Raw genomic sequence first — 116,540 nt, 5'->3', positions numbered from 1 at the left:
AGCTATGAGGCACATGGAAATGTCAGCACAGCCCTGACCTACATTTCCGATTCTTGAAGAGGAACTCAAACTGTCCAATGTGAAATGACTCGTCTCATATCACTATTTGGGAAAACCCAGATAACTGAAAGTGAACTGCTTTGTCAGCACTTTCTTCCTCAGTTTCATTTAAAGTTATATGTCTTACCCAAGAATGAACACAGATGCTTTGTCAGAGTTTTTGACACCAAAATAGATTTAGTTTTAATTTGCAACTAATGCTTGTATTAATTTTGTCAATTTCTTCATATTGAAATTTTTTTCAGCTTTGTGTTATAAGAAAGAACATTATAAAATTGCATAGTCTTATGGTCTACCCAAGATTATTTAGTATATACATATTTTGTGACATGGTTACTATAGTCAGGTTAGTTAATGCATTCAAGCCTAATCTAGTTATCCATTGTTCTATTAGATTGTACAATGAAAACATTTAAAGAAATGTCAGGTATACAGCTCTGTGTTACCTAGTCACCATAATGTATATTATAGCCCCTGAATTTGTTTATCTTTTTAAAAAATTTTACTTCTTTTTATTATTAGCATTTTATGATACAGTTCCATAGGCCTTGGGATTTGCTTATCCACTCCCCAATTCATTCCCTCTCACTGAGTTCCCTATATCATTACCATAAAACAGTTCTTCATACGCAGTCATATGTCCGTCATTGCGGGCATGGACAATGGCAGAGTGCAACATCCTATTGTCAAGATACAGTAAACAGTTTCATTGGGAGTCCATCTTTAATCTGGAAGTAGAGATACATACTGCATTTTATCCTCACGTCTGGATATAATAGTCTCCATTACACAGTTACTATACATTCCTTTAAATGAAAAGCCACAAAAACAAAATCAACAACAGGAGGAAAAACAGAAACTTGCAATGCCATGAAGTTAAATAACATGCTATTAGATATCATAGTCTCATATGCACTTAATATACATCCCCTTAAATGAAAGCCACAAAACAGAATCAACAACAGGAAGAAAAAAAAAGAAAAAAAAAAACACCGTGAAGTTAAATAACATGCTACTGAATGACTAATGTGTCGCTGAAGAAATGTAAAATAAAATCAAGAACCTTCTTGAAGAAAATGATACTTCTGTATGATCTATGAGTCATTGAAGAATTTAATCAGAAGAAAGAGTTTTGAAGAGATGAAACTAACAAAAAAAATCAAAATTCATGAGACACAGTTTCCACTGATCTTTATTGGTGAAAAGCGTCTTCTGTAGGCAACAAATAGATGGGTTTTGCTTTTTATTATTATTATTATTATTATTTATTTTTAATTCATTAATTACATTATATTACATTACATAACTATGTATTATGTGACATAGTTTCATAGGTACTTGGGTTCTCCCCACCCCTCCCCAAACCCTCCCACCATGGTGGATTCCTCCACCTTGTTGCATAACCACAGCTCAAGTTCAGTTGAGATTCCCCCATTGCAAGCATATACCAAACATAGAGTCCAGCATCTTATTGTCCAGTCAAGTTCAATGGCTTCTTAGGTATACCCTTTCTGGTCTGAAGACAGAGCCAGCAGAGTATCATCCCAGTCAATTGAAAGCTCTAACATACCATCAGCAAAAATTTACATCATTATGAAATTAATTGTCATAGTAATGAGTAACCAATATGTTAAAAGTAAATGCGAGTTCCTAGCCACCTTCTGTGACCACCTCACTTACATTTCAATTTTAGTTTATACACAACATATAACATTCATAACATAACATGTTATACATAACATCATATCATCTTAAATTAAGGCAAACATGTGGTATTTAACCTTTTGGGATTGGCTCATTTCCCTTAGCATTATGGTTTCCAGTTTGGCCCATTTGGCCACAAAGAACTGCATTTTGTTTTTTTTAATAGCTGAGTAGTATTCCATGGAGTAGATGAACCATAGCTTTCTTATCCAATCCTCTGTTGATGGGCATTTTGGTTGCTTCCATGTTTTTGCAATTACTGATTGTGCTGCTATGAACATAGGTTTTGCTTTTAATACAGTCTACTACTGTATGGTGTTTGATGATTTTAAGTCATTTACGTTCAGGGTTAATATGAATAGGTGGTAATTTGGTCCTGTCATTTTAGCAATGGGTTGTTTATTGATTTAGTCTTCTGTTGCTACTTTACTGGGATGTTCTTCACATTTGCCTTTGGTTTTTGTGGGCACTATTCCTTTTCTCTGTCAAGAGAACATCTTTAAGTATTCTTGGTAGGGCAGGTTTGAATGAGGTATACTCTTTTAACTTTACTGTGAATGAATTTTATTTCATTTTCAAAGACAAAGGAAAGTTTTGCTGAGTATGTTTTCCTGGGCCGACAATTTTTTGCTTTTAGTATCTGAAATATGTCACTCCATTCTCTTCTTGCCTGGAAAGTCTCCTGTGAGAGGTCTCTTGTGAGTTTAATTGGCATTCCTTTATATGTCAAATGATTTTTTTCACATGTACATTTAAGAATCTTTTCCTTACATTCGACTGCCAAGAGCTTGATTCTCATGTGTTATGGTGAAGTTTGCTTTTGTTCAACCTTGTTGGTAGTTCTATGCCCCTCCTGGGTGTTGTTTCCCAATTCTATCTCTAGATTAGGGAAATTTCCCCTTATTATTTTATTAAATATATTTGTAAACCCAGTTTCTCTTCTACACCTTCTGAGACTCCCATAACTCTTATATTTGGCCTTTTAATAGTATCTTTCAATTCTTGAATACTCTTTTGGGCCTGATCCAGCTCTGCTTCCAGTTTTTTGTTTGTTTCCCCCTGGGGACAGGAAATATCTTCCAATCCTGAGATTCTTTCTTCTGCTTACTTCATTCTATTTTGGAGACTCTCCACTGTATTTTTAATTTGCTCTACTGTATTCTTCATTTCTGATATATCAGCTTTCATTTGATTCATTTCCAGTGTGACATATTCCTTAAATTCCTTGAATACCTGCTTTACATGCTTCTCATTGTTGATAAGAAGCTTTATACCAAATGTTTTGAATTCTGTGTCCCCCATTTTCTTGATGTATTCCTCAGTTAGCTCTGAGGTTGGCAAAGGCTTTTGCTCCTTTGTAGGGGAGTCTTCAGCAGTTTTCATTGTGCCTTTGCTCTTCTTTTGCTCTTGATCATTGTACTTCCAGTTATCAGGTTCTTCTCCTTGGGCAGGTTTCTAAGCTCTGTCACCCACAAGTCTACAGTTTGATTTTACTTATTGCAGTTGGTACACGGCTCTTTGCACTCACTTGTGCCATTCCTTCCAGGGAGGTCTAGGTCTGGGTTCTTATGTTAGATTTCCACCATGGTCTCTGTACCCTCATCTACTTGCTCACCAGTCTCCACCTCTTGTAATACCATGCTGAGGCTGCACTATTGTCTGTGCAACCTTTCTCTCACTTCTGGCTGGAGCAGGTCCCAGGATTAGGGAGACACCAGGTGTCTTATATAGCTAGGTTTTGGTGGTGCTGATCTTGCCAGAACCTGTTGGCTGTTAGGTTTGGGGGCCACACAGACCTATTTTGACCCATACAATGCTGTAATAAGTATTATTTTCCTGTGGTAGCAGTGCAATGCACTGAGTTCAGTGAGTTTATTCCCAGCTCAACAAATGTGTAGCTCACCATTGTCCCTGCAGTCTTAAAGCCTTTGCCACACCACCAAATATGGCATCTGATGTGGTACTAGAGTTCTTGATCTACTGGCCATCAGGTCTAAGTGCTACCCATATCTCTCTTGGGTAGAACCTGTAGCATGCCACATCCTTGTAGTTCAATGTGCCAGAAATGAGTTAACTCCCAGTTCAGTGCATGTGCAGTACTGTCCATAACCCTTGCCTCCTTAAACAAAATGGGCCCCATTCAGCTCTAGAGGTTGTACTGGGTTGTGAAATCCACCCTGTTCCCACACTGCCCATCTGGGACCTGCTGCTCTGTCTCTGCCCCTGGTCAAATCAAACAGACCAGTAAGATGGGCAATTTTTTGTTTGGGTTCACCTCCTGAGCTCTGGGTGAGCGCCCCTTTCCATCTTGTTGCTGGTGGAGTTCCAGCTGCTGCTGCTGTTCAGATCACCACATGCTGAATGCTGTTGGGGTATTAGTCACTGCAATACCACACTGTTTTGTCTGCTGCTTTTCTGTGTATGTCAGTCTCCAGGTGCCCCTCTGCTGTTGTTCTGTTTTCTCCTATATCCTGGAATGTGCTCTCTCTGCTTCACACTGGCTAATGTTTCTTTGTCCATTTAAATGTGCCTTTACCCTATCCCGCTATCTTGGTTCTCTGGAAAGTCAGATTTACAGAGAGAAGGAGCGACAGAAAGAGCTTCCATCCACTGGTTCACTCCCAAGTGGCCGCAATGACCAGAACTAAGCTGATTTGAAGCCAAGAGCCAGGAGCTTCTTCTGGTACAGGATCCCAAGGCTTTGTATCATCCAATACTGCTCTCCCTGGCCAAAAGCAGAGACCTTGCATGGAAGTGCAGCCACCCAGACACAAAGTGGTGCCCACATGTGATCCCCCTGTATCCAAGACGAGGATTTTAGCCATTAGGGTATTGCACTGGGCCCATAGTTAGGGAAATTTTAGTTCATTTTTTATTGAATACCTCTTTCAGCCCAGCTTCTTTTTCAAGCCTTCAGGGAGTCCTATGACCCATATATTTAACCATTTTATAGTGTAATTATTTCTTGGATGATTTTCTTAGCTTTACAATTCTTCTCCTAATTTTTGAATGTATAACTATTTTGGACATATCATCGTCCAGTTCTGAAATTCTTATTTCTGCCTTGCTTATTCTATTATTGAAAGTTTCCAATGTGTTTCTAAAATGCGTTAATGTGTTCCTCAATTTTAATAATTCAGCTTGATTTTACTTCAGTGTTACTGGGCTTTTTTGTGTTATGTAACCTTTAGACTCCTTAAAATCATGCATGTGCCACTCGTTATTTATATAAGTTTAATTAGAAATTTTATGAATTAGTTTCAGGTAATTCTGCCGTGTGTTGTTCCTTTATTTCCAGATCTGAGGTTGACTCCTGTTCCTTGGCCATGAGGGTGGTATCCCTGCCATTCAGGGTGCTCAGCTGCCTCTCTTGGCTTTTGGTCATTCCAAGTTGACTTGTCGGGTCTTCTGCTTTGATGGGTTTTGCCTTTGAGCAGTGCCGCTGCTTTATTTTTTTTAAAGGGAGTTCTTTGGTATTCTAGGGTTACTGTTTTTAACACCAGCCTGTTTTTTGTCTTCCTCTTCCCCTTTTTGTTGTAGACATTGTTAAAGTGCCTTGGTGCCCAGATGGGGAACCACAATCCTGAAGTCCAGTTTCAAATCCATACTCTTTCCCTGGCTTCTGCCCACTGTGCCTGTGCTGCTCCCAATGGATCTAGGTTGGGCCCATTTCTTCCCCTCCACCCCCATTTGCAGACTCTCCTATGTCTTTGTGCCCTGAGTCTGCACCCACCACTTTGGCTGAAGTCTGAAGATTATTTCTGCCTGAGTTTCTGCCTTGCCTTGGTTCCTGTTTCCTTGAGAGGCTGTTATAAACAGGCTGTTATGAAATATGCTTGTGGTAACTGCCTGCAACAAAGTTTCATGAGGGGTTGGTTTTCAGCTCCTTGCTGTGTTCCCTGGATTCATTTTCTCCCCAATGGTCTTTGTTTCCTGTCTGGGCATGTCTATGTTGGCTTGGCAGCACTCAGTAGCTCAGAAAGTCTCACTCAGGCTTTGCCTCTACTTGCTTAATTGGGGTCTGCGGTGTGCAGCAGTGGCATCTTGCCACACATTCAGTCCATTGGTTGATTTGGGACTTTGACTCTTTTCTGCATGATTTAAGCTGCTGCTTGTTTTGTTTCGCTTTTTTCTTTCTTTTTTCTTTCTTTCTTTTTCTTTCTTTCTTTCTTTCTTTTTCTTTCTTCCTTTCTTTCATTTCCTCCTTCAAAATGGCCCCCATCAGACCCTGACTGCCAACTCCCAGGGCTGGTCAAAGCAGCTGAATGTACGCTACACCCACAGGAATCTGACTGGTCAGTCTCCGCTTGTGTCCAAACACTGATTTTGCCAGTCCCACTGCCCACATATTTAGCAGCTTCTTGTAATACCTCTTTGCTCACCCAGTGGACTCTGGCTGCTTTCCTATTACAGCAGTCTGACTATGGCAGACATCTCTGAGCTCTTCCTGTGCTCCCCTGTGATCCTTCCTTCCACAGACCACCGGCAGCCTCTATTGACCTGTATGGTGGCTCCCAGCTGCCCTTCCTCTACTACAGATTCTGCTGCCTCACGCTAATCAGGATATCCTCTGTGCCCGGTTTCAGAAAAAAAAATTTTAACCAAGTTGTGAAACCAACCTGAGTTGGAAAGCAAGTATAAAGACGGAGCATTTTGTTGGTTAGTAGGGAAGAAAAGCCAGCTCTGGATTTAAGCACACCTACAAGGCTAGGTGATTGGAGTTGCCTCAGATCAGTGTTCGACTTACTGGAAGGATAAATACCTCCAAGAGGCCCCAAATCGGAGCTACTCTTTGTTCTGTGAGAAATACTTGATGTTTTACTTAGATATCCCCTAACACAAGTCCCTCTTTCAATTCTCAGCCATATTCACTAAAATTTCTTAGCTCTCCTTTCTAACAAACTGTGTTTTTTTTTCTTTTTTCTAAAATTGCCCTCTATTGTGCTTCTCTGCTTCAAACTTTGTTGCAAATAGAGCAAGTTCCTGGGATTCACCTCTGTTGTTTACACCAGGGATGCTGCATTTTTGCTTAGTGATGTTGACCTGCCCTTTTGGGAGATTTATCTTACATCAGGATCCAGATGCTCTAAGTGGTGGGCAGCAGATAATAAACAGAAGAGGGAATAAACTTCTGAATCCCTGAACAGAAATTTAATGACTGGGTGGAGAGAAGCAAAACCTACCATCCTTATATGAGAAAGTGTTACGACAGCTTCAGTGTTTTTAGGAGGCCTGTTTGACAGCTGGTAATCTGGTTAGAGAAGCGGACTAGGACACTAGCCCTCAATGGCAGGTTACGTGGCAAGTACACTATTCTTAGATCCCAGTGTTTCTTTGAAGTGATTGTAGTGGAGGAGAGAGTCTGAATACCAGAGGAATGTAGAGCTCACAAGTCATGCCTTAGCGGTACCACTAACTACGTAGGTCCCGTTAGGAAGACATGATCTAGAAGACTTAAAACTATGTGCCTCAAAGATCTAGTACCTTGGTGTGGAATAGGGAACCAGATATATGGAAAGGCAGAAAGAATGGTTGATGGGTGGTTGGATGAGGGGGGATGGTTTGAAGCAGAGAATATATAATCAGCTACCTAAAGAGATCAAAAGAAATTCCTCTACTATATGAGCATGCTCAGGAAAGATGTCCTCCACAAATTGCATGATTCTTGGTAAGCAGGATGCCATGGGGCACCCCATCCCTCTCTACACTTTAGTACAAAGCAGGTGCTTCAGTTAGAAGACTTACTGTACTAAAGCGGGTGAAGTGTGGCTGGATCTCTGCCTAAGACAAGAAACAAATTTCCCCTCTTTCTTTCACAGTGGACCAGCATGACAGAACCACCATTAGAAAGACAATTTTAAAAGCGAGGCAACATACTGTTCCTGCTAGGCGGGAGGTGAACTGAGTAGTGCTGGCCCATGGACCCACTGGTATGTGCGAAACCTGGCACCAGGAGGGGTTCTGCTGGAGGAACCTGAGCACTTCCTCTGACAGGACACAGTCCCTGCAGGTAAGCGCAAGAAGCATGGAATGAAACAGTCCAGAAGAGGTTATGGAAAGTTTCCCACTGGCATACATTTGGCATGGGTCAGGGGCAGACCAGGCTGAATCGGCTCACGTCATCCATCCACTGCAAAATCCGAACGCCGGAGCAGAGTGTGGGTCGAGCCAGGTTCAGTCGCAACAAAAGCAGTACACAACACGGAATGCCAAGGTAAGGTTGCCTGTGCCAGATGTGACCACAGCACCCAACCAGCACACGTCAGAACCAGGAAGGGAGGGGGAAGAGCCCGCAGGGGAATAAGGGGTGGTTCCCTTGCTGAACAGCTACTCCCAATGGAGCGTGAGCTGGGATGTGGACAGACCAGACTAGGCAGGGCTATAGCACCTGTGCGCCTCATGTGGACCAGATCAGGGAAGAGCCAGGCTGGGCGGATTATTCCTACTGGTGCAAACAAAATTAGAGTGGGTGAGAGTTGTTGGGGCTTACCCGCAGCAGAAGCTGGCACTGGGGGCTAATACTGTCAAGTCTAACCACAGAACCACCTGGAGAGTGCATAATCCGGGAGTGAGAGAGACCTGGGAGGGAAATAGTGGGCTCCTCCCTCTTGGGTTACCACTTCCACTGGAGGGCACAAAATAACTAGGACAGGGCCTGGGGTGGCTAGACAGAGAGGCACTCAACAACATCCGTGAGGGCTGGATAGTTGAGCTGGTTAGATGGAATTAAGCTTCAATACTCTTTGACATTTACGAGAGCCGAATGGGATAAGCGGCAGACTGTACTAGTCTGCTACACATACTGGCAAACCAGGGCAGGGGGCGGACCTGGTGGGGGTTATTGTGGGTCGCTCTGACTGGGATGCAGCTCCCACTGGTTTATGTGAGGGCTGAGTATGTGCTGGGCAGAACCAGGCTGGACTGCAACACCCATTGGCTCCAGTGGAAGTCAGGGCTGAAAACAGAACCAACCCATCTATTGCAACCACCAGCTGATCATGGTGATGGACTGTGCCGGGCCTTATACTTGCTAGTACATACAAGAATCTGGTCTGGGAACACCTCAGACAAAGTTTCTTTGGGGATCCTCCTCAATTGAGCTTCCGGACTCAGAACCCTAGCCAAGAAAAGACAGAAGATAGAACAGGCAAATCAACAACTTCAGCTATATGTTGGCAGCAAAATACTGGACAAATGGAGACTCTATGATGGACTATGCCAATCAGTGGATTCTTCAACAGCCTCATCGTGCCTGGAGTGGTGAGAGTGCAGCGATTCATAACTGGTGAACTATCAAAAACACCTGAGCAAGGATCTCAGAGCATGCCCCACATCCGGGACCTGGGGCGGGTGGGAGACTGGGTGGGGCTTCTCCCTCAATATCCCCCTTTACCTCAGATACATGAAGGAAACAATAGGGAAATAGTGGTCTTACCCACTTTCCCATAGCCCTTGTACCTTTTTACCCTAATTAACAATGTAAAGATTGCCAAAAATATAATAAAAAGAAAAGAGAGAGGCAACAATGTGAGCGGATCCTCACAAACAGATAAGAAAAGAAAAGGCCAAGGTACAGTGAGGCAACTCCCATTTCCTATGTACCAAAGGCTTCATCCCAGAGAAGTCCTTTCCTTTGTCCAAGACACTGTAGACTGTGTGCAACAGAAGCCAGGACTCATTTTGATATCTGATTGGATTTCCTGTCGTAAAGGCCTGGTAAAGAGATTACATGAAGGCCCGACTTGGAACTGTGATCATGTTAACAGTGTCTTAGGACTCTGAAATAGCAAAGAAGATTAAAGACCAAATATAAAAACCAATAAAGCGATCAAGGAAAGATAAAAAAAAAAACCAGCTAAGAGAGCAGAGAATATGCAGCAGTCTCAGGCTCACACTTTTGTAAGCGTCATCCTTGAGTGGAAACTCCTAGAGCGTTACTTTGCACTGAGTTGAGTCCACTGATGCAGGATTGATTTCTTGTCTATTTGACTCTGATATTTATGACTCTGAACTAGCTTTCATGGTACTGGCATCCTCGCTTTGGACTGTGTCTCCTGCTACTTGAATGGGTGTGTATAGCACTCCACCCTACCCACTATTTTTCACCAGTGTGTCTCAACTCACTGCCTAGGCTTCCCTACCTTTCAACACTCACAACTCTGAGTAATTTTAAAAAGTGCAACTTAAGTATAGTTGTTAATAAAATAATGAAAATGGTCTTTGCAGAAAAAATTCTTTAAACTTGCTATTCTAATTTATGGCCTTCAATTTACACATTTTAATTAGCTTGAAAATATTTCTCATCTTTCTTAAAAATGACAGATAAATGAAGTGTCACTTCATTGTATCAATTTTTTCAACCACTGAATTGACAATCCCATTATTCAGAAAGAGACTTTCAGATTCTTTGAAGATAAATGAAACTCTACTGTCTTTTGGACTCATCCAAAGGATGGTTCCTGCTCCACACAGCTGCCCTATTCATCTTAGTGGTTAGCACCTATGGTTCATTCAGCTGTGCTGGAGGGAAGGCTGTTATAGATTAAATCATCACCATTTCCTGTGAGGTGTACATTAAAGACCAACTTTTCTCATTGTCTACAAATTTCTTCAGTACTTGAAAATGATGAGAAGTGGAGGTGCACTCAAAACCTATTAGTAGAAAAGTCTAGCTCATAAATGGTAGGCATACTTTTTAGGAAGTTGGTTTGCAGATTCTCAACTTTAATACATCCCTTTCCTGAATTTGATTTCTCTGAGTTCATGGTAGTCATTCTCTCAACTCATAAAGAACAGCATCCCTGCATCCAAAATCCCAGTCTTGTGCACCACCCAGGAATAAGTCACTCCAGAGCATTAAACAAATGGGTAAATGGAAACATTGCTTTCAAGGGGACTTTCTTGGATAAATCATCAAAGCACTTTAATCCCATCTTACATATTTTTTTTAGAAAAGTGAAGTTACTAAAATACTTGTATTTCAGTTCACATTGGTTTACTATAAATTGTAGTTATTTCAGAGTTATAAATAGGATCAATTTTGAATAATCTGAACTTTGGACCTAGAAACAATATGTGAGGCTTTCCAAGTTGCTCACTGAAAGGTTCGTGCAGACTTGATTCTTGATTCTAACGAAACATGATGTCCTGCAAATGAAAGAAGAGGATGTCCTCAAACTCCATGCAGTAGCAACCCCCATAAATAGCATCAGCCTTGCCTTCCAAGTGGAACAAGATGTCCACAAAAGAAAGATTATGGCGCCTACATAACAAACTCAAAGAGGACCTTGGAGAACCTTCTACTGATGGTTTGTGCAATTGTTACCATTTAAAACCTTGCTGATGGCAATGTCATATCTTCCAGGAACACTGGCCAGAAGTCTGTGTTGAGGTTTGCAGCTCCATTAGAACTGCTTCTATTGCTGCTGGCTGCTTCATGCCTGGAACCATCACTAACTAGATCTAGGTAGCCTTCTGGGATCTTCATCTTCTGGCTGGTCACCAATCTCCCATGGAAGCATCTTATCTGAGACTGCCTACCATGGCCCTGTTGACTCTGCTGTGAAGACAGTATACCCCAGGTAACAAGGAAGATCACTTAATGGGTCTAATGTGATGGATGCTGGCTCCAGAAATTCTACACATATGTGGTGCCATCTCCCTTGAATTTCCACGGCTAGGTCGTCCTTGAACTCTTCTCAACAGAGGTCCTGAAGAGATGGGAAAAGAAGAGAAGGTTGGGTCTGGCACGATAGCCTAGTGGCTAAAGTCCTCACCTTGCACATGCTGGGACCCCGTATGGGGTGCCAGTTCTAATCCCAGCAGCCCTGCTTTCCATCCAGCTCCCTGCTTGTGGCCTCAGAAAGCAGTCGAGGATGGTCCTGTACCCACGGGGGAGACCTGAAAGAGACTCCTGGCTTAGAATTGGCTCAGTTCCTTCTGTTGCAACCTCTTGGGGAATGAATCAACAGATGGAAGATTTTCCTCTCTGTCTCTCCCCCTCTCTGTATATCTGACCTTGCATTAAAAATAAAATAAGCCTTTAAAAAAAACCCCACAAGAGCAGGTTGTTGAAAAAAGTCATGACCAAAGAGGAATTTCAAGGTGAATGGGCTGCCCTGGCTCCTGAGTTGATTACTATGCAGTCTAAAGCTGCAGCCTGGTCTGAAGACATGCAGATGCCCTCTGTGCCTACTGATAAATTCACTGCTGTGTACAAGAGCACCCAGCCTACCATGAAGGCTGGCTGCTGCTCCCACTTCTTGGGAACAACCACTGAGTGGTTAAGGTGCTCTTAGGTTACTTAAGGAAAATGGAAATGAGATAAGCAGAAATAAATGCTAGTATTCGTTTCCTTTTTTTTAAAAAAAAGTTTTATTTATTTATTTACTTATTTATTTATTATTGGAAAGGCAGATTTACAGAGAGAGAGAGAGAGAGAGGATGGAGGGAGAGAGATGGCTCTTCCATTGTCCGATTCATTTCCCAAATCATGCAACAGCTGAAGCAGAGCTAAGTCAGTCCAACCCAGGAACCTGGCGCTTCTCCTGGGTCTCCCATTCAGGCTCAGGGTCCCAAGGGTTTGGACCATCCTCTACTGTTTCCCCAGGCAATAAACATGGAGCTGGATGGAAGGTGGAACAGCTGGGGCACAAACTGACACGCATAGAAGATGCCAGTGCTTGCAGTTGGAGGATTAGCTAATTGAGCCATTATACTGGCCAAAACACTAGTTTCTTTAGAAGAAGAAGAAGAAGAAGAAGAAGAAGAAGAAGAAGAAGAAGAAGAAGAAGAAGAAGAAGAAGAAGAAGAAGAAGAAGAAGAAGAAGAAGAAAGCAATATTTCAAACTTATAAATTATTAATTACAAATTAGAATCTATTAACTTTTATCACTTTTCTTTACCCACTGGATAAAATTCAGGTGAAAAAATTTGCTTAATATTTTAGATGTTAACTTAAAGTGTGTAGGTTTCAAAACTCCCTTTAACTGTATTCAAGGAAAACATTTTAAATACCACAGCATTAGACGTCATTGTACAAGCCAAACTAAAAAGTGTGTATTAAAAACATACTTCAAAAATCCACAGTGAGGCTTTAAAATTAGAGAACAAATTCTATTTTTTTCTTCCCTTTGATTTTTTATAACTTTATTTTTTAGGATGATGTACATACATGATAATTAAAATATTTTAAAAATATAAAAAACTTTGAAGGACAAAAAAGCTTTTGATTGTCAAAAATATAATAAAAAATGGAAAAAGTTTTAAAAAGTAAAAAAAAAAAAGTTTTTTATTAGAGGCTCTCCCATTGTTCTGGAATTTCAGTTGGTTGAACAGAATCATGGCTAGATCTACTGATACGCACGTTTCATTTATGTAAACTCAATCATAATGGAGATAAAAAGCTTTTGTTCATTAAAACACTCTTCTTTCTGCCCCTTTCCCTTTAAAACAGACACTGAGCTTTCGAAGACTCAAACAGAAAACCTATGGTAGGTATTTAGTGCAGTTATTAGAATTCCCCCTTGAAACATCCACATCGCACACTGGGATTCCTGGATTCAAGTCCCAGCTTTGTTTCCATGCCAGTTTCCTGCTAGTGCTTACTTGGGGGGCAGCAGACTATGGCTCAATGCTTGGATCCTTCCCGTGCATGTGGGTGACTTGATTGAATTCTGGGTTGCTAGTGTCAGCACGTCCCTGCCCTGCCACTGTGGGTATTTGGGGAAGTGAACAGGTGGATGGATGATCTCTCTCTCTCTCTCTCTCTCTCTCTCTCTCTCTCTCTGTATATCTGTCTCTGTTTCTGTCAGTCTATCTCTCTGCCTTTAAAATAAATGAAAATAAATAAGCTGAAAGATTTTTCAAGATCGTATCATAAGTGTAATAATAGTGTTTTTTTAACATTGACTGATGCAAAATTTGCTTCAAATGACAGAAAATACTAGAAGAAGCAGTTTTCTCTATCTGCTCACTGCTACCAATTCTCAAGGAATAATTCTTAGGAAGTCTTTTATAATGTTAAAAAATATTTTTAGAGAATACCCAGTTAAAGGAAAACAGAACCCAGAATGATCCTGATGCACACCCACCCTCCTCTCTCTCTCTTTCTTTCTTTCTTTCTTTCTTTCTTTCTTTCTTTCTTTCTTTCTTTCTTTCTTTCTTTCTTTCTTTCTTTCTTTTTCTTTTCTTTCTCTCTTTTTTTTCTTACAAGCCCATCTGTTAATGTAGGCTTCTTGCAAGGGTAGTTTTAGACTGTTCAAATCACCATAAGATAGTTTAATTTGTGGGGCCATTCATGAACGCCTTTCTGCAGATTCGGTTTCTGCTAGGCAGAGTCAATGAGGGAGTCAAGGGCCTGCTGCACACGACATCAAATAGTTCCTGTCACCACATCTCAGTTCCTTGAAAGGCTGAGTAAAATCTGAGTGAGAATTTAGAGGGCTTCAGGAAATGTGATTGACAATTAGAAAAATCATCTGATTTTTTCTTCAATTTTTAAAACATTCTCAAGGTTTGTCTCTGCTCACTTTTGCTGGTATTGGAGGCTACACGTTCAGGACATGTTATTATTGCTCCATTATTTAGGAATTTTAAGCTTCTCTAAGTGACATTTCAGCTTGGTGGGGAGATAAACGCAGGAAAGTTGGAAAATTCAATATGTAAGCATACATGTATGCAAACAGCACCATCCAAGTGACATATGCTTAAAAGCAGTTATAGCAGGGGACTCAGCTGCCAGAGGCTCATATCTACTCTTGGCAGGCCTCAGCCCGCCCCCTCCGTGGGTCACATGACATGCGGATTACTATAGCTTTACACACACTAGCCTCAATCTAAAATGTCACACCCAGAAAATCAGTTTTATTTTTCCTAATGCATGTTAAAGCAATACATGATTATTAATGAGCATGTTGATTTATACATCATGTAAAATTAGCCATTTACCACCAGAATGACATACTAAAACTAATTATAGAATGTTACTATGTAAAAGATATCAGTAGCTGTGGAGAGATCTCAAGTAAATCTCAGCTGGAGGTGCGGGTGCTTGACTCTTTCCAGCTGCATGGTTGTAGCAGGGAGAACTTGGGCAGGGTGACCTGGGCACCAATAATGCTGGGCGAAGCCCTCAGGCTTCCTGGCAGGGTGCTCTGGGAACTCTGGGCTGTGAAGTTACAGGCAGTCTGTGGGATGGCACAGGTAGAGACAAGCAGGGACCTGGGGGTTCATGTCTGGGTGAAGAAAGATTTCTCTGGGACTTCCACGGACAAGGCCGCTTCATCTGAAGGGCTAGAACATGGAACCCACCAGTGAGTGTAAGAAAAGGGAATGTTTACTGTGAGGCTGGGTCGTGAAGTAGTTAAATAGATCAGTGAATCAGATCTGGGGCGAAGTATGTGGGCTCACCCATGTGGAACAGCAATCTCCACTAGCACGCACAAGATCTGTGGTTGAAAATAGTCCTGATTGAAGAGCTAAGGGTATGCCCTGGCTGGGTTGGAATTCCTACTGGTGAGCACAAGAGCCAGAATTGGGGCACTGTGCTGGGCTGGACATGGCTGCAATCTCCAATCTGGGGAGTGTCAAACTGGGCTAGACTCCAGCACCCACTGGTACTCATGAGGGTCAGGGTTGGTGTAGAACAGGCTGGGCTAGGTCTTGGCTCTCGCTGAACCATGTGAAAGCTGTGTCTGGGAATGGAACAGCTGTGGCTGGGATGCAACACCCAACAGTAAGAATTGGAAAGAGTATAGGCCAGGTGGGCAAGGACCCCATTCCTAGCAGGACAAGCCACACCTGGTCCATGTGTTTATACATATATATGGAAAAAGGAATGATAAAAAATTGAAGGAATTGTACATATATATGTTTTTAATACTTAAATGTACTTTAAATAAATTTTTCTTTAAAGATTTATTTATTTTTATTGGAAAGGTAAAGTTACAGAGAGAGGAAAATACAAAAAGATCTTCTATCCACTGGTTCACCCCCCCAAATGACTGCAAAGGCCAGAGCTGAGCTGATCTGAAGCCAGGAGCTTATTCCAGGTCTCTTACGTGGGTGCAGGGTCCCACCCTCATCAGCTTTCCCAGGTCACAGGAAAGGAGCTAGATGGGAAGTGGAGCAGCTGGGACACAAATCGGTGCCCATATGGGATCCTGGTAGTTGCAAGTAAGGACTATAGCCACTGAGCCATTGTTCTAGGCCCAGGGAAATATATTTTCAAAAAACTAGAGGATATCATGCTAAGTGAAATAATCCAATTACAAGAAGACAAAAACTAAGTAATTCCAAGGATGCAGGATATCTCAAAGTATCAAAGCAGTCTTTAGAAATAGAAAGTAGAACAGCGGTTACCAGAGATCAGGAGGAAGGAGAAAGCGAAGGGAACTCTTGAGTTGGCACGGTGTTTCAGTTTCACAGATGATAATTTCAAGAGACCATTGCACACCAATGAGCTGTTTTCTTGTGCTTAAAAATGGTTAAGATGGTGCATTGTATGTTACATGTGTTTTGTCACAACAACAAAAATCAAGAATTACAGTTGCAGCAAAGCTTTACAACAGCAACTGTAAAATGCCCCTAGGTGTCGCCCTCTGCTTCTTGACTTGGATTTTTTTCTCATTGTAAATCTGCTTCCCCCGTGGCTCCTTAACTACTACCAAGGTGAAAACTTCAGACTTTCTACAGCTCAAGAGTGCCTCATGTTCTTCTTCCAAGTTCAAAATGTTGGGAAGGCCTCGTTGGCCTCTAGAAAGCTGACGACAGGAGAAGATGCGATCGTATAAGGACTTTGTGAGTCCAAAGATTGTGGGGTTGGTAGTGGGGGGTGTGTCAGCTAGTTTTCACTGCTATGATGTTTTATAAGAAAGCACACCAAGCTAGAGATCACTGCTTGCACAGATCTGTTAGCTGAGATGTGTGCGTTCTACTGTGGCAACCACAGTGGCTGTACCCACCCAAAAGCCATACTCTTCCTGGGGTTAGTAAGACAACCTAAACTGAGGCTTAGAGCTGTCTTAACTATCCTGTTGGCCTGCAAGTCCTTGGCCAAAGTTGATCCATAAAAGAACACTGAATGAAGGGAATAGAAACATATTTAGGGCCCTACCTGTAGGCAATTGCCTAGGTTGCCTTGTACCTAGGCAAGGGTTACACTCTAGGAGAAAAGTAGTCAATAGCTTGTGGACATTCTGGGCCCGGTTAATGCCAAATTTGTTTGGATGAGACCAGCGTTCCAGCATAGTTTCCTATTCTATTTTATTATTATTATTATTTTAAAGATATGTGGAAAAGGCGAAGAACACCAGTGCAAGGAAAATTGAACCATAACCCAGGGCAGGTGAGGGTGAAAAGCTGAAGGTCTGCAGGAGAGCAACATCATTGGAAATGAAAACAAGCAGTAGAATGACCTTGTGCTCCATGTTACTGCTGCCCAACAGTTGATGGAGTCACATGAGAGATGGTTGAGCCATTCTAAAACCCAAGATTCCAAGGCAGGCTTCTGTGACACAAGAACCCCAACATTCCAGATGGCCTCATCTCTTCCCAACTGTAAGCATTGATAAGAGTGCTTCTGATGGGGCTGGGAGGGCTGGAAGGGCTAGAAGGAATTTGAATCAGAAAAAAAAATTGAGGAAGCTGAGTGTGGTAAGTTTGTGGTGATAAATACACTAACATGAGATGTTAATAGTAGAGGATGCTCGGTGGGGACTATAGCTTGTGACAAATGTATCATAGTGGCAAAAGATGTTATGTATAGTGGGAGCTGTGTGTGGGTATATGGGAACTCTGTACTGCTTCACAATTTTTGTATTATAAATTTAAAACTATTCTGAAACAAAATGGGTATTTGAAAAATAAAAGATATTTACTTGAAAGGCAGAGTCATGGTGTGGAGGGAGGGAGAGAGAAAGAGAGGAAGGGAGAGCGTATTGGGATCTTTCACTTGTTAGTGCACTCCTCAATGTTCCCAACTGTTGAGGTTGGACCAGTTCAAAGGCAAAAGTCCCTAACACTCCCAGATGGTGGCAGGGTCCAGGAGCTTCGACCATCTGTGCCTGCTTTCCCATGCTCATTAGCAGGGAGCTGGATTGGAAGCAGGATTCCTGGGACTCAATCCAGCCCACCAACATGAGATGCTGGTATCTCAGGAGGAGACTGAACCCACGGTGCCACAATGCTGACTCCCGGAAATAAAAGGGAAAGATGTTTTAGAAATACATGTATCTATTAAGCAAGTAAAATAATCTCTCCTACCTCTAGTTAACATATCAGTGAATTGGGGGGGAAATTGGTGTTTTTGAAGACCAAAAAGATTCATTTTTTTTGGTGAGACTCCAGTGTGGAGACATTATGCTTCATCTCATGACAATCTCCCTAAGGAGCTGTTGTCTATTCCAGAATATGTCTACCATCAGGCTCCTAAGGGCTGCGGGTTTTAGTGTGGTTCATGGGGCTCAGCAAAAGAATCTAATAGAAAATTCAGCAGTAAAGTTATGAACTCAGAGAAGGAAAAGAAGCCATAATCAAATGTACATAATCTAGCTAATTCCCGAAATAATATAGAAGATCCTGAATTGCTGAATACATTCTCATTGTTTCACAAGTTCCAAAGTGGGAAACTTCTGAAATATAATTGCAGAAATGTATTTTGAAGGAAGCAAGTAGGAAGTTAGACATATGGAGACCACTGATGATCATATGGCAGCAGGTATGGCAGGGGAAAAAAGCACATGCAAATGAAAGCAGTGAATTTTGCAGCGTTTATAATAGGAAAATTCCACTCATCTCTAACTGGCAAGTGCATCTTTACTGAAGACTAATTAATTTTATTTGCTAACATTTGCAAATCACTTACATGGGTGCAGTTAAAACTCAAAGCACCTCCATGAAGCAGGTACTTCTGCTTCCACTTTACAGGTGAACAACAGAGAAAGGTTAAGCAACTTGCACATAAGCACATGGCTGGTAGCTAAGGGACAAAGCTAGGGATTCAGATCCAGAGAGATGGACTCCACGGTTTTGCTGTTAAGCAATAAACTATTTTGCCTCTTGACCTAAAAGAATGTCAAAGTTCTGTACATACTGAATATAAACTAAAAACAAAAGCAGTACACAACACGGAATGCCAAGGTGAGGTTGCCTGTGCCAGATGCGACTACAGCACCCAACCAGCACACGTCAGAACCAGGAAGGGAGGGGGAAGAGCCCACAGGGGAATAAGGGGTGGTTCCCTTGCTAGACTGCTGCTCTCACTGGAGCGTGAGCTGGGATGGGGACAGACCAGACTAGGCAGGGCTACAACACCTGTGCGCCTCATGTGGACTAGATCAGGGAAGAGCCAGGCTGGGCTGATTATTCCTACTGGTGCAATCTACAATTATAGTGGGTGAGAGTTGTTGGGGCTTACCCGCAGCAGAAACTGGCAGAAGCTGGCACTGGGGGGGCTAATACTGTCAAGTTAAACCACAGAAACACCTGGAGAGTGCATAATCTGGAAGTGGGAGTGGCCTGGGAGGGAAATATTGGGCTTCTCCCTCTTGGGTTACTGCCCCCCACAGAAGCGCACGAAAACTAGGACAGGGGCTGGGGTGGCTTGAGAAACACCCAATAACATCCGTGAGGGCTGGATAGTTGAGCTGGTTAGATGGAACAAGGTTTTAATACCCATTGACATGTGTGAGAGCAGAAGGGGATATGGGACAGACTGGACTAGTCTGCTACACACTGGCAAACCAGGGCAGGGGGCGGACCTGGTGGGGGTTATTGTGGGTCGCTCTGACTGGGATGCAGCTCCCACTGGTTTATGTGAGGGCTGAGTATGTGCTGGGCAGAACCAGGCTGGACTGCAACACCCATTGGCTCCAGTGGAAGTCGGGGCTGAAAACAGAACCAACCCAGCAATTGCAACCACCAGCTGATTGGGGCAATGGACTGTGCCAGGACCTGTGCTTGCTAGTACATACAAGAATCTGGTCTGGAAACACCTCAGACAAAGTCTCTTTGGAGATCTCCCCAATCCAACTGCCAGACTCAGAACCCTAACCATGAAAAGACAGAGGACAGAACAGGTCAATCAACAACCTCAGCTCTATGTTGGCAGTGAAAACCTGGGCAAATGGACTATGTCAGTCAGTGGATTCTTCAATGACATCATCGTGCTTGGAGTGCCGAGATTGGCAGCAATTCAGAACTGTTGAACTATTAAAACCACTTGAGCAAGACCCTCGGAGCATGCCCCATCCGGGACTTGGGGCGGGTGGGAGACTGGGTGGGGCTTCTCCCTTTAAATCCCCTTTGACATCAGATATATTAAGGAAACAATACAGAGCTAATTGTCTTGCCCATCTTCCTGTAGTGCTTGATACTTTTTACCCTAATTATGTCAAGGTGGTAAAAACAAAAAACTAAAAAAAAAGAATAGAAACTAAAAGTAGCAGCCTTAGGGGCTGATGCCTTGACAAAGTAGGATAAGCCTCTGCCTATAGTGTCAGCATCCCATACATGAACCAGTTAATGTCCCGGCTGTTCTACTTCTGATCCAGCCTCTTCGTTATGCCCTGAGAAAGCAATAGAAGATGGAACAAATCCTTAGGCTCCTGTATGCATGCAGGAAATCTGGAAGAAGCTGGCTCCTGGTTCAGTTTGGAGCAATTTGGCCATCTTGGGTGTGAACCAGCAGATGGAAGATTTCTCTGTCTCTTGCTCTGTTACATAGCCTTTCAAATAAAATAAAGTCTTAAAAAACATTGAAACCAGTTTTTTAAAATAAAAGTACCAGCATAAATGTAGGTTAAAAATTCATAGCATTTACACTTGTCCATTTCCTTTGTGGCTGATAATTGACTAACTTATTCAAGTTGTTAGATATCAAAATTGCAAAAAAAGAATCAGACAATTATGCACAGTTTCTACCTCAAAGGAAAATATCATATGCAAAGGAAATAAGATATGAACACTAAATGTCTTAGTAGAATATGACAAGTGCTAGGATAATTTTCTATGTAACATTTTGTGTGAAAACAGATGATTGGCATGTAAATCATAGTATATCTTGCAAAGCTTCCTAGCAGAGGTGATGCTTGTATTGTATCTGGGATTACCAGAATTTGAGAATACCATGAATATAAAAATGACTTTACAGGCAGAGGGAATAGCAAAAGCGAAGCAAGAAATAAATACAATGCAAGTTGTTTATTATGACTGAGGTAGCAAGTGTGTGTGAGCAAATGACAGTAAGGTTAAGGATATAATTAGAGGCCAAACTATGAACCTATGTAGTGAGTAATGACTGAGGAAACTTGACATTTTTTCTAAAGGTGGTTGGAAGGAGTTGAAGCTTTAAGCAGGGAACCATGATATTTTATTTTTCTTTGAAAACAAAATTTGTTACACTCAGAGGCCCTTGGGAACTTGGGCACATTTAGAGAAGGTCTAGTCCAGGCAAAAGATTTTATTGTCAACTGGAGACTGCCCAGGCCCACTTCCACACAGAGGGTGACCACATGAGGGAAGCAGTCACTGGTGTATGCGCCACTGCCATTTCATACATTTTATATGTGGTAGATGGGGGTAACGGGGTAAGGTAGCAAGTGTCAGTGCCTGCCCCAGGCCACAAGGCAGTGGCTTCCCTCTGGCAAGTGTCAGCATCTGCACGCTGGGTGATCAATAAACTCTTCAACACAGAGTTGCTTCTGCTCTGCTTAGGCCAACATTCTAACAGAATTCAGACAGACGCAAGGAATAGATGGGACAAATGGAGGATAAAACGGGTTAAATGTATGAATAGGTGCTGAAACTATTGTAATCATCCAGGCAATCAAGTTATTGATCCTAAATTAAGGCAGTAGCCATGTGAACAAATCACAAAGGAGCTAGAAATATATTTCAGCTATAACACACACAAGCTCAAATGATCATGTATGATCATTTAGGTGAGAGAGGAAAAAAACTTGAGGACAGTGGTGAGCAAACTTTAATATCAGTGATAGGTTGCTAATCTTCACTTCCATAGTTTCTAAGAGGGCAACTGGGGATCTATGTTCCTTTGAAGTTTTCTAATTCCTTCTGCAGGTATAATGAAAATCAAGCATCACTGTGACTCCAAAGTGTATAGGCTAGAATCATAGAGATGTTAATACAATGATAAAAAGTAGTGGCTTTTGGTTGGGTGATAGAAAGGACGGGAAAACGTTGCTCTTAATCCTGCACTTTGGCTAGTACGTCAGAGATTTGTACTTATTAATAAATATAAACAAAAACTGACAGCCTAAATATAAGTTAAGAAGTCGTAGCATTTGTCCATTTACTGTGGTTAATGATTGATCGATTCTTGAAAATAATTGGTTGCTAACAGAGTGGGAGAAAATCTGTGCACACTGCACAACAGATAAGGAACTAACACTCAGGATTTACAGACAGCTTCAGAAGCTAAGCAACAGCAAAACAAATAGCTCTATTAAAAAATGGGCAAAGGAAAGGAACAGCCACTTTTCAAAGAATAAATTCAAATAGCTAACAGACATGAGAAAATGCCCACTGCTCAAACTCCCTAATTATTAGGGGAACGCAAATAAAAACCACATGGAGGTGTTCTACCTAATTCTAGTGAGAGTGGCTTCCATCCAGAAATCTACTAACGCTTGCTGGTGTGGCTGTGGGAAGAAAGGTGCTCTATCCCACTGTTGGTGGGAGTGTAGGCTAGTACAATCACTATGGAGGTCAGTATAGAGAGTGCTAAAATAATTGAAAATTCATCTGCCATATGACCCAGCTATCCCACCTTGGGATATATACCCAAAGAAAATGGAATCTGCATACAAGAAAGTGACCTGTAATCCCTTATTTATAACAACACAATCTACAATAATGAAGACTTGGAAACAAACCAGATGCTAATAAAATGAGGAATGGATAAAGAAATTGTAGTACAGTCTACTCCGTGGAATACTTGGCCATTAAAAAAAAAAAAAGAAACCATACCATGTGAAACAAAATGGTCCAAACCAGAAAGCATTATGCTCAGAAAAATAAGCCCATTCCAAAAGGACAAACATCATATGTTCTCTCTGATACAAGGCAACCTTCACGCAAAACACAAAATAAATAGATACATAGGTGAACATGTATATGCATATGTTCTCATAGATGAAATGTATACTGGAGATAAACATACCATGAAGTGTATGTATGATGCAGTAGGCATCTCTACTCCTGAATAAAAAGTGGACTCCCAAGTAAACTGTTAAATATACCTTGACAATGGCATACTAGATTTTCTACCTTTGTTTATACCTATAATGCCACAATGTTCTTAAGCAGCGGAATAATCAATCTGTAACTGCTACTAAAGGAATACACTACTGTAATAATGGGGGTGGGGAGAAGGTAATTGGAGAGGGAGAAAAGGAAGAAAAAGGGGAAATACTTATACCTAAAAAACTGTATCATGGGAAATAATAATAACTAGAAAATTTTTAAAAATAAAATAATTGGTTATTTGTTTTTTCTAGCTTAAACAATTTGTACTGTGCCAAAAATTTTCCAGAATTCCTATTGTAGTAGCATAAAAATAGCAATAATTTAAATCAAAAGAATAAGTTCCATATCACAGCTAATTGTGTGCGTATGGGATGTATGTGTGTGTAAATATATAGTGGTGTGTGTGTCTGTCATCTGTCATCTATCAATCATCTATCTAGCCAGCTAGCTACCTTCCCAACTTCCTACCTACCTAACTATGGCACGACACAGTGAATGTTAAAATACCTCAAGTGGTGTTGGAGATGGGAGAGCAGGTCTCTGAAAGGAAGAGGTGTAGGACAGCTTCACTCTAGAAATGCTTGCTCTGTTCCTTCCCCTGAGCAGGCAGGCAGCAATCCCAGCAGTCCCCTCTGTTCCTTATGTAATTGACATTTTCCCCAAATTGGGAAACCCACTCACCTTAACAGGTGTCGCCGCCCTGCAGCGACACTAAAATGACGAGGAATTTCAAGGGCCTGGAAAAAACAGGAACCGCCACCTCAGCTGGCACACACACACACGAACAAACACACACGAACAAACACACACACACGAACACACACGAACAAACACACACACACGAACAAACACACACACGAACAAACACACACACACGAACACACACGAACACACACACACACGAACAAACACACACACGAACAAACACACACACACGAACACACACACAAACGAACGAAAAGGGGAGGCAAGGGAAAGAGCCGAAGGAAAAGGAGAGGGTGAATCAAAAAGGCGAACAAAAAGCCACAGGCGAACAAAAGGGCTTGTTGCCGAAAGCGGGCTGCTTATATATAGTTCTCCACCAATCACTTCTCCCCGTGGGTCCACGGGGGCACGGGGCGCTATCTGATAGGCCAGCAATCGCAGCGGGGGAACGTTAGCCTATCCTTGTGACTTCCTGCCTGCCTACTGGTGGGACAAATCCCGCCTCCTAGCCCTCAGCCAGCCGCCATCTTGCGGCCCCTCACACGTGGGGTCGACCGCTTCCCAACAACAGGCTGAAGCTTCAAGGTATCTTCTTTCCTAACTCTTATTGAGGAATTGAAATCATTGTCTCTAACAAAAGAAATTTGATGAGAACTAAGGAGCTTTCTTCATCTTAAATTTATTATATTTAACTGAAACACAGAAGCTAATATTTCTCCCCTATTTCTTAGTTGTTTTTAGGGTATACAGAGGCCTGTTTCTTGGTTCTGAAAAGAAAACAAATGGTATCCAGATGTTGTTCCTCACTCTCCCAGGGTCCCGTCAGGCATCTAGAATCTGAGGCATTCATGCTGTCAGTCTTTTCACCTGGGGGGTTCCATTTCCAGGACAACCAAAAGTTATGTCATTGATAACAAGATGTGCTGTGTATGTTCATCCCCATTATCCAGGAATAATTCTGCATAGTTATAATTTAAGTATGTTCCCCTAAGGTTCATGCATTAGAAACTTGGTCCCAGTGTGGGAATGTGCAAGGTTGCTGGAATCTGAAGTGGGGCTTGGTGTAAAAGTGTATCATTGGGTTGCAGTGCCCTTGGAAGAAATTAAAGTAGGTCTTGCAGGAGTAAGTTATTTTGTGGCCTTCAACTCTCATACCTAAAATGAAAACAAGGCAAATAAGTTCCTCATGTCTAACATAGAGCTCCCCAAACCTAACATTCGTTACTTGACCTCAAAAGAGATTTTTCGGATTGATATTAAACAAGTAGAACACAAGATTAATTAGATATTAATTAACTGGAAAATAGTCATAGGATCCAATCAGCCTTCTGCATGATTAATTGCATGCTACCTGCTGTATTAACAGCCTTGGATCAATGACCAATCTATTTTGAATGCAATTAACTATATAAATGTGAAGTCTTTGCACATGTTTCTTTAGAATTATAACAAAGAGAAGAGATACAGATTAAGCCATATGTCCCCTACTTCAAGAATGAGTCACATCAAATTCTTAAAGGGTGATTTTTATTTTAAATTAAGCAATTCTTTTTTAATATAAATTTTATTGTTGATGATGTTTACACAGTTGATTAGAGTGGGAAAGGTCTAGCATTAGGGCAAAGTGGGTGAGACCATTGTTTCCAAAAAAATTTTTTTTCTTCTTTCTGTATCTGGGAGAAGGAAGTAGATGGGAGAGAGCCTCACACAGCCTCCAACCACCGCAGTACTCACCTGATGTCATCCCAGAGTCCCCGATATGGAGCATGCTCTGAGGGTTCTGCTCAAGTGGTTTTGATAGTTCTGATATGCTGTCAGTCTCGCTAATGGGAGGATAAGGAAATCTTTCCAAGGTCCATTGGCTAACATAGTCTACCTTAGAGTCTCCACTCGTTTAGATAATTGTAGTCAATGCTTGGCTGGAGTAGTTGACCAATTTGCTCTGCCCTCCTTCCTCTGCTATGGTACCAGATGTCCTCTTGTTACCTAGCTACCTGGCATTCCAATCCTATGACTTTCTATTGAAAAAATATTGATACATGCTCTGGTGCAGTAGTCTAGTGACTAACCTTGCAAGTGCTGGATCCCAAATGTCCTGGCTATCACATTTTCCATCCAGCTTCCTGCCTGTGGCCTGGGAAAGCAGTCAAGGATGGCCCAAAGCCTTGGGAATCTGTACTCTCATGGAAGACTTAGAAGAAGCTCCTGACTCCTGGCTTTGGATCAGCGCAGCTCTGGCCATTGCAACCACCTGGGGAGTGAACCAAAGGATGAAAGATCTTTTCTGTCTCTCCTTCTATCTATATATCTACCTTTCCAATAAAAATAAATAAATCTTTTTTAAAAGTTGACATAATTTACAATTCTATGATTATTCCAGAATGAACGCAACTGTATTATTTGGCCAAAATAGTGACATAAAGTTGAGTCTTATTTAACTTATGCCTAAATAATTCATATAAATTTGAATTGATCGGGAAATTTCTTCTTTTTTTTAAATTAGGAATTATTGATTGATGATGGCAGAAAAAGTCTTAGAGCAGCTAGATGTCCTGGATAAGCAAGAGAAGATACTCTTGGACCAAAGAGCAAAGGTTTGTAAAGCAAAAGTTTAACTTGGATTTAAACAATTACAAAGTTAACATTTCAAATAAGAATAATTTCACTTTTTAGTAATGATGCATAAATTTGAATATGTAAACTAATTTGCACTAATTATGTTAGTTGAAAGAGTAATGGAACTGGTGTGGTGCTGTAGCAGGCTAATCCTCCTCATTGTGGTGCTGGCATCCCATAAATGTGCGCTTTGTATTCCCGACAGCTCCACTTGGATCCAGCTATTTGCTTATGGCCTGCGAAAGCAGTAAAGGCTGGCCTACATCCTTGGGACCCTACACCTACATGAGAGACCCAGAAGAAGCTCCTGGCTCTTGGGTCAATTCAGCTGTGGCCAGTGTAGTCATTTGGGGCATGAACCAGCAGATGAAAGATCTATTTTTACCTCTTTCTCTGCAATTTTTCCTTTCAAATAAACAAAGTATTTATTAAAAACCTGGTAGAAATGAATCGAAGTTTTTTTTTTGATTTCATGATATGGTCTAAGTAATTTCAAAACAGGATACATTAAATTCAAGACAAAGTTTTAAGACTGTAGTTTCGTAAAATGAAATTTGGGACCTATTGAACAACTTAACCTTGGTTCTCTATACACTTTTAAAGAGGAAAAAAAGCAAATTTCTACTGGATCACTCTTTGGAAGACTTTTTATTTTTACACTATAAATTTTTTTTTTTTAGTGTTACTTTTATTGTAAAGTCAGATATATGTAGAGAAGGAGAGACAAAGAGGAAATTCTTCGGTATGATGATTCACTCCACAAGTGACCACCATGGCTGGAGCTGAGCCAATCCAAAGCCAGGAGCCTCTTCCAGGTCTCCCACACAGGTGCAGGGTCTCAAGACGTTGGGCAGTCCTCAACTGCTTTCCCAGGCCACAAGCAGGGAACTGGATGGGAAGTGGAGCTGTTGGGATTAGGACCAGCGCCCATATGGCATCCCAGTGTGTGCAAAGCGAGGACTTTAGCTGCAAGACTATTGCGTTAGGTCCTTTACACTATAAAATTAAAACATAGTTTTAGAAATAATTTCAGTAACACATAGAAATATATGAAGAACATCGTACATAAAGAAAAATTGTATTATAGGAAATTATTAATGTTTGCCTTTTTCCCTCTAACTCATTCTTCTGGGGCAGGCAAATTTTAACTGTTGGGGTTTATTTATTCACATCTTTCATTTTCTTACAAGAAACTGTACCTATATGCATATATACATGCATTTATCTTTACATCCAGTAATCAAAATGTAAATGCATACACACGGATGTGAACACAAATGGAAACAGATTATCTCTTTTTTTAACTAGGTGAGACAGTACACTTTTTTTTGCTAAAGGTAAACTATTGTAAATTTAAACTTTTTTTTTACAAATTGTAATTTATTGACAAAATACATAATTTTGATAATTTTGGACTTTCTGATTATAGCTCACAAGATGTTGTAAAAGTAGTGTAAGACATTCCAGCAGTTTGCCATCCATATAAGACCCTCACCATGCAACCTCTTTGTTTTTATGTACACCATATCCTCCCTCTCTGCCCACAGTACTCACTAGCTGGTTTTCTACCAGTATTATTTTGAGATTGTTATGAGAATGAGATCATTCACTGTAAAATTGAAGGGTTGGCTTTTTCACCATGGAAATGGGCCTTGAAGTCCATCATGGCTTTGCACCATATCAATAGCTCTATTATAAATGAGATATAAAGTTTATTGCTGAATAGCATCCTATGGATGTCCAGAGTTTCAATAACTCATTCACTGAAGGACATTTAGATTGTTTTGGGGATTTTGCTATTAACACTCATTTCTCTCTGCTGAATGCTCAGGAACGATTCCTAAGGCCATCTTAAATTCAACAAAATCAAAACCACAGGGTTTGGTTTCAGTTAGGGCAGACCCATTATGATTCCCCTGCTTAACCCTTAGCCCAGTCTACCTCTGGGAACTAAGCTAGCTGCTGAACTGTTTATCCCATTTGGTTCCCTCAATGCAGGATCCAGTCCTGATCTCTTTCTCTAATGCCTGGAGACAGTAATTTTCATATACTTTCTCCACTCCTGATTCTAACAGCAGGAGGTTAATTCTGCTAGCACTTACCCTTTCATTGCAGATTTTGCTTTCAAATGTTTTTTTCGTCTCTTTATTACTCTGCACTGTGCTAGGAGATATTTTTGGAGAAAAACCTTAAATCAATGCCTGAAACCAGACTTTAGCTCTTTCCTTTATCCTCTTTAGACCATCTGTATAAATATTTTCTCAATTCTATTTCTACCTCATACGAAATTTAGTGTGAGGTTCACCATATGTGTGCCTATAGGAAGAGGAGCAGGTTCTAGAGAGATGGCTGCCAGCATTCTAGTAGGCTCATCACCGGTTGTCTCTGTTGTCTCAGGTCTTTTCTTAAAATATGAGTTTTCAAAGTAGGAGATAGTAGTTTTTCCTCATAATAATAGAAGCAGCTTGTGAAGGAAGGAGGTTTCTATTGCATCACAGTTTTGGAAGTTCAGAGTCCAGGGTCAGGCTCATGTATATATAAAGCCTATCTATCATCCATCTATTTATTTATTAATTTTTGAAACCTCAGTGAAAGAGTTATGGTCCCATAACTCTTGCATTATGCATGCCTGTAAAACCAGAATCATTTGGATTCCAACAAGGTCTGCCACCTGTAAAAGTAACACCTGGACTGACTGAAATTATGGCTGCAATCCCAAAGCGCTTTGCCTGTTGAGTGCAGATAAATAAAACCTTGGGCAGTGCTGGGATTACTTGCTGCAAAGTGTAATGAAATTTCAGGAAGGAGTTCCACTTTCCCAGGCTTCTGGACTCATGATGTGAGCAAAACAACTCAAAAATTTCTGAAATATCCTTAGAAAACGTAATTCCTGTTGTTGCATCTATTAACCTTTGTTTTCCTTTTACTAGCACAATTTTTAAAAATATTTATTTGAAAGGCTATGTGTGTGAAAGAAAGGTGGGGGGAGATCTTGTACGGTTCACTCCCCAAATTACCTACACAGCCAGGGCTGTGATAGACTGAAGCCAAGATCCAGGAACCCCATCTGGATTTCCCAAATAGTTGGTAAGGACCAAGGTACTTGAACCCTCACCTGCTTCTTCCTAGGAACAGTACCAGGGAGTTGGATCAGAAACAGTATCTGGGACCAGAACCAGCACTCCAATGTGAAAAATCATGATCGCAAGTGGCAGGTTAACTGTTGTGCCACAAAGCCACCCCACCCCCACCTCCCACCACACAAGAAGTTTTTCTATCCTATTCTTTTATTCTACACTCAGATTTCTTGCTCCATTCCTGGCCAGCTTGGGACCTTTTCAGATCTTTCTGCTCTGATTTTTGTTGTTGCTCTTCTTGCTGCTGTGGTTATTTGGTTGTTTCCGATTCTCACTGTGAAATTAATGTAAAGTAGCCAATAATACCCATGCTCCTGCTTGCATGGTTCACTGTTCTGAAGTCTCCTTTGCCAAATGTCTTAGTCCAACATATCTAAATTCTGCTCTCCACAGTCTGAGACCAGGGACACAATACAGGCATGTTCTTTGCCACAGTGTAAACAGGGTGACCTTTAGTCCAATCCCCACAATGATCTTAATTTTTGTCTGAAACGTCATGATGTATGGCCTATAATAAATACATTCATAACAGCATTCTGTCCTAGCTGCTTAGCCAATCTGTACACTGTTCCAGTTCTTACTTAGTTTTCCTTTCTTCGGCACATTCACCAGAATCACCCATAATACTCTAATTGCAGCAGTCCAAGCTTTTCCTATTCTGACCTTTCAAAATTCCAGCATCTTCCAGTTAATAATTCCAAAGCTGCTTCCACATGCTTAGTTATCATTGTAGTAATGATTCATTCCTTGTTACCACTTTTCTGTATTGATCAGCTTTCTGTCACCATTCAAGATTCTGAATACAGGCTACTTACAATAGAAAGATTTATTCTGGCTCACAGTTTTGAAGTTCGAGTTTAGCCATCTGGAAAGGACAGTGGATATCAGTGGCACAGCCTGTGAGAAGGAAGGAAGGGTTCCATGGCAACTAGAAAGCATGGTTGGTCCCATCTTTGTTTTATAGATCCATGTTCTCTCAAGAACTGTCTTAGGAAACCCTCTCCCTTTAATAAGCCATGGCCCTCTCACGAGGCTCACCTCCTAAACCTTAGAGCAAATTTGGTTTTCACTTTCTTAGCACCAGAAACTTGTGACTTTGGTATTTCACCATGACTCCCACAGCCATATCATATGTAACTATAGCAAAGCCTTATTGTTATCTAATTAAGTGCCTCATTTGGTATATGAGAAAGAATGACTGGAGACATGGAGCAAAGGCATAAAAAATTTACTCCACAAATCTTCTAGGTTTTAATAACTAATTGCCACATAAAATTCTGATTGAGTTATACATGCATTCATCTGGGGGTAGTTTTTCTTGTATAAAAAGCCTTTACCCAATGTTAGTGGGCAGAGTTCAATTAAGTCTGCTCAGAGGTGCAGATATCTGAAACTTTCAGCCACGTGCTTGTGGCTGGGAGAACCCATGCTGGGCCAGGCTTCCTGCTGGGGATCCCAACTCCCTGTCCACTATAGCTAAGTGGTGGGTGAATCCTGGACTTGAGGGTGCCAGATTGACAATGGAGCCAGGTTTTGCCCACTGGTTGCCTGGTGGGTGGCAAACTCTGGGGTCTTAGGGGGTCTGGAATTACTGCCTAGGGACATTCATGCACAAGGCCATTGTACATGTAGATAAGGAATGAATCCTGAGGGACACTCAACAACAGGGCCACTGCACTTACAGGTATGAGAGGGGACTGAGACCTGGTGGTTTGGACAGGAGAGACTGGAAGACCTTTATGAGTCAGACTCATGTACCAGCCCATATGGGAATCCAGAATTGGGCTTGTTAACATGGAACATTGCTGACCACTACATAGCAGTCCACACAAAAGCTAGGGCTTAGGGCCTGACTAGCAGGACTAGATCCTAGTATCTGACTGAATGTCGAAACAGGGAATGGATCACATTAGGCAGGGCCATGACACTAACCAGTACGTGAGAGAACCAGGCCCAGGAATAGATTCTTTGGGGTATTTGTAGGCTAAACCCTGCGGAAATGCAAGTCCTGCTGGTTAGTTTAAGAGTTGTGGTGGTGATGGGCTGAGCTAGGGGTGACCATGGAACCTGCCATCATTCACTGGTGCAGGGACCGAGAATAGTCTGGGTAGATCCAGGCTGTGGCACATGCATGTGCATCCTAAAACAAGGTGTAGGGCAGGCCAGACCACAATATTCATCAGCTCATACAAGGCCAAGATGGAGGGGCAGGCTATGCTCAGCAATGGCCTAGCACCCGCTGGCATGCGTGAAGTCTGGGTCTGGGAGTGGGCTGAGTGAGTTAACTTGGGAAACTCTCAGAGTGGGTCATAGCTCTGGCTGGTGAACATGTGGTCCAGGCCTGGCAGTGAGGCAGGCTAAGTAAGGTATCTGCAACTGTTGGCTAATGTGTGGCTTGTTTTTGGCAGGGAGTGGATCAGGCAGGGCTGAGCAAACATTAGCTCACCAGCAAGGACAGAAACCAGACTGGAGCACAGGGCATGCTGGGCTAGGCTGTCACACCTACCAGTTTTCATGAGCCAGGGATCGGAGAAGGCTGAGCAAAGCCAGATTGCAGCACCTGCCAATGAGAGTTGGGACTGGGGACAGACCGGGTCGGGTCAGGTCAGGCTACAGCATCCAATGACAAAGACAAAGACAGGTGAGGAACTTTGCCAAGCTGGTCAGAGCAACCACTGGCATGCACAAGATCTATGGCTGGGAATAGGCCTAGCTGGGGAGCTAAAGGGATACCCTGGGTGGGTTGTGGGTTTCACTGGTGAGTGTGGAAGCCAGAGCTGGTGTTGCTCTCTAGTGTGGGCATGGCTGCAGTGCCCCTTGGCTGGGCACTAGGGTGTGCCAGACTGGGCTAGACTCCAGCACCCACTCATGCACATGAGAATGAGAGTAAGTGTAGGATGAGCTAGACTAGGTCTCTGCCCCTGTTGAGCCATGCATGATTTGTGTCTGGATGTGGACCAGGCTGGGTAGGACCAAGCCTATTTTTATCCAACAGTAAAAACCAGAATGGGTGAAGGCCAGCCAGGAAAGGCTACTGATCCTGCTAGGACAGGAAGTGGACTAAATAGGACTGGCCCATGAATCCACTGATGGGCGCGACATCTGGCAATGGGCAAAGTTCTGATAGAGCAGCTTGGGGAGCTCCTCTGTCAGGACACAGTCCCTGTAGGTAAGCACAAGAACCATGTTAGGGAGCATCCCGGACCAGGCCAGGGAACAGTACTCATCAACCCACATTTGGTGTAGGTTTGGGACGAACCAGGCTGCGCCAGTTTACATCACCCACTGGCGAATCTGAGCACCAGTTTTTATGGGGATCCCCCCAAGTGAATTGCTGGACTCAGAACCCCAACCATGGAGAAAATTGCAGGTTCCATAGTCTGACCATGGAGTTCATGTGTCAGAACTGGGCCTCCTCGGTGGCTCAGACAGAGCAGTGGACAGCATATCCAGGTACACATGGAGGATATGGCAGGCCATCGGAGCCTACAGAGGATACCTGGTACCACAACAGAGGATGGAGGACAGAACAAATTGATCAACTACCCCTGGCAAGTGTTGGCACTGACTATCTGGGCAAATGGAGACTCTAAGTTGGACTATGTCAATCAGTGGATTCTGGAGAAATCAGAGTGATTAGAGAGGCAGTCATTCAGAGCTGTTGAACTATCGAAATCTCTTGAGCAAGACCATCATAGCATGCCCCACATCGGCGACCCTGCTGTGGTGTAGATTTGCTGTCCTCCATCCCAGGGTGCAGAGGCATTTGGGAGGCTGGGTGTGGCTTCTCTCCTTCCCCTCAGATACAGGAAGGAAAAAGAGAGAATGCGGAAAAGGGGAAAAAAAAGCCTTTATTTTTTTTCTTTCTGTGACTTTGCTGCAGAAAAACCAGCTTCAGACTGAAGGAAGAAAAAAGGTTTTAGTTCTCCCCCTGACATTTGATTTTCGGATGGAATTTGAAGAGGCTCTTGCTACACCCACAGCTAAGCCACTGTCAAGGACTAGAAAAAAGAAGTCAAGCAACATCAAAAAAACAAAAATGTAGCTATCATGATTACTCCTAATTTTCAGCTTAAGGTTTTAAGGCATTATTTTATGTTTATCTTATATTATACAGCATATTATGAAGTAAGCTTTGTCATACGGTGTTATTTTTAATGGGTATGAGCTACAATATACTAAGTTACTGTTTCAAATATTCTTAGTTTATAAAATATTTATGATAAAATTTCATTAGTGCAGATGGTAATTGCAATTCTGAATTTTTAAAGAAAAGCTTTTCTTGAGTTCCATATATTGTTCTCAATAATTGCCAGGACTGTTTTTAAGTTTTCAGTAATGATTTTGAAGAAAAAGTCTGCCTAGAAAACTAAGCGAGGCAATTTGTCTGTGTCATTACAAGGACAGCTTGATCTTGTCAAATGTGATTGTTTCACATTGTGTTCATTGTAATGTCAGATACTTTTTCCAGGCATTAGAAATATAGAGGCAAGTTCAAGCACCAAGATTCAGAAACAACAGAACCTTAAAACTGGATGTTAGTGGTACATAGCTACTGTTCTTATTTCACTTATTCTATGTAGCACCCCAATATGCAAAGTGTATTTTGCAGATGAAAACTTCAAGTCCCATTGCCGTTAAGTGACTTGTTCAAGGTCACATAATCAAAAGTGACAGAGGCTGTAGTAAAATTCTAGAGGTCTTTGTCGCTACTTGGGTCAGCAGGCTGACTGTGTTTCTTATGCTTGTTGCCAACGAGTGTTTTGCAATTTGTGCTTACGTAAAGAACGTGTGGGGAAAAGAAGGCCAGGATGGATAAGAAGATTAACCTGAGAAGAGCTGAGATTCATTTAATTTTATTTTGTTTAAGTTATATGCATGGCTCATCAAAGTGGAGGTATCTGTAAGAATGTTGAGCAATTTGAAGCTGAAACAAAACATTATTTGGATAATTGTAGCTAATACTTGGTATTTTACTTGTAAGCATTCTGATTGTGGCAAAAAGTACCACTCATTCTTATTTTTATTATTTATGATTTCTGGGATACAGGAACACCTTTCCAAAGTGGAACCACAAATTAAGAGAAAGGAGTTTAATTCCAGCTCAAGTCAACATTAATGGCTTATAAAAGCTAGTTTTACCACAAATGTTTTCCATTAATGTGTTGTTTTGTTTTAATTACTTCAAAATCACTTACAGAAATCTCCATATTAAAATATAATCTTGATAATGCACAGAAAAATTACAGAAATGGAATTTGGTAATGTGAGGAAGGACAAAAGAAAATATATTTACACATACACATATGTATATGGTACTATGTACAATAAAAGGCCAGTGACCCATTAGATAAATTTAAAGGCAATACACAATGTTTAATGGCTGTGTTTTCTAGAACAATACTGTTGTCACTGCTTTCCTGAGAAGACCATTTCTTAAAGTTAATGAACAAATCACAGATTCGAATTAGTGACAGTAAAGCCCATCAGTAGCCGAGGAATGTTCTTTTGGAGTCAATGGAAGTCTGGCTGTCTGGAATATGCACAAATTCTACAAATAAAGCGATACATACTTCCAAGATGCAAAGGAGTTTGAATTTTATCAGTATCAGGGGAATAGAACCAGCAAAGCAAAAACAAACAAAACCAGAAAAAACTCAAGAATTTCTGTAAGAGTTAGGGTTTACCTTTGGCTAAAGGTAATAAAAATTGTTTAATGAAATCAATAATAAAAATTATCTGGCTTATTTAACATATTCTTTATAATTATTGTCTAGAAATTAGGACTATTGTTTTAAGATTTACTTGCTTAATGGAAAATTACAGGGGAGGGAGTCAGTAGAGAATGAGTAGAGTCAGAGAGAGAATAAGACAGAGAAAGAGTCCTCCATCTCCTGGCTCACTTCACAGATGGCCACAATGGGCAGGGCTCTGCCAAGCCCAAATCAGGAACCAGGAACTTTTTAAAAGTCTCCCACATGGGCGCAGGAGCCCAAGCATTTGGACTATCTTTTGCCGTTTTTCCCGGGCAGATTAGCAAGGAAATGGGTAGGAGGTGGAGCAACTGAGACTTGAATTAGTGCCTATATAGGATACCAGCATCTCAGGGAACAGTTTTACCCATTAAGCCACAGTACTAGCTCTGTGCTAACCATGTGCTAATCCCATGCTGTATTTGAAAAGGCCACAATAAGACACATAGTCTGTTTTAAATTACTGTTTAAATATCTGAGCATAGTAAGTATTGTTACTGTCTGATTTCCCCCGAGGGCCTGTTTTCATTATATTTTCCTGTAACTAATTGATTCATACTATTTTCCATGATATGATTTTGTAGGTGTAGTAATTGCCTCCCACCTCCCCTTCCTTCCTCCCCATTCTCCCTCATCAACTATTTTCCCCAATATTATGACAATAATGTAGTCCTTCAGCAACAGTCACAAGTCCAACTTAAATGGCAAAATTTAAGTGTATCATGGCATTGGAAGTACAGGAAATGGTTAAAAAAAAAAAGGTAGTATCATATTGTCAAGGTACATCTAATAGTTTCATAGGAGTCCTCCTTTTATTTAGGAGCAGAGATGTCCACTGCATCACAGCTACACTTCCTGCTATGCCAGTTTCCATTTACAGTTCAGCTATGAGAATGTTTGTGTATGTGTGTCCATCTGAGGATCTCTTTATTTTGTGTTTTGCATGAAGTTTGTCTTATATCACAGATAGCATATATTTTTCCTTTAGGGATTAGCTTATTTCACTGAGAATAATGGTCTCCAGTTGGGGCCCTTTTGCTGCACATGAAAGAATTTCATTTTTTTTTTAATGACTGAATAGTATTCCCTAGTGTAGATGTACCACAATTTCTTTATCCACTACAGACATCTGGGTTGTTTCCATGTCTTCACTGTTGAGGGTTGTGCTATTATAAATATAAGGTTGCAGATCACTTTTTCATATGCAGATTTCACTTCATTTGAATGTATTCCCAGAGTGGGATAGCTGGGTCATACAGTAGATCAATTTTCAATTGTCTTAACACTCTCCTTACTCACCTCCATAGACTGCACTAGCCTATACACTCACCGACAGTGAATTAGGATATTCATTCCCCCACATTCTTGCCAGTAGGTGTTGTTAGTAAAGTTCTGAAAGTAGGACAAACTCACTGGAGTTAGGTAGAACCCTTAATGTGGTTTTATTTGTATTTTCCTGATAGTGAGGGAACCTGAGCATTTTTTTCATATATGTATTAGCCACTTGAATTTGTTCTTTTAGAAAATGTCAGCTCATTTCCTTTGCACATTTTTTTAATTGTTTCATTTTATGACACAGTTTCATAGGCTCTGGGATTCCCCCAACCCCTCCCCAAGCCCTCCCCCCATATTGAATTTCTCCATCTTGTTAGAGTAGTACAATTCATAATCAGTCATGATTCCTTCATTGTGGGCATGGACCATGCAGAGAGTCCAGCATCATATTGTACAGATAAATTCAACAGTTTCATTGGGAGACCATCCTTGGTCTGAAAGCAGAATTGGCAAAATATCATCCCCTCCAATGAAAAACCACTGCACAACTTCAACAACAGGAAGAAACATGGAAATTTACAACATAATGAAGTTAATTGACATGGTATTGAGTGACCAATATGTTGGAAAATGCAAGTTCTTAACCACATCCTGTAACTACTTCATTGACATCTCAATTTTAGTTAATACACATCTGGCTGCGATTAACCTTAGAATGGTTATAGGGTACTATTCAGCTGTCTCGTGTTTTCATTTTTATATATATAACAGCTTTTAGTATTCAAGCGTGATTTTTACTCAACTTTGTGAATTTTAGGATAGTCCAAACAGGCTTATAACTCTAACAAGCCATATGTTACCAACTGAGGAGCAGAACAGTTTTAGGAGGGTTGTGCAGAGAAATCTTCAATACCTTAGTGCGAAGTAATTGATCTTTGTGTTCTACTTAGTAAGGTATATGGGAGTCCAAGCTGACTTTTTCCTGTCTGTTCTAAGCTTTTCTTATGGTCTCTGTCTGTCTATCTGATCTAATATTTTGGGGGAGCTCCAAAGCGACCCTGATGATCATTGCAAGAGAGGGTGGGGAGCCAAAGTTCGAATTAAGTAAGGACCAGAGAAAGCTCTTTTCGCAAGTCTCAAAGGAAGTTTATTGTTCTTCTGTTTCTGCGGACCACTCAGGGCTCCTGGCTGTTGTCCCAATGATATTGGATCCTGTGAGGAAGGATCTGGGCTTCTTCCATCCTGTGTGGAAGATCCAATAGGGAATAGTTGACCTCAGAGTTCTCGGCCTACAGGGCACTCTAATTCCCTGTTATCTCCTCGGCAGTTGGTATATAGTCCTTGGTGCCCATACTGATAGTCCTTGGTGAGGTACCAGGAATCTCAGAATTAGGATTCAAGCCTCCTCCTGTTGTTCTGTTCCACTCCGGGGTCCCCTCCTGCTCTGTGCGTCTGACCTTGTGTTAAGAGGCTGTCAGGATCGCTCTTGGATCCTGACATGTATGTCTTTACAGTTTTTGCTAATGTCTAATGCAGATTCGAGTCTGCTGTCTATAAGTTACCTGTTACTATCTTGACAAGTTATACTTAATATCTTCCTCACACCCACTAAGAAGGTAGAAGATTTCTCTGCTCTCCCGACCCATTGAAGAACAACATAGGGTATTAAAAGCATATCAGGCTTTTCAGTTCTTTGATGTAGATCATAAGCATTCTGTCTCTCATTGATTATTGGTTCATTGGTTACGTCACAATAGCTTATTGCGTGTGATACAGGTTGTTTGAGGGTGTAATAATATTACAATTTACAAGGACTATTTTTAGGATTGACATCATTTCATCTTAAATTAAAGCAAACATGTGGTATCTAACCTTTTGGGATTGGCTCATTTCCCTTAGCATAATGGTTTCCAATTGGACCCATTTGGCCACAAAGAAATGCATTTCTTTTTCTTTTTTTTTAATAGCTGAGTAGTATTCCATGGAGTAGATGAACCATAGCTTTCTTATCCAGTCTTCTGTTAATGGGTATTTAAGTTGCTTCCAAGTTTTTGCAATTATTGATTGTGCTGCTATGAAAATCTGCATACCATATGATCCAGCAATAGCACTTCTAGGAATATATCCAAAACACCTGTTATACAAGAAACCAACATGCACCCCTATGTTCATAGCAGCACATTTCTTAACAGGATTTTTTGCTTTGCTGTTGTTTATCTTCTGAAGCTCTTTGTAAATCCTGAATATTAGTCCTGAACCTGTTGTGTAGTGTGCATGCTACAGGGGAGTTGAAATCCAAAAGTCTAGTACTTATACAGAAACAGAGAAGATCAATGGATCAGAAAGGAAATACACACATGTATAGTGAACTAACCTTCAACAAGAGAACTGAAAATAATCCAGGGGACTAATTTGGCCTCTTTAACAAATACTGTTGAGATAATTGGCTATCAACCTATGGAAGTAAGAAGCAAGGCCCCACCATTCATTTCATACAAAATGAGCTCTAAATAGATCAAGGACATAAATCGGCACCCAGAAACCATCAAACCAATAGAAAAAAACATTGGAAGCACTTTACAAGATACAGGAATTGGTAAAAACGTTTTAGAAAAGTCACCAAAATCATAGGCAGAGTCAAAATAAATAGGATCTTCTAATCAAAATAAATTAGAACCTTCTGTAATAGCAAAGGAAATGATTTTCATGCTTTTAAAAGCATCTAGTCTTATCTCCTCATATGTCTGGTTATTTTTAAAATTAAGAACTGGGCAAAGTGATTATAAATGTATAAATATAATTTTAAATTCTATAGGTTCTCTTTCCAAGTTGTGCTGGCTTTGGCAAGTGGCTAGGCTAGGAACACTAGCATTTCTAAGTCAGATTAGTTAATGAAATACAAAACTTTTGTTCACCCCAACTTTTCAGTTATAAATGTGCAAAACTTTGGGACTCAATCTGCACCAAGGGATGATGTTATAGCATCCTTTCTCTGGTGGACCCTGAATTCCAGTTTTATTTTCACAGACTCGCATATTGAACAAAAGCCACCAGCAACTTGTAGGTCTCTGCTGCTAATTTTGAAATTAAAAGAAGCATATCCCCAAATACCAATCTTGATTCTCTCCAAATTTCCCTCTTTGCCCAACCCTTCACCCTTCAAGTCATTATTGTTTTGGGAACTCTCAAAGCTCTTCAAACAACAGTTTTTAATTCTTTTTTGTCCCCTTGGATTTTCTCAGTGCTGTTCTCAAGGGGATCAATTGGTCAAACCACCAGGTTATGTTTCCAGAAGTGCAGCCTAAATTGCTGTTTAATGTAATACCAGATTTCATTCAGACTTGAATAATTCTCATTCTGCAATGAATTACTTATTGCTTCTGGATTCTCATGAAATATGAATAAAACCATCTTTGCAGATATCTTCCATTTACAATAGCTCTAATATAAATACAAACTTTTATTGATCGATTTTATTCCATAATCTATTTCCTTTATTTTACAAGTATTTATTGAATTGCTGCTATACTCTGTGGACACTACAGCAATGGTGAACTGTACCTATGTAGTTAACATATATTAAGAGAGTCAGATAAGTAAACAGACAAACACCAGTTGCTGTAGAGAGATTTTTCTCATGTGGACCGGCAAAAGCTTGCTAGAGGAAGCAGCACCTGAGGTAAGAACAGGGAATTAATCAAGGAGAAACAAGACTTGAAAATGAAAGCGTTACAAGCAGAAAGGTCAAAGCAGCAAAACTGACAAAAGGAAGACAAAAGAAAGCATGAAATTCAGTGAAAAAAATCAAAGGTAGCTCAGTGTTGGCTGACTTATACACACGAAAGGGCAAAGACTGGCGAGTGACTGGGAAGAGATCAGACTAGAGGGGCAGGGAACAGTCAGATCACTGAAGATCTCAGCCAGTTGAAGAACTTTGGGTGTCTCCTGAGACAAGGGCGAGCTTCTGAGGATTGAAGTATGGCAGCGCATGGCAAGAACTGGACTTTAGAAATACAATCAAATAGCAAAGGAAATATGTATTTTAGAATTATGAGGACTCCTTAGAGAGCTGGACGCTTTGCTTGGGGTCATAGCAACTTCAGAATCTTCAGGGAAGCAACTGATCTTGCAGTGAGTTCTTCACAGACACACCAAAAAGACTGTTCAAATGACACAGCCGAAGACAGAATGCTTTCATCCTCATGTCAACGATGATGTTCTGGGTATTTGTGTAGATTCAGTTCTATCTTTTGACAGCAGTGTAAGATGATGTGTAGAAAAGATAATTAAATGCAAATAGGGAATCTGGTGATAGCCTATAGTGAATTAAACTGGCCAAATGCCATGTATGTTTAATTCCGTATGCATTATTAACTCTGTATGATGAAGAATATAAGGTTTACCAGTCAGTTGCCAGATTGTATCTTAGATTTGCTCCTGGCTATCTCTGTGGTGCTAAATAAGTTACATAATCTTTCTTGCACCTCAGTTTGCCCATCTTTGAAGTAGTTATTTCACAGGATTTTTGTGAGAAGTGAAAGAATTTATGAGCATGTGTGAAGAGTTTTAAATGCCTTGACATATAGTAGGCACTCAAAAGCATACAAAAGAGACTAACCAAATAAAGTTTTATTTTTGCATATAGAATCATACACACTAATAAATTTAAATAAAATAGGAATGAAATGAACTCAAGCCATGTTTTCAGAAAGTGAACAATTCTAAAATCTTAGGTAATAGGTGACATCATAGTTGAGTAGGGTGGGGTTAAGAAGGATGGAGATGGTAGACATTTGTATGAGCAGAAACAGATTCTGTGGTTTGCTATAATCTACAGGACTCAAGCTTCTCAAAGGCCCAATGAGGGTTCTGGGAAGTTAAAGGCCTTGTCTCTTCCTGCATTTTATAGATAAATCTTCCCTACTGGATTGAATACAACCTCTTCCTGAAACAGGAGGAGAACTCCCACTGACTCAGACCTAGAGAAATAGGAACTTATCAATAGTGGCTGTTTATTAAAAGTTATGTGAGAGCTTTAAGGGATATGCTTACTGTGAGGTGGGAAGCGCTTATGGATCAGCAGCTAAGACAATGGTTGAGATACCCATGACCTACCATGAAGTGTGTGGGTACAGCATGAAGCTCCAACTCCTGCCTCCAGCTACTGGCTAGTGTGCCAGAGCTTGGGGGAGGCAGCACAGACAGATTTAATGGGAAAAACAGAGGGAAATCATGGAATAATCATGGAAATAATAATCAAGCAGAAGGCAGATTTAAAACATTTCTGAATCAAAACTAAATAGGGAAGTCAAAAACAGAATTTAGGTAAAGACTGAATTGATGCTTTAAAAGATAAAATTGAGGCACAATCTTATAAAAATAGAAAAAAATAGAAATCATACTGAAAAGAGAGATGTGGTATAGTCTGAAGATACTCACTATGTAAATATATACTTGTTCATAAGTCAGAAAGGAGAGAGGCAGATGACTAGGAACTTATCAAAGAAACATTGGAAAAATTTAAAGGCAGAATTGAAAATTCAGATAAAAAGAATCACCAACTGCTTGACTTATGCCAAAATGCCTTCATTACAAAGGCAGAAAAATTATCTACATGACAAAGGAAGGAAAATAAGAGCAGTTTTATTTGTATGCTTTGCATTTTGAAGGCTAGAAAACAGTGAGCATTTTCTGCATTTGAACAGAATGCAATTTAGGAATCCCCCAATTGGATGAAACATCACGTAAATATGAGAATGAAGACAGCGATTTTTTCCTACAAATATGAAATACTTTACAAAGTATTACATCTATAGATGTAATGCTTCCTGAGAAAATTCCTTGAAGAAGTATCTTATCTAAACTGAAAGCAATGGTATTTAGCCACACACACACACACACACAGAATGAAAAAAAAATGAAATCTTATGTTCTGCAATAACATGGAAAGAATTGGAGGTTGTCAAGTAAAGTAAGTCAGAAACAGAGAAATACTGCAAATTCTTCTTTATAAATGGAAACTAAAAAACTCATTCTGAATATAGAATATAATTACTACAGGCTGGGAGATGCACAGAGTAATACAGTTACCATATCATATTTAGATACAATGATGAAGTTCCTATTGTTATGCAGCATACTTAGGTGTTTGTAATTCCTGCTTTATACTAAGGCACCAATCTTAAAGTAGCAAAGAGGGGCAAAAGTTAATTATCATGATTTTATCAGTACATAATGTATATACATATTGTTTATTAAAATTAATTTGATAAAAGAATTTTAATCAAATGGATGGGCATTTGCCTTAGCAGGTAGGACACTCGTATCCCAGGTAGGATGACTTTGGTTCAACCCCCAATGCTGACTATTAATTCTAGTTTTCTGCTAATGCTCTCTAAAAGGGCATGGTGGTGGGCTCAGGTAATTGTGTTCTTGCCGCTCATACATGAGACAGGATCGAGGTTAAGTTTCCTAGCCTCCATCTCCAGCCCAGCTTAGTCCAAGTTGCTGCAGACATTTGAGAAGGGAGCCAGTAGATGGGAGCTGTGTCTCTGTGACTCTCTCTCTGTATCTCTCTCCCTCTCATTCTCTCTTAACTTGAAAGGCAGAATTATAGAGAAAAGGAGAGACGGAGAGAGAGAGAGATCTTCCATCTGCTGATTCACTTCCCAAACAGCTACAAAGGCCAGAGGTGGGCCGTTCTGAAGCTGGAAGCCAGGACTGTCTTCCAAGTCCCACGTGGGTACAGGCCCAAGGACTTGAACCATCTTCTGCTGGTTTCCCAGACCTAAAGCAGGGAGCTGGGTCAGAAGAGCAGCTGTCAAGATATGAACCAGTGCCTATATGGGATGTGGAACATGGGGAGGCTTGGCCAACTATGCCAGGACACTGGTCAGGAATCTCTTAAGTAAGTAAGAATTTTTTAAATTAAATATTAGTAAAATTTAAATCCCAATAAGAACACAAAGGAGAATCTCTATAAATTAAAAAAAGTTAAAATAAAATGAGTATATTTTAAATTGTCATAATGGAAGTCCAGAATTTCATCTCAAAGTTGCCATCCTATAAAAACAAACAATTCTAAAAATTTACTAAAAAAGTAATCCACAAGCAATTTCTACCCAGGAAAGTACAGCTTTTAGAGCGACTTTTATGTCTACATGTAGCTACACAACTTTCACATCCATGAAAATGTACAGGATATTTTACCACACATACCAATGCCATTTTCATGGGCTGTCCTGATGATTTGCAGTAATTTCCTATCATTTCAGCCAGCAACTCAAGTTCAAGGCTCTTACTGATACTAACCCTTAATGCAGCTGACACAAGACGTAATTTCACAGGGATTTTTGTAACTGTATAAGAGCAAAGGAGAAAGAGGGAAAGAGAGAGAGAATGGAAGGGAGAAGGAAGGAAGGAAGGAAGGGAGGAAGGAAGAAAGGAAGGAAGGAAGGGAGGATGGGAGGGAGGGAGGGAAAGAAGAGAGGGAGGGAGGAAGAGAGGAAGGAAGGAGACGTGAGGAAAGGGAATGGACCTTTTCTCCTAATACAAGAGGCAGAAATCCAGTAAAAAAAAAAAATTGAACTTCTGTTAAGCATTACCCAACCAAACTAATAATGTCAGGTCTTATTCCTTATCTTCTATGAGAATCCAGTGCATGGAATACAGTTTTTTCTTATCCCTGCCATTCTTTTTTCCTAATTTCATCTTCCATGTTTCTTGCATTTCTGTGTTTCTGTGAACAGAGGCATTGCAAGATGGACTTTGTAAGGATGTTTGCACAGTGAGCAGCCCCAAAAGGCAGGAATATTTTCAGTCTCTGGACTAACAGCAACTGTGCATGCTGTACATTATAAAAGATTTGGGATTCCTAAACTCAGTAACATAGTATGTTACAACTGCCACCCGATTCTCTAGCTGTTACCCTGTGGAAGAGAGGTTGAGAGAACTAGTGCATAAAGTGATAAGCTGGTGATTCCTGGGTGAACCTCATGGCCCCTAGCCTATAAAGAATAGCTTATACAATGATCTTCAAAAATTCCTGGAAAACACAACTTTTGAAAATACTTTGAATGCATTTCAAAATGTTTTAGCATCTTAATGAACTCATACTAACTTGATAATAACATATCTAATCTGGCTTAAGACACTAAAGATGACAAAAAAGAATAAATCCATTGGGGAGATTCTATCAAGGTCTGATACACTTAAAGAACAGTGTCACAGTTATGGGAAAGCTTGAGCAGAAAAAAATGCTAAAAACCCTGATACTTTATAGGGACAACGTCCCAAAGAAATCAGCAGTTTAAAAATTGATAACTCACTTCAAAAGGGGATGAGATACAGCTTAAAATTAAGCCTTCAGCAGTTGACCATTCCTATCAAAATTCACCATGCTCATGCCATGATTGAAGAGGACTGACACTCAGCAACAGAAAAATATCCAGCCCTACAGACATCTCATTTGGTTAGACTTATGATTCTGACTGAAAGGTTAAAGTTGAACAGCTTCCTGTTCAATCTGTGTTCAGATTTTTGTACCTGCATCAGTTATAGAAAGTGGCAGTTTATAATGGAAGTTTTAAGCATGCAGAACCAAGATCCTGAAGATGTCTTTGCTACGGCGATACCACCCTGAACACGCCTGATCTCATCTGAAGATGTCTTTGAAGAAGTACAGTAGGAGTTGAAACAAGGCTTTACCTGTAAGAACCTGAAGACAAAAGAAAAGAAAAGCTATGGTTACCGAGAGGTGGAAGAATTTGAGTTAAAGCAAAAACAGACTCACCAAAAGCAGTCTTGGCAACAGTTAGATGTGATGCTCAAGACAGCTTGCTAACTGACTTCAGGATAGCCAGAGAATGAAAACACCTGCTTTCTGATAGTCTGAGAATCAGTCAAAGCTTTAGCAGGAAAACTTCTCCAGAAACCCTTTTCCACTACAATAAATCCCATCAGTTCCTCGTATCAAACAATGGCAATTTGGCAAGAGCTTTGATTGTAAATTAGACATTAGCTTTACAGTCTTTATTTGGTTCCTTGACTTTTTGTTTCTAATCTCAAAATGTCTTTAAAGAACAGCCATTTGTCTTCAGTTAGTAATGTGGAAAAGACTGCATTGACATGCTTGGATTTCCAGAATCCTTTGTTCTTTTCAGAAGGATTAAATGGGTTGGATCATAGTTATAGATGTATCTTGAACTTGATGGAAATTATGTTGAAAAATAAAATTTATGTCTTTTTTTCCACAAACCTTTTGAAGTCTCTTTGTATATTTTACATGGTTTGAAATGTGAGTGTAATGATGTTTCATCTCTTGGGAAAATGTGAGTGGAGAAAATAATCTTAGCTGCAAGAAAAAAATGGATCAATAACTGTAGAAAATTTTGAGAAAATAGTCAAAGACCTCTTTTACAAAAGCACCACTTTTAAGTTGTGTCAAGGGTGAGTTCCTTTAAAGTTTCAAAGAACTGTATGAACAGTTTCTGAAAATAGGCGAAGATAGAACAGTTCTCCGTTTTTTGTTGTAAACACAACTTTGATTCCTAAGTCTGACACAACATAAATCAAATACCGAGTGTTCGAATTCTAAAATACTGGTTTAACTCTTTCACTCTGTACAATTCAAGGACACGCAAACATAAAGCAATCACTTATTTCTCAAATTTCACTTTCCCTTATTGTTTATTTAAGAATGTGAAATGCGATATTTATTCATCATAATGGAGGATTTTCATTTCCCATATAAGCAAGTCTAGTGATACAGGAGAAGCTGAAATGGAAAGCGGGCAGGAAGAACAGTTTGAGTTTCCTGTCATTCCACGTGTGAGTGGGTGATAGCTCTGACTTTATTCTAGCACAACTCCTCCTCCTCTTTCCTCTTCTAATCTTCTTCCAAAGTGTAGGACAGTGGTTTGCTAAAGACAGCTTCTGCCAACTCATTGGTTAATTGTTGAATTCTCAACATTTTTGTGAGACGATTATTAAACAGTTACTATTAAATTTTGTAAGCTGAAATTTCAATGGCACACTAAAAAGAAACACACTATTTAAAAGTCATCACTTCCCCAAAATTGTCTACATTTAATTATGAGCTGATTTTCAAAGTGACTTGCAACTATTATATCCATATGGTGAAAGTGAAAAAATTCCACACTCACTGATGCCACATTTGTAGCTTAAAATTGACCATGCTAGTATTTACATGACAAAAGTTGCCAAACACCACAAATCAGAGTTGTAGATTTCCTAAAATTAAGAAAGTTGAAGAGGGGCCTGATGTCCTATTATGGTGGTCAAAATTGCTGCCTGCATCATACCACATATCATCCCATATGGATAACAATTTGTGTCCCGACTACTCCACTTCCGATCCAGTGCCCTGCTGATGATCTGGAAAAGGCAGCAGAGGATGGTCAAGTGCTTGGACCCTTGCCACCCACTTGAGAGACCTAGGTGAAGCTCAGTTCCTGGCTTAAGCCTGGCCCAGCCCTGATTGTTTCAGCCAACTGGGAAGTACACTAGATGAAAAACTCTGCTCTGTCTCTGATTCTCCCATGTAACTAAGACAGCAGCTGTCTGTCACCTGGGAAGAATGCCCCACCAACCACTATGTTTTGTTGTTGTATTTGTGTTGTTTAAGCCACCCATTAAAACAACCAGAGCTAAGTGATACAGGAGATAAAATGAATATTGAGTTAGTAATTAGGTTTTGGAAAAATTTCAGTCACCCTCCAGATTTCTGACACTTCCTATAAAAGTACAAATCCATTGATGGGGTTGTATCTTCATTATTTAATTTCTCACTAAAGACCCTGGCCTTAAATACCAAGTAACTGTGTGAATTTTGTAGCATGAATAGAAGCATTGAGGTCCTTATCCCCTCCTTTTCTCTCCAGAAACTCAAACATCTTTCTTATGGCAAACAGTGGGGTATAGTGTGCTCCACTAGCACCCTCATCCCACTGCCTCCAAGATCCTTTTCAGAGAGCTAGATGAAATAGAAAACCAGCAGATGTGTCATCTAATCAATGTGTAATTGCAAACTGAGGTGTCAGATGCTGCCTTTGGCTGATATGGGTCTTTTAAAGTTGATTTTGGTTATTTATTTCCTTTTTATTTCAGAGGCAGAGACAGAAACAGACAAAAGTAGAGTGAGAGAGTGTTTGGCCATGGGGATGGGGCAAAAGCAGTCCCCTGCAGTGTAGCAGCTGTGGGGGGGGGGGGTGCCCCAACCAGGCTGGACCCAATGCTGGGGACTCAGGCCAAAGTCACTGCCAACAGGCAGTGACTGAGTCCTAGGCTTTCTCCAGGCCCAAGAGATCTCTTCCCTCAGGGTAAGTACACCATGAGGGAAACTTGGGAACTGGATTATGGACCTGGCTCTGCCCTGTTGCTATCATCTTGCAGCAGGAAGAGTTTGAGCAGTGTTCAGCTGCGGGGTTGGGACAAAAGTAGCACCCTGCAGTGTGGCAGCTATTGGGGGTGCCCCAGCCAGGCCAACCCAATGCTGGGGACTCAGACCAAAGTCACTGCTGACAGGCAGTGACTGAGTCCTAGGCAATCTGCAGGCAGCACAGCAAGTGGTGCCAGGCTTTGCCTGCTGCCCGTCCAGTGGCGAACTCTGGGGTTTTTAGGATATGTAATTGCTGCATAGGAACATCCAAGGATAAGGCCAGTGTAAGTGTAGGTGAAGGATGAATTCTGGTTAATTCCCAGGAATGGGGTCACGGAACTTCTGGCAAGCATGGGGACTAAGGCCTGGTAGTTTGGAGGGAAGAGTCCATAAGCTCTATTTGGGCCAGACTGATTCACCAACCCAAATGAGAATCCCGAGATGGGCTGTTAGTTTAGAGCATCACTGACTGCCACACACCAGTCCACATGGAAGCTGTGGATGGGGGCCTGCCTGGCAGGGCTAGGTATCAATACCTGACTGAGTGGTGGAACAGTGGATAGGTCACACTTAGCAGGGTCAAGAGCACACAAGAGAACTAGATCTGAGGATAGATTCTGTGGGGGAAGTGTGGACCCAACCCTGTGGAAATACAAGTCCTGTTGGTTAGCTCGTGAACTGGGGTGATGATGGACTGAGCTAGGTGTGACCCTGGAACCTTCCATCACTACGGGTAAAGGAACTGACAATAGTCTGGGCAGGTCAAGGCAGCAGCACACCTGAAGGTGCATCCTAAAATAGGATGTGGGGTGGGCTGAGCTGCAACTGGAAGAGGGTGGACTGGGCAGGGGCGAGCAAATCTCAATTCACAAGAAAGAACAGAAGTCAGGATGGAGCACAGGTCATGCTGAACTAGGCTCTTACACTGACTGGTCTGCATGAGCCAGGGATACTAGGCCACAGCACTGAAGGCAAAGACTGAGACTGGTGAGGGGTTAAGCCAGCTGGCTCAGAGCAACCACTGGCATGCATGTAATCTTGGTCTGGGAATAGGCTTGGTTGGGGAGCTGTGAGTGTGCACCCTTGCTGGGTTGGGGTTCCCACAGGAGAGTATGGGGGGCCGGAGTGGGGTTGCATTCTGGTCTGAATATGGCTGCAATCTCCCTTGACACAAATGTGAACTGGGTCTGGGTACACCTAACCGGGCTGGTGCTCTGGAGAACCTGGGTAGATGTAGGATGAACTAGGCTAGGTCTCTGCCCCCTACTGAGCCATGTGTGAGCGGTGTCTTGGTATGGACGAGCCTTGGCTTGGCTGAAACATCAAGCAGTAAGAACTGGAGTGGATTGAAGACCAGCAAGGAGTACAGGCCCATGTATGCACAAGATCTGGCACAGGGAGAGGTTCCGATGGAGGAGCTTGGGAAACTCCTCTGTTGGGACACAGTCCCTGCAGGTGAGTGCAAGAACCACAGTAGGAACCAACCCAGACCAGGACAGAGAAAGATACCCACCGGCATGCATTTGGCATAGGTCGGGGGCAGACGAGGCTGAACCAGTTCACATCAACCGCTGGCAAATCCAAGCACCAGAATAGAGTGTGGATCAGGCCAGGTTCGGTCAAACCTGTGCACATTATGGAATGCCAAGGTGAGGTGAGCCGTACCAGATGTGGATGCAGCACCCAAACAGCACACATGAGAACCAGGGAGGGAGGGGGCAAAGCTGGCAGGAGGAATGTGGGCTCCCCTACTGGACAACCTCCCACTGGAGAGTGTGAGTTGGGATGAGGGCTGACCAGACCAGGCAGGGCTGCAACACTTGTAGGCCTCATGTGAGCTAGATCAGGGAAAAGCCAGGTTGGGCTGACTGTTCTGACTGGTGCAAGCAAAAATTCAAGTGGGTGAAGGTTTGTAAAGCTTTGCCACAGCATCAGCTGGCAGGGGCTGGCACTGGGGGCTAAATCTGTCAAATTAAACTCCAGAACTACCTGGAGAGTGCATAATCAGGGAGTGAGAGTGGCCTAGTAGGGAAATAGTGGGCACCTCCCTCTTGGGTTGCCACTCTCATGGGAGGGCACGAAAACCAGGATAGGGGCAGGAGTGGCTAGACAGAAAGGCACCTGCCAATATGTGTGTGAGCTAAATAGTAGGTTGTTTGGGTCAAACTAGGCTTCAATGCCCATTGACATGTATGAGAGCTAAATGGGATGTGGGACAGACTGAACACGCCTGCGGTACATAGTGACATGCATGGGAACTAGGGAAGGGAGCAGGCCTGTTGGGGGTTGTGGGGTGTCGCCTCAACTAGGCCACAGCTCCCACTAGTTTGAGTGAGGACCAAGTATGGAGTGGGCAGGATCAGGCTGCACTGCAACAACCATTGGTTTGCATGGAAGAAAAGGCTGGAAACAGAACTGACCCAGCAATTGCAACAACCAGCATGTACATAAGCTAATTGGGGTGACGGATGGTGCTGGACCCTGTACTGGCAAGCACACACAAGAATCAGGTCTGGGATCACCTCAGACTAAATTTCTTTGGAAATCCCTGCAAGTGAACTGCTGATCCCAGAACCCCAACCACGAAGAGACTATGTCAGCCAGTGGATTCTGAATAAATTTCACCGTGCTTGGAAAGGCGAGATTGGCAGCAATTCAGAACTGTTGAACTATGAAAACTGCTTGAGCAGGACCCTCAGAATATGCCCCATACTGGGGACCTGGAATGGGTGGGAGACTGGGTGGGGTTTCTTGCTTTGTTTCCCCTCCCCTCCCCCTCCCCGACACCAGATACAGCAGGAACAATGATGGTATTAGTGTGGAAACAATGGTCTTACCCACTTTCCTGTAGCCCTTGACCCTTTGTACCCTAATCAACTATGTAAGATTATAAAAAAAACAAAAAATAAATGAAATAAATAGAGTGAGAGCAAAAGAGAATTTTCCATCCACTGTTTCTTTTCCCTAAATGCCTGAACCATTTAGGGCTTCACCAGGCCAGGAACTCCATCTGAATCTTCCATATGGGTGTCATAATTTCAAATACTTCATTATCTTCCTTCCCAGGATATGCATCAGCAGGGAGCAGGATCAGAAGTGGAGAGAGGATGAGACTCAAGCCAGGAATTCTAATATGGGATATATAAGTCCCAACTGCTGTGCCAAATACCCACCCTAACAGTAGTCATTTTTATAAACAAGTCTTTGGAAATTCCTTCTTTAATTTTGTGAAGGAAACATCCCAGTCCCCATTCATATTGAAAAGAGAGAAAATAGCCACAGGTGACTCAATTAGATCAACGACTTCTAATACTGATATTTGAAGATATAAGAAAATGCTCAACCCCCAATACAAGTGGATCTTTGTGTAACATGGGAAATTGACTGTTCTTTTACTCATCTGTGAAGTAGAACATCACCACTTTTAACATATCAGGATAAATGGCATTTAACAGCTTATATTAACAAAATGGAAAAGCAAGTTATTATGGACCATTGGTTAAGCTGCAGCTTCGAATTCTCACATCCTTCTATGGTTATGCTCAGCATAGAGTTCCTTTTCTGCTTCTGATCTGGCTTCCTGCATGTGGGAGGCAAAAGATAACCCAAGTGTTGGAATTCCTGCTATTCACATCCTGAGATCCTGATGGAATTTCTGGTTCCTCACTTTTGCTTGACTTAGTTCCAGCTGTCTGAGGGCATTTGGGGTGTGAGCCAGCAAATGGATGATCTCTCTCTCCTCCCACCAATTCACACATACTCTACTTTTCAAACAAAATTGGATACCACCACCATGTCTCAATAGGCTAATCCTCTATCTGCAGGCATCAGTATCCCATATTCATGCCAGTGTGTGTCATGGGTGCTTTACTTCCAATCTAGCTTCCTGTTTCTGGCCTGGGAAAGCAGTAAAGAATGGCCCAAAGCCATGTGCCCCTGCATACAAGTGGGAGACCCAGATGAAGCTATTGGCTCCTGGATTTGGATCAACACAATTCTGGTCGTTGTGGCCATTTTGGGTAGTGAACCAGCAAATGGAACATCTTTCTCACTGTCACTCCTTTCTGTGAATCTGTCTTTCCAGTAAAAGTAAATAAATCTTTAAGAATTTTAAAAACAAATCTAAAAAATTAAAAATTAAATTTAAAAAATGATCACCATGAGAATCAATATGGCAGAACAGGCTAAGGACACGATTAAACAGACAGAGAAACATTAGCCAATGTTAAATAGAGAGGGCACATTGCAAGAAACAAGGGAGGACAGAACAACAGCAGAAGGATATCTGGAGATTGACAGACACAGAAAAGCAGCAGACACAATGGTGTGGTGTTGCAGGGACTGATACCCCAGAGCATTCAGCAAGCCATGAGCTAAACTCCATCAGCAGCCAGAACTCCGCTAGCAACAAGGTGGGAAGGGCCATTTACCAGGAGCTCTGGTGGTGAACCCAGACAAAAAATTGCCTGTCCTGCTGGTATGATTTGAACAGGAGCAGAGACAGTGCAGCAGATCCCAGATGGGCAGTGTGGGAACAAAGTGGATTTCACAGCCCAGTCTGCCCCCTAGAGCCAAATCAGGAGCCATTTTGTACAGTGTGGAAAAACTTTAAGTCTGCAGGGACAACAGTGAGCTGTGCATGCGCTGAGCTGGGAGTGAACTCACTAAGCTCCCAGTGCATTGCACTGCTACCACAGGAAAAATAATACAAATTTTGGCATCGTATAGGTCAAAATAGGTCTGTGTGGCCCCCAAACCTAAAAGCCAACAGGTTCTGGCAAGATCAGCACCACCAACAATCTAGATATATAAGACATCTGGTGTCTCCCTAATCCTGGGACCTGCTCCAACCGGAAGTGGAAAAAAGATTGTACAGACAATAGTGTAGCCTCAGTATGGTATTACAGGAGGTGGAGACTGGTGAGCCAGGAGCTGAGTCTACAGATATTATGCTGGAAATCTAACATAAGAACCCAGACCTGGAACTTGCTAGAGGGAATGGCACAAGTGAGTGCAAACAAAGAGCCGTGTACCAACTGCAATCAATAAAGTCGAACTGTAGACTTATGGATGACAGAGTTTACAAATGTTCCCCAAGGAAAAAAATCTGCTAACCAGAAGTACAATGATCAAGAGCAAAAGAACAGACAAACACACAATGAATATTACTGAAGAATCCCCTGTGAAAGAGCAAAAGCCTTTGCCAACCTCAGAATTAACTGAGAGATACATTAAGAAAACGGGGGATACAGAATTCAAAACACTTGCTACAAAACTTCGTATCAACAATGAGAAGCATGAAAAGCAGGCATTCAAGGAATTCAAGGAATATGTTACACAGCAAATAGCAGCAGTTAATCAAATGAAAGTTGATACATCAGAAATGAAGAATACAGTGGAGCAAATTAAAACTACAGTGGAGAGTCTCCAAAATAGAATGAAGGAGGCAGAAGGAATCTTCTCAATTAGAAGATATTTCCTTTCACAAGGGAACAGCTGGATCAGGCCCAAAAGAGTATTCAAGAATTGAAAGACACTTTTTAAAGGCCAAATATAAAAGTTATGGGAGTCTCAGAAGGTGTAGAAGAGAGACTGGGTTTACAAATGTATTTAATGAAAAAATAAGGGGAAATTTCCCTAATCTAGAGAAAGAATTGGGAAACAATATCCAGGAGGGGCGTAGAACTCCCAACAGGCTTGAACAAAAGCAAACTTTACCATGACAAATGATAATCAAGCTCTCTTCAGTCAAATATAAGAAAAAAGATCCTTAAATGTGCTCGTGAAAAAAAACACCTGACATATAAAGGAATGCCAATTAAACTCACAAGAGACTTCTACCAGGAAATTCTCCAGACCAGAAGAGAACGGAATGACATATTCCAGATTCTAAAAGCAAAAAAATGTCAGCACAGGATAACGTACCCATGAAAATTTTCCTTTGTCTTTGAAAATGAAATAAAATTCTTCCACAGTAAAGAAAAGTTAAAAGAATATGCCTCTTCCAACCCTGCCCTACAAAGGACACTTAAAACTGTTCTCCTGACAGAGAAAAGGAATATCGCCCACCAAAACCAAAGGCAAATGCGAAGAACATCCCAGTAAAATAGCAACAGAAGACTAAATCAATAAACAACCCATTGCTAAAATGACAGGACCAAATTACCACACATTCATATTAACTCTGAATGTAAATGACTTAAACTCATCTGTCAAATGTCACAGATTAGTAGACCAGATGAAAAAACAAAACCCATCTATTTGTTGTCTGCAGGAGACACATTTCACAAATAAAGATCAGTGGAAACTGTAATCACTTGGATTTGGATTTTTTGTTAGTTTCTATCTCTTCAACATACTTTGTTCTGATTAAATTCTTCAGTGACTCAGATCATACAATAGCATCATTTTCTTCAAGAAGGTTATTGATTTTGTTTTTTATTTCTTCAGCAAAACAGTAGTCATTTAGTAGTATGTTATTTAACTTCATGGTGGTGTTAAACTTTTTTTCTCTGTTGTTTTTCTTTTACTTACTTATTTGACAATCTTTACATAATTAGTGTAAAAAGGTTGAAGCGCTACAGTAAAATGGGTAAGACAATTAGTTTCATATTGTTTCCTTAATATATCTGAGGTAAAGGGGGATTTTATGGGAGGAACCCCACCCAGTCTCCCACCCGCCCCAGGTCCCTGATTGTGGGCATGCTCCGAGTGTCTTGCTCAATTGGTATTGATGGTTCAACAGTTCTGAATTGCTGCCAATCTCTCCACTCCAAGTACAATGATGTCGTTGAAGAATCCACTGACTGACATAGTCCATCATAGAGTCTCCATTTGCCCAGTTTTTCACTGCCAACATAGAGCTGAGGTTGTTGATTGGCTTGTTCTGTCCTCTATCTTTTCATGGTTAGGGTTTTGAGTCTGGAAGCTCGATTGGGAGGATCCCCAAAGAAACTTTGTCTGAGGTGTTCCCAGACCAGATTCTTGTATGTACTAGCAAGCACAGGTCCTGGCACATTCCATTGCCCCGATCAGCTGGTGGTTGCAATTGCTGGGTTGGTTCTGTTTTCAGCCCTGACTTCCACTGGAACCAATGGGTGTTGCAGTCCAACCTGATTCTGCCCAGCACATACTCAGCCCTCACATAAACCAGTGTGGGCTGCAGCCTAGTCAGAGTGACCCACAATAACCCCCACCAGGTCCGCCCCCTGCCCTGGTTTGCCAGTATGTGTAGCAGACTAGTCCAGTCTGTCCCACATCCCCTTCTGCTCTCATACATGTCAATGGGTATTAAAATCTTGATCCATCTAACCAGCTCAACTATGCAGCCCTCACGGATGTTGTTGGGTATCTGTCTGTCTAGCCACCCCAGCCCCTGTCCTAGTTTTCGTGCGCTTCTGTGGGGGGCGGTAACCCAAGAGGGAGGAGTCCAATATTTCCCTCCCAGGCCACTCCCACTTCCAGATTATGCACTCTCCAGGTGGTTCTGTGGTTTAACTTGACAGAACTAGCCCCCAGTGCCAGCTTCTGCTGCGGGTAAGCCCCAACAACTCTCACCCACTCTAATTTTGTTTGCACCAGTAGGAATAATCAGCCCAGCCTGGCTTTTTCCTAATCTAGTCCACATGAGGCACACAGGTGTTGTAGCCTTGCCTAGTCTGGTCTGCCCCCATCCCAGCTGGCTCTCCAGTGGGAGTAGCTGTCCAGCAAGGGAACCACCCCTTATTCCCCTGCGGGCTCTGCCCCCTCCCTTCCTGGTTCTCATGTGTGCTGTTGGGCACTGAGGTCACATCTGGCACAGGCAACCTCACCTTGGCATTCCGGGTTGTGTACTGCTTTTATCGCGACTGAACCTGGCTCGACCCACACTCTGTTCCGGTGCTCAGATTTGCCAGTGGATGACGTGAACTGGTTCAGCCTGGTCTGCCCCCGACCCATGCCAAATGTATGCCGGTGGAACTCTTTCCATGGCTTGTTTTGGGCTGTTTCCTTTCATGCTTCTTGCGCTTACTTGCAGGGTCTGTATCCTGCCAGAGGAGTTGCTCAGGCTCTTCAATCAGAACCTCACCCAATGCCAGGTTTCGTGCATACCAGTGGGTCTAGGAGCTAGCCCTACTCAGTTCACCTCTTGTCCTAGCAGGAACAGTGTCTTTTCCTAACTGGCCTTCAACTCAATCTGGTTCTTGCTGTTGGATGTTTCAGCCCAGTCACAGTTCGTCCATACCCACATACAGGTCATACATGGCTCAATAGGGATTGAAACCTAGCCTAATCCGTCCCATACCTACCCTGGTCCTCCAGAACACCAGAAGGTGTTGGAGTCTTGCCAGGCTCAGTATGTCCAGTCCCAGTCCACACTTGTGCCAAGGGAGACTACGACTGTATCCTGATCAGAACACAGCCCCCATTCCAGCCCATGCACTCCTTAGTGGAAACCTCCACCCAGCTAGGGTGCTCGCCAACCAAGCCTGTTCCCAGCCAGCATTAGCATTCCAGTGGTTGCTCTGACTCAGCTTGGCACAGCCCCTCAGCTGTCCCAACCCCTGCCTTAGACACTGTGGCTTAGTGTCCCTGGCTCACACAGACCAGTAGGTGTAAGAACCTAGCTGGGTATGTCCTGTGCTCCATCCTGGTTTCTAATTTTACTTTTGGGCTAAGGTTTGTTCAGTTGTGCCCAGTATGCCCCATTCCATTGCCATTTCACACATTGACCAGCCATTAGATCTACTTTGCCCAGCTTATCCAACCTCCAGGTCTGGGCCACATGTTCAGCTGTGGGAGCTAAGACTCGCCAGGGAAGTTTCTCAAGTTTTTTCCCACCTGATCCCCTCCCAGACCTAGTTTTCATACATGCCAATGGATTTTAGGACAGTACCTGGCATAGTCTGGCCTTCCTTTTGACCTTGCATGAGCTGGTGAACGTTGCAGCCCAGCCCACCCTACACCCTATTCAGGATGCACATTAGGGTGCTACTGCCTTGACCAGTCCATACTGTTGTCAGTTCTTTAATCTGTGATTGATGGCAGGCTCCTTGGTCATACCTAGTTTAGTCCATCACCACCCCATCACTTGAACTAACCCGTGGGGCTAGAATTTCCACAGGATTTGGCCCAGACATCCCCCACAGAATCTTCCTCTGGATATGGTTCTCTAGCATGCTTGTTAATGTCATGGCTCTGCCTAATGTGACCTGTCTCTGCTGGGTCAGTTCTGTTTCCAGCCCTGTCATCCACTTGAACCGATGGGTGTTGTAGTCCAGTTCAATCCTACCCACTTCATACTTGGTCCTCATGCAAACCAGTGGGAGCTGTGACCTAGTTGAGGCGACTCCCCACAACCCCCACCAGGCCTGCTCCCTTCCCTAGTTCCCATGCATGTCACTATGTACCGCAGGCGTGTTCAGTCTGTCCCACATCCCATTTAGCTCTCATACATGTCAATGGGCATTGAAGCCTAGTTTGACCCAAACAACCTACTATTTAGCTCACACACATATTGGCAGGTGCCTTTCTGTCTAGCCACTCCTGCCCCTATCCTGGTTTTCGTGCCCTCCCATGGGAGTGGTAACCCAAGAGGGAGATGCTCACTATCTCCCTACTAGGCCACTCCAACTTCCAGATTTAGCACTCTCCAGGTGGTTCTGACATTTAACTTATCAGAATTTGCCCCCGGTGCCAGTCTCTGCCATCTGATACTGTGGCAAAGCTTTACAAACCTTCACCCACTTGAATTTTTGCTTGCACCAGTCAGAACAGTCAGCCCAACCTGGCTTTTCCCTGATCTAGCTCACATGAGGCCCACAGGTATTCCCCTCACCTGTCTCAGCCTTTGCCTTCAATGCTACGGCATAGTATCCCTGTTGCCTACAGACCAGTTGGTGTAAGAGCCTAGGTTGGAGTGCCATGTGCTCCCTCCTGATTTCTATTTTTTTTTTTTTTTGAGAGTTGAAATTTGTTTGGCCCTGCCCAGTCCTCCCCCTTCCAGTTGCAGCTTGGCCCACCCCACATCCTGTTTTAGAATGCAGCTTCGGGTGGTGCTTCCTTGACCTGCCCAGACTGCCATCAGTTCCTTTACCCATAAGTTATGGCAGGTGCCACGGTCACTCCTAGCTCAGCCCACCACCACCCCAGCTCGTGAGCTAACCTGCAGAACTTGTATTTCCACAGGGTTAGGCCCACACTTCCCCTCAGAGTTTGCCCCTGGACCAAATTCTCTCGCGTGCTGGTAAGTGTCTTGACCCTGCCAAATGTGACCAGTCCACTATTCCACCACCCAGTCAAGTAATGGTGCCCTGCCAGATAGGCCGCCATACATAGCTTTGGTGTGGACTGGTGTGTGGCAGTCAGTGATGCTCTATGCTAACAGTCTATCTCAGGATTCCTAATTTAGCTGGTGAATCAGTCTGGCCCAAATAGATCTTATAGACACTCCCCTCCAAACCATCAGGTCTCAGTCCCCACACTTACCCAAAAGTTTCAGGACCCTGTAACTGGGAATCACCCAGAATTCATCTCTCACGTACACTAAAGCTGGCCTATTCATGGGTGTCCCTAGGCAGCAATTTCATATCCTAAAAACCCCAGGGCTCGTCGCTGAGCAGCCAGCAGGCAGAACCTGGCACCACTTGCTGTGCTGCCCTCAGAATGTTTAGGAATCAGTCACAGCCTGTTGGCAGTGGTTTTGGTCTGAGTCCCCAACCTTTGATCCGGCCCGGCAGGGGCACCCTCCACAGCTGCCACACTGTGGGGAACTGCCATCTGCCCCCAACCCCAAGGCCTGGAATCCTTGTTTTTCCTCCTGTTGTTGATTCTGTTTTGTGGGTTTTCATTTAAGGGGATGTATAGTAACTGTATAATGGAGACTGTCATATCCAGTGTGAGGATCCAATGCAGTATGCATCTCTACTTCCAGATTAAAGATGGACTCCCACTGTAACTGTTTACTATATCTTGACAATAGGATGCTGGAGTCTCTGCCATTGTCCAGGCCCGCAATGATGGACATATGACTGTGTATTAAGAACTATACTATAGTAATGATATAAGGGAACTCAGTGTGGGGGGAGGGAATTTGGGAGGGGATAAGGGAAATCCCAAGGCCTATGGAACTGTATCATAAAATGATAATAATAAAAAATAACATTAAAAAAGAAAAGAAAAAATGATTGCCATCCAAATTTTCTGAATAGCCCCATTGTTTATCTCCACATGTAGATAGTATCTTGTGTGGAAATGTATTATATTTCTTTAGTCAATATGACTTTTTACCAGATATTCTTCCTGAATTTTAGTGTAGTTGATGACTACACATTAAATTGTCTTGTTTAAACCTCACAGTACCCACCCTGTAAGAAAAGCATAAAGCTTGTAACCAAAGAGAAACTTGCTACACAGTCAGTTCAGCTTGCTTCTAGATTTCGATCCTCAATTTGACAAGCTGAATAAGTTTAAATCTGATTCCCCATCTCAAATCCAATTATTTCTGTCAACAGACTTGTCTACAACTGTATATTATCACACAACATATCATCAGACACTTGTATAATAGTCAGGCTCTCCAAAATGTCAGAACCAATAGGCTAGAGAGACAGAGAAAATGATGGATAATAGATAGGCGATAGATGAAAAGTGATATAAATAGCTACAGATAAATGATAAAGAGATGATATATAGACATATGAATATATAGGTATTCAAGTGCCTTTATATGAGGAATTTACTAGGAAAATTGGTCTCATTGGTTTTGAGGCTGAGAAGTTCCATGATAGTCTGTTGTAATCTTAGGATGTTGTCAGGTGAATCAGTCCAAGTTTCAAGTTATAGCAAGGAGAGTAAACAGGAGAGAACAGGTAAAAACAGTTCAGATTAATGATGAATGGTCCAGGGACTAAGGTGAAAATCATGCAGAAAGCGGTGGTTAGATTTGGAATATGTTTTCAAGGAAGAACCCATGAGATTTAGTGTAACTGGACATAGTGGGGAATTTGCTGGTCTAAGTCCTGGAGTACAGAGGTCAGAGATCCTTGTTCTTACATCCAAGGGTGGAGAGGAGTGTATCCCAGTTCCCAGAGAAAGAGAACCACATTTGCTTCTGTGTGAGCCCCAATTAGTTGGATGGTACCCACTTGGCTGAAGGCATCTCTTCCCCTACTAGTCTATTGACTCACAGGCCAAACTCGTCTGGAAATGTCCTCACAGACACACCCAGAAGTAATCATATACCAGTTTTCTAGTTATTTTATCTCAATTTGTTACATAACTGAACTACTACACCAGCTAAAGAAGTCAGAAGAGGAAAATTCATATTTACAATAATAAATGTTAGGATCATAGTACACAATGTTGACATGTAAGCCATTCATATCTTCATAGTTGTATAGTAATGTCTTCTCTATCTCACTGAACCACTTTGCAGTGTTTTTCTGAAAGGGTAAATCAACTAGTGACTAATAACTTCGTGGAGTGCTCTGTCTATGACAGCATATTGAATATTTCTCATTTCACTCTACTTCAAATGACTGCCATTCATATTTTCAGCTCCTATGTAGTCAGTTTTAATGTTTTACATTTGTACTGCAATAATATTATTAGAGTTTACCATTACAACAAATCTCTTTCTCCAAATGTATTTTTAGGTTAATTTTATAAATTTTATAATTATTATAGATTCATTTAAAAAATGTTTTGTTTAGGCATGTCTCTTTCGAGCACGAGACTCAACCTAGCAAGAATGATTTTGAAAAGCCAACTTTTAGACCACACTTTGTTCCAACAAACACAAAAATTGAAGAAATTAAGCCAACAGGTAATGCCTTTGATTTATTAATAGGTTGCAATTACTATTTATTTTTTATTTGTTAACATGTGTTAAAAATTCTATGGCTGAATAATGTTCTACAATCATATTTTAATTATCCAATCATCTGTGATGGACAACTGAGTTTATTCCATATGGTAGCTACTATGAACTGAGTGGCATTACACACGGATATACAAATACCTCTCTTGAATGCTGATTGCATTTTATTTGAGTAAATTCTCAGGAGTGACATAGCTGAATTGGTAGATCTCTGTACTGTCCTCCAGAACGTTGAGCTACTTTACGTTCCTGTTGACAGTGGATTGGCATACCCGTCCCCCACATTCTGGCCAGCATTTATTATTTTTGTGATTTTCAGAGGATAGACATTCCAACTGGGATGAGGTGAAACCTCATTCAGTTTATTACCATTTTCCTGTGATCTTTAGCATTTTTAAAATATGTATGTTGGCCATTTGCATTTCATTTTTTAAAAAATTGCCATTTCAGATCTTTTGCCTATTTCTTAACTGAATTTTTTTGTTTCATTGTTGTTGAAATTCTCAAGCTCTTCAGAGAAGCTGACTATTAATCCCTTATCAGTTGCGTATTTTGCAGATTTTTTGTTGTTGTTGATTGTCTATCTATTTTTGGTAGTTTCCTTTGCAGTGTCAAAGCATCCTAGCTTGATGTAATCCCATTTGCTTATTTTTTTTATTTAACTGCCTTGTTCTGGAGACTTTTCCAAGAAGTCTTTGCCTAAGACCATGTCTTGCAGAGTTTTTCAATGTTTTTCTTGAGCAATTTGATGTTAAAGGGCCATAGATTTAGATCCTTGATTCACTTAGAGTTGTTTTTTTTAAAGGTGTGATAGGAGTCTGGTTTCACACTTTTGTAGATCTAATTTTACCAGCACCATTTGTTGAAGAGATTGTCCCTTCTCCATAAGTTGGTTTCAGTTTCCTTGCCAAAAAATAGTTGACCATAGATGCTTAGGCTAATTTCTGATATTTCTACTCTGTTCCATTATTCTGCATGCCTATTTTTGTGCCTGTTTGTGCCTACTACTTCCCTGTAGTATGTCTTAAACCCTGACATGTCGACACCTCCAGGTTTGTTTTCTTCGTTTTAGATTGCTTTAGCTTTTTGTGATGTTGTGTTTACATATATGCATTTTAACATCACTTTTTTCTGGACTAGATCTGAGAGGCATATCATAGGTATTTTGCCTGGGATCACATTGAATCAGTAGATTGCTTTTGGTAATATGGGCATTTTGATGATATTCTATCAGTCAGTGAATACGGAAAAATATTTTCCTTTTTTGAGTCTTCTTTTGTAGTTTTGTAGTTTTTAATCATAGAGATTCTGTATATCATTGATTAGGTTTATTCAAAGATACTCAGACTTTTTGTTGTGAATGGGACTGGTCTTGCAAGTTCTTTCTCAACCATGGACTTGTTTGTGTATACAAAGGCTATTAATTTTCATGTGTTGATTTTGTAACTTACCACTTTACCACATTTGCTCCTGCCTTTCTATAGTCTCCTACTAGATTCTTTTTGTTCTCCTATATAGAGATTTATATTCATCACAAACAAGTGAACTTGATTTCCTCTTTCTCATTTGTATCACTTTGATTTCATTTTCTTGGGTAATGACTCTGGTCAAGCCTTCCAGGACTACATTGACTATTAATGGTGAAAGTGGTGTGCTTGTCTTGTTCTGGATCTTAGCAGAAATGATTCCAACTTTTCCCCATTCAATATCAAGCTGGCTATGAGTTTTTCATATATTACCTTGATTGTGTTGAGGAATATTCCTTCCATATATGATTTGCTTAAGGATTTTAACATGAAAAAATGTACTTTACCAAATGCTTTCTCTACATCTATTGCAATGAATCACATGGTTTTGTTTATTCAAGTTGTTAATGTGATGCATCACATTTTTTATTTGTGTGTATTGGACTATCCTTGCATACCAGGAATAAATCCCAGTTGGTCTAAATGAATGTTCTTTCTGATATGCTGTTAAATTGGATTAACTAGTATTTTACTGAGGATTTTTACACCTGTGTTCATCACGGATCTTGATCTGTAGTTTCCGTACATAGCTTAACTATTGGAAATTCTGTTTCAGCAATCATGGGGGTCCAAATAACTCTTAGATTCATACTTAACTTCATTTGGATAAATTCCCAATGGATCATACAGTAGATTTATTTTCAGATATGAGAATCCCATACTGTCTTTCACTAGGGTTATACTAGTTTAAAGTCCCACCAGCAAGATTGGTTGGAAAGTTATTGGTAACTTTCCCCCACCAACATCCTTCCCAGGATTTATTATTGGTGAATGATAACCATTCTAACTGCAGTGAGATGTTATTTTATTGTAATTTTAATTTGCATTTTTCTGATGACTAGTGATCCTGAGTATTTTTTCATTTATCTGTTGGCCATTTGTATTTTATTCTTTCAAAATGCCTATTTATGTCCTTTGTCCATTTTTAATTGAATTGTTTGTGTTCTTGTTGAATTTCCTAAGCTCTTTATAGGCTAATTTTACTAATCCTTTTTCAGTTGCCTAACTTGCAAATATTTCTCCCATTCTGTCAGTTGCCTCTTTGATGAGTGTTTCCCTTGAATTTCAGAAATTTCTTAGCTTGATACAGTCCCATTTGTTTATTTTTACTTCTATTGCTTGTGCCTTCCGGTATCTTTTCCAAGAAAGCTTTGCCAATGCCAGTGTCTTACAGAATTTCCCTGATGGCTATCCTTGGGTAATTTTTTTTTTTTTTTTACTCCCTTGCTTCAGGTTCTTTTTCTTAAATCTATTTTATTGTATTGTTGTTGACAATCTTTACATAGTTAATTACAGTTAAAGAAAAAAAAAGGTTCAGGGGGATAGGGAAGTGGGCAATACTATTATGTCCATATTGTTTCCATCATGTATCTGAGGTAAAGGGGGATATTGAGGGAGAAGCCCCACCCGGTTTCCCGCCCACCCCAAGTCTCGGATGTGGGACATGCTCTGAGATATGTGCTCAAGTGGTGTTAATAGTTCTCCAGTTATGAATCGCTGCCAGTTTCACTCAATGAGGTCGTCCACTGATTGATATGGTCCATCATAAAGTCTCCGTTTGCCCCATATTTCGCTACCAACATATAGCTGAGATGAATGATTGATCTGTTCTGTCTTCTGTCTTTTCTTGATTAGACTTCTGAGTCCAGCAGTTCGATTGGGGAGATCTCCAAAGAAACTTTGAGGTATTCCCAGACTAGTTTCTAGTATGTTCTAGCAAGCACAGGGCCCAGCACAGTCCATCACCCCGATCAGCTGGTGGTTTCAATTGCTGGGTTGGTTCTGTTTTCGGTCCCGAGTTGCACTGGAACCAATGGGTGTTGCAGTCCAGTCTGGTTCGGCCCTTACATCAACCAGTGGGAGCTGCAGCCTAGTCAGGGCGACCCACAATAACCCCCACCAGGCCCGCCAGTATGTGTAGCAGAAGACCAGTCTGTCCCCCATCCCATTTAGCTCCTGTACTTGTCAATGGGTATGAAAGCTTAGTTCTATCTAACCAACTCAACCATCCAGCCCTCACGGGTTTGTTGAGTGCCTCTCTATCTAGCCATCCCAGCCCCCGTCCTAGTTTTCATGCCCTCCCGTGGGAGTAGTGACCCAAGAAGGGGGAACCCCCTTTTGCCCTCCCAGGTCTCTCTGTCCCGGTTTATGCACTCTTTATGTGGTTCTGTGATTTGACTTGACAGAATTAGTCCCCAGTGCCAGCTTCTGCCAGCTGATGCTGTGGCTAAGCCCAAACATCCCTCACCCACTCTAATTTATGCTTGCACCAGCAGGAATAATCAGCCCAGCCTGGCTTTTCCCTGATCTAGTCCACATACAGTGCACAGGTGTTGTAGCCCTGCTTAGTCTGGTCTGTCTCTATCCCAGCCCATGCTCTCCAGTGGAAGTAGCTGTCCGGCGAGGGGATCAGCCTCTTAATCCCCCTGCCAGTTCTGCTCCTCCCTTCCTGGATCTCACAGGTGCTGGTTGGGTGCTGCATTCATATCTGGCACAGGCAACCACGCCCTGGCATTCCATAATGTGTACTTGTTTTGTGGCGACCAAACCCGGCTCATCCCACACTCTGTTCTGGTGATCGGATTTGCCAGTGGATGACATGAACTGATTCAGCCTGGTCTGCTCCTGGCCCATGCTGAATGTGTGCCAGTGGGAAACTTTCCATGGCCTATTCTGGACTGTTTCCTGTCATGCTTCTTGCGCTAACCTGCAGGGACTGTGTCCTGCCAGAGGAGTTGCCCAGGCTCCTCCATCAGAACCCCTCCCAATGCCAGATTTTGCACATGCCAGGGGGTCCTTGAGCCAACCCTACTCAGTTCACCTCCTGTCCTAGCAGGAACAGTGGCTTTTCCTGGCTGGCTTTCACCCCATTCTGGTTCTTGTTGTTGGATGTTTCAGCCTGGCCATGGCTCGTCCATACCCACATACAGCTCACACATGGCTCAGAAGGGGAGTGAGACCCAGCCTAGTCAGTCCCACATCTACCCTGGTTCTCCATGACACCAGATGGTGTTGGGATCTGAACCGGCCTGGTGCATCCAATCCCAGCCCACACTAGTGCCTCGGGTGACTACAACTGTTTCCTAGATAGAACGCAGGCCCCATTCCAGCACATGCGCCCCTTGGTGGGAACCTCAACCCAGTTAGGGTGTCCCCTTACCTCCCCGATTGGGACCGTTCCTAGCTGTAAATCACACACCTGCCCGTGGTTGCTCTGAGGACCAGTAGGTGCAAGAGCCTAGCTAGGTATGACCTGTGCTCCATGCTGGTTTCTAGTTTTGCTTGTAGGCAAAGGTTTGCTCAGTCCTGCCCAGTACATTACATTCCATTATCAATTTACACATTTTGGAGCTACTATGCCCTGCTTGTCTGACCCCAAGATCTGGACCATGTGTTCACCAGCGAGAGCTATGACTCGCCAAGGGAGCTTCCCAAGTTCCTCCACTTTATCCACTCCCAGACCCAGTTCACATACATGCCATTGGGTTTTAGGCCAGTGCCCGGTGTACTCTGGCTTCCCATTTGGCCTTGTATGAGCTGGTGAATGTTGCAGCCCGGCCCACCCCACAACCTATTCAGGATGCACATTTGGGTGCTGCTGCCTTGACCAGTCCAGTCTGTGGCGGGTCCCTTTACCTGTGATTGATGGCAGGCTCCTTGGTCACACCTAGCTTAGTCCATAACCAACCAAACTTTAAGGTTTGCCAGTGGGCTAAACTTTCTACAGGGTGTGGCCCACACATCCTGCACAGAATCCACCCCCAGGATAAGGTTCTAGAATGCTAGTTAATATTATGGACCTGCCCAATGTGACCAGTCTCCTGAACCATCATCATGTCAGGTAAAAAAATATCCTGCTAGGCAAGCTGGAGCTTATCTTTTGCATGATAGGTGTTCAAAGCTCAGCATTATTGAGTGATTAGAAGTTCTTCAAAGGAAGAGTTACTGGCATTGGGAATCTTTAGGATTGACTCAGATCCCAGAAACAGTGGGGTCAGCCTAGAGCTATCTAAGCAGCAATCGGACATCCATTACCCCAGAGCTCCCCGGCCGGGCCCAGCTCAGCATGAGCACATGTTGGCTGGGATCGGGATCCGAGCAAGACGCTCTCTCCTGCAGCCCCCAGCAGCCTCCTGGCTGCTGGAGTTTAAACCTGCAGGCCCAGGATTTAACTTCCGGCTGCCAGAGGCGAGCCGAGGGCTGCGGGAGAGGACGTCTAGCTCGGATCCCGAACCCAGTCCGCCATGTGCCCATGGCTCATGGCGGGCTGGGCCCGGACATGCCTGGGTGCGGCCTGCTTCCTTCTGGGGTGAGTACGCCGAGGGGGGAGGCCTCCGTGACTGGGCATGTCCGGGACCCACCCAACACCCTCATTGGGTGGTGGGTGAACGGGATTGGGGAGGGGCGCAACCTCGGGCCTGCAGGATTTAACTTCCGGCTGCCAGAGGCGAGCCGAGGGCTGCGGGAGAGGACGTCTAGCTCGGATCCCGAACCCAGTCCGCCATGTGCCCATGGCTCATGGCGGGCTGGGCCCGGACATGCCTGGGTGCGGCCTGCTTCCTTCTGGGGTGAGTACGCCGAGGGGGGAGGCCTCCGTGACTGGGCATGTCCGGGACCCACCCAACACCCTCATTGGGTGGTGGGTGAACGGGATTGGGGAGGGGCGCAACCTCGGGCCTGCAGGATTTAACTTCCGGCTGCCAGAGGCGAGCCGAGGGCTGCGGGAGAGGACGTCTAGCTCGGATCCCGAACCCAGTCCGCCATGTGCCCATGGCTCATGGCGGGCTGGGCCCGGACATGCCTGGGTGCGGCCTGCTACCTTCTGGGGTGAGTACGCCGAGGGGGGAGGCCTCCGTGACTGGGCATGTCCGGGACCCACCCAACACCCTCATTGGGTGGTGGGTGAACGGGATTGGGGAGGGGCGCAACCTCGGGCCTGCAGGATTTAACTTCCGGCTGCCAGAGGCGAGCCGAGGGCTGCGGGAGAGGACGTCTAGCTCGGATCCCGAACCCAGTCCGCCATGTGCCCATGGCTCATGGCGGGCTGGGCCCGGACATGCCTGGGTGCGGCCTGCTTCCTTCTGGGGTGAGTACGCCGAGGGGGGAGGCCTCCGTGACTGGGCATGTCCGGGACCCACCCAACACCCTCATTGGGTGGTGGGTGAACGGGATTGGGGAGGGGCGCAACCTCGGGCCTGCAGGATTTAACTTCCGGCTGCCAGAGGCGAGCCGAGGGCTGCGGGAGAGGACGTCTAGCTCGGATCCCGAACCCAGTCCGCCATGTGCCCATGGCTCATGGCGGGCTGGGCCCGGACATGCCTGGGTGCGGCCTGCTTCCTTCTGGGGTGAGTACGCCGAGGGGGGAGGCCTCCGTGACTGGGCATGTCCGGGACCCACCCAACACCCTCATTGGGTGGTGGGTGAACGGGATTGGGGAGGGGCGCAACCTCGGGCCTGCAGGATTTAACTTCCGGCTGCCAGAGGCGAGCCGAGGGCTGCGGGAGAGGACGTCTAGCTCGGATCCCGAACCCAGTCCGCCATGTGCCCATGGCTCATGGCGGGCTGGGCCCGGACATGCCTGGGTGCGGCCTGCTACCTTCTGGGGTGAGTACGCCGAGGGGGGAGGCCTCCGTGACTGGGCATGTCCGGGACCCACCCAACACCCTCATTGGGTGGTGGGTGAACGGGATTGGGGAGGGGCGCAACCTCGGGCCTGCAGGATTTAACTTCCGGCTGCCAGAGGCGAGCCGAGGGCTGCGGGAGAGGACGTCTAGCTCGGATCCCGAACCCAGTCCGCCATGTGCCCATGGCTCATGGCGGGCTGGGCCCGGACATGCCTGGGTGCGGCCTGCTACCTTCTGGGGTGAGTACGCCGAGGGGGGAGGCCTCCGTGACTGGGCATGTCCGGGACCCACCCAACACCCTCATTGGGTGGTGGGTGAACGGGATTGGGGAGGGGCGCAACCTCGGGCCTGCAGGATTTAACTTCCGGCTGCCAGAGGCGAGCCGAGGGCTGCGGGAGAGGACGTCTAGCTCGGATCCCGAACCCAGTCCGCCATGTGCCCATGGCTCATGGCGGGCTGGGCCCGGACATGCCTGGGTGCGGCCTGCTACCTTCAAGGGTGAGTACGCCGAGGGGGGAGGCCTCCGTGACTGGGCATGTCCGGGACCCACCCAACACCCTCATTGGGTGGTGGGTGAACGGGATTGGGGAGGGGCGCAACCTCGGGCCTGCGGGATTTAACTTCCGGCTGCCAGAGGCGAGCCGAGGGCTGCGGGAGAGGACGTCTAGCTCGGATCCCGAACCCAGTCCGCCATGTGCCCATGGCTCATGGCGGGCTGGGCCCGGACATGCCTGGGTGCGGCCTGCTTCCTTCTGGGGTGAGTACGCCGAGGGGGGAGGCCTCCGTGACTGGGCATGTCCGGGACCCACCCAACACCCTCATTGGGTGGTGGGTGAACGGGATTGGGGAGGGGCGCAACCTCGGGCCTGCAGGATTTAACTTCCGGCTGCCAGAGGCGAGCCGAGGGCTGCGGGAGAGGACGTCTAGCTCGGATCCCGAACCCAGTCCGCCATGTGCCCATGGCTCATGGCGGGCTGGGCCCGGACATGCCTGGGTGCGGCCTGCTTCCTTCTGGGGTGAGTACGCCGAGGGGGGAGGCCTCCGTGACTGGGCATGTCCGGGACCCACCCAACACCCTCATTGGGTGGTGGGTGAACGGGATTGGGGAGGGGCGCAACCTCGGGCCTGCAGGATTTAACTTCCGGCTGCCAGAGGCGAGCCGAGGGCTGCGGGAGAGGACGTCTAGCTCGGATCCCGAACCCAGTCCGCCATGTGCCCATGGCTCATGGCGGGCTGGGCCCGGACATGCCTGGGTGCGGCCTGCTTCCTTCTGGGGTGAGTACGCCGAGGGGGGAGGCCTCCGTGACTGGGCATGTCCGGGACCCACCCAACACCCTCATTGGGTGGTGGGTGAACGGGATTGGGGAGGGGCGCAACCTCGGGCCTGCAGGATTTAACTTCCGGCTGCCAGAGGCGAGCTGAGGGCTGCGGGAGAGGACGTCTAGCTCGGATCCCGAACCCAGTCCGCCATGTGCCCATGGCTCATGGCGGGCTGGGCCCGGACATGCCTGGGTGCGGCCTGCTACCTTCTGGGGTGAGTACGCCGAGGGGGGAGGCCTCCGTGACTGGGCATGTCCGGGACCCACCCAACACCCTCATTGGGTGGTGGGTGAACGGGATTGGGGAGGGGCGCAACCTCGGGCCTGCAGGATTTAACTTCCGGCTGCCAGAGGCGAGCCGAGGGCTGCGGGAGAGGACGTCTAGCTCGGATCCCGAACCCAGTCCGCCATGTGCCCATGGCTCATGGCGGGCTGGGCCCGGACATGCCTGGGTGCGGCCTGCTACCTTCTGGGGTGAGTACGCCGAGGGGGGAGGCCTCCGTGACTGGGCATGTCCGGGACCCACCCAACACCCTCATTGGGTGGTGGGTGAACGGGATTGGGGAGGGGCGCAACCTCGGGCCTGCAGGATTTAACTTCCGGCTGCCAGAGGCGAGCCGAGGGCTGCGGGAGAGGACGTCTAGCTCGGATCCCGAACCCAGTCCGCCATGTGCCCATGGCTCATGGCGGGCTGGGCCCGGGCGGCCAGCGTGCCATTTGGCGCCAGGCTGTGCCTACTGGCCGCCCGGCCGGGGAGCTCTGGGGTATTGGACATCTGAATCGCTGCTGAGATAGCTCTAGAGTGACCCCACTGTTTCTGGGATCTGAGTCAATCCTAAAGATTCCCAATGCCAGTAACTCTTCCTTTGAAGAACTTCCAATCCCTTAATAATGCTGAGCTTTGAACACCTATCAAGTAAAAGATACGCTCCGGCTTGTGTAGCAGGCTGGCACCTAATGGTCCTCGGAACAACCACGTGCAGGTGCGTGATTTACAGCTAGGAACGGTCCCAATCTGGGAAGCCACAGCTGGGATGAGGTTCCCACCAAGGGGTGTATGTGCTGGAATGGGGGCTGCGTTCTATCTAGGAAACAGTTGCAGTCACCCGAGGCACTAGTGTGGGCTGGGATTGGATGCACCAGGCCGGTTCAGATCCCAGCACCATCTGGTGTTATGGAGAAACAGGGTAGATGTGGGACTGACTAGGCTGGGTCTCAATCCCCTTCTGAGCCATGTGTGAGCTGTATGTGGGTATGGACGAGCCATGGCTGGGCTGAAACATCCAACAACAAGAGTCAGAATGGGGTGAAAGCCAGCCAGGAAAAGCCACTGTTCCTGCTAGGACAGGAGGTGAACTGAGTAGGGTTGGCTGAAGAACCCCCTGGCAAGCGCAAAATCTGGCATTGGGAGGGGTTCTGATGGAGGAGCCTGGGCAACTCCTCTGGCAGGACACAGTCCCTGCAGGTAAGCGCGAGAATCATGATTGGAAACAGCCCAGAATAGGCCATGGAAAGTTTCCCACTGGCATGCATTCGGCATGGGTCAGGAGCAGGCCAGGCTGAATCAGTTCATGTCATCCTCTGGCAAATCCGATCACCAGAACAGAGTGTGGAATGGGCCGGGTTTGGTTGCGACAAAACCAGTACACATTCTGGAACGCCAGGGCGTGGTTGCCTGTACTGGATATGAATGCAACACCCATCCAGCACACGTGAGATCCAGGAAGGGAGGGGCAGAGCTGGCGGGGGGGTTAAGGGGCTGGTCCCCTCGCTGGACAACCACTCCCACTGGAGAGTGTTGGCTGGGATAGAGACAGACACGACTAAGCAAGGCTACAACACCTGTGCGCTGCATGTGGACAAGATCAGGGCCACAGCATCAGCTGGCAGAAGCTGGCACTGGGGACTAATTCTGTCGAGTCAAATCACAGGACCACCTAAAGAGTGCATAAACCGGGACAGAGAGACCTGGGAGGGAAAAAGTGGGTTCCCCCTTCTTGGGTCACTATTCCCGTGGGAGGGCATGAAAACTAGGACGGGGGCTGGGATGGCTAGACAGAGGCACTCAACAACATCTGTGAGGGCTGGATGGTTGAGTCGATTAGATAGAACTAAGCTTTAATACCCATTGACAAGTACCAGAGCCAAATGGGATGGGGGACAGACTGGTCTTCTGCTACACAAATTGGCAAACCAGGGTAGGGGGCAGGCTTGGTGGGGGTTATTGTGGGTCGCCCCGACTAGGCTGCAGCTCCCACTGGTTGATGTAAGGGCCGAACCAGACTGGACTGCAACACCCATTGGTTCCAGTGCAACTCGGGACTGAAAACAGAACCAACACAGCAATTGCAACCACCAGCTGATCAGGGTGATGGACTGTGCCGGGCCCTGTGCTTGCTAGAACATACAAGAATCTGGTCTGGGAATACCTCAAAGTATCTTTGGAGATCTCCCCACTTGAACTGCTGGACTCAGAAAAGACAGAAGACAGAATAGGACAATCATTCATCTCAGCTACATGTTGGCAGCGAAATATGGGACAAATGGAGACTTCATGATGAACCATATCAATCAGTGGACCACCTCATCGAGCGAAACTGGCAGTGACTCATAACTGGAGAACTATTAACTCCACTTGAGCACATATCTCAGAGCATGCCCCACATATGGGACTTGGGGTGGGCGGGAAACCGGGTGGGGCTTCTCCCTCAATACCCCCTTTTACCTCAGATACATGATGGAAACAATATGGACATAATAGCATTGCCCACCTCCCTATCCCCCTGAACCTTTTTTTTTTTTTCCTTCTCTTTCTTGATTTTCCTTCAACTATAGTTAACTATGTAAAGATTGTCAACAACAATACAATAAAATGGATTATATATAAAAAAAAAAAAAAAAAAAAAAAAAAAAACCTGCAGGCCCAAGGTTGTGCCCCACCCCAATCCAGTCTGCCGCCCAGTGAGGGCGGTGGGTGACCCCGGACCCACTCAGTCCCAGAGACTCCCCCCCTCGGTGTACTCACCGGAAAGGAAGCAGCTCCTTGGGTAATTTTATAATATCAGGTCATAGATTTACAACCTTGATCAATTTAAAGAGGATTGGGGGCGGTATAAGGAGTCTTGTTTGACATTTCTGATACATAGATCCATTTTTCGTAACCCTGTTGAAGAGACTGTCTTTTCTCCAAGGATTGATATTAGTTCATTTTTCAAAGACTAGTAGTTTGAGGAGGATTTGTTTCTGCAATTTCTATTCTGTTCCATTGGTCTATAGATCTATTTTTTTGTGCCAATACTAGAATATTTTGATTATACTTTTTTCTTTTATGACTTTGAATGTATTGTCTCACTCTCTTCTGGGTGTATAGAGTTTCTGCTGAAGTTTGATGTTATTCTGGTTTGTTTTCCTATTATGTGCACCTTGACAGGATTCCCTCATTGTCCTTAACTTTTGAAAACTCAACTACAGTATAACTTGAAGATCTTTTTTAGCTGAGTGTACTGGGGGGTCCTTTGGTGCTTCCTGTAGCTGGGTGTTTTTTCTTGTTTGTTTGTTTTTTCAGGTCTGAAATTTTTCAACTGATATTTTATTTAGCAGGTTTTCAATGTCTTTTTTTTTTTCTTTTCTCCTTTGGGGATCCTATAATAGAAATATTTCGTCATTTAATGGTATCCTATATTTCATGTAGATTTTCTTTCTTCTTTATTTTTGGGTTATTTTAAAAGCAGTGTCCTCCAGAAAGCCTTCCCTCTACTTGATCTATTCTGTTGTTAAACCTACAAATTACATCTTTTTATTTTGCTGATTGAAGATCTTATCTTCACAATTTCTATTTGGTTTTCCTTAATGATCTCTACCCCCTTTGTAATATTCACTTTGAGGTGATTCATTGAGTTCCTCATTTCTTAACCTTAGTTATATTCTCATGCATTGCATTGAATTCCCTTAAAATCATTAGGTTAAATTGTATGTCTGCTGTTCCACAGACGTACTTTAGTTCAGGAGATTCTCTGAATATGGAGAAGTATTTGGTACCTTGGCTCTTAACAGGCACCTGGGGAACTACCGGGAGATGGAATCCCTCTCTTTCTTCTCCATATCACCTTTTGTCTTTTTCATTCTGCTTTTCAAATAAGTTTGTAAAAGGTTAAAAAAAATGTATGTAAGCCTTTTTTTTTTTTTTTTTTTTTTTTACCAGAAACAGTTTCAGCATTAGAAATCTTGAGGATTTCTGAGCTAGGATCAAGCATTAGAGAACCTCAGAGAATTTAAGTGTTTAGTCTGGTCTCCCTTTTTTGTTCTCTGGCATCATCAAAGGATCAATAATTCAACTGTATCTTTTTTAAAGATTCATTTATTATTATTTGAAAGACAGATTTACAAAGAGACAGAGAAAGATCTTCTCTCCACTTTCAATCCCCAAAAAGCTTCAACTGCCTGAGCTGAGCTGATCTGAAGCCAGGAACTAGCAGCCTCCTCCAGGTCTCCCATGTGGAGCCAGGATCCCAAGGTTCTAGGCTCCTCTACTGCTTTCCCAGGCCACAAGCGGGGAGGTGGATGAGAGTTGTTGCAGCAAGGACATGGACTGGCAACACAGGGTGGAAGATTAACCTGCTGAGCCATGTCAACAGTCCCCAGTTGTATCATTTTCATAAACCTGAATGACTCTACCCCCAAATTGCCTCATTCTGGGTTATAATTTAACATCTCAAAAGAGTTACGTACATACATTCTCCCTACACCTTCAGTTCTTGTTTAACCCTCAGCCTACTGCATTCTACTTTTCTGCCTCTAGCATTCTACTGAAACTCAACTGCTGAACAATTACCTACAACATCCGTGTTGCTAAAGCAAACAACATTTTTCTGTTCCACTTTCTTCCATCTCTCCATATTAGTATGTTAGTATTAGTATAGTTAGTCGATCATCATTTCACACTTGAAATCTTCCTAGGGAGAATATGGACCCCAATCTCCTGTTTCCCATAGTGCTATCTTACTCTCTCCTTGTAGTTGGCTACTGAGTTCCTTATGTACTATGGGTATTACGGTCTCATCAAATATGGTTTGCCAATATTTTCTCCCACTCCGCAGGTTCACTACATAGGTTCACATTGTCTTCTTTGCTGTGCAGAATATTTTAGCTGGATGAAATCCCATATGTCTATTTTTGTTTCCCATGCTTTTAGGATCTTATCTAAAAAAATCCTTCCCTGACCTAACAGCCTTAAATGGTTCTTTATGACTTTTTCAAGCTTTCAGCATTTACTACCCATTTTGAGCTAATTTTTGTGTAGGATAGGAGGTGGGGGAAGCAGTCTAGTTTCCTTTTGTTGCATGTGGATCCTCGATTTCCCCCTCTCCTTTTACTGAAGATTTCCTTTACCTACTGTGTGTTCTTATCACCTTTGCCAAAAAACATCAGTTGACTGTAGAGTGTAAGCTTACTTCTTAAGTTCTGTGGGTCAGTGCTTTCATGCTATTTTAGTTACATTAATCTTGTCCTATGCTTTGAAGTTAGGTACTATAATGCCTTCTGCTTTGTTCATTTTGCTCAAGGTTTCTTTAACTACCCCAGGGGTTTTCATGGCTCCATAGCAACATTAGGATTTTTTTTCTTCTAGTGAAGAATTCTATGAAGAATGCCACTGGAATTTTTAAATGAGTGACCTGAATTCCTAGATTAGTGTAGACACAGATATTTTAACAACACTCAGACTTTCAATACATGAACATGAGGTATATTTTCTGTTTCTTTGTGTCCTCCTCAACTTATTTTATCGATGTTTTGTGATTTTCATTGTTAAGATATTGCACTTCTTTGGTCAAATTTATTTTCAGGTATTTTATTGTGTTTTGGTCAAATTAATTGTTCAAAATACTTCTAGGTATTTTGCTGTTTTGTTTTTAAAGTTATTGAAAATAGAATTGCTTCCTTGAACTACTTTTCAGATAATTCACCTATAGTGCATAGCAACACTACTGACTTTTGTGTGTTGATTTTGTATCCTGCGACTTTGCTGAATTTGTTTATTGGTTCTAATAGATGTTTGGTGGAATCTTCAGAGTTTTCCACATAAATGTGTTTTCTGCATGTATTGAGATGATCATTTGTGGGTTTTTGCCCTTTACTCCATGGTGTCTTGTAGTATGTTTATTGACTTGCATGTATTGAACCATCCTTGCATCTCTGCGATAAATCCCACTTGGTCATGGTGAATAATCTTTTTAAAATGTGTTCTTGGATCTCTTTTCTCATGTTTTGGCAAGACTTTTTATATTTGTCCATCAAGGATATTGACTCAATTGACTATATTCATTCTCATTCCCCACCTCTCTGCTCCTTACTTAAACCTCTATTTTTTTCTAGTCACTATCAATGCAATTGCCAGATTTTTCAGAGAAATATGCTTTCCCTTTTCCTAGACTAACACTTTTCATTACCATAGTTTACTCTTCATTTGATTACCTATAGAAAATGGTTGATTTTTAACTAGAAATAATTTGAGATTTGAAATGTTGTTTTGGATTATTTTTCTTCAGAACAAGTAGAAGATAATCTAAAACCAAGATCTGGTGAAGCTTTTCATTACCTTAAGGATGCACCTGAGGTAGGTTTAATTGGTATACTTGCAACTAACAAAAACTCAGATTGACCTCAATAATGTTACGCATACTTCCATAAACCTCAAAATTAAAGCCATACAATTTTAAAGTAGAATTTATCCAGGAGACTACAGAGAAAAATTCATTCAGAGAATTAGTAAGGGAAAGTGACTTAAGAGAGTCTCTTAAGTATTAACATATTATTTATAAACCCTGATAATCATAATTATGAACAAAGAAATATCAAGATGTTTATACTTACTAGCAGTTACAATTGAATATGTATTTCCGTATTTTATAATTTTAAAGTTTTTACCAGATTCAATGCCCAGATTGTAAGTCTTAGGCTCATTGACATAGTGTATTAGCTTGGAATAAATATTAGTAAATACTAATATCACAATCAGTTTGCTCATAACAAAAAATTTAGATCTTACACAAAACATGTAATATTTTTATTTTAAAAATAAACATGTGTTTATGATTTTTAAATTAGGTAAGAAATCACTGCACAAAGTCCTTTCATTCATTTTTTTAAAAAGATTTATTTATTTTTATTTGAAATGCAGGTTAATTGAGAGAAGGAGAGACAAAGAGAAAGAGATCTTCCATTTGCTGGTTTATTCCCCAAATGACTACAAAGATTGGAGTTGATTTATCTGAAGCCAGGAGGAGTCAGGAGCTTCTGGTTCTCACACACGGGTACAGGGGCCCAACGACTTGAGCCATCCTCTGCTGCGTCCCCAGGCTATAAGCAGGGAGCTGGATTGGAAGTAGAGCAGCTAGCTTAATTTTCCAGATACTTCTTCTTGAACTTAATCTTTATATTCCTAGGATACATATTCAAGAAATGTTCTAAGAAACGGCATATGGAAATGAGAGACTATTTCTTCTTTCTACTATACCTATTTCATAATTTGAATGAATTGAATTAGGGTTCAAAATCTTTTTTTCTTCTTTAGATGTTAAAGATACTATTCTACTATCCCATGAGATTTTCTGTTGCTTTGAAAAATTCTGTATCATCTTGTCATCTTGTCAAGAGACAAGATTTTTTTTCTGGAAATTTTAAGACCTTCTGCCCATCAATGTTGCTTTGAAATCTCTACAGAATTACCCAGGGGTGGCAATTTTACTTCAGTTAATTCTGTTCAACATTCATGGACCCTGCTTTATAGCCAGTGTCTTTAAAAAAATTTTTTTTCAGTTTCATTTTTGATGATTTTCTAGCCAAGTGTCTTTAGGCCTAAAAAATCTATTATTTCTTTGATAATTTCATCTGTACTACTTTCTCCATTTTCTATTGTTAGGTACTAGATTTCTTGGATTGGGTCTCTACAACACCTTTCATTCTTTTCTGTTGCTGAAAATTTGCCCTTAATTATGAGAAATGTCTCAGTTTCCTCTTTCAGTCATTTTCCCACACTTTTGCTCAGCAATCATATCTTAAGTTTCCAATACTTCTTTCTTATTCCCTGCAGTGGTTTTTCTCCCCTATAAAATCCTGTCAAAAATTTTCTCAAAAATTTCCCGAAGATAATTAGAGTTTGTTTTTAATATTTTTTTATGTTTCTTAAATTGTCTATTTCTTCTAACATAAGGAGTTTTTGGTTGATCATAATTTGTATCTTTAAAATTGCTAACTTTTATCTTACCTGGTTGGTATGAGGCCTGTAAGTGTTCATCCAACATTCAGACTTTGAAATTTAATTACAACTGTAATGATATGAAATGGAGGGTTTTTAGGAGGTGATTAGGTAAAAAGAATTGAACACTACTGAACAGAATTAGTGATCTTAGAGAAGTGTAAGGGGTTGTTTGCCCCTTCTGCCACGTGAGGCCCAGTGAAGGCATCACCTATATAGAATAGAGTATGTCTTGAACTTGGGCTTCCCAGTGTACATAACTATGGAAAGTGACTTTCCATTGTGTATAAATTGCCTAGCTTTTTTTTTAATGCTTGTTTTCATTTACCTTCCATCTACATAAAAGGCAGAGAGAGAGAATCCATCAAGTGCCTATATAGACCTGGGTGAGCCAGATCAAAGCCAGAAGCTGGAAAGTCCATCTGGGCATTCCATGTGAGTGGCAGAGGCCCAAGCATGTGAGCCATCAACAGTCGTCTTCCAGGCACATTAGTAAGAAGCTGAGTTGGAAGCTGGAGAAGCTGAATCAGTACTTTCTATGTGGAATGTCAGGGGCCCAATTGACTTTGCACAAATCCTGCCCCAAATTACATAGCTTAGTTTTTTATCTGTATATTCATAATTTTATGAAACAGTTCCATAGGCACTGGGATTCTGCCTCCTCCATATGTCCCCTCCCCCCGCTGATTTCCTCTTTGTTATTATAATATTATAGTCTTTCAGATATAGTCATAAGTGCATCATTCTATTATTTAAGTGTATCCTGACATTGTAGGCATTCTCAATGGCAGAGAGTCCAATGTCCTATTGTCAAGATATATTTAACAGTTTCTTTGGGAATCCATCTTTGATTTGGAAATAGAGATACATACTGCATTGTATCTTTGCATCTGGATATGATAGTCTTTGTTACACAAGTAACTAGATATTCCCTTAAATGAAAAGTCATAAAACAAAATCCATAACAGGAAGAAAAATAGAAAATTTACAACAACATGAAGTTAAATAAAATTCTACTGAATAACTAATGCGTGGCTAAAGAAATGAAAAAAAAAAACCTTCTTTAAGCAAACAATGCTATTGTATGACCCAGGTGTCACTGAATTAATGAGAGAAAAACCTTTTTGATGAAATAAAAATAAAAGCAAAAATAGCAAAACCCATAAGATGTAGCAAAAACAATATTGAAAAGGACATTTATAACATGAGATGCTTACAAAAAATCAAAATATCTCAAATAAATTATGTAATAGTGCAACTCAAGGACTTATTAAAAAAGAAAAAATGAACAAAAAGCAAGAATGGCAAAAATCACAGCAAAAATAAATGAAACTGAAAACAAAAAACATATCGATTTCAACAAGAGGCATTTATTAAGGAGATGGACAAAACATGCTTTTAGTCAGATTAGCAAAGAAAAGCAAGAGAGAAAAACCAAGTAAAATTAGAGGTGAAAAAGAGAAACATCCTAAGAAATTAGTAAGGTGGTCTCTTCTTGCTGCATGGATCCTTCGATCATTATGTGGTGTCTTTCTTCTTCCCTTGAAATATTTTTCACATCAAAGTCTGTCTTGTCTGAAATAAGAAAGGCTACACCAGCTCATTTTTCTTTTCCATTAGCCTGGGATATCTTTTGTAATAGCAGCCCAAACAAAATTTAAAAGATACTGAATTTTCATTTGCTCTTATTTAAGAACAAAGCTGTGGGTTACTTTGTTTATAGGATGCTACCATTAACTTTTGCAGAGTTGCAATACTGGCTATCTGAGCCTCTGAGTTCTCAATCAACTAGCTCTGCCTTAGGGTAGGACGGCAGAGGAAGCAGGTTGTCGTGTAGTTTTCATTCCAGACCCTAAAATGAGAACAGTTTTTTTTTTCTGGGGAAACAAAACCCACACTGAGGTGGCCAGTTAGCTTAGCAGCTGCAGCTGGTTAAGATGCCCTGCTTTCATCAGAGATCCAAACCTGAGGCTAGCTCCTGACTAACTTCCTGCTAATGCGAACACTGCAAGTCTGTGCTATTGGCTCAAGAAATTGGGCTGCTGCCATTCATGAGAGAGACCCAGATTGAATTCCTGGCTCTGGGTGTCTGCCTGGCATAGAGAGGCATTATGGGAATGAGCAGAGGGTAGGAGCTCTCTGCCACTTTGCTTCTCAAATAGCTGTTTAATACCTCCCACACTAGTAGGAGGTGTTTTTGTTTTGTTTTGTTTTGTTTTAAAACCTGAATTCGATGAAATATGGCCTGTGCCTTTGCATGTGGGTAGGGTAGCTGCTAGAAAGTGGAGGAAATTGCAACTGGTTTAAAAAGCCCAAAGTCAGACTTCCAGTTGGCTTATTTCTTCACAACTTTCATCTTGATAGTACAGGTTTCATTCTTTTTTTTAAAAAAAGTTATTTTCAGCAGCTCTCATCCAGTATTTTTAATGTTTTTAATTATTTTTGGACTTTCGGAAATTTGCTGAAATCTCTTGTAATTGCTGAATCTCTCTTTGACTAACGCATACATATCCATGAACATCTCTATTCTCTATTGCAGGTTGATTCTTTTTGTATTTGTTTGCTATAATTGTGAAGCAATTTCAGCATCACATGGCTATAAACAGCATAATTTCTTTAACTAGATTTTCTGTTCCTGACACATTGTGAATTTACCTTACTTTTTTATTAATCATAGTTGTAACATCAACTTTAAAGCATACTCATTTCAATATAGAGGATTTCAGGATTAATCTCATCTGGCTGTTTTTTCGATTTTAGAAATATTTTTTTATTTGAAAGGTAAAGTTAGAGAAACAGAGAGACCTTCCATCCACTGGTTCACTCTAGAGAAAGTCACGAGGGTCAGGGCTGAGCCAGGAACTCCTTCTGCTTTGTGGATAGTTGGCACTCAAACACTTGTAATATCTTCCACTGCTTCTCCTGGGCCATTAGCAATGAGCTAGGTCAGAAATGGAATAACCAGGACATGAGCTGGCACCCACATTGGATGCTGGCATCGCAGGAAGCTGCTTAACTCACTAATCCACGGCATTGGTCCCCAATTGTTTTGCTATTAAAACTAAGTTGTGTTTTTATATTCCTGGCTGTTATATGTTGAGTTTGATCTTGGACATCATGACTTGTTATGTACTGGAGAATCCAGGGTCTGTTCTAGTCCTACAGAGTTTATCTGTTTATAGCAATCAAGAAGAATGAATTAAAACACAAGGTGACTCTCAAACAATAGTTCAAATTTTAGTTGCATGATGATATCCTCAGTGGCCGCTTAGAGTTTTCCCTAAACATCCACGGTTCATAGGTCAGCCAAAACTCTGGACTGGAAGACACCTCCATACAGAAGTTCCTCCTAAAAGAGCTCCCATACACAGAAGATGTAAGATGGCCCTCTTCCTTTCAGCACATTTTCTTCTGCTTTTGAGTTTTGGTCACCCTGAACTCTGTCCTTTGTTCTTCCACTAAGAATAATCTGGGTTTCTTATCAGTGTTTTAGATGCCCCTTGCAATGCCAACCTCAGCCTGTACACTCAGGGTTGCAGCTATTGAAATTATTGTTTTTCTCCTTTTGGATATTTTAGGTGATGAAACACAAAATATTCATTAGAAAATGTTCAATCATGGATTACTATTTTTTAGCCACTGTAAAATGAGCATTAAATACAGTGTTGATTTTACTATTTTAGTTTGGCTTTGTGGAAAATCTTGAAGGCATAAGTGAGATTTGTTTTTATATTTCTTTTGAAACATTCTTTTCAGATTTTTGTATTAAGGAGATCACAGCTGAATGGTACTATTACTTCTTAACTTACTCAACAATACATCCATGGGATATATTTATTGCATGGAAATTTGAAAGAACTGATCCATTATTTTAAGTCTGGCTACTCTTTAAAACTACAATTTTTAAAAAAGATTTATTCAATTTTTTATTACAAAGTCAGATGTACAGAGAGGAGGAGAGACAGAGAGGAAAAACATCTGTCCAATGGCTCACTCCTCAAGTGAGTGCAACTGCCGGTTCTGTGCCGATCCGAAGCTGGGAACCAGGAACCTCTTCCGGGCCTCCCACGTGGGTACAGGGTCCCAAGGCTTTGGGCCGTCCTCAACTGCTTTCCCAGGCCACAAGCAGGGAGCTGGATGGGAAGTGGAGCTGCCGGGATTAGAACCAGCGCCCATATGGGATCCTGACACATTCAAGGCGAGGACGTTAGCCAATACGCCATTGCGCCGGGCCCAAAACTATCATTTTTAAAAAGGTGATCATTTACAACTCCTTTAGGAACCATCAGTATGTTCAAATTTTCTATTAGTTTTCAAGATAGTTTGATGGTTTTTCTTTGTGATCAAATTGTTGTTTTACTCTAAGGCCACCATAATGTAATACTCCCTGAATAATTCTCATGTATTTACTGTATTGATTGCTGTGGCTCTTGGTGATACTGCGTAATAGTGGCTACTAGTATTGATTCATGTTCATCGCATCAATAAAATTGTGAGGCTTTTTTGTTGGTTAGATTTTTGTCATATTCAATATTTTCATTTTATGTTATCCAAGACTAAACATACTCTTTGTCTTATGTGAAAAATGTTGCAGGTCCTAAACAATTATTTATTTGGTTTGTTGATCAAGAATCACAAATCATGGAGTTGACTTTCTTATACTTATGCACATTTTGGCTATCAAGATTTGTGTATTTTTATAAAAAAAACACAAGGGCCTAATCTGAGATTGTAACCTTGGAGAATCTGGGCAATTGTTTTCCTCAATTTCTCTCCCTTTAATCAGAATAAGTTTCCTGTGCATATTTTATGTTAGCGTCAGTAAAGGAAGGAAGACCCTTTCTTCGGAATTTGAATTTTAGATTTTCCCTGCACTTGGTTATTTTTATTATTATTATTCTAATTGGAAATGCAGATATACAGAGAGAAGGAAATAGAGAAAGAATTGTTCTCTGCCTTACCACCCAAATGGCCACAACAGCCAGAGCTGAGCCGATCTAAGGCCAGGAGCCAGGAGCTTTTTCCAAGTCTCCCACATGGGTGCAGGGTCCCAAGACTTTGGGCCATCCTTGACTGCTTTGCAGGTCACAGACAGGGAGCTGGATGAGAGATGGAGTAGCTGCTAATGAACTGGCCCCTATGGATCCTGGCAGATACAAGACAAGGATTCAGTCACTGGGCTATCGCACTGGTCCCCTGCACTTGGAGAAATAAATTGTATGTGAATATAAAGGTTGTGTTTCAGATAAAAAGAAAATGCAATTTAATAAAAAGTGAGTATAGGCAACTTTTTAAACATGTATAGGTTACAGATATTCTATTGAGGTGCCAGTGCAGTGGCTCAACAGCCTAATCCTCTGCCATCATCAAATATGGGCACCAATTCATGTCCCAGCAACTCCACTTCAGATCCAATTCCCTACTTCTTATCACCTAGGGTGTGCAGTAGCAGGAAGCTGGAACAGGAAGTGACGCTAGGGTTTGAACCTAGGAACTACAACATGGAATGCAATCGTTCCAAACGGCATCTTAACTGCTGTGACAACTATTTGCCCCTTCTACTCTGCAGGTTTGCTTTTTTATCCTTAAAGTAGTAGTGATAATGTCCACGTTATAGGGATGTTTGAGAATAAAGTAAAGCATTCTTGAAAATATTAAATGAACAAGAAAACCGTTATCATCAATAGATATCCAAATGTGAATTATCAAGTACAAATGATTTATAAATATATACCCAGAAAGAAAGAGTTTCTATTATGGTTTCTCTTTTTTCCTCATGTTTAACTGTAAAATGCACAACCCTTCCATATTCTGTATCCACAGCCTCCACAATCCGGTGGAAGATCCTTAGGTTCTGCAATCTTGTCTCCTGTACTCAGCACTCCAGCTAACGCCTCTGAAAGGCAGCAAGGCTCTACTTCATGTTCAGGTATTGCCATTGTTTATATTGAAATAACTGAAAGTTAATTGCATCCAATGTAGGATATAAACTTGAAGAGTATCTTTAATCAAGTACTATTTTTGATTATACTACCTTATGTTATTAAAATAGCTGAAGACTATTTAAAAACTTGTAAAGTCCAAATTATGTAACATGGCACATAAAATCTTACCAAGTTTTCTTTTTTTAAAAGTTATATTTATTTTTTCTTTTTTAAAATTTATTCATTAATTACATTGTATTATGTGACACAGTTTCATAGGTACTGGGATTCTCCCCACCCCTCCCCAAACCCTCCACCCATGGTGGATTCCTCCACCTTGTTGCATAACCACAGTTCAAGTTCAGTTGAGATTCCCTCATTGCAAAGCTACATTTATTTATTTGATAGGCAGAGTTACAGACAGAAGGAGAGAGAGAGATAAAGAGAGAGTGAGAGGGAGAGATTAAAAGAAAGAGTGAGAGAGAGATTCTCCAGCCCCGGTTCACTCTTCAAATGGCCAGAATGGCCAAGTCTGGACCAGACCAAAGCCAGAATCCAGGAGCTTCTTCCTGTCCCCCATGGGGGTGACAGGGGCCCAGGCACTTGATCCATCCTCTGCTACTTTCCCAGGCACATTAGCAGAGAGCTAAATTGGAAGTGCAACAGCTGGGACACAAAGCAATGTGCATGGAGACACCAGCGTCAAAGGTGACGACTGGGCCAAATGAAAGTCAGGAGCCTGGCACTCCGTCCACGTCTCCCATGTGGATAGCAGAGTCCCAAGTACTTGGGCTATTATCTGCTGCTTTCCCAGTTACAGCACATGGGAGTGGAATCAGAGTATGCCAACTGGGACCTGAACTGGCATTCCAATATATCCAATACAACTGGATGGATGCCACATGTAGTGGTTTAACACACTGTCACAATGCCAGCCCCTCCAGTCTTCCACTAAAGCTGTCTGTGCACATTGCATTGATTCTAGTCCTATTTAACATGCTATTTCCAATATGTGTGAGTTGATCTAGATTCTCTTCTGTGCCCAAAACATATTTCTCTCCTATCAATATTTACTGGGAGAAAGTTTGTCTCAAGTTAAAGAAAATCCAATAGCATGTAGTTTAAATATTGGAAGTATTTATTATCTCAGATAAAAATAAATGTACCAGTGAGACAGTTCTAAAGTTTATCAATTCATGGGCTAAATGATATCATCAAATATCTAGTTCCCCCATATTTCCTCAACTGTCTTACCATCTTAGCAAGTGATTATTTCTCCTTCTATTCTTGCTTTATAACAAGGTGACATCCCAGATGACAGCATTTAACCATAACTAGACCAATGAATCATCATGGGCTTATCTCAGTGTTTCCAATTTTCCACACTCTCCACAGTAATAGTTTTATATAATATAGTAATCTGTCTTATCCATCTTCCTATCAAACATCTTGTTTAAGATTCAACTTCTTAGAATTCTAGTTACCTTTCTTTCTCTCTGGTAGTTAAACAGGATTTCAATATTTTGGTGGGGTTTTTAAAGCCACTATTACTAAGGATCCAGGTGATACCCTCTAATATATTATATTTTGTTATATAGAATGCTAGTCAAGCGACACTAAACTGATTTCATAAAGTGTGGATGGGTTGTAGCTCATATTTTGAAAAACAAAGGCTTAGAAGTATAGGATTTATTTCCTCAAATTGAGAAGAGCCCCAGTTTCCTTTGAAGGATATAGTTGCTCAAAGGACAAGATTAGAGTCTGTGAGGAAAGGGACAAAGTGGACTTGCCAAGTTATACTATACTAATAGTTTTACCTAAATGTGACATATTTGCTGACGTGTAACTTTGAGAGCTCTGTCAGGATATTGTGCATTTTCAGCGAAGTAAAGCTTTCTTTAAAAGGTTTATAAAACTTTGCTTTTATTTCATTTGAACAGCAGATGGACAAAGAGACAGCAAGGCTTAGCTTCATCCTCTGACTCAGTACCTGAATGTCCTTAAAGGTCAGGCTGAGTCAGATCAAAACCAAGAAACCAGAATTCATTCTGGGGCTCCCATGCGAGCAGCAGGGACTCAAATACTTGAGCATTCACCTGCTGCCTCCCAGGAATTGATGGTGAGAAACTAGAATTAGGAATGGAGTAGAACTCAAACCCAGACACTCTGATATGGCATGCTGATACCCTAAGCAGTGTTAACCCTTGTGCCAAATGCCTTATTCCATATTCTCTCTCTACAGAAACATTTTATACTTCTTTTATCAGGGCCCCAAGTTAAAACTTTTGGGAGGGTTTGGCATGATAGCATAGTAGTTTAAGTCCTCGCCTTGAATGCTCCGGGATCCCATATGGGCGCTGGTTCTAATCCCGGCAGCTCCACTTCCCATCCAGCTCCCTGCTTGTGGCCTGGGAAAGCAGTTGAGGATGGCTCAAAGCTTTGGGACACTGCACGCATGTGGGAGACCTGGAACAGCTCCTGGCTCCTGGTTCCTGGCTCCTGGCTTTGGATTGGCTTATGTCCAGCCGTTGTGGCCTCTTGGGGAGTGAACCATCGGACAGAAGACCTTCCTCTCTGTCTCTCCTCCTCTCTGTATGTCTGCCTTTCCAATAAAAATAAATAAATCTTAAAATAAAACTTTGGGGAAAGTTTGCAACATAAATGAACATTTATCTCCATCAAAGTGAAAAATGAAATACAAAAAATAAATATTAAAAAAGTCATTAAAACAACATAAGACGTTTGATCCCAAACTGAAAGACAGCCTTTCATGCATTACAATGTGAGGCAACTTAAATTAATATACCAGAAGTATGTATAACCTTATTTCCTGGGAGAAATCAATAACATTGAAAGAGCTGGGCGAAGATATTCTGAAACATATTCTGAAATATCTGTATGAATTACCTTCCTACACAGACATACTCAACTTACAGTTAGCAAACTTCCCCTTGGGATTAATTTCCTATTGCAAGTCAACAGCATCCGAAGTCTGTGTTCGCAGTATTTCGAAAGAAATAGGATGGTTACAACCAGTCAATTCTTCCTCTGTCTTCATATATACTCAAAGTTAGGGTAAAATCTCTCAGCGTGGATTTACAAGATCTAAAAGTGAAGGTTGGTGATAGAAAAGAAAAAGGTATAATTTTGCAGGGTGGGCATTTGACAGAACAGTTAAAATTTAAAGCAATACGGCCTGCTTTCCCAGTCCATACTGCATGGGACACCCACATGCGTCACAATGCCTGTGGTTGGGTACTTGCCCTGCTCCAAATCCCAGCTTGCTGTCAGTGCACACACTGGCAAGAGGCAGGTGATGGCTGAGATAGCTGAGTCCCTGCCACTCAGGTGAGAGTGAGTTTCTAGCTCCTGGCTTTGGACACATTCAACACTAGCTGGTTTAAGCATCTGCAGGGTGAACTAGCAAACGGAAAATCTTTGTGTGTGTGTCTGTGTGTGTGTGTGTTTGCCTTTCAAAGTGAATTAAATAAAAACAAGGTCATTTCCTATTAATCATTTTTGGAAATGTGAAATAAAGATAATGGGGTAAGGAAAATATCAGGATTCCATCCAACAGCCCATGAATCATGAGTTTGTTTGTTTTCGACTAAACTCCTCCCCAAATGACTGGCTTATCCATGAGAGTCTTTTTTTAAAAAAATAGATCTCAGATAACATTTTACAGGTGAGCAGTCAAGAGTACACATCACCACTGCCGCCTTAGAGTCTTGAAAAGATTTCACAGCATAGTATTCAGCACACAACATAACATTTTCCCATGACAATTCAGAGCACCTCCTTACCAGCCTAGCCAGAAAGCTGAATGCCTGAACGAATTCACAGAATAAGGTAACAACATACAGATTTAATTTCTTTCTTTGAAGGATTTTTTTTATTATTATTGGAAAAATAGATTTACAAAGAGAAGGACAGAGAGATCTTCCATTTGCCGGTTCACTCCCCAATGGCTGCAACAGTGAGCTGAACCCATCCGAAGCCAAGAGCCAGGAGCTTCTGCCATGCCTCCTACACAGGTGCATGGGGCCAAGGCTTTGGGCCGTCCTCCACTGCCTTCCCAGGCCACAAGCAGGGAGCTGGATAGGAACTAGAACAGCTGAGACACAAACCAGCATCTACATGGGATGCTGATGCTTGCAGACAAAGGACTAGCCAATTGAGCCATCATGTCAGCCCCTAAAATTAATTTTTAAAAGTTGAATTTAGCAACATTCAAAAGAAAAGCATCCAAAGAAAATTTGTGTTGAGTTGGTGTGAAGTTTCTCCAAGATCCTCCACAAAGGATGTGTCAAATAATTCTTGATCTTTTAGTGCTCTCCCAGACTACACAATACACCTCCTGCTCACTCAAATACCAACAAGACACACCACTGTCTTGCTTCTGTTTGCCTTCACAGTTTGAGAGTATTTGTGAGATAGTACTAGAGACAAAATTGTTTTTAAAGTCACAGGTATTGTCAACACAGAACATTAAATTGTGTGACTAACAGCAACAAATACTGGAAACATGGAAACCTGCTCAGAAGTGAAGCAGCCAGGACTTGAACTGACACCCTGATGTGTGAGTAGCAGGTGTCTCAAGAGGCAGCTTAATGCACTGCAGCACAATGTCAATCTCTTTACTGTATGTGTGTTCTTATCAATTACCCTCAGTAGCTGAAATATGCTTTAATCCATTAGAATTTTTATCTTATCTCTTCAAGCATATGTTCTTTATCATTTTCTCAATGTTTTTCTTCCAGAATTCTTAGATAACTGATAAAATCTTTTAAGTTTAACCTTTCATGATTTTTAGTGATTTCTGTGCATATCTAGTGTTTCTGTTGGTATTTTCATTCAATGTATTGATTCTGGGAGGCTGTTTCCCCAGCTGCTTGCCTTTCTGCCTTAACCTCAAATATATCTTCCTGTGGGAGATGCCCTCTATAGCTATTATAAGTGAAGCAGCACATTCATATTCTTTCATAATACTTACAAAAATTTGGGATTACTTTCTATATGCGTTTATTTGTTGGTTCACTTGATTATTGACTGACTTCTTCCTCTGGAATACAGGTTTCCAACCAGTGTACTGAGGTTATGAGTGTGCTAAAATATTGACTGTATAACCCTTGAGTCTGCTCTGTGACCGCTTTGGTAAACTGTCACAAGTAGACTCAACATTTATCTTATCCCAGGTCTATGCAAATAATATCAGCTGGAATGTTTGCTATGAAATAGAAGATGCTGGAAAGTATTTTAGATATTTTCAAAATGTCATAATACATACATATCCTCTATGAAAATCTTTTTCAGTTTCAGCACAAATTGAAAATAAAACTAGCAAATCATTGGATTCTCTAGACCATTTAGAAGATGATATCAACAAAAGGTAACTTATTTTACAATTTTTAAGGAACACATTAGATTCTTAGGATCACAGCAAATGCAAGATAACTAACATAATTCTCATGTTAACATGATACTAAAACAAAGAAAACTGATCCAAGATACTTCATAGGCAGAAAAGTTTTGCTCTGATGAGTCATGCTTCTAACAGTGGGAGTTCTCTTTATTTTATAAGAGGCCAGAATTTATTCCTCCTGCTGATTATTAACATTTAGTCTCAAGAAACAATCCAATTAGTAGTTCAAGACTGTTTCGGGCTCGGCAGCGTGGCCTAGTGGTTAAGGTCCTCGCCTTGATCCCATATGGCTGCTGGTTCTAATCCCAGCAGCTCCACTTCCTCTCTATCTATCCTCCTCTCAGTATATCTGACTTTGTAATTAAAAATAAAATAAATCTTTAAAAAAAAAAAAAAAGACTGTTTCGTCAGTAGGTGTCAGATCCAGATCTTGAACACACTAAATGGAGAGAAGGACATGGAAAAATAAGTAGAGAGAACACAATTATGTTTTTGGAGTAGAGGCAAAAATTTATAGTATGACAGAACTGTGAAAAAATTGGTTCTTAATTTTTATATGAAGGTATGATCTTTCCCATGAGCCCATTAATCTCTGCAAAATGGGGAGAAATATTAATCCAGTGTGTTGTAGATTTTGCAGTAATAATGAACAACCTATTGAGGTTTAACTCAGTCCTTCTGTTTCTTTCTGAGAATGTACCAGAGTGTGTGAGTGAAGGGTGCCCTGGACTTTGTGGCTGAGGGTCACAGCTGGCACTCTTGTGCTGTTTCCAGAGTTGGTGACTACAGCTCTTTTCCCTAAGCATCCTGTGGCTGCTGACATCTGGGCTCCAGGAACTCATAGTCTTTTCTATGTGAGCTTGCTGGAGTACACCCTCAACTGCTAGTGCAGAAGATCCCTCTGAGCCTGTCCTCTCCTGTCCTACATCCTCATTCGACAACACATTGCACACTCTACTCATGCCAACTATTTGCTGGAGGTTCCTTCTCCCCTGCAATGACAAGTCGCTTGGAGAAGCCTCAACTCCCCGTCCATGCCGCACATATAGCTAGGGAGATCTGGAAGGAAATCCATGATTTCGCCTTCCTAAATGCACCATTCCATCCTCTTCACAAAACTGGAGTCACTTTGAGTTCTTGTAAAGTTTCTCCCAGGTCCTCCACAAAGAATATGTCAAATAATTCTTAACATTTTAGTGCTCTTCTCAGACTACCCAATATACCTCCTGCTCACTCAAAAAAACACCAACAAGGCACACACAGCACTGCCTTGCTTCTATCCCAGTTTTTGCTGTTTTCTCACAGAAGGTAGGCAAGAACGAACGGCCTTCACCGTTTGAGAGTATTTGGGAGAGGGTTTGGTGATGTTGGCAGTGATTTCTAGAGACAGAGGGAGGCAGAGGGATGGAGCTTGATTGGTAGGATGAAGTCAGCACTAGAAACGTTTTCCCAAATTTGTTTTCATTTTCAGAAGAAAAGCTTATCCACAGATGAATGGTTCTAACATAAAAGAAAATAAATCTACCAGAAATCACCAATTAAGTGATTATTATTCACTAAAAAAGAAAACCTTGGTACCTTTATGCTTTGAGGATGAACTGAAAAATCCAAATGCCAAGATAATCATTAGTCCCACAAAGAGAGAACCTTTCCACACGGTAATAAAATATCTATTGTTTTTAGTGAATGTACTTACTAACATTGACTTGGAGGAATATCACATATATGACCAGAATTTTTAAGAAATTTATTTAAACTCTTAGGTTCACATACCAACACATAAATTGTTAATATTCTTTTCTAGAACCACCGTCAAGTCTGGGAATTCCTGGAAATCTTGTTTGTCTTAATGAAGAATGCTTTATCAAATTTGATTGACTGTAGCAGACATGCAAAATAAATAGTCATTTAAAAACTGACGGAATCATGTGTTGATTTTCCTAGCCGTTATTTTAGCTGTTCTGACCAGAATATATGTTTATATAAGGCTATTTGGGAGCCCGCAGGGCATCTAGCAAGACTAGGGAGGCAAACTAGCTTCAGGGATCAATTGCAGTCTCAGCCTGATCTTCTCAGTTTCACACCGTCTGACGTTAGGCAACAGAGGCACTTTCCAAGACTTTTTGACCAGGCTGATGTTCAAAGCCGGACAGCGCTTCCAGCACCCTCCACAGCCTTCGCAGTGGTTTCATGTAACAGAGTTGCTTCTTCTGAATTGAAGACTGTGGTAGGTGTGTGTGATTGGCAGAGCCTGGATCACCCAAAGAAGCCGGCAAAGGCAGTTTCTGCCTAAAACATCAGACTTACAAATTTGTAAAATGGGAAATGGTCTAGGACGTGGATAAGTTCAAAAATCTGCCAACACTGCACGACTGTGGTTCAAGAGGCAATACTGGTACACAATTCATTTCAAAACTAAATCTTTTGCTAGACTTTTAATAATCACAGGCATTACTTTGTCTTTTACACTAAGTGCACTCAAATGTTAAGACTAAATTTTTATTTCATTAACTTCGTTTGTAAATAAAATAATTATTTACTGAGAATTTTATTTTTAGAAAATTAAACTTTAATTTATTTAAAAATTTTTTAATATGAAAAGCAGATTTTATGAATTCATATGTAAAAAGACAGCCGTATTTTTTTCTCCAATCTTCCTCAATTCCTCTCCTTTCTTTTCTTTGATTTTTAAAAAGACAAATTTTAATTCATTTTGTAATCACAGGCTTAATTGATCATTAATCATAATACTCAACAAGTAAAAATTTTAAACCAAATATTGATAACACATATTTTTAAACAGTTTCTTTGAAATTCATTTGTTTTTTGCTTAGTGCAGAAAATAGAGATTGTAAAAAGAAATAAATGAGTATAGGAAAAAAAATCAAAGATTGGCTCAAACAGATTTTTGTGTCAAACTATTACTTTGGTTATTTCACAATTACCAACCACATTTTATGAGTCAAGTATTATGGTGTTAGTGTGCAATAATAAGTAAACATTGTAGAGATAATTTTGAATTTTTTGAATTATGTACCAGAGTATCATGATATTATAACTTTAGCTTATAATCAGTTATGTCTCTTTTAATTCTTTATTCAATACATTTTTAGATATTCTTTTTTAGATTTCTATAGCATGGAAATCTAAGAAATTCAAAGCAATGTTCCATCTTACCCACTATCTTACTTTGCAGTTACAAAATTTGAAACATTTAAGAATTATAGTTATTTCTTCTTATCCCATTTTATTTCAAAAAGAATTAAATAAGGCCAAAGATTTGGATTTTATCCTTACATGTCATAAAATATTAAGAGGAAAAGAAAGTATATTACATATAATGTTTAATATATATTTCTTGCCTCAATAGATTTATACCAAGTATTCTTTTCTTCAATTCACAGGAACAAAGTGAAACAAATCCTATCATTTTTCATGACACAAGAAATATACAGATGTCACTTTTGACCAAAAATAGACTTTCTCCCTACCCTTTGGACAATGAAGAAGACTTTTTTTTACGTAAAAGAACAAATTTTGTTTTAGAGAGAAATTGTGACATTCTCAAATCTTTAGTTAGTGGGCAGTCTATCACTCTTTGCAAGCCCCGCAAAACTACAGCTACAGCGTGGAAGAAAGAGAAATGCTTCATGCCTTTTGAAACAGGCAATGGGGCCATAAAGGAGAAATTAAAGGAGAAAGCTAACTATCAGAAATTAGAAAACGGGTCTTGCAAGAAATCCGCACAGACTTCTTCCAGCCTAGCCAAAAGAATTGCAGATTACCTGGATAAAACCATTCCTCAAGAAGTGAGTACTCACACTGACACATGTGACCAAATGTCCTCCCCACACAAACTCAGTACCTCACCTGTCAGATGCTACTCAAAGTCTGTCAAAAATACACTCAAAGTACACAAATCAACTAATGTAACACCACTGGATGATTTGTTAACCTTGCCAAGTGAAAATTAATTGCCTCATAAAGCACCACTTATACAGCAAGTTAGGGATAAAAAAAAACCAATAATCATTTCAAGTTTATAGAAGAACTTATTCAGACAAAAATGTTCTAATGGATATTATAAGAAAGGCCCACAAATTAGAGTTAACACATCAACAGTGATCAGTTCAAGAACAAGCAAACATTGTAGTAAATAAGAAGACAAAATTAAGAAGTAGTTACCAACAAGATGAACTAGTTCATAGCTGCTATTTCAGTTGGCCTGATCAATCAGTAGCATTCCTGCAATAAATTCTGACTTGGTGAGAAGCTTGACATAAGCTGACTGGAAATTTACTGTGAAAAGTCAAATAGTTGATTATCAATGTAGCAGACTTACTATTCAGTTAATGAACATGGAGTTAATCATATACCTGAGATTTCCATAATCATGGGGAAATAGTATTACATTAGCAATTTAAGCAATCCAACATTTTATAGATAGCTTTTATAGTTAATGTTGGAAATTCATCATAAAATTTTTTTTCAAATATAACTTTTTGATGAATCAATAATTTAAATTTATAACATTTAGTAACCAAAATAATTTTGTGGCAAATCCTGTAAGTGGTGAATATTTTAAACTATACTTTTACATTGCTATTTTATTGTCTCCAATTAACACATATAGTATAAAAGTAAAATTCAATAAACAAGTTATATATTAATAGCTCATTTACCATCCATTTGCTTGGAATTCAGAACGTATTTCACTTACAACTAGACTAGGAGTGATATATTGATATTAACCTATGGAAGCTTACTAAACTTACAAATTTATTCCATAGATTATGTGAAAACAGTAAGAAGCAATACTTTTATAATTCCAATAATTTTAAAACAGTAATTATAAAACTTAGTAAGAAAATTATTTTTGACTTTTAGCACTAGAGAAGTAGTTTGGATTAGAAGGATTTAAATGAAGGGAGGTCTTTGAAATTTGATAGAAAAACTGGTTTGGGTGCTATTTCTATTTCAAACCTGAGACTTTCTCTATTGTGTGTCATTAATGTATTCATAGGCATCTGTTCACCAGATTCAGACAAACTTTGACAAGTGCAAGTTTCTGAAAACATTAAGATCATACCACTGGACAAGGCAAGCAGTCCCAGAAGGTCAATGAAGAAACTAATTGTTCACAAAACAGCTAACCTAATGTCCAGCAGAATCAATTGACTACTAGTGAGAGCGTTGTCAGATTTTCTGGCTAAGTCAGCCAATACAGTAATTATTAACACAAGCAATCTGAATTAACTCCATAAGATTGATCCAAATGCAATTGCCTAAAATAATCTATTTAGCATACAGCAATACACAGAACTTGAGAAGCAAAACTGATATTTAAAAGATAGTAAGTTTAGTATGAGACATGAAGAGATGAGGCCTGGATGGCCAACTGGTGCTTCCTAGACCTGTTAGGCCTCCATAATCAGAAGCCAGTCACTCCATGATTCATTGTGTTACAAACAAGACTTGTTATGGCATGGACAGACTATCCAAATTATAAGAAAATGTTAGATTTTTTAATTCCTAAAATTATTGATAACCAAAGTTCAGTTTGTTAAACATTAATCCTGTAAGGAGAACCAAATAAGTGGTTCATTTCTATCACCTAATATCATTTGAACATTTACAGAAGGATTTCATGCAGTTGTCACCATCAGTAGGATATTCATGAATTCTTGCCGCAGTTTGCATGTTTTCAAATTGGGTAGAAACTTACATGTGTTGAAATTCCAATGCTACAACAGAAGCTGAGAAGTTGCAAAATATGCTTTCCTGGGGTGGGCCTTTTAGTCTAGCAGCTAAAACATCCAGATCTTCTGACAGAATACCTGAGTTTAAGTCCTGCATCCACTCCCAATTCCAGTTTCCTGCTAATGTCGATCTTGTGAGGCAATGTTGATGGCTCAGGAAGTTGGGTTTTTGTCACCCATTTGGGAGACATGAATTGAATTTTTTTCTCTGGGATTCAGCCTGACCCAGTCCCAGCTATTGCGGGCATTTGGAGAGTGAATGAGAAGATGAGCACTTCAAAGATCTGATGTTCCTACTTCGTCAGTTAATTCTCTCTCTTGCTCACGCAGTGTTTTGTATTGTGTGTGTGTGTGTGCGTGTGTGTGTGTTGCTATCTTTGCCTCTCAGATAAATAAGTAATTCAAAGTACTCTTTTATGGATTTCTGGAGAAATACCTCGTGACAGAGGTTTCTGTTTCAATGGACAAGTTGTAAAAAAATTTAAATAAGCTATTACACAAAGGCCAACTCGTTGGTTCAACTGGTAATCCTCTCCCTCCAAAGCACTGGCATTCCATACAGGTATTGGTTTGTGTCCTGGTTGCTCCACTTCCCATCTAGCTCCCTGCTTGTTGCCTGGGAGAGCAGTAAAAGATGGCCCAGAGCCTTGGGACCCTGCACCCATGTGGGAGACTTAAAAGAAGCTCCTGGCTTCTGCATCCATTTATGGAATGAACCAGTAGACAAAGGGTCTTTTTGTCTCTTTTTCTCTCTGTAAATCTTCCTTCCCAACAAAAATAAATAAATAATTAAAAAAAATAAGCTATTACAAATACAGAGGCAGATGATATCCTAGACAAGGACATTCCCAAGGTCACACACATCAAAACCTCACTCTGTTACCCCAAAACCTTTGTCTCTCTTTCTTTTCCTTATACTTATTCTTTGTGTCTGATAAGATAATGTGGTAATTATTATTTCATAATAGATAATTTCTGTGAAGATCTTGGTTTGTTTTGTATATTAAACCAAAGTCCCTAAATTATCTTGGAAATGACCCTCTCATTCACTCTATAACACATTTTAATGATGTTTCTAGTGTGACTATTCATTCAACTTATACATATGGTCTTTTATATTGAATTAAGCTTTAGACTTACACATTCAGAATCCCATTTAAAGGCTAATACCAAGCAAAACTTGCTGAAGTAGTAAATTATTCCATTACAATGAATGAGAAAACCAAAAAAGGAATGATTCAAAAGTATATACACAAACTTATAACCCCAATCCCTTAAATCTCGGTAGTTTTCAAATACATAATGACTCAGTAATGGAGTCTTCAGTAAATATTGCTAATGCTGTCATATAGCTAATCCCTAATATATAAGGTATCCCACAAACAACTGGTGTGCCACTCCAGTATACGAAAATCAACCATATGCATTGGCAACTTTTAGGGGTCAATGTAGAATAGGGACCTTAAGAGCACCACTGTCACTTTGTAACAATTGGAAGCTGAACTCTCTTTAATTTGAACCATAGAATGAAGAAGAAATTTCCCTAAGTGGGAATCTCTTGGTAGAATGCTCATCACAGGGCTTGGTATATTATAAATGAAGAAGTCTGTCTCTAACATTTGCTACTGCAGCTTGCTCTATTAGAGAAACTATCAAACCCAGTATGATGATTTAATGGTTAAATCCTTAACTTGCAGGAGCCAGGATCCCGTATGAGTGCCAGTTCATATCCCAGTGCTCTATTTCCCTTCCAGCTCCCTGCTTATGGCTTGGGAAATCAGTAAAAGATGACCCAAAGCCTTAGGACCCTGCACACACATGAGAGACTCAGAAGAAGCTCCTGGTTCCTGGCTTCAGATCAGCTTAGCTTCAGATATTGTGAATATTTGGGGAAAGAACTAGTAAGCAGAAGATCTTTCTGTCTCTCCTCTCTGTAAATCTGATCTGCCTTTCAAATAAAAAAATCTTTTCATAAAAAAAAGAAAATCAATTGTTAAGCCATCGAATTGGCTTAAATTCTCTTGACACAGATATTTCTGATGACAGCATTGCTTAGGACAACTTCTTGGTCAAATGAGTATGTAAAAGTTAACACTTTCTACTGTTGAATAAATACATCTGGTATGATAAAAACTCACTTGCAAGAAATCAACAAATCACATGATTAAAATAAGTAGATTCTTCTCCAGTTATTTACTCACTTTAACTTTTTGGTTTGTAGGCACTCCTGTAGTATACATCAGTTTCTTGGTATGATCTACTTACTGACTGCTTCTCACAATACTCCCCCTGGTGTGCTGTATCATCTCAGGAACCTCAAATGTTTGTATGCATCCCCCCATGGTGCAGGAAATAGTCCTGTTCTAATTAGACCAATAAAAACAGAACAAAATCATTCAACTGACTTGGTATCGCGATTGTGAGTTCCATGCTGAGATCAAATAAATCATTATGATGACGGCAGAGAATGACACCCATGCCCCAGGTTTTAGTAAGTTGATGAAGATAATGAACAGAATGGGAAACTATGAAAGGAAGCAGGCAGGAAGCCGTTAGTCTGAGGCTCTACACTTTGAGTTTCTGTTTAACCTAACAGTATATATATAAAAAGCATGACATATAGGAGTTTCATGGCGTGAACAGAATTTGGCTTCCTAAACTTATGCAAATGTTTAAACCCCAAAGTCTTACAGTAATGTTTAATGGATTAATGTTAGTTTGTTATGAGCAGAGATCTGATTCAATTGATGTGTCAAGGAGCAGAACCCAGTGGGAGATCTTTAAATCCCTGGGGGTTTGCTCTTGGTTACGCAAGCCAGGTGGTCCTCTTGTCTGTCTCTGATTCCTGGGCTGTCATGTGATCACCCCTTCACCACTCTCTGGCTTCATCAGATACCGGAAACAAAGGGGTCACCTGCACTTGGACTATGAACCTCCAAACTGTAAGCCAAAATAAACCTTCTGTCTTCCTAAGAAGCCTTTTTGTGTATTTTTATTTAAAATAATGAAAACCTAATACAGTCCAGTTTCTACCCTTTGCCAGAAGCTGGGTTTTAGTCAGTTACAGGCATGCAAGTCTATATATCATGCCCAAATAAGCCAGAAGCCTAGCTGCAGCTCACCAATAACTTTCTGCTTCGTTTCTGTGCTCAGCCCATAAAAGATCTCATCCTGCTAAAGGGAGTTTTCTGAACTCCTTCTAGTTCTGAGTGCTGCCAATTCATGAATTGTCTGTGCTTATATTCTGCTAAAATTCATTTGTTTAAGGTTTTTGTTTTAACCTTTCTATAGCACCAGTCTACATTGGGCAAAACTTTCACTTTCTACTATCTTTTAGGACCAATGCCATTAAGACATAGTGGTCTGCTCTTTTCTTACTCGTGTAAGAAAAATACATTCTAACTAAAGGGGTCTCATGACAAATGATATATTTGTCTTGATTTATCATGACAGTGGAGTTAGTCTAATTAGAATAATGATTAACATCTGATTTGGAGCTCAGGTTACAAAACACTGGTAACCAACTGTACCCAAAAGCAGTACAGTATAAGGCAATCTCACGAAAGTGGGAGTAGTACTTTCCTGGTAGCTGCCAATCTATTTTCCAGGAGGTGATGGATGCAACCTGAATTGACCTTGAATTAATTATAAAGTCCAAAAGGTAGAAGAAAGAAATGAACAGAAAGAATACTTAATTATTTATTCCTCTTCTTTGTGTGTGTGTGTGTGTGTGTGTGTGTGTGTATGAGACAAAGAGAGACAGACTTCTCTATGATAATATTCAGAGTCCTCTATTATACCCATCACTCTTCCCCACCAAGCAGTATAAAGCCTGATAACAGGTGGTAGCATTTAGCCCAAGTTTCTTGATTGGGTCAGACTAACTTATTTTTTTTTAAATTATTTTTTAATAATCTTACTTAGTTGATTAGGGAACAAAGCGTCAAGGGCTACAGGGTGAAAGTGGGTAATACCATTGTTTCCACATCAATATCATTTTACCCTGTATCTGGGGTCAGGGAAAAAAACAAAGGGAAAAGCCCCACCCAACCTCCCACCCATTCCAGATCCCCAACAGGAGGTGCGCTCTGAGGGTCCTGCTCATACAGTTTTGATGGGTCAGACTAATTTATAACCAGAGTGTAAGCACCAGTGAACTCGTTTGTTCCCCCTCCCTCATTCTTGTTCTAACTTGAGAAGGAGCAGCCATCCTTAGAAAATAGGCGTGTTCTGAAGACTGATGGCCCTGTGGGATGAGCAATCTTATGTCTGAAGAGAGGGAGGCAGAACAGTCCTTAAGCCAATTTACCTCCCAAACCTAAGCCATGCTGCCTAAACATTTCAAACTGTGCTACAGTTGCACTCAGTCTAACGGTTGCATTTGTCTTTCAGCTGCCTTCAAATTTGGGTAGAGAAGATAACCATTAATTTTTAGCCTCCTCAAGCTCCATTGTGTATCTTCCAATGTACCTTACACTAAGAGGTCTGTTGTTAAACATTTTGCATCTTTTACACCAAATTGACGATTTAAAACTTCAGTTCTTGGGCCCGGCGGCATGGTCTAGCGGCTAAAGTCCTCGCCTTGAAAGCCCCGGGATCCCATATGGGCGCCGGTTCTAATCCCGGCAGCTCCACTTCCCATCCAGCTCCCTGCTTGTGGCCTGGGGAAGCAGTCGAGGACGGCCCAAGGCTTTGGGACCCTGTACCCGCGTGAGAGACCTGGAAGAGGTTTCAGGTTCCCGGCATCGGATCGGCGCGCATTGGCCCATTGCGGCTCACTTGGGGAGTGAAACATCGGATGGAAGATCTTCCTCTCTGTCTCTCCTCCTCTCTGTATATCCGGCTTTCCAATAACAATAAAAAAATCTTTAAAAAAAAAAAAAAAAAAAAACTTCAGTTCTTGTTGGAGGTGAGGAAGTGGTTGTGTAGGTCTGAAATCTGGATCCTCAGCATTGATTTGGTGACTGGCCCACAGTGAGTATGCACAGAGAGCCAGACCCCGGAGAACAGCTCAACCATTTTCCATTTTTATCAACCTAAAGAGAATAGATTTTGTGTATTTCAAAGAATAAAAGATAACCATACTTCCCTCACTCACCCCTCCCATCCCCACTCTCCCCTCCCCCATTCCTTTGTGTTCAAAGTCTTTTCATGTCAGCAGTCCTCCCATACTTGCTGAGTCACTCATTCTTGAAACTCAAATTCTAGTACCCTAGGCCACCCTGCCTAGCTTCCTTCCCCATCCCAATTCCTGTAACATCAGCCTAGGATGAACTTAGGTTCCAGCTGTTCTACATGGATAGTAAGAATTTATTCTAACTATGAAACCATATTGAAGAATGCTTTTTATAAGAGTCATCACTTAGTTAAATTTGGACTGGTATTTCATTATCTTGACCATAAACATACATACAACACATCTAAAACATTTCTTCCTCTTGTGTAGACTAAGAGATTATAGCATATCCTCAATAAATCTTACCTGAGCACAAGACTTGCTTATTCCTTTTTTTTTTTAGGACTTATTTATTTATTTGAAAGGCAGCATACAGACAGAGGAGTGGGATGAGTGCATCCGTCTGCTGGTTCACTCTCCATATGTGCACAATGGCCAGAGTTGGACTGGTCTAAAGCCAGGAGCGAGGAGAATCTTTCGTTCTTTCACATTGTGCACGGGTCCAAAGACCTCTACTTTCCCAGGTGCATCATCAGGGAGCTGGATCAGAAGTGGAGCAACTCGGATTCAAACTGGTACGTACATGGAACGCTGGCACCTCAGATTGTCACTTTACTCACTACACCACAGTGCCAGCCCCCAAACAGGTTTATTTTTGTTTGGGGCACATAGTCAGGCAGTCACATTTTTAAAACGTAGACCAAAATTTCTTTCAAATTTGACACATTTGAATTAGAAAAGTATTTTCTTTAACTCCATCATTCCTTTATTAATACAGGTGTTATTTTCTGTTAATTTCAACAAAATTCCCTTTAGTAAATATGACAACAGAGAACTATATTTCTTCTTTCTGACACTCAGATCTTTCCTGCTCTCCACAAACACACAGTTACTTTTTGTGGAACTCTGTAGCCTCAGTATTAAGAAATCATAGCTGTAACATTTTGTCTTCTCTCGGAGCTGAGAGCTCCTTCCTAACATTAGCCAATTAGCCTTGGTTTGTGCACTTCTGGAATAGGTCAGAATCAAAACATTCCAGGCAGGCCCAGTGCAATAGCCTAGCAGCTAAAGTTGGGATCCCATATGGGTACTGGTTCTAACCCTGGGATCCCTGCTTCCCATCCAGTTCCCTGCTTGTGGCCTGGAAAGCACTAGAGGATGGCCCAAAGCCTTGGGACCCTGCACCCTCAGGGTAGACCCAGAAGAAGCTCCGGGCTTCTGACTTCAGATTGGCTCAGCTTCAGCCATTGCAGCCACTTGGGGAGTGAGCCATTGGACAGATGTTCTTCCTCTCTGTCTCTCCTTCTATCTGTGTATCTGTCTTTCCAATAAGAACAAATCTTTAAAAAAAAAAATCCCAGACCATTTTCAGGGCTTGGACACTCATACATCAGTCAGGAATTGGGAAGTACTTCAATGGAGGCAATTTGAGGAGAATTCATTAAGGGAATATTGAGTAAGAAAGTGATAAATGACAGTGTGGTGCTCCAGAGCTAGTAGCAACAGCAGGCCTGTGGGGATTATGAGAAGGAACGATTCAAGAAATCTGAGTATGGACAGAGGCATATGGTTCCTACCCATGTACATACAGCAGAAAGGAAACTGGGCTAATAAATACCTGCACATGATTCTCCATATAATCTGTTTTGCTTATAATGCATCCAATTGGCAAAAATCAACTGGAATCAAGAGTTAATACAACGACTTGGACGATTACGAGGCAACACAGGAGCCAAAGTCACAATTAAGGAGAGCTACTCTGAGGTCTGCAGAGCCTCAGCATCAATCCCCAGTGTCACTTCCTACTTGTTTCTAGATGCCTCTATTGCCTCAATTGAATCACAACACTGGGATAAGAGAATCTGCTCATAAACTCATACCCCAGGGCACAGAGTGGGGCGCAGCAGGGTAGAGAGATGGGGAGGCAGTTGGGAAATATTCAGCAGAAGCTTAAGTCCCTTGATCCACTGCACTGGACACAGGAACAATAATGAGCAGTTAAATTTTTTCTTAGAATAATTTCAGAAAGTTAAAAAATATGGCTCTCATATATATGAAATTGAACATGTCAGGGATTGTATTCAACTCATTAAAAACTACAGAGAAAGATATTCAAAGTAGTTTAGGGCCCTATGCAGTAGCTTAGTGGCTAAAGTCCTTGCCTTGCACACACCGGTATCCCATATGGTTGCTGGGTCTAATCCCAGCAGCCCTACTTCCCATCCAGCTCCCTGCTTGCATCCTGGGAAAGCAGTCGAGGACGGCCCAAAGCCTTGGGACCCTGCACCTGCGTGGGAGACCCAGAAGAGTTCCTGGCTTCGGATCGGCGCTGCACCAGCCGTTGCAGCCACCTGGGGAGTGAATCATCAGATGGAAGATCTTCCTCTGTCTCTCCTCTCTCTCTATATCTGACTTTCCAATAAAAATAAATAAATCTTAAAAAAAAAAACTCCAAAGTTTTCAGTTTATCTCCCAATATGCTGTTAGTCACTTCTGCAATTATTAGTACTGTAACATGTTTTTACTTCTCTGAGTATATAAATCTGTATTTTTTATTTTAATCTACATTTTTTGTGGATTAGAAAGTCAGATACACAAAGAGGAGGAGAGACAGAGAGGAAGATCTTCCATCTGCTCATTCATGCCCCAAGTGGCTGCAATTGCTGGAGCTGTACCAACCTGAAGCCAGGAGCTCAGAGTTTCTCCCGAGTCTCCCACACGGGTTTAGGATCCCAAAGTTTTGGGCCTTCCTTGACTGCTTTCCCAGGCCACAAGCATGGAGCTGGATGGAAGTGGTGCTGCCGGAATTAGAAATGGTGCCCACATGGGATCCCTGCGTGTTCAAGGCGAACACTTTAACACTTTAGCCGCTAGGTCACGCCGCTGGGCCCTGGAGTTTTCTTTTGGAAGGAAATCAATTGTATCTTTGCAGATAAATTTTAGTCACATTGCAGTGGATGACAATGTTGCATTGCTATGGTTTTTCTACAAGTTAACCTCTTCTAAATAGTTAGACAAAGTGTATATTTTTACAGACTTAATTAATCTGATATGGACAACTGACATGTCAGACAATTCCCAGTACTTTTCTGAAAGGATATACAGTCATTATTTATTTCTAAGAACTAGACTACACTTTAAACAATTCTTCAGTCCAGGCTAGGCTGCATTACCTACTGCCAAGTGTCATGGCTGGGCATAGGCAGGCCCAGGCATGGCTGCAGCATATGTTGGCATGATTAAGAACAGGGACCAGGGGTGAGCCTGGTAGGGGACATCCTGCTAGGCTGCAGTGCCTGATAATGCATAGAAAAGCAAGGTCTGGGGGTGAGCCATGCTGGGCTGAGCTGCAATAACCATGGTACATGCAAGGGCTGATACTGGAGACTGGCCTGGTATGTGAACTTTGAGGAGGCCTGTTAGACTGCAGCACCCACTAGTGCTCATGAGATCAGGGTTGGGGGCAGTACAGCCTAGGCTAGGACGCAACACATATCAGCATGCTTGTGAGCTGGGTCTTGGGGTGGGCCTGGCTGGTCTGGGCTACAGCACCCACTGGCATACTCAGAAGTCCAGGGCTAGGGATAGGGCCAGATCAGATTAGATCACAACATCCACCAATGAGTGTTGGGGCCAAGGATATGACGGGCTGAACTAGACTTGACTTCAGAACCTATAGCACACATGAGAACTAGGACTCAGGGTGGGCCTGGTAGGAGATCTTTTGGAATATTCCAGCTATGTTGAAGTACCCCCTGGTACATGCAAGAGCTGGGGCTGGGGGTGGGTCAAACTAGGTTAGGATGCAGCACTCACCAGTGAGAACTAGAATGAGTTTCAGGCCACACTATGCTAGACCACAGCACCTGCTAGAATGCATGAGTATTAGAGCTAGGGGTGAGTCTGGTAGGGGATCTTTAGGGACACCCATGTTAGGCCAGATCACTCACTCATGTGCTGGGGTGTGTCAGGCTGCACCAGGCCATAACACCTGCCAGCAAGAGCTAGAATTAGGAGTGAGCCAATCCATGCTAGGCTATGTGACTGTTGGTAAGAACCAGGGCTGGGGAGTCATAATAGAAATTCATAGGGGTTCCTCAAATCAGGCTGTAGAACCCACTGGTGTGCATGAAAACAGGCTGGGAGCAGGCCACAATGGGCTAGGCCATAGCACCTGCTGGTGCAAGCAAGGACTAGAGTGGAAGCTGGGGTGGGCTGCATTGCAGCACCTGATTGCAGGCACAAAATCTGGGGCTGGGGCCAGACCAGGTAGGGGTTCTTCAGGGTTGCCCCTACTAGGCTCTATCACCAATAGTGCATGTGAGAGCCGGGCCTTGGTGCAGACTGGGCAGGGCTAGGCTGCAGAACTTGCCAATTTGTATTACAGCCTGACACAGGTTGGAATTGACCAAGCAGCTGCACCACCTGGAGTGGGTGTTAGTGCATTGGGCTGACTGAGCCCAACCCTGTACCAGCTGGCACACGTGACAACAAGGTCTAAACCACGTGAGGTTTCTTGGTGGCTTCCAAACTGGACACCTGTGCTCTTGATCCCTGACCTCAGAGAAAATAAAACGGACATGTGGTCTAATCCCGGAGTACACATTGCAGGAATGGGCCACTTAGTTGTTGACCCTCATGCAAGAATGGAGAGCATTCCTAGATGAACATGAAAGAGAAGATAGCCAACTCATCTAAGCCATCAGAAGACTTTGAGTATTTCATCATAAGATGGAAAGAAGGGCAGGTTGAACAACACTCCAGGCCAGACTCTATGACAAGTACCTTGGTCTGTAGGTGCACTGAGATAGACATGGACAGCCAGCAGGCCTTAGAAAGAATTTCACATCTCTGGAGCAACACAGCTGACAAACTCTCATAACAATTAAGACCACTCAAGTAATACCCTCAGAACATTCTTCCCCATCAAACTGTCTCCATCCTTGGGTGCTAATACAGTGTGACAGCAAATAGCAGCACACTTTCTCTGTCCCTTCTGTTCTGTAGACACAGGAGGGAAAACTGAAACACTAATCTCATATACCTCCCCACCCACCCAACCCTCTCCATCCTAATTGGAATCAGAAGCCCACCTGTGTATGTAACCCCCTCAGCTGTTTAATAAATACTAAATTTAAAAAATTACAGGGGATATAAAGTGCCATATCACCAAACCACTAACAAAATCCAGATTGCTTGCCAAATAGGCAGAAGTGAATGAAACATCACATGAAAGACGAGTCTCAGGACAGGGTAAGTGTAGTAATTACCAGAGGATTCCTTAAAATCAGACTTTGCCAGCAATTGCCCTTTTGATTAGCCACTGAATTTTTAATTACTTTTTGGGAAATACTTCCTTAAAAATTCAGCAGTATCTTGGCAATATTTTATATATATCCAGTCGCTCATGTTCAAGCTGTGATATTTTTCACCCCAATCTATATTTGATAACGAAATATTTTAACTTTAATTAAAATATATATTTTAGTCATTTAAAGAAACATTTCTGTATGGAACCATTCATATATTTAAACACACCTGGGGGAGCTAATTTTTCTCCTGGATCCAGGGTTCTAGAATCGGATATGAGTATAATTTGAACAGGACAGTAATTCAATACCTCATGGGAGAATTAAAACCAGACATTATTCAAACTGAGGGTATAATTATAAAAACACATCCCATTTAAAGTCTATTTTATTCTAATGAAAATCTTTATGGTATATATTGCCTTTCCAGAAAAGAGTTAGGACTACGCATGCACGGCTATCGCAGCGAGGCAAGAAAGAAGCAAAGGAATAGTCAGAGAAGTAGGTAACTCCGAAGTGGCGTTTAGTTTTTCAACATGCCTACAGAGTTCGTTTGATCCAAAAGCTGCGCTGTGAGCAATACATCTGGATTCAAACTACAGGCTCTCCATTTCAAATATATACTACATGTTTAGGGACTATAGTTGGTCACTGGTACTGAAAACAATTCTATTTTACTCTTTTGCCTGTTCCCACCCTCGCCCCCGAATCTTTACTATCTTGTGCTTTTCTTCCTTTTCATTCATCGTTTAGCTTGGGACCTCCTGCGTGAGTAGAGTCTTGAAAATCATCCAGGTTGGAATGATTTAATAGAATGTTCTACAATGAAGGAAATGTTCTAGACACGTGCTTTACAATATATGGCTAAAAGCCACATGTTACTATTAAAGACTTAACATTTTTCTAAGGAAGGCTTTCTCAAATTTAACAGTATTGACATTTCGAATTGGATAATGATTTGTTCTTTTTAACTTTTATTTTAACTTTTTAATTTCTATTTATATAAGGGGAACAAATTTCATGTATTTCATATACACAATTTTGACAGCATAATACTTGTCTCCCCAACCCTCCTTCCTCCCTCCATTTCTCCCTTCCTCCTTCTCCCTTCTCATTTTTCTTTGAATTTTTACAATGACATGTTTTCAATTTACTTTATAATCACAAGCTTAGCCCTCTACTAAATAATTTAATCAGTAAGCAGAAATAAAAACTGATCTGAATGACATTGCTGAGAAAATTCAACAATCATGCATAGAATCCTATTTCCCTTGAATGTTATTCTTCTTCCTGTTCTCAACAATTGTCTTATTTAACTCCTAGAAAGTTTCTATCATACCTTCCATGATGGCTGTTCCAAACTCCCACTATGTCTAAACTCTTAACCTCACATTGCCCACCAGATCCAAAAATGGTAGAAAAGCAAGACCAATTGCAGCTGTTATATGAGATTACTTCCTGGTGAATAAATATGCAAATAAATACAGTATAACCAAGAAGTAGCAGTTTAGATGAAGGCTATGGGGCACTGCGTGGTAGCTAGCGGCTAAAGTCCTTGTTTTGCACATGCTGGGATCTCATATGGGCACCAGTCCTAATCTTGGTGGCCCTGCTTCCCATCCAGCTCCCTGCTTGTGGCCTGGGAAAGCAGTTGAGGACGGCTCATGATCTTGGGAACCCTGCACCCGCGTGGGAGACCTAGAGGAGGCTCCTGGCTCCTGGCTTTAGATCAGCACAGCTCCTTCCATTGCGGCCACTTGGGGAGTGAATCAGTGGATGGAAGATCTTCCTCTCTGTCTCTCCTCCTCTCTGTATATCTGACTTTCCAATAAAAATCAAATAAATCCTTTTTAAAAAAAGATTAAGGCTGTGGCGCAATTACAAAACAGTGGCTCCATGAAGTATAACATCTTTGATAAGTTGGTCAAAAGACTCAAGAAAATACTTTAAAAGTTAAAAATATTAAAATTTTGTTTGAATTTTACCAGTTTTTCCACAATGTAATTTTTCTGTTTCAGGACCAAATTCACCTGCTAAATTCAGTCATGTTGTCTCCTCAGCATCCTGGGATAGTTGTTCTCGCTTTCCTTGCTTGGTTTGTAATAACTTTGAGAGTTTTGAAGAGTACTGGTCAAGTATTTCATTGGAGGACACAAAACTGTTTATTCGATGTTTTCTTGTGATTAGAAAGGTGTAATGATTTTTAGGGGAAAATTAGACAGAATTACAGTGTCTTTCTTATACTTTCATGTATCAATGACATGATTTTACTGGTGCTGACAACAAACCGATTAAGGTGATATATATACCAAATTTCTCTATTGCAAAGGCACTGGCTTTTCCATTTCCATACTTTATTTGTCTGAATATTTGTAACAGTCACTAAGGGCAGCACTCATTCAATAGGACAGTTGAAACCAACATTACAGCATAATGAATAAAGCTGCTGCCTGTGACACTACATCCGAAATGGGTGCCAGTTCCCAGCTGCTTTACCTCCAGTCCAGCTCCCTGCTAACGTGCCTGGTAAAGCAGTAAAAGATGGCCCAAGTCCTTAGGTTCCTTCACACATATGGAGACCCAGAAAAAGATTCTGGCTCCCAGCTTTAGCCTGGCAGTGCCCTGGCCATTGGGACTATTGGGGGAATGAATCAGCAAATGAAACTGGTTTCTCTCGCTCCCTACCCACCTCTGTCTCTATTTTCTGTAACTCTTTCAAAAAATAAAGAAGAAGAAAATATAAAACAAAAAAACCCAAAAAACAACAAAATTGAAATCCAGTTCCTGAAAGGGGTTAGGATTGGACAAACACCAACTAATGTAGAGAGTATGAAAAAAATGTAGAAAATGTGTGTATGCTTAATTAAAGTTCACTTGAGAGCACCTCAAAATAGAATGTTAAAATCTTAAGGCAGGGGCCCGGCAGTGTGGCCTAGCAGCTAAAAGTCCTCACCTTGAATGCCCCGGGATCCCATATGGGTGCCAGTTCTAATCCCGGCAGCTCCACTTCCCATCCAACTCCCTGCTTGTGGCCTGGGAAAGCAGTCGAGGACGGCCCAAAGCTTTGGGACACTGCACCAGCATGGGAGACCCGGAAGAGGTTCCTGGTTCCTGGCTTCGGATTGGCGCAGCACCGGCCCGTTGCGGCTCACTTGGGGAGTGAAACATCGGATGGAAGATCTTTCTCTCTGTCTCTCCTCCTCTCTGTATATCGGGCTTTCCAATAATAATAAATCTTTAAAAAAAAAAAAAGAAAGAAAATCTTAAGGCAGACCATGTAATCCTCATGGTTACCTCAAGAATACCTATAGAAAACATGCAGATGAAAATGGGAATGGAGGGCCTGGTGTCACGGTGTAACAGATTAAGAAACTGCCTGTAATGCGGACATCCCATATCCAAGCACTGATCTGACTCCCAGCTGCTCCATTTCAGCTCCTTGCCAAAGCACCTTGGAAAGCAGCAGAATGTAGCCCAAGTGCGGTGTCACCTGTTACTCATTGAAAACATGGACAGAGTTCCAATGTGTGGCTCCTGGTTTCAGTTTCCCAGTTTCAGCCATTTTGGCAATTTGGAGGATGATTCAGTGTGATAAACAATTCTTTCTCTCTCTTTCTTTCTTTCTCCATCACTTTGGTTTGCAAATAAACAGGCTAAATATTTTTAAATAATAACGAAAAGAAAATGGAACCACAGTATGCCACTACAAAGAAAATGAAACTCAGAAGAAAATATGAGAAAGAACACATTTAGCAAATTGGCAATACTAAGGCCTTTCATGTCACTAATTCTTTCTTTCTTTTTTATTTTTTATTATTATTATCATTTTATGATACAGTTCCATAGACTTTGGGATTTCCCTTATCCCCATCCCAGCTCCCTCTCCTTCTCCCCCCACCACTGAGTTCCCCTATATCATTACTAAAGTATAGTTCTTCATATACAGTCATATGTCCATTATTGTGGGCATGGACAATGGCAGAGAGTCCATCATCCTATTGTCATATAGTAAAGTTTCATTGTGAGTCCATCTTTAGCCTGGAAGTAGAGATGCATACTGCATTGTATCCTCACATCTGGATATGTTAGTCTCCATTTCACATTTACTGTACATCGCCTTAAATGAAAAGCCACAATACAAAATCAACAATAGGAAGAAAAATAAAAATTTACAATGCCATAAAGTTAAATAACATGCTGCTAGATATGATGGTCTTCATTAATGGACACTAATTCTTTTAAATGTGAATTGAACTCTCCATCAAAAAAAGACACTATTTTTTTTTAATGTCACAACTATACTGACTTCACATGCACAATAGATTGAGCCACCTCTTGTAACATCTGCACCCTGTGTCTGGGAGCTTGTTCAAGTCCTGGGCACTCTGCCTCTGACCCAGCTCCGCACTAATGCCTCCTAGGAAGACAGCAGAAATTGGCCAAAGTACCTGGGTCTCTATGTCTTAGCTTTGGCCTGGCCCAGACCTGCTTATTGCAGCTAGTTAGGGAGTAAGCCATCAGATAGAAGATCTATCTCTCTGCCTTTCCTTGGCCTTTCAAATAAATAAATACATAAATAAACTTTTTAGGAAACTCACTTTGAAAGAAAAGTAATGAAAAAAGATATTACATGAAAATTTTAACTAAAATGGAGTTGGGCCAGGAAAAAAAAAAATGAGACATTACATCAAAAACTGTTACAAAGGATCAAGAACATTACATAATCATAAAAGGACAATTCATTAGAAAGATATAAAATCATATATATATCAAATATACACACAATTCAAATATTCAGAGAACTGAAAAACAAACAGCAACCAAATAATTGTGGATTCCAATACTTTACTTTCAATAACAGGGAAAAGAGAGGCCAATAGGAAATAGAGGACTTCAACAAGATTAGAAACCGAGTGAGCCTAACACACACGGTGTAACATTGCAGAGTACATAATCTCCTCATGCACACAGAAATTGCACCCTACAGCAGATCACATGTTAAGTTGTAAACCAGTCTTAACACATTTAAGAGAATTAAAATCATGCCATGTGTCTTTCTGATAATAATGAAACAAAACTAGAAATTAGTAGAAGATGGTAGCAGGCAAATTCTCAACTAGGTGAAATTAATACACTCCAGAGCAACAAATTGATTTAAAAAGACATCAGAAAGATGTTTAGGAAGAAATAGAAGAGAGGATTTTCAACTTTTTTTTTTTTTAAGATTTATTTACTTCATTACAAAGTCAGATATACGGAGAGGAAGAGAGACAGAGAGGAAGATCTTCCGTCCGATGATTCACTCCCCAAGTGAGCAGCAATGGCCGGTGCGCACCGATCCGAAACCGGGAACCAGGAACCTCTTCCAGGCCTCCCACGCGGGTGCAGGGTCCCAATGCATTGGGCTGTCCTCGACTGCTTTCCCAGGCCACAAGCAGGGAGCTGGATGGGAAGTGAAGCGGCCGGGATTAGAACCGGCGTCCATATGGGATCCCGGGGCTTTCAAGGCGAGGACTTTTAGCCGCTAGGCCACGCTGCCGGGCCCTGAACTCATTAAACATAAAGAAATGACAAGGAAGTGGAAGTGCTAATTACTATGATTTGCTGAGTACCCCCTGTATAAAAGTCTGATAAAATGCTATGCTCCACAAATATGTACAGTTATTACATATTAATAAGAATGTATAAAACCCTTCCAGAACATAATAATAATAATAATTATTATAAGCTATATGAAATGAACAAACATATCTAGAAACAATCTGACTTTATATCTCACAGAACTAGAAAAATAAGAATAAATTATGACTACAGTAATCAGAAGGAAGAAAATATAGTAAAGATTCAGTAGAGGGCCCAGCTTGGTGGCCTAGCGGCTAAAGTCCTCACCTTGAATGCGCCAGGATCCCATATGGGCACGGTTCTAATCCTGGCAGCCCTTCTTCCCATCCAACTCCCTGCTTGTGGCCTGGGAAAGCAGTCAAGGACGGCCCAAAGCTTTGGGACCCTGCACCCGCGTGGGAGACCCGGAAGAGGTTCCAGGCTCCTGGCTTTGGATCGGTGCAGTACCAGCCTTTGCAGTCACTTGGGGAGTAAACCATCAGATGGAAGTTCTTCCTTTCTCTCCTTCTCTCTGTATATTCGCCTTTCCAATAAAATAAATAAGACTTTATAAAAAAGATTAAATTAGAAAATGAAATAGAGAATTAAAATAAAGAGGAGGAAATAAAGAGAAAAAAAAAAACAAAAATAAATGAAACTGAGTTGGTGTTTTTCACTTGCTCACAGCCAAAAAGCTACGAAGAGATTGAGCTGAGGTTTTTAAATGATCAGCAAAATTTTAAAAATCTTTAGCCAATGAATAAAAACAGAAAAAATCAAATTTTACTTTTACAAATGATAAAATGAAATAGGAGATACTATAATTGATAGTCTATAAAATATCAGAAGTACTAAGAAATGCAAAAGATTACAGTGAACAATCATGTTACAATAAATTGACATTCTCATATAAGGTGGATAAATTCTTAGAAACATAAATCACATGAATATTAAATTATGAAGTAGAAAACCTTAGCATATTAATAACAAATAAAGAGGTTAAATCAGTAATTGAAAAACTCCAATAAGAGAAAACCTGGCATAAGATGGCTTTTCTATTCTCCAACTCACCTTTAATTAAAAAGAAGGGAAATTTGAAAGCTTAGTTTATAAAGCCAGCATTTCTCTGATACCAAACATCTTGATGAATATAGATACAAAATGTCTCAACGAAGCACTAGTAAATAATTCAACACTACATTAAAAGGATCACTCACATAACCAAGCAGGATTTATCCCTAAATTTCAATGATCATTCAATATATGGAATCAATGAATGTGTTCCAGCACATTAAAATTCCAATTATCTCAATAGATGCAGATAAAGAATTCGACAGAATTAAACAATCTCCCATTACCAAACCAAAAAAAAAAAAAAAATGGATAGTCTCACAAAAGAAATAGAAGTTAATTCTCAGCAGTCACTTGGAGTTGTGCTGATAGAGAGAGGAGCGAGGTTTGGGCTGAAATCTGAAGTCACTTCTTCTTTATTGGGATCTGACATTTTCAACAGAAACTGGTGCTATAATCTGACTATCCCATCTTCTGGAATCCCGCCTTCTCTTGTCAACGATCCTACGAGGATCTTCTGACCATGAAATAAAATAATGTTTGGGGCCAGTACAGTGGCATAGCACTCTAATCTTTTGCTTGCAGTGCTAGCATCCCATGTGGCACTTGTTCAAATCCCAAATGTTCCATTTCCAGTCCAGCTCCCTGCTAATGGCCTGGGAAAGCAGGAAAGAATGGCCTAAGGCCTTGGGCCTCTACACCCATGTAGGAGATCTAGAAGCTCCTGGTTCCCGGCTTTGGAACAACTCAGCTCCAGTCATAGCAACCATTTCAGGGGTGAGCCAGCAAATGGAAGATTTCTATCTCTGTCTCTCCCTCTATAACTTTGATTTTCGTGTAAAAATAAATAAATCTTTTTTTAAAAAATTATTCCTCATGATCAAGTTGTTCCTGTAAATTCTTAGCAACAGCCATGGTGTCTGTTCACACCTGTCTATCTCCTTGGGAGAAGCAAACGTCAGGATTTTGAGTTTAGTCAAAATAGCCATACAGAAAAGTTCAGCACTGGTTTCCACTACGAAGAAAGGCAATCAGCAACATGTAGAGCTGAGTGCTTAAGGAAGAGGACCTAATGCAGTAAGAGACCAGTGAAAACACGGTGGGAAATCAGTATACATAGCAAGAAAAGAAAGAGGAACAAAGCTAAAGCAGTGGTGTCTGGAGTCCCAGCCACACAGCCATGGCATTTCCTGTTGTGGGGGAAAGGTTGAGCAGGAGAGTGTAGGTGGAGCCCATCTGCACAAATGACACCTGGGAACACCAGAGTCCTCAGAGCGCAATGAGGAGTACTCCCTGGAAAAGCTGGGAGTCCCAGACTTCATAGACGGAACCCGTGTGGTCCTCTCAGCCCTCAGAGCTGCAACTCGGGCAGGAAGACACCATCTTTTTTTTTTTATTTTAAGATTTATTTATTTTTTAATTGAAAGGCAGATATACAGAGAAGAGGAGAGACAGAGAGGAAGATCTTCCATCCGATGGTTGACTCCCCAAGTGGCCGCAACGGCTGGAGCTGAGCCAATCTGAAGCCAGGAGCCAGGAGCTCTTCTGGGTCTCCTATGCAGGTGTAGGGTCCCAAAGCTAAGGGCTGTCCTCAACTGCTTTCCCAGGCCACAAGCAGGGAGCTGGAAGGGACGTAGAGCAGCCAGGATTAGAACCGGCGACCACATGGGATCCTGGGCGTGCAAGGTGAGAACTTGAACCACTATGCTATCACTCCAGGCCCAAAGACACCATCTTGAGATGGGAATTGCTCTTCCATAAGACCCTTGCCTAAATTCATCTCAGCGTTAACAGACGATGAGGCACATTTCTGTTCTTGTCTCACATCAAAGAATTTCCATGCACTGTCAGTGAGCAAAATAAAATGTATTTAAGTGAGAAACCTTCTGCCACAAGTTTTGAGGGGACTCTAAGGGAGGAGTTGCAGGTACTATTTTATGCACAAACTGGTTATCCCTGATTGGCCCTAGATTTAACCAATCAGGCAAAGAGCAGAATAACAGCAACCAGACAATCAAAAACAAATGAACAAATACCCAGCAGAGGCTTGGAATTGTTAATCCTGCATAGTCTGCTATATGATAAAATTAAGTGCTGCTAGAAGCAAGCACTGTGTCTACTCTGCACCTTTCCTCATTAGGACAAGAAGCTGAGATAACTGCCTATTACCTAATTCCACAGGAAGGATCCCCAAAACATTCCTGAATCCTAACAGGGTAGACTGAGCTCCAAGTGTCCAACTTGGATTAACAGGGCAGTGGAAGCCCCCAGGGAGAAGGCCCACAAGGCACTTAGCAGTGAGGTGGGGAATGGGGCAGGGCAGCTGGGACAGACAGCACCCAGGTCTCTAGAAATAAGGGACCTGCCTCATCAAAATTGAGCATCATGAGCATCATTTCATTCCCCACTGCCTTCCCTGCCCAGTCCACTTGAAATTGTACTTCATGGCTAGTTTCTTATACAACCTTCTGGTTGGCCAATGAAGGAAGCTCAAACTTATTGGGACACTGGAGTCGAACCTCTTGGTGGAGTTGAAGGGTGCAGTACAGGGTATGTTAGTGCTCTAGGTGGAGAACACATCTGGGTAGATAAAATCTGCTGGCTGGCCTGGTGTACTCACTCTGGGCAGTGAATCAGCTAGTTCACTTTGGCGTAGTGAAAGGCTAAGAGTTTGAACACACCAGTAGGCTCCAACATTCCTTCCTCCCATTGACAGTCGTCAGAGGTGCTGTACCACACCCATGTCAAGTATCATTCTAATCTCTTGTCTTACCCATAACTGGTAGCCAGAGCTTCCTGGCCCCACCCAGCACATAATCTTTAACTCTACCATAAAGTTTAATCCTTCTACCTAACCCAAATATACGTAGTCCTTTGGGAATCAAAACAGCATTCTTTTATGCTAACTCTAACACAATACAACACTACAGCTTGCTGGGATTGCTAACCCAGAATATCCATGCTCTTCCAAGGCCCAGTGTGGGTCTTGCGGCTCCAGGACCCAGTCTGCCTCAGAGAAACTGCCAGAATTTTGGTGTTGCTGTTCACTTCATGTTAGGGCCTAGGTAGTAGAATTCAATTCAATCCAGAAAGCAGCACACACAGTCAGCTTATTCTGTTTCAGAACCAAAGTCATCTCACCAATCCAGGTACTCTCACACAGCATCTGTGGGTCCTTTCTCCTCCGCCCTGTACCAGTGCAGCTCCTGGTCCCTGAAACTGGGAAGAGTTGGAGTTTCAAATCTATCAGCTCCTGTAGCTAGCATTGATGTCACAGCTTCAGTGACTGATGGGGGTATTTTCTGGGAATCTGTGCATACCCAGAACATGAGCAATGCCTGCTCCGAGAAGCACATTATGCCAGTGCTTTCCTCAAAAGATGGTTGGATACCTGAATAACAGGAATATCAGTGACTACACTGAGTCCTAAGAATAATAAAGATCCTTACGATGGCTACTATGAACCATAGCAAATAAAGGCATAGGGAGATATGCCATAAAAACAAATCAAAACTAGAGACAAAGCATTTCATCAAATCAATACAGTAATAGATTTCAGTAAGCAAAAATGATCTTCTAGAAGTGATAGAAACAAGAGGTCTCTTGGATGAGCAAATATCAGTGTAGAAACAGAAGAAATATGAACAAGGAAGGCAATATAATTCCCTAAAATGAATCCAACAATACATTAATGTTGAACTGCAATAAAAGGAGATTAAAAGAATTCCTGAAAAATAATTCATAATAATGATTTTAAAGTTGTTCAAAATACAGAGAAACAAATGAAATTAGGAAAACGGTACATGACTTGGAAGAGAAACTTAGTAAAGAGATAGAAATCTGGTGGAATAAGGTGAGGACATGTTTACACAGATGGAGAACCATTAGCCAGGGTGAAGCAGAGAGGGCACATTACAGGAAATAGCAGAGGACAGAATAATAGCAGAGAGGCACCTGGAGACTGTGGACACAGCAAAGCAGCGGAGACAACAGTGTGGTGTTACAGTGACAAGACACACCAGCGGCATTCAGAGAGCGGAGATCTGCACTGCACCAGCAGCTGGAACTCCACCAGCAACCAGGTGGGAATGGAGAGTTCACCAGGAGCTCAAGAGGTAAACCCAGACAAAGAACTGCCCATCCTGCTGGTCGGCTTGATTTGAGCAGGAGCAGAGACAGAGCAGCAGATCTCAAACAGGTGGTGCGGGAACAGGGTGGATTTCACAGCTCAAACCCCCAGTAAAGCTGAATCGGGTGCCATCTTGCACAGGCAAAGGCTATGGGGCAGGACTATGCATGCATTAAGCTGGGAAAAAAACTCAATTTGGGCTCAGTGCATTGCAATGACATAGCATCCTACAGGTTCCACCCAAATTCCTCAGACCTAACAGCCAGCAGACCAAGAACTCCATGAGTGGCACATCAGTTGCCATTTTGTATGGTGTTGTTGGCAACGCCCGCGTCGCCACATACCCCGAGCCAAGCGGAGGGACTAGGGTTACAAAAAAGACAATGCAGTGAGACAACACACAGTACACAGAATGCCGAATGCGAAAAAATGATCGATCTTTATTGAAACTCCAGGCTTTCTTTTATACTCTGCCTAGCTCCTCCCAGTGTTTATCCAGTCCTCAAGTGGCCACCCTAAATCCTGAGTTCCTCCCAGTGTCTATCCAATCCTCTAGTGGCCACCCTAAATCCCTTGAGTTCCTCCCAGTGTCTATCCAATCCTCTAGTGGCCACCCTAAATCCCTTAAGTTCCTCCCAGTGTTTATCCAATC

General features: G+C 41.8%; 1 protein-coding gene across 1 annotated transcript; it reads left to right on the top strand.

The window, feature by feature from the left end:
* The first annotated feature begins 17,393 nt into the window (after positions 1–17,393).
* Positions 17,394–92,817, top strand: C2H1orf141 (chromosome 2 C1orf141 homolog). The gene is made up of 7 exons (XM_058681110.1): positions 17,394–17,418; positions 26,240–26,330; positions 33,373–33,530; positions 60,608–60,720; positions 88,741–88,810; positions 90,318–90,501; positions 92,248–92,817. Exons 2-7 carry the CDS (start codon positions 26,253–26,255, stop codon positions 92,815–92,817), a joined length of 1,173 nt encoding a protein of 390 aa, XP_058537093.1. The 5' UTR covers positions 17,394–17,418; positions 26,240–26,252.
* Positions 92,818–116,540: the final 23,723 nt, after the last annotated feature.

This window comes from Ochotona princeps, chromosome 2, assembly GCF_030435755.1.
Source record: "Ochotona princeps isolate mOchPri1 chromosome 2, mOchPri1.hap1, whole genome shotgun sequence".
In the NCBI taxonomy this organism is placed as follows: Eukaryota; Metazoa; Chordata; class Mammalia; order Lagomorpha; family Ochotonidae; genus Ochotona; species Ochotona princeps.
Note: the sequence above shows the minus strand (reverse complement) of the source record. Positions and strands in the feature narration are given on the sequence as shown.

Bases quoted from the DNA above. Each gene is read 5' to 3' on its own strand.
- C2H1orf141 (XM_058681110.1), top strand. From the start codon at position 26,253: ATGATGGCAGAAAAAGTCTTAGAGCAGCTAGATGTCCTGGATAAGCAA. The intron at 26,331-33,372 runs GTTTGTAAAGCA...ACTTTGCTGCAG, and splicing joins TCTTGGACCAAAGAGCAAAG to AAAAACCAGCTTCAGACTGA. The intron at 33,531-60,607 runs GTAGCTATCATG...TGTTTTGTTTAG, and splicing joins AACATCAAAAAAACAAAAAT to GCATGTCTCTTTCGAGCACG.